The sequence below is a fragment of the Piliocolobus tephrosceles genome, chromosome 9 (assembly GCF_002776525.5).
Source record: "Piliocolobus tephrosceles isolate RC106 chromosome 9, ASM277652v3, whole genome shotgun sequence".
NCBI classification, from domain to species: Eukaryota; Metazoa; Chordata; class Mammalia; order Primates; family Cercopithecidae; genus Piliocolobus; species Piliocolobus tephrosceles.
In genome coordinates this window covers 10,693,875-10,838,053 of record NC_045442.1, presented here as the reverse complement: position 1 = coordinate 10,838,053, position 144,179 = coordinate 10,693,875, and the positions used below count along the sequence as shown (strand labels likewise).

Sequence of the window (144,179 nt, the reverse complement as noted above, 5' to 3'; positions counted from 1 at the left end):
GCGAACGTTGAAGTGAGACGAGATCGCACCACTGCACTCCAGCCTGGGTGACTTCTCAGAAAAAGAAAAAAAAAGAAATACTTTCAGGGATATTTTGTCTCTGACTTTTAACATAAACACTAAGCTAATTCAAATAACAGTTCCTCTATGTTATGCTGGCATTGTTCCAAATAACAAATGCATAAGAGTATGTAGAGAAATCACAAATTTATCAAATTTCAAATTGCCAAATATTACTCTTTAAAATTATTGTTATCTTGCTTCCCAATTACTTCATCATCAAATGCATGCAGAAGAAATTCAGAATTGGCCTTTCAACTGTCTGCCTCTAACTTCATTCATCATCCTTGCTTGGAATACAGTAATTGCTACTACATCATAGTGAGGCACTTGGTGAATCAATGAACAGACTGCAACTACCACAGGATGCAGGACTATCAACTAACAGATTCAAACTTGAGACAGACTTCTCAATGAGAATGGAGATACTATCTTATATATGTTATGAACATCCCATAAATAACGGCCCTTCAAGGACTAGCAAAAGGGATATGCAAATCCTGACATTACTATGGTCACAGTTTGTTCCATATACCGTATCACCTTTATAGTATGATAAAAATGAACAAACAGCATATAAATTAGCCCTCCTTTTGTTACCAACAAAGCTGGTCCTCCAGAAGATGGGGTCTTTCCCTGTTGGGTGTCACAAAGCCGATACATGAAACCAAAAAAGAGTGACAAACAGTGCAGGTTTTATTCAATTGCCACAGAATTGAGAAGCAGGAGCATGGTTCACAAATCAACTTTTCAACTAATGAGGAGTGAGGGGGTTAAAATATAATTTCTCTAATAAAGGTGTTTCACATTAAAGCTAAGGGAGGAATATTTATGGATTTTTCAGAAATGGGCAGTGAACTTCCTAAAACTAGAGTGCTGCCTTCCTTTTTGTCCTTTCATGGCTTCTTCTGGTCATTGTCATGGCGATTGTCAACCGTCATGGCGCTGGTGGGAGTGTCATTTAGCACAGAAATAAGATTATAAAAAGGCTGAGGTCTTTTAAAAGTCATTTGGTCAGCTATCGCGGTTGCAACCAGTCTCCTCTGGTCTGGTTACAAAGGGAACTTTTCAACACAGGCACCCTGTTTCTTAAAGATAAGCAGAGTTATTAGGGCAGGGTAAAAATTCAGTTATGTCACGCAGGAATTACATCAGGTAACACTTTTAAAGAAGAAATTTGCCAAAACATTAAATGAGTATGAGATGCCCATTTTCTAAAAAATAAGACATTCAAAGTAAAGATTAGTTGAGAATAAAACAGTTCTACTAACTAAAGACAAGTAGTTCCCAGAGCAGGTGCATTTATTTTTATATGCAAATATATCACACTTCAATGCATATACAATAGTTATAAGATCTGAAACCTAAGCCTATCAGAGAGAATTGCAATCCCTTGACTCATATGTGTTCATCCTTAAATGGAGAGCCTCAGTATTTCATACAATAAACATGCCAGAAAAGGATTCTGGGGAGAAAACCCGTATCAGCTCAAAAGGAGAGGTTTTCTTATACTGTCTGGAATTACTGAGGTCAAACAAGATGACTACATCTGTTTTACAGGAAACATCAAATCCAAAGTACTAATCATAACAAGGACTAGGCTGGTTCTGATATTTACTTTCCTACCTACAGCTACTCTGTAATGAAACAAATAATATTAACAGCCCCAGAGTGAACTAATTTTACACATGCCAAATATCACATCTTATTCATTATCTCAGATAAGCAATACAAAACATAAACTGGTAATCTGAATTAAAGGCTCCAAGTCTTAAGTATCCAATTTTCCAAGACAAACAGAAAAAGAAAAAATTCAAATACTCTAAGCATTATTTTTCATACTTCTAAGACTGTAAAATAATTGTATAAATAAAAATTATACTTAAACACATATACAGTACAAACTAATGAACTGTATTAGAAATCCTCAAGCATTTTGAACTCTCAACACAAGTACACATACATTCCTGTAAGACTGAAAAATATCGTGAGCAAAAATAATTTGACTGTATCATATTAACTCGATGTACAGTACTGGATTTAAAATAACAAGTGTAGTAAAAATGAAAACTGAGGTCACTTTGTGTAAGACAATGATCCCTCAAAGGACATTAAATACTTGCTTTTTATAAATATTTTTGGGTTTTGGCTTTGTAATAAATATGTAATAAATATCTGCAGTACACTGTTTACGTTGAGAGCTTATCTTTCTCCATTTGAAAGTCTTTCTCCAGAGTCATAATGTCTCAGAGGTAGCCCAGTGGGCGGGGAGTTGGGATTTTGCAGCAAATCCATTAACAAAGCAATCTTATCATCAATGTGCTCCTGGAGTTTATATATTCGCTGGTCAATGTAATCCATAAGTTTCTTTTCCATCAGTTCCATATTTTTAGAAAGAATCTTTTCCAAGTAGGAGCAAACAGGTTGCTCTTCCATTCTAAAAATACATTTTAAAAAATACGTAAATTTTCCCTAATATTACAACAAAAACAACCAAGCTTATAAAACGAGCAGCCAACATAAATTGCTGAGAATTGTCTCCACAGCTGTGCTCTGTCTTCTTACAATGCATTTCTAGGTTCTAATATACATCCACAATAGGCAACCACAGCCCTAAATGCCCAACACATTATTAATTATTTTTTAGTATACAACTGAACAGAAATATAAAAGTGAAAAGGAACTCCCAAAGAGCAAGTCTTTAGAAAGGGTCTTTTTGATTTTGAGCTCCAATCAAAACTGATCTTGCCCAATTTTCTTCTAAAGTTAACACGTGTATTTTCTAATACTTCCCCAAGCAACTCTATAAAGTTTTTCTTCCTTCATACAAACGACCTTACTAAACTACTGGAAGGTTATTTTTTAACCTGATACAAAAACACTTGAGAATTTAACTAGAATGGGCAAACTAACAAAATAAATAAAAAGAACATCAATTTCTAACGTTCACCATGAACATTAGAACAGTAAGTTTCAGGGCAGGCACGGTGGCTCACGCCTGTAATCCCAGCACTTTGGGAGGCCGAAGTGAGTGGATCACTTGAGGTCAGGAGTTCGAGACCAGCCTGGCCAACATGGTGAAACTCTGTCCCTTACTAAAACTACAAAAATTAGCTGGGTATGGTGGTGGGCGCCTGTAGTCCCAGCTACCTGGGAGGATCGCTTGAACCCAGGAGACAGAGGCTACAGTGAGCCGAGATTGCGGCATTGCACTCCAGCCTGGGTGATAAAACAAGACTCCATCTCAAAACAAGAACAGGAACTCTCAGAATGTGGTCCACAGAACCCTGGGGTCTCCATGATTCTTTTAGGAATTCACTGAGGTCACAAGTAGGTTTATACTAAGATATTATTTGACTTTTTCATCCTCATACTCATGAAAGAGGCTACAAAATCTATGTTATTGCTCTGATGACTAACAAAATCTGTAGTTGTGTATTCTTCTCTTTTCTAAAATTTCACAAAGTAGTAGAGATTTAGTGTATAAATATATGCTATAATGATATAATGAAACAAATAATATTAACAGCCCCAGAGTGAACTAATTTTACACATGCCAAATATCACATCTTATTCATTATCTCAGATAAGCAATACAAAACATAAACTGGTAATCTGAATTAAAGGCTCCAAGTCTTAAGTATCCAATTTTGGGATTTAGGCAGTGAACTTCCTAAAACCAGAGTGCTGCCTTCCTTTTTGTCCTTTCATGGCTTCTTCTGGTCATTGTCATGGCGACTTTCAACCGTCATGGCGCTGGTGAGAGTGTCATTTAGCACAGAAGATTTTACAGATTTTCAGAGATTAATACACTCTGTTCTCAGTATTCCTACTGTGCTCTTACTAGTTATATCTGACTATACATGTATAATTCAATAAATATAAGGCAGCCAAAAGCTATTACGTATAGATTCACGTACATTTAAAATAACACTATTCTCAATAAAATTTTAAAATCTGGCTTTTTTTCCCATAAAGACTGTTATTTATGTTAATACACAGTGGGTTTATTGTTATTTTTAAACAAATATTTTTATGTAGCCTACATAAGTTTATTGGAGTCCTCAATTATTTTTAAGAGTGTAAAGAACAACAGTCTGAGAACTACTACTCTAGAATACACCAAAGAGAGTTTTTAGGAAACTCTTTTATTTTGAAATAATTATGGATTCACAGGAAGTTGCAAAGATATTAGTTTCTCAATGCCCTTTATCCAATCCTCCCAATGGTTACATCTTATCTACCTATAATCCAATATCAAAACCAGGTAATTGACATTAGTATGTGTGTGTAGTGTTCTATGCCATTTTATCACATGTACACGTTTATTTAACCACCACCATAATCAAAAAGCAGAACCATTCTTTAACTACAATGATCTCCTTCCTGCTACCCCTCTTTTGTCATATCTACTTCCCTAAAGTCTTCTTTCCCTAATACCTACCTGGTAACCATCAACATGTTGTTCATCACCACAATTTTATTATTTTGAAAATGCTATATAAGTGAGATCATACAGTATGTGACCTTTGGTGATTCTCTTGTCACTCAGCAAAATGCCTTTGAGAGATGTCCAAGTTGTTTTTTACCGCTCATCAGCATTGCATGATATGGATGTACCACAGTTTAACCATTCACCTATTGCTAAGACATTTTAGTTGGGACTTTTGGGATATTACAAAGAAAGCGTCTACTAACAACTGTGTACAAGTTTCTGCGTAGACCTGAGCTTTCATTTCTCTGGGATGTCCAGGAGTATAACTGCTGGGTTGTATGGTAACTGTATGTTTAGTTTTTAAGATACTGCCAAAATAATTTTTAGAGTGACTGTACCATTTTATATTCCTACCAACAATGTATGAGAGATCCAGTTCCCACACATCTTTGTCAGCATTTGGCATTGTTACCATTTTTAAAATTTAGTCATCCAAATATGTAGTGATACCTTGTGGTTTTAATACGCATTTCCCTAATAGTCATGAAATCAGTGTCGATCAACTTTCCATGTGCTTATTTGCTACTTGTATATCCTGTCTGTTGAAATGACTATTACTTTGCCCATGGTTGAATTGGATTATTAGGTTTTATTTTTATTTATTTTCTTTTAACATACAGTTTTGAGAGTTCTTTATGTACTTCAGATACAGGTCATTTGCTGGATGTGTACTTTGCAAAGAATTTCTCACAGTTTGTATTTCAATTTCCTTAACAGGGTCTTTCACAGACAAAAGTTTTACATTTTGATGGGGCTCAATGTATCAGTTTTTTATTTTATGGATCATGCTTTTGATGTCATATTTGATAACTCATTTACTAGTCCTAGGTCCCTAGAGTTTCTCCCATAGAAAAGCTTTATAGTTTTATATTTTACATTTTAGTCTATAAGTAATTTTGTGTTAATTTTTGCATAAAGTATAAGGTTTAAGCCACAATTCATTTTTTGCCTGTGGATATCCAACTGCTCCAGCACATGTTAAAAAGACAATTCTACCTCTATTGAATTATTTTTGCATTGTCAAACATCAGTTGGTGTACTTGTGTAGAGTTATTTCTGTGCTATCCATCTATAAGTGTATCCCTCTGACAATAACAGTCTTGAATACTGTGGCTATATGTCTTGAAATCAAGTAGTGATTTCTCTTATACTTTTTCAAAAATTTTTACAGTTCCTTTATTTTTCCATTTAAAAAAATTTCCCATTTCTAAATTTTAGAATCATCTCATTCATAAAAAATCATGCTCAATTTTTCATAGGAATTGCACTAAATTTATATATCAACTAGGAGAGAATTGACGTTTTTACTATGTTGTATCTTCAAATCCATGAATATGGTATGTCTCTCCAGTTTTTAGGGCTTTTCTTTCCTTCGTCAGTATTTTATACTTTTCAGTTCACATATCCTGTATACATTTTGTTAGGTTTATAAATTATTTCATATACTGTATAAGTACTTTTTATAGATTTACATATTTACATATATTTACACGTATTTTTGTGTATTTTAATTTTGGGGGGCATTCTAGTTTGGTGTCAGGCTAATATTGACTTCACAGAATGAGCTGGAACGTCTTCCCTCCTCTTCTAGTTTTTGAAAGCATGCAAAATTGATGTTCTTTAAATGTTCAGTGGAAACTTCCAGTATAGCCATCTGGGCCTGGATATTTCTTTTTCATGAGCTTTCCAATCATTAATTAAATATTTTTAGTGGTTATAGGACTATTCTATTACTTATTTCATGTTGGCTGAGTTTGGTTGGTAGTTTGTAGTTTTGGGGAAATTAATCCATTTCTCCTAAGTTGTCAAATTTATGAGCATAAATTTGTTTGTAATATTCCCTTCCTTGTTATCTTTTAATGGCCTTAGGATCTGTAGTGACATCTCATTACATTCTGGATACTGATGATTGCATCTTCTCTCTTTTTATCTGTTGATAGTCTTGTTAGAAGTTTATCAATTTTACTGAAATTTTCAAAGAACTGGCTTCTGGCTTCACTGACTTTGTTTGCTTGTTTTCAGTTACATTGATTTCTGTTCTTTATTATTTCCTTCTTTCTGCTTGCTTTTAGTTCAGTTTGCTTGGCTTTAAAATTGTAAATTCAATTTAATGGTCATCGGACTATTCAGATTATTTTATTTTGGTTGAATTGTAGTTTTATGCTACTGATTTGAGAACAATCCTCTTTTCTAAGGTAATCATTTAGTGCTATAAATGTCCTTATCAACACTTCTTTAACTGCATCCCACAAATTTTGATGTGTTGTATTTTCATTCATTTCTGTGTAATACGTTTAATTTCTGTCAAAACTTTTTCTTGAACCATAAATTTAAAAATACCGTGTAATTCCCCAAAATCTGGAAATTTTGTTGTCTTTTATTTATTTCTAGTAAGATTCATTTATGGTCAGAAAGCATACATTGTTTTATTTCAATCCTCTTGAATTTGGTCACATTTGCTTTGTGACTCAAGATATAATCTATCTTTGCAAATCTTCCATAGATGCTTGAAAAAAGTGTATATTCTCCTATTGTTCGTAGAGTTCTCTATAAATATCAACTCAATCCTGCTGGTTGTTGGTGGTGTTTAGTTACAAAATAATCCAACTGCCTCATTTTCAAATAAAATCTTTTATGCTAAAGAATACTAAACAGTGTGGCAACATGTTTAAGCCAAAACCACATCTAGAGTCCTGAATTCTAGTCTAGAACATCATTTTGACACACTATATATTAAGCAATTAGGAACACACTAAATACTTAGCTACCTCTTAATCAAATATATACTGCCAAAATAAGGGATTAAGAGACTGGGGATAATAGCCTGTAAACTACAAATTATTATTATCCTAATATAGTTTTTTAATAATTCAGGTATTTGCCTAGACCAAACATAATCTTCAAGGAAAATGTCACAATGACATGCTTAACATACCCAGGCACAAAATAGTACAAATATATAAAAACAACATAAAGATTATGATTCCCACAGCTCCTTTGCATTCATGCAAATCACTTTTCTATTCCAACTGTGAACTAATAATACTTGTGACCCTTCCACAAAATGCCTGAGAAGTGTGCAAAACCTCCAGTTATAGGGACTTCTTTCAAAGTAATCCATTAGTTATCCCCTTTAAGTGTATTAATGGTAAAATGTAAAACTTGCTAAAATTTTCTCTGGAAACGCATTTTAGGAGTACTCATTGAGACAAATCTGTTTCCTTTTATCTGATTTTTCCACCTACCAAATCAAAACTTCATGTCTTAAAATAATACTTACCCAACACCAAGAATGCGTTCGCCATGCTTGGTGTTTTCCTGACACTCGGTCTTATTTCCCACACGGAGATGATTAACTTGACTACATAAATTCTGGAGAAAAGGCAGCAACTCAGAGTTAGGTATATTTGAGTTGTCACTTGCTTTCTTTGGTAAGAAAGAGGACGTTGCATTTTTAAGATCATTTTCAAGAAGGGAACGGTTTTGAGGCACAATTTTACACTCATCAAGCTTGGTAGAATTCTCTCCACCAGGTAGTTGTGTACTTTTATCAATGTAAGTTTGTAAGTTTTCAGTCACATTCCCAGATGTCAATCCAGTTCTAAAAGGAAAAGGTGTGGAGGATGACTTGTCTAAGGCTCCTAAGGTAGATGAGGATTGTAGTCCAATCATATGCTTGTATCCAGAATTGCTCAACACCAACTGAAGCTGCTCTCCAATGGGAATACAATTCTAAACAAAGTAAACAAGTAAATGTTAATATTAATAATACTGACAGCTAACTTTTGGAGTAATTACTATGAGTTGGGCACTGTGTATTGTTTCATTTGATCCTCAAAACATCCTTATAAAGTAGGCCACTACTAGTATCCCAATATTAAGCTGAGGAGACCAAGGCTAAAGGTACGTAGCCAAGGTAATCAGCCAGTAAGTGGCAGAATTGGGACATGAATGCAGGCCACTTGACTCCACAGTCATGACTTTCAATTACTTCATTGTAGTTTTTCCCAAAATAAAATATTAAATAAATACTAGCATGAATAGTCAAACTGCACTGACACTAATGTTTCCACTACAAATGTCTCTTTATGATAATAAAATGTACTACTCTCAACTGAGTCACAAGAACTGATAAGTTTCTTAAAATTCAATTATATCATTCCCAACTGTCAAAATATGGTAAGTCACTCACTTTTATCCAGTAGAATCTTTTTTTTTTTTTTTTTTTTTTTGAGACGGAGTCTCACTCTGTCGCCCAGGCTGGAGTGCAGTGGCCTGATCTCAGCTCACTGCAAGCTCTGCCTCCCGGGTTCACGCCATTCTCCTGCCTCAGCCTCCTGAGTAGCTGGGACTACAGGCGCCCGCCAACACGCCCGGCTAATTTTTTGTATTTTAGTAGAGACAGGGTTTCACCGTGTTAGCCAGGATGGTCTCGATCTCCTGACCTCGTGATCCGCCCGTCTCGGCCTCCCAAAGTGCTGGGATTACAGGCTTGAGCCACCGCGCCTGGCCCCAGTAGAATCTTTTGTAATGAATTTTTCCTGGAAACTACACAGAGAGTTACACTATTTAAAGTTAGATGCTCTATGGGTACATTTGTGACATTTTCAATGACTGAAATTAGCTACTTCTGGCTGGGTTTGCTTTAAGAATTCCCAGGATAATGAGAGTTGTTTTGCAGCCTCAATTCAACTGCTTATGTAGTATTATTTCCTGAGAAGATTCTGGCTTACCTTGAAGGGATGATTACAGTATCTCCCTTTTATGCTCTTTAATTTTTCCATTAGATAAAAGAAAATACCTCTAGCCTAAGTGTTAAGGCATATGGCTCTACTCTAAATTCAAAACATAAAAGTCTACTATAGATTCTTATCAGAGGATATCATCCCACACTTATTGCTCTTCAACAGCTGTAAGTGGAACAGACTGAAAAAGCAATATGTAAATTAGCTGAAGAAACTCAGTTCATATACTTACAGATATTCTAAAAAGTTATTACTAAACTAAGCCAGAACAACATTCATTTATTCAACAGATATTTACCAGGAATCTACTCTGTGCTAGGTGTTGTTTCAAGCACTGGAAATAAAGCAGTGAACAAAATAAATTAAAATTCCTGACCTCACAGAGCCTGTATGACAGGGGAGCAAGGAGACACAAACTACAAAAGAAAAGAAGGAAAAGGGGGAAATAAAAGAAAGAGAGAAAGTAAGAGAAAGAGAAAAGAAGTGAAGAAGGAAGAAAGAAGATAAAAAAAGAAAAGAAAGAAAAAATGTATCATGAAATGGAGATGGTGATAAATACTTTAGGGAAAAATAAAGCGGAAAGGAGAATAATAAGGGCCAGGGAAGCCGGGGGTAGATTTGTAATGTCATGTCCCCATCTAACTTTTTACCAAACTGCACTTTGGAAAAGTGCTCTTTATAGAGAAATGTTAACCTATTGTAAGTTTATCTTGTTTTATAAAATGCAAGTTTTGAATAAACCTGAATATTTAAATATTCCTGGAATAAGATGAATTATGTAAAATTATAAAATATTAACATGGACAACTCCCCATCAGCTCAAAGGAAGTTATTCAGTTATAACAGGAAAGTCCATTTCTTTCTTTATGACATTTCAAAACAAAATGTACAGTGGAAAACTACATTAAAAGTAATAATATTTACACTACAGTCAATATCAAAATTACTGGTGAACATTAAGGAGGCAGAACATTTAAACAGAAAAATCTACATGTAAAGGTATTTGTTATGTAAATTTTTCCTTTCTGACATATAATATTCTGTTTATAAAAATTTACTGATTATGAAAATTAGTCATTGGTTAAGAATGTAAAATAGTATAGCAGTGATGAAAAACAGTATGGAGGCTCCTCAAGAAAACTAAAAATAGAACTACCATATGATCTAACAATCCCACTTCTGGGTGTATACCCAAAAGAACTGAAACTGGGATCTCAAAAAGATTATCTGCACTCCCATGTTCACTGCAGCAGTACTCACAACCGCCAAGATACAGAAACAACCTAAATGTTCATTGACTGACGTATTGATAAAGAAAATGAAATATCATTGAATGAATATCATACAATGAAATACCATTCAGCCTTTGAGAAGGATATTTTGTCATGTGACAGTATGATCAATCTGGAAGACATGCTAAGTGAAATAAGCCAGGCACAGAATAAATAATGGAAGATTCCACTAACATGACGTATCTAAAATAATTAAATTCAGAAACAGAGAGTAGAATGGTGGTTGCTAGGAGATGGGGGGAAGGAGAAACGAGGAATTGCTATTCAATGAGTATGAAGTTACAGCTTTACAAGATGAATCTGTTTTACAGACCTTCTGTACAACAGGGTCTATAGTTACCACCACCATATTGTACATTTAAAAATTTGTTAAGAGGGTAGATCTCACATTAAGTATTCTTACCACAATTTAAAAAAGGTCATATTTTCTGAGATGAGAGCTCTTTAGATGATCTTTTCTCTTTGGATTAAATATCAAGAAATTCAGGTATGTCTACATGCCACCATAGGAAATGAAGAATTCTCAGGTGGCCATGTTGGTTAAAATTCATGGTGAAGAAAAATTACTTATAAATAAAACTATAAAAATTTAAAGACATGGCCAAAATAAAAATATATCTAGTTTCATTTTTTCCTAAAGTCGAGAATTTAAAATAGAGAAATCAGACAGTAAAATAATATTCTCTAATTGTTTCCAAAATTTGTTCACCAACAATTGCTTCCTTTTTAAAATCTTCCATTAAAAGAGTTATTATCAAACTACAATGCACATAAAACTCACTTAGACATGACTGTTTAAAACACTGATTCCTGGACCCCACCCTCTGGGAATGAGTAGATAGTGAGGGCCAGGAATCTGCATTTTGAAGACCTTCCAAAGGATTCTGACAAAGGTGTTCAATGATGGACTGTACTTGAAAAAATACACTGCCCTAAATAAATTCTTAATAAAGCTCAAATCTCACAAGCTTGTCATAGTTTTTATCTTCAATAATCCTTTACACAAGTAACTTCTAATTTCCTCTTTATCTCTAAACTTGAAAAAAAAACCTGTGTGCACTTAGTAACTCCACATCCCAAATACCCAGTTACTACCTAAATACCCAGTTACTACCTAATCCCTCACAACTTGGTTTATGTCTCGTCACTATTCAAACTTACTCCCTGAGGATCTCCAAGAAACAGCTGATCAATTCAATAGGTGTGTGTGCATATACACATATACATACATGTATATATACACGTATATACACACATATACACACACACACACATATATATATATGCATGTGTCACATTACAAAGTTTTGGTCAACAATGGACCCACATATGACAGTGGTCCCATAAGATTATAATGGAGCTAAAAAATTCCAATTGCCAAGTGGCATCACAGTAACACATTACTCACATGTTTGTGGCAATGTTGGTGTAAATCAACCTATTGCACTGCCAGTCACATAAAAGCATAGCATGCTTTGGGAGGCCGAGACAGGCGGATCACGAGGTCAGGAGATCAAGACCATCTTGGCTAACATGGTGAAACCCCGTCTCTACTAAAAAAAAAAAAAAAAACAAAAAAACTAGCTGGGCGAGGTGGCGGGTGCCTGTAGTTTCAGCTACTCGGGAGGCTCAGGCAGGAGAATGGCGTAAACCCGGGAGGCAGAACTTACAGTGAGCCGAGATTGTGCCACTGCACTCCAGCCTGGGTGACAGAGCGAGACTCCATCTCAAAAAAAAAAAAAAAAAAAAAAGCATAAAGCATAGCATGTACAATTATGTACACCACATACTACACAGTACTAATAATAATAACCAATGACTATGTGGCTGGTTTATGTATTTACTATACCATATTTTTAGTCTTAAAGTATATTCCTTCTGCTTATACATTTTAAAAGTTAACTGTAAAACTACCTCAGGCAGGTCCTTCGGGAGGTCTTCCAGAAAACATTGTTATTATACAATATGACAGTTCCATGGGTATTACTGTCCCTGAAGATCTTCCAGTGGGGCAAGATATGGAGGTGAAAGACAGTGATACTTATGATTCTGACCCTCTGTAGGCCTAGGCTAATGTGTATGTTTCTGTCTTTGTTTTCAGCAAAAAAGTTTAAAACTTAAAAAAAAATTAAATACAAAAAAAGCATAATAGAAAAAGGATATAAAGAAACCAAATATATTTTTACAGCTATATAACGAGTTTGCGTTTTAAGTTGTGTTACTACAAAAGAGTCAAAAAGTTTTTTAAAATTTAAGTGTACAAAGTTAAAAAGTTACAATAGGCTGGGCATGGTGGCTCACGCCTGTAATCCCACTCAGCACTTTGGGAGGCTGAGGCGGATGGATCACCTGAGAACCTGGAGTTCAAGACCAGCCTGGCCAACATGGCAAAACACCATCTCTACTAAAAATAAAAAATTAGCCTGGTGTGGCGGCATGTGCCTGCAATCCAGCTACTAGGGAGGCTGAGGGAGGAGAATCGCTTGAACCCAGGAGGCAGAGGTTGCTGTGAGCCAAGATCATGCCACTGCATTCTAGCCTGGGCGACAGAAGAAGACTCTGTCTCAAAAAAAAAAAAAAAAAAAAAAAAAAAAAAAAAAAAAAAAAAAAAAAATTACAATAAGCTAAGGTTAATTTATTATTGAAAAATAAAAAATGCTTTAAAAAATTTAGCATAGCCTAAATGTACAGTGTTTATAAAGTCTATAGCAGTGTATAGTAATGTTCTAGGCTTTCATATTCAGTCACTGACTTACCTAGAGTAACTTGTAGTCCTACAAGATTAGTTCATGGTAAGTGCCCTACACAGGCGTGCCATGTTTCCATCTTGTATACTATATTTTTACTGTACCTTTTCTATGTTTAGATACACAAATCCTTACCATTATAACTGCCTAGAGTATTCTGTAAAGTAACATGCTATACAGGTTTGTAACCTAGGTAGATAGTAGGCTATATGATCTAGGATTCTGCAAGTACACAATGGTTTCACAACCGTGAAATCCCCTAATCACCTATGTTCTCAGAACATATCCCCACTGTGAAGTGACCCATGACTGTGTATATATACTTGGAGCCATAAACAAGACAGATAAGTCTTGTTTGCATGAAGCTTATCTTTTAGGGAGATAAACATGCAACCAATACAAAAACAACAAAGTGCTCAAAAGGGCACTGATGAAACTGATAAGGATTTGGAGGTACATGCTACTTTACACTGGTTGGCTAAGAAAGTTGTCATTAAAGATGTAACATTAAAATGAGATCTCAATAAGAAAAATGCAGATACAGAAGTATCACAGAGAGGGGTTCTGGCCACAGAGAACAGTTATGAGTGCAAAGGTCTGGAGGTGGGAACATATGTAGATATTTATGGAATACAAACATCAGAATGTCTGGAACAAGCTGCCCAAGGAAACATGGCAGGAGATGAGGTTGAGAAGGCGAGCAGGGCCTACATTTTAGAGATCAAGGTAAGGAATCAGGATTAATTCTAAGTACAAAGGGAGGCAAGCAGTCAGGGGGCTTTGCACAGGAGAAGGATGAGATCCAATTACCCTTTGAGGTCATTCTCGGTACACTGTGGAGAATGGATTGTAGCAGGGCAGGAGGGCCAGTTAGGATTCTCCTGAGGTATCCAGGTGAGAACATGGTGTGGGAGGAAGAAAAGTACACATTTCCATCTCTTTTGAAATTCTTCTTTCTGTGGTTTCCATCATCTTCAGCTCCCCTGGTTCTCTTAACTCAGCCCATATTATAATACTGGGACTACATTAATACTTGTGAACCACACAAAATCTACAAGGAGTTCTTGCATTATTTAAAATTTTCACATCAATTCTGTGATCCTTACAGTGTTACCATTTAGATTTTGTATATGAGGAATTCATATTGAAAAAAATATGAATCAACTTGCCATAGGATGCAGAACTAAGAAGAGGCAGGACAAGAGCTTGAAGTCACTTTCCCTAACATCAAATCCTTTCTCTTGCTACTCTATCACACTGCTGCCTTCTACGTTTCTGGTTACCTTTCTCCTCTCCCTGTATCTTTACAAATGCAGCTACTCTCCAATGGTCTTTCTTCCTTGCTTTAGTCCCTCCCTTCACCACAGTACCTGTTAGCTACTGTGGGAACACCCCTAAACTTCCCTTCCAGTCACTGAAGGTTCATTCCATTTCTCCTAATCCTCTGTTTCCAGATGTGTGCAACATACTTTCAGGGAATGTCTTATTCACAGCTAAAACTCAATGTTCCCAAAATTAAATTCCTTTTTCCGCCAAGCATCCTCCTCCTTTGGGCTGCATTTATATTGTTAGCATCACCATCTTCAGAGCCTCGATTTCATGTTTAACTTGTTTTTTCTATCATAATACCAATATTAAGTTAGCTGTCAAGTCCCAATGGCTCCATCATTTTAGCATCTCACAGTCCAGCATTATGTTACTATGTTCAATCTTAGACCTCATTCACTCTTATCTGGACGAGGGGAATAATATGCAGCTCGTCTTCTCCTTGCAGTCTCACTTTCTTCAGATTCACCTTACACAGGACAGTGGCTTAACATTTCTTGAAACATAAGTCAAAAACATCTACAAATTTAAAGTAGGATCCAAAGCTCTTTATGATGTAGCTGAAATCTACTTTAATTATTACTGTTTTGCTTCAGAGAAATGAACTACTATTCATTTCTCAGCTATATCAATTTCTTCTAGCATTGAAGATTGCATTCACCTTATTTTTTGTCTGAAATGGCCTTCTTCCTAATTTACTTGCTTAATCCCATCCTTCATTTTAAAGGGCTAGATAAAATACCACTTCCTTTAGTGAGCCTTTCCTTAGTGTTTTCATCATTCCCCACTTACATGCTCCAGAATGTAAAAATTCTTAAAGACTACAGACTAACTGATCATCTTTGCACACTCAAAATTGCTCAAACCAGGGCCTTGTTCACTGCAAGAAAAAAAATTTGATGAATGAATGAATTCATAAAAAGTATGAAAATGTGTAGTCAAAACACTTTGTAGAAGGGTATATCTATAAAAATGTTAACTTCTATAAAACTAAAAGATAACAGTTAAATCAGCATAAAAGAAAAATTTTAAGTCACTACATTTCTTTACTAAAAGCAATCGTTTTGAAATTGTTAATGGTATCTGGAAAGAAATCCATTTCTACTTACCCGCTGCTGAAATCTAACCATATCCATCAACTGCTGAGCTCCAGGAGATAACTTTGACCCCATGGATTCCATTATGGTTTGGACCTTGTCAAGGTCTATCCTTGATCCTAGAGCAGGAAAGCTTGTTGAAGAATTTGCCAAAACTGATCTCATGTGTACCACAACTTTACTGATGAACACACACTGCCTTTCGCCAAAGGAGAGCAACTATTATAAAACAAAAGTTCCAGAAAATAATAATATTAAAAACAATCATCATTTAAGGTCACTTCTTGGTATCACCTGAACAAGAGTGAAGCATTCAAGAATCTAAAAACTAACTTCAAGTATATTTTAAACTTTTCTCTAGAACAGCAATAGTCAGAAAAAATTCCAATTTATCATGAGGCTCAGATGAACTATTTAAATAAAAGAGTCCTTTCAAAAATTAAGACTTCATGTACAATACAAATGAGGTCGTTAAATAAATGTTTATTTAAAGAACTAAAAATAAACTACAATAGTCCCTCTTTATCTGTGGAGAATGTGTTCTAAGACATCCAGTGGCTCCCTGAAACTGCATATAGTACCAACCTCTATATTTTTTTCTATACATACATATCTATGATAAAGTTTAATTTATAAATTAGGTATAGTAAGTGTTTAATAATAAAATAGAATAATTTTGACAATATAATAAAAGTTATGTATATGTTACCGCCCATTAGCCACTTATAGCCAAATGTATCATCAGAAGGTCAATAGTAGCCTAGTGCTATATTACAATGCCTATGTCATTCACCTCACTTCATCTCATTACCCTTCCTGTAATGATGTGACATGATAAAATGCCTATGTAATGAGATGAAGTGAGGTGAATGACGTAGGCATTGTAATACAGGACTAGGCTACTACTGACCTTCTGATGATACATTTGGCTGTAAGTGGCTAATGGGCAGTAACATATACAGTAGGGATACACTAGACAAAAGGATGATTCAATGTTCCAGACAGGACTGAGCAGGATGGCAGGAGATTCCATCATACTACTCTGAATGAAGCACAATTTAAAACTTATGAATTGTTTATTTCTGAAATTTTCCATTTAGTATGTTTGGACCTCGGCTGACTGTGGGTAATGGAAACCGGGGAAAGTAAAACGGCAGATAAAGGGGAACTACTATATACCTACCAATCTGAGACCTTAACATACCACAACTTGCTGCTTAACAAAAACTAAGGCTGGCCAGATGCCCATGCAAAATGTTTACTGAAATAATAAGTAAAATTCAATCCTTTCAAATTCAGAACTATAAGAGAATATCAGAACGATGTAACATAGCTTGCTGGATTACACATAGACATGACGACTTCAAGGGTGATTTTCTAACTTGTTAAAGGACACTCAATTAGTAAAGGACCAGCCTGAAACCTAGCTCTTCTGGCTTCTATCCCTGTAGTTTATCCAACATTTTATTCTGTCCATATTTCTGAAACAAGAGACATTTCATGTGTGGTACAGACAACAGAGTAGCAAAATTGAAAGGGAACGGGCTTTAGAATCAGACAAACCTGAGTTTAAATTATGACTCTGGTACTTACAACCTGTGTGACCCTGGGCAAATGCTAAATCTGAGTCAGGATTAAAATGAGAGAAGACAGTAGCAATGATTTCATATAGTTGTTGTGAGGATTATATGTTAAAATTTCCAGTAGCGACCACTAAGTGCTCAAAAACTTGTAAGTGCTCAAAAACCTTGCGTCCGAACAAGCTTTCCTATCAATCCTAGAGTTTCCCTGAAATAACCCTTTGCATTCCCATGTACTTTCATAGAAGAGTTAAAAAAAAAAAAAACATTCACCTTCAGAGACACACACAGGTTCATATATCAAACAAGGACATAGGTGAATACAGACTCATGATCCAAGAACTCTTGAGTGTTGAACCAAAGACGTGACCGTCTTCAACATTTTAAGGAAACACCCTATTAACCTCCTACCTCTCAACCTCTCTATAATTCCCCTTTCTCTTCTTAACCCCATAGCCTTTTTCAGCATTAAATAAAATACTTATTTTACTCATTGAGTCTCCTTATTGTCTGTCTTGCCCACTAGAACACAAGCAACATAAGGGCAGACATTTCAGTTTATTTACTGATTGCTAATTCCTAAATGACTGGTATAGTACCTGACATTAAGAGGCACTCAAATCTTTGTTGAATGAATACATCACTTTGTATCTGCCTGTGAAAATCAATTATTTTTTCTTATTGTAAAAATAAGTTTCAATCTTCTGTAAGTAATGATAGTAAGTACAGAATTTTAGAGATAAAAAAAATCCAAGAATTTTCTTCAGCTAATTTTACCCCTGAGATAGGTCCACAATTTGCCCAAGACTAATTCACTAGTCAGCGACAGAACTGAATTAACACTCAGGGCTGAGGACTTCCAACTCATTACCTTATCCCTAGACTCTGAAGACACAACTAACAGTTACCTTAACAATATTTTCATGCTGAAGACAACAGTCCAATCCTTTTAACTTATTGGTTCTCTTGCTTGAAACTTCTCTAATTTCGTTCTTTTATAAATGGGGCCAAAACTGCTTACGGGTTTTTGCCGCCAGAGTTTATACAGAGTTTTTAAAAATGTTTTTTGCTCAATTTCCCAACACTTCAAAATACACAGCACTACTATATTAACAATACGTTATCCAAAGTTAATAAATGGCCAAATTCTATTTTTATTATTTTTTTAGTGAGATGGGGTTTCAATCTGTTGCCCAGGTTGGTCTTGAACTCCTGGGCTTGAGCAATCCTCCCACCTCAGCCTCCTGAGTAACTGGGATTATAAAAATGCACCACTGCACGTGGCTCACAGTTAAATTTTAAGAGAAAAAGTCTACTCCCTGGTCACCAGGTGAAAAATTAAAAAAAAAAAAATTTTGTAATACAATGTTAAAAAGGGCTGACAATTTTTTAGAAAAGTAATTTCTTTTTACATGTTTACTAAGTATTTCTGAGCCTCATCTCTACTAAAAATTAAAAAACACCAGGCATCGTGGTGCATGCCTGTAGTCCCAGCTACTCAGGAGGCTGAGGCGGGAAGTTAGCTTGAGCCGGGAGATGAGGTTGCAGTGAGCGATGATTGTCCCCCTGCACTCCAGCCTGGGCAACAGAGCAAGATACTGTCTTGAAAAGAAAAAATAAAAACAAGCAAGCAAGTTGGACTAATTGTATTACTAATCCAAAAGAAAACAAGCATACACAGAGTACAAAAACAACTTAGTTGTCAAATTAGTTAACAACTGACAACTTACCTTTATTTTACAAGCATGTGTGGAGGACTCCAATTTTAGATATTTTTTGTACAAAATAACCTTTTCATGTTCACTAAAAATATAAAAAGAATTAATTTTTTTTACTTACATATGCTGTCACTTTTAATATTTACACTTACAAATAAATGTTTCCAGAACAATATTTAAATCCTAAGATTCAGTTTTCCCAGTGAGGCATGAAGAGTTGGGATCCATTACTGAAGCACACTGCCTATGACTACATCTACCACTTAACTAGGCTCAATGAGAAAATTACATTGTATAACACAGGTACAACCACGTAGCCAGACCGTATTTTAAAGCTCAATGAACACAGCAATTGTTTCCAACATGCAGGATACAAAACAGTCATATTTTGGGTTAAAGACAGATTGGGGAAAAATCTTCATAAGAAATCACAAGTTGCGTTACAGGTTAATAAATAGGTTTATGTAGCACAGTCTTAGATCCTTCCACCATTTCTAATGGGCTTCCAAGAAGAAAATGTGTTCAAAGTTCCAGACTACCAAGTTAACTTTTGGAAGACAGACTGCTTTGAGTTTAAGGAAAGAGACACACCTCTCAAAATTTCATTCTAATAAAACTCTTCCACTAACTAGCTATGACCTCCTACCAATTCACCTCCACTGTTAGTTCTAAACTTCAACATTTAAAAAATAACCAGGCTGATCTACACTGTCTTTAAGATCTCTAAAGTTCTAAACTCCTATGCCTACTGGCACATTTTTATCTTCTCTCCCATAACATATGGCATCAATGTCAGAGAATCAATAATTATCGCAAAAAGTGAGAGAAATCAAAACACTAATTCAGAAGAACACTTTCCCGTGTACAAGCCACACACCTGTCATCCAGGACAGTACAAACATTCTTGCCCCTACTGGTTCCACAGTACTCCTCTCCTAAGTACACTTCCATATTTCTTGCTGAACTTAAAATGCCAATAGAAGCGATTTCTTCACCTCCATCGGGGCCACACCCCAGGTAAAGGAAGCAGGGGTTTTCATCTTGGTTGCTCAGGTTTCTCTTCAAAATCACCAGATCCTGGCTGAGAGGAAAATTGGTGAAAACATCACACAGTATAGTTCTCTCAACATGATTCATAACCCACTTGTTAGGTCATGAGGTTGCTTTCTTCTTCCTTTTTTTTTTTTGAGATGGAGTCTCTCTCTGTCGCCCAGGCTGGAGTGCAGTGGCGTGATCTCTGCTCCCTGCAAGCTCCGCCTCCCGGGTTCACGCCATTCTCCTGCCTCAGCCTCCCAAGTAGCTGGGGCTGCAGGCGCCCACCACCACGCCCGGCTAATTTTTTGTATTTTTAGTAGAGACGGAGTTTCACCGTGTTAGCCAAGATGGTCTCGATCTCCTGATCTCGTGATCCGCCCGCCTCGGCCTCCCAAAGTGCTGGGATTACAGGCGTGAGCCACCGCGCCGGGCGGGGGCTTCTTTCTTCTAACTCACTTCCACTTGCCCTTGAGGTCCAAGCACCTTCCCAAGCATCCAACAAGCGCTCAACACAGAATTCATACGGAAATGGAGGTGTCACACATCAGGGCTTTCCCTCTCATTTTTCCTTAATCGTCAACATTGTACTCAATCCCCTGCAACTGACTCTCTGATAATTACATAAATAACTGGACACCTACTGTGTACACAGGAGTAGGAGCAGGGCACAATAAAAGACAAAACTGTATCTTTTTCGAAATTAAGTCGACGACGGTCGTCTACAGCTAGACTTTTTACACAGCTTGTTTTGGCGGAGAGGAGGTGGCTTGTTTGAGGGTAGGTGGGTGGACTGACTTTGACAGCAGCCCTGAGGAGCTGTCACGCCTGTCCGGGACGTTTATGAAATTCCGAGTCCGGGTCACCTTCCCCCGAACACGCCCAGGAGCCTCGGCCCCTTCCCGGCCGGACCCACCCCGGACCACCTCGCAGCTCCCCTCCCCCACTAGAGACCCGGCACCAACTGCTCTCCCGGATCCCCGGCTCAGACCCTCTCGCCTCCCCTCACTGCTCCCAGAGGAGCGCGGCAGTTGCCGAGCGTAGCGACCCCGTCCCCGTCGGCTCTGCGCACCCTGGAGCAGGCGGCGCCAGCAGCTCCTCCCAGTCGAAGTCACCGGGGCCGAGACTGGCCCGGGTGAGAAGGAGGTTGTGGGTCAGGGCCCCGCCTGCAACATCCCAAGAAGAGGCCAGCGTGGGGCGGCGGGTGAGGGCCCGGTCCTCGGTCCGCGTCTCCATTCTGCCGCCTTCAGTCAGGCCAGCCCAGCCCCGGAACCTCTCTTCCAGTGCTTGAATTTCCGCCGGTACAACGTGAAAGTGGGCGGCAAAGCGACTTCCGGCTCACCCCGCTTCAAGTACCGGCCACTTCTGGCTTTGGTGGGGTGAGCAGGTACCAGAGCCACGCATGCGCATGTTCCTGGTGGACTCAGGCGCGGCGTTCAAAATGTGCGCAGAAGCGGTCGAGAGCGGAGCCTGTTCACTGGCAGACCCTCTCTCTCTCTCTCTCTCTCTCTCTCGCTGGAGACTATGCGCAGGCGCGGTGCACTGCGCGCCGGCACTAGGGTGTTTTTGACGTTGGCTGTAGAGAAACAGCAGGCGGCGTGGACTGCCGTTGCTGAGCTGGTGTGGAATGTCTGTGGTCAGGTAGGTGTGGTCTTGTCGCTCTATGCGGCGTGTAAGACTGACTTCTGACCTCGTTCTTTCCCTAGGGGACGCCAGGGCCTTTTCTGCCTCCACTCCGTCGGGTCTGCAGCGTTTGTGGCAGCGAGCGCGGTGGACGCGCTGCCAATTCGGGTTATTTTTACTCCGAACTCTCCTAGCCTCTCTCACACATATTCTCGCGTTAGAGTGGGGGTTGAAGCGGATGATGGGGTTTTGGGGTTGAAGGGCGTCTGTGACGGGTATTGAGCCACGCTGGCCTTCGCCGGGTGCCCATCTCAGCTGACGCCCCCTGACCCCATGTGTGACCTGCCCCTCGGGCCGCAGGAACCCGGGCAGCCAGGACTGGACGCTCTAGGTGACAGAAATCTGAAATGCAAGAAAGACCCAGGGACCGAAGGCAGGGACTGCACCATGAGATCACTACTCATGGCACTGGAAACAGCGAGAGGAAAGGGGGTCTCAGGACTCTGTTGAAGTAGAATGTGAACTCAGTCTTGAAGGAGCTTAAGGCTATGGATACAGAATAGTGGGAGCAGATGGAACTTTCTAGATACCCCACAGGATGGGACTGTATATAGTGTGCCCCCTCATCCTCTTCCTGTAGAGGCTTGTGCAGATTATTTTTCTGTCTTTTGAGAAAAGGAAACTCTGAAATTCCACTCGTCTATAATCTAGAGTTCCAGAGTTGTGTTTAAGGTGGTATCCTCTCTAGGAAATCACGTTTTTGCTCACCCATAATCTAATTTTGTTTCAGAGCTGTCTATTCTGGGTTCATGACTCAGTGCACATTACTTTAATCTTTTTGCTTATGTTTTCATTTGAGTTTATGTACTAGGTTGTGTGCCCTCTAGCTAAAAATGAGAATAAACTTTGCATTCTGTTTCCCTGTGTCAAAGCAAGAAAAATGATGACCAACTGTATTTTTCTAGAAGTAATCACCAGAACGTATGTATGGTAGGTGAATTCACCAAGATTGAAAGAGAGAAATGTCACCAAAGGTCTATCATAGCAGAATTGCAAAGTCCTCTTTTGCAAAGGTTTTTTAATATTTGAGACTCATTCTAAGTTGTCTTTGTCATTATTTTTGTCCTGTACGTCCTGCTTCTTGTGGTCATAAGTTAACGATGATCCTAAAAATGTGAACAGTCCGAAGGAAAATAGGCTCTTCAGAAACTAATCTGCAATTTCATGAGCAATATCAATATTGTAAACTGGATTTTGACTTCCTTAAATAAAGCTGAATGGCCAGGAATCAGAAAACGAAAGATTCCTATGGTCTATCCTTTCCTTTATTTCCATAGAGCCAATAAACCACCAGTCTTCATTTTCTTAAAGAAAGATTTTCCTATCTCGCTTTTTCTGTTGGGCACTAGCTTCATCTGAACAATTCCAGGAGTTTCTGTCAGTAGCTTTCATTTTCATTCCTTCCATTTCATTCTTTGCACTGCCCTTTTCTCCTTCTGGTGATTGATGTTCCTAACTGAATCAACACCTTCACTCCTTAGCATAGCAGGCAGAGTCCTTTGTACTACCCTGCCTACCTTCCAGTTTCCTCTACCTAGAATGCCGTTTTTTTCAATAGTAGGAAAAATCCTATTTATCATGCGAAACCAAGCTTACTTCATCCTGCTATAGAATTAAACAAATTCCTCTGTGCTGCACTTACCACTTTTTTAGGCAGTATAATTCTCCTTTGGTGTCAGACTTTGCCAGTTTATGTATCTGTGTTCCCTACTATCTGCATGCTTGCTGAGATTAGGCATTATGTTGAGTACAGGTTTGTTGTATGGAATTGATAGGTTGGTGACAGCTTTTATCACATAAACTAAGAGCAGCAGAAAAAGGAAAATTAGTACATTCAATCTTTTTTTTTTTTGAGATGGAGTCTCGCTCTGTCACCCAGGCTGGAGTGCTGTGGCTGGATCTCAGCTCACTGCAAGCTCTGCCTCCCGGGTTTATGCCATTCTCCTGCCTCAGCCTCCTGAGTAGCTGAGACTACAGGCGCCCGCCACCTCGCCCGGCTAGTTTTTTGTATTTTTTAGTAGAGACGGGGTTTCACCATGTTAGCCAGGATGGTCTCGATCTCCTGATCTCGTGATCCGCCCGTCTCGGCCTCCCAAAGTGCTGGGATTACAGGCTTGAGCCACCGCGCCCGGCCAACTTAAGCTTTTTTTCCAAAGCCAGGGTGGTTATGGTTCAAAGCTAACTTCAATCTTAATATGATCCTTAATTCTTGTCATGAATTACAAATGAGTTTTTTGCTTTACTTTTCCCTTTGAAATAAATCATAAAATATAGTTGGTGATATGGTTGGCTGTGTCCCCACCCAAATGTCATCTTGAATTGTAGCTCCCATAATTCCCACTTCTTTTGCGAGGGACCACATGGGAGATAACTGAATGGTGGGGGCAGTTTCCCTCATACTGTTCTCGTGGGAGTGAATAAGTCTTGGGAGATCTGATGGTTTTATAAGGGGAAGCTCCTTTCACTTCACTCTTGTTCTCTCTTTCCTCTCCCTTGCTCTTCTGCCATGAATGCGAGGCCTCCCCAGCCACATGGAACTGTGAGTCCTTTATACCTCTTTTTCTTTGTAAATTACCCGGTATCAGGTGTGTCTTTATCAGCAGCAGGAAGATGGACTAATGCAGTTGGAAACTTCCCACCAGTAATGATATGCAAGAACTCAATATTTAGGAGCATATTTCAAATCTGTTTTCAGAATATGAGCCAACACACATTTGAAAGGTACATTTTAGAAAAAAGTAACTTAGAGTACTAATTTTCTTGTGCACATTCATTTAGTAATGCCACAGTTTAGGTGTTTTGACTATCTTAAGTAGAGTGAGTTCTTACTGTATATGCCCTGCCTTTTACACAAGAGTATACTTCCCAGCAAGGTGGTTATAGGAACTTAACTTACTTCTCAGGACCACTTGAGTTGTACCTTCTCTCCTCCTTTCCCTCTCTTCTGGTCCTTGCAGGTCCCACAGTTGCCAGGAATTTCTTCTCACCCTGCTTCAATACAGGGCCTGCAATTAAGGGAGGAGTGGAAAAGAACAACCTCCCTATCTTTTTCTCCCACCTTCGTTTATAGCTGCTTTCTATCTCATTTTAACTGGAACCTCTGTTCTAGTTAGAATCATTGTTAGACTGTATATCGTTTTCAATACAACCTTTCTGAGGAAATATAGAAATGCTGCAGAGATTCTTGAACTAGAGCTGAATCTGTGCCCACGTCCATGGTTATCACCTGTATGACACCTTCTTATCCTAAAACTCTTACGCAGCAGTCTATGGCCATACCACCCTGAACACGCCCAATCTTGTCTAAAACTGTTATGCAATAAAGGGTTAACTCAGGAAGTCTGGGAGGTTCAAACCTTGTACCAGCTCTGGGAAGATGACCGCTAACCTATTGGAATGCCCTGCCTGATAAGAGTGTCTTTGTATACCTAGCTAGCTTATATCAACTGTGTGATTTATATAGTAAGGCCATGCTTGAGCCACACTCTATCAGTTTGATCTCTGGAGGTCAATTTTAAATAATTATTTAAAATTAATTAAATAATAATTACTTTATACCTATCTAGATACAAAGAAAGGTTTTTGGGGGTGAGGTAGGTGGGAATCACATAACCGTAGTTTGCTGCCAACTGTGGGCTCTATAACAGAGTTCCTTAACACTTCGGTTCCAGAGCCCTTTTACACCTTTACATCTGCCTAATTAAAAAATCAGCAACATTGTTCTTGAGTCTATAGTAATGTACACTAATGGGAATGAGTATTTAAAGAGTGGATTGAAAAGATAACCACTAGGTCCCTCCCACAACAAGTGGGAATTATGGGAGCTACAATTCAAGATGACATTTGGGTGGGACACAGCCAAACCATATCACCCAACTATATTTTATGATTCATTTAAAAGGAAAAAAGGAAAAATCCACTTCAGGTTCAGGACACCTGGCTTAAAATGAACTTTCTTAATGAACCCATTTCGTAAAATGGTTTTATCCTGTTTTCTTGGGAACTTGGCAATAACTTAGAGGGTTTTAGAGTCTTAAAGGAAGGTCTGGGTGAACATACTCTTTTTTTATGTTAATGAAGGAAAGTAGCATCCAAGCTAAATCAGCTGTAGGATTTGTTATGTTTCGTTATGCATTCATGGCACTTGCACCTTCAGAAGACATAACTCATCAAAAATTCTACATAATATACTGTCAACTCATTTGTAATATTGCACGTTTCCTACAGAAATAACCCATCTTTATGCAGAATGATAGAATTTTGAGGTAAGTTTATTAACGTCCCTTCGGGAATATGTTGTACTGTTGGGTTGCAGGTTAAGGGGGAAGCCATAGAGTCCTTTTTACCAGTTTTACTTTTGATAGCCGTGCTTTTATATACAGCATACTATGATGTAGTATAAATATACCTGACAGCAATAACTTAAGCATACACTTACAATGACCCTGCATGGCAGATGTACCTGAATGTGTGTTCTGAGCTAGGGACTCCAGGGCGTGGCCAATCTGGAGATTCGTTTATTATTTATGATAAACATCTGATGCCCCAGGCTTTCCCATGGAACTTGGGCAGCACAGGGGATTGAGGCCCTGAGTTTTGAGTTAGATGAAGGTTGCCAGGTAGAGGTCATTATGGGAAGATTGTTAAGTGAAAATGCTGTATGAACTGCATGTCTTTGCAGGCAGTTGTAGTTTTCATGCCCAGCCCCTGCCACTGGGCTGTGCAATTACATTGTCTAGTCTACCGCCACTGGCCTCTCCCCTGTATGTAAGCCCCTGATAAAACCCATGTCTCATTTGCTGGCTCTGGGTTTCTTCTTTAGCTTCTTGAACCTGATGCCTTCTCTAGTGAGGTTAATGGGGCTTCTGCACAACATATGAACAGCCAAAGGTAAGTTTTATTAATTTTTAGTTATATTTTTCTTTACTTATTGTGGACATTTTACTTTTCTCACTTTCTCTCTTCAAATCAAGTGTGAGCTTTTTAAATAGCAGCAGCTGTCTTTAGTTACATGTGAATCCCCAGCATTTAATGCATTGTCTGGTACACAAATATAAAGTGAATATTGAATGAGTAACAGCCTTAAAATACAAGGCCCTCTTACTAAACTGTTAAATTGTTTATACTTACTTTATAAATTATAATAATTTGTAATTATAAATTTATCTTTACAATTACTTTAAACATATAACAGTGGTAGGAAGTAAGAACACAGTGAGAAAACAGTGGAAATCTGTGGGAACTGCTTTTTTCCAAAGTTGTGTTGAAAGCTTCAGAAACCACGGAATTAAAACCTATTACATCATTGTTTCTAAATAGCAGAGGTGGATAATACGCAGATCCTTCATTAGCAGAGATGGATCTTGTAGCTTTGTTCTTTCCTCAGACATTTTGGTGGTTCTTAGGGTTACTGAGGTTGATGATTCTTCTAGGTCTACCCGCTTTCAGCAGATTTGGTAATTGCTTTGAACCTCACAATACCAGGAACAGAGTAATCTTGGGGAAATAAACACTAGATATTGTCAGGTTAGTTCAAGATACAGTAGTGTTTGACTATCTGGCTCACATTTTAGGATACCTTTATTATGTTTTTATAGAAATTCAATAGGAAGATAAGACTGATGACTTGAAAATGATTCACCTGCAAATGACATTGATGTTGAGTTTTTAAAAAGGGAGCCAATTGGCTTATAAATTTTATATGGACCTATATTTTGTAGGAGGAGTTGTTGAAATGGGTGTGAGCGATACCTCATTAGAGAGTAAAATAGGAAGTTCGTTTTCACAGGCCCATGAATTTTTGGTGGGCAAGGGACAAACATTTATTAAATGTCTACTAAACTATAAATAACATGTTTTAGACCATCTCAGCAACTAGAAGTGAGATTTTTGCAGAGGTTATGAATAAGTCATGCTGGCAAAGCAAAGGTGAAACAGGTTGAGGCAATTTTTTTTTTTTTTTTTTAACAGAGTCTTGCTCTGTTGCCCAGGCTGGAGTGCAGTGACGTGATCTTGGCTCACTGCAACCTCTGCCTGCTGGGTTCCAGCGATTTTCGTGCCTCAGCCTCCCAAGTAGCTGGGGCTGCAGGCATGCACTACCATTCCTGGCTAATTTTTGTATGTTTAGTAGAGATGGGGTTTCACCATGTTGCCCAGGCTGGTCTCAAACTCCTGGCCTCAAGCGATCCACCCACCTGGGCCTTCCACAGTGCCTGGATTACAGGCATGAGCCACTGTGCCTGGCCATCCAAGGTATTTTTAAAGGTGAAATTATTTTTGTAACTAGAGTTTCAGAAAGCTTAGCTATATGAATTGGTAAGGAAGGGAAAAGATGGGCAAAAGTAGTTGGGGGTGGAGTTTTACTTGCCATTGCTGTGATTAAGAAAAGCTGGGCTTCGGCAGCTAGACTGTTAGCAATTTCTGTTACCAATTACAGAACCCTATTGCTAAGTTGGTAGGATACTGTGAAGGAAAATAGAGGAGAAAGCCTTCTTCTAAAGATACTGGGGATGGCAGAGGTGGAATCTCAGATTTTCTAAGATGTCTGAGTGTCCTTTTGAGGATGTCATTCATTTTAGATATCAGGGTATTTAGACTCAGAGTTGTCACCTTGCTCTTTCTGCTCACTTATTCCCGGATGAATACAATTCCCCTTAAGGACAATTAACATGTTTGGAACAAGAATCTGTATCAAAGTGAATGGAAAGCTCTCTTAGGAACAGCATGGGAAAATCTAGCTGAGGCTGAAATTGGAAGTAGGTGCTGGGTACTTCCTGCAGCCTATATGGTAGTCAGGAGACCTAAGAGGTAAGGCAAGAACCTCATGCAATGCCCAGGGCCCTAAGTGGCAGCACTGAAAGAACAGCCAGTAAGGTGAGGTGGGTCAAGTAGCCTTACCCTGAATTCAAAGCAGAATGACTATTCCAGCATGAAGCATTACTACCAATGTCATTGCTTCTCTGAGGATCAGAAGGGATGGAATGATGACAACTGAAGCTGAACTTATTCAGTAACACTGCCTATGTGACTTAACCAGTCTAATATAATTGTGATTTAAATCAACTTTAACAACAAATCTTTAATAGTGACCCATGCCCCTTCAGGTTATATGTTTGTATGTGAGGAAAGTTGGCCTCATCTCCACTGGGGATGAAGATTGCTTTTTGGCTCATTTATTGCCCCCTATAATTAATGGCAATGACACCAAAGACCAGGTTAGTCCAAACATGAGTACTTGTATCCAACAGAGCAATAAAAGTTTGAATCCCTTTCCTCTGCAAAATTCCTCAGCATACTCAATTTTTTCCTTAAAGCAGCTAAGGTTTAGGTAAAGGGAGAGGAAAAGGTGACACAAAGGGGCAGAGTCACTGAGTGCCAGGAAGCAAGATTTACTTTAAGATTCAGGCTGGGCATGGTGGCTCATACCTGTAGTTCCAGCACTTTGGGAGGCTGAGCCGGGCAGATTGCTTAAAACCAGGAGTTGGAGACCAGCCTGTGCAACATGGTGAAACCTCATCTCTACAAACAATACTAAAATGAGCCAGCATGGTGGTGTGTGCCTGTGGTCCCAGCTAGGAGGATCTCTTAAGCCCGGAAGGTGGAGGTTGCTGTGAGCCAAGATCGTTCCACAGCACTTCAGCCTGAGTGACACAGCGAAATCATGTCTGAAAAAAAATAGAAGCAAGCAACTGCCTGCTCAGGCACACAAAATGAACTGCTTTACCTCTGCCCAAGCTGTATATCTTCATTGATAACACCACTTCTTTGAGCTTTGGGCACTTGGTGACACAGTAGCCACAACCACATTGCCTATCAGCTGGGGGTAAGTAGGGATTGCTGTCCCTTTGTCCTGATAACATTCCTTCCTCTTCCCACTCAAAGAAGCAGCAACCAAGTTGCCATTTAGGCAGCTTGTTTCAATCCTGCCTCTTACCACTCAGACAATAAAAATTTAACAAGTAGGATGCTGGTGGACTTTTACCCTTCACCTATCTACAACTTGGACAAAAGCATTTGCTTCTAGGTCTTGGGTAGTTTTGAATATCCTATCTCGGCCCACAAGGACCTTTTGTTCTTTCTTTTCTAGAAAGCAACTGCATTCTATCTTCATCATCATCATTACCAAAACTATCATGAACTATATAAGGTCTGAGATTTTACCCTGTATACTTAGCTTACTCACAAGCTAATCAGTTAGAAGCTGTTACTCTTTCATGATTAGTGGCAGAAGATGTAAGACTCCTGGATCAGAGACTAAGGACTTTATTACTCACAGCAAAGCAATAATCACAGCTTCATGTTGGCTTTTTCTATTTCCCATTCCTTTACTCCCACAGTGATGACACAGGGGGCCCACGATTGGTGCCTGTACACTCAGGGAGTTGCACTGCAAAACAGGAACACTGTTTTTTTGCAAGATCCACTGTGTTTGTAGCAAACGGAAGCAAGCTTACTTTCTGTCTGGAGGAAGACATGATTTCATTTCTGAAAATTGCTCGCTGCACTTCATCTTTCAAGACTGCTGATTGAAACATCATCCTAAGAAGTAACTTACGTAAAGAGCAGTCAGGGTTTTATTATTGCCATACTAAGGGCAAAGGGATACTAAGGGCACATGGAAAATTGCTTCTCTCAGCAAGTATAATCTTTAATGAAGGGGAATTTGGCAATATCTAACAAAACTGCATATGCATTGGCCTTTTGACTCTGCTCCTGTTTCTAAGATTTTTAACCTGAAGATATGTGTTAAGTAATATAGAAATATAAACGCTCAATATTTTTTATTTCAGAATCATTTAAAAATGTTGGAAACTTAAATGTCCAGACATAGGAGAGTGGTTGAATTAAATATTGTATATCCACACAATAGAGTACTATGCTGCCACAAAAAGGAATGAAGATTTCTATGAAGTGATACAGAGTGATTTTCAGGATATACTTTATGTAGGGGGAAAAAAGTAAAGTGAAAAAAATTTATATAATGCTACCTTTGTATAAGAAGGAAGGGGAAGTTTAAATACACATGCCTATTTTCTTTTGTTTTTGAAATAGGATCTCGCCCTGTTGCCAAGGCTGGAGTGCAGTGGCACAATCACAGCTCATTGCAGCCTTGACTTTCAGGCTCAATGATCATCCCACTTTAGCCTCCCAAGTATATGGGACTACAGGGATATACCACCGTGCCTACCTATTTAAAAAAAAAAATTCTAGAGACAGAGGTTTTGCTGTGATTTCAGAGTTGGTCTCAAACTCTTAGGCTCAAGCAGTCCTCCTGCTTTGACCTCCCAAAGTGCTGTGATTACAGGTGTGAGTCACCAAACCTGGCCTCCCAGGCCTATCTTTGCAAAGAAATACAGGAAAGAAATAAAAATAAAATGTGATTGGTTACCTGCAAGAATTGGATAGGAGTGGCGTAGAGAAGATGGAAAGTAACCATGTTAATGTTTTGTGTACTTAAATGTAATAAAAGTCAACAAAAATAAGGGAAAAAAATAGCCCAGGGAACTTCTGAATGCACTATTTTGAGCACCAACCCATGCATGCGCAGGGGGAGACATTTCAGCTAAAATAACTTAATTGAAATTTGAACAACTTTTCATTGCAGGTAAGACAGAGTGAGTTTTTAGTTTTATTTCTGCCAAGTTAACTGTTTTCTTTAAAAAAAAAAAAAAACAATTTAAAAAATCCAGAATCTCTACAGTGTATCATGCACAATGTTGAGAACATAATCCAAAATTACTTGATAGACAAAATGCAAGAAAGTGTGGCCCATTCTTAAGAAAAAAGACAGTCAATGGAGAAAAGTGAGAAGTCAAGGGCTGTGGTTTGAATGTGTTCCCCAAAAGTTCATGTGTTGAAAACATGATCCCCAATGTGACACTATTAAGTGATGGGGTGTTTAAGACATGATTCATGAGGCAGATCCCTCATAAATGGATTCATGCTATTATTGCAAGAGTGAGCTATCACAGGAATGGGCTCCTACTGAAAGGATGTTTGACCTACTATTCTCTGTCTCACATGTTTCCTTCCTCCTTCTGCCATAGGATTACCCTCTCCAGATGCTGGTGCCTGGCTCTTGGACTTCCCAGCCTCCTAGAACTGTGAAAAAAAAAATTAAATTAACAGGAGGTGGCCAAGATGGTCAACTAGAAGCAGCTAGTGTTTGTGGCTCTCACAGAAACGAATGGAAGGAGAAAGTAAATACAGCACCTTCAACTGAAACATGCAGGTACTTGCTTTGAGAATAATCAAGGAAACAACTCAACCCACAGAGAACAGAGAAAATCAAGTCAGGAAAATGGCCCATCTGGGAGCAACACAGAGCCAAGGGAACCTCCCCTGCCCAGGGAAGTGGTGAATGAGTGTGTCATCCCAGGAATCCACACTTGTCTCATGGATCTTTGCAACCCTTGGGTTGGGAGATGCTGTCGTGAACCCATTTCACCAGGGCCTTTAGTCTGACTGACAGAACTACAGGGAGTCTCAGCAGAGCCCCCTCAAGGGGATACATGGAGACTTGGGAGCCTTAGATATTAGATGGCTTTCTGGGCATCCCAGCAAAAGCAGATGCAACTCCAGCAAACTGGGAGGTGAGACACCTCAACCCATATATACCCCTAGGAAAGAGGCTGAATCCAGGGGGCTGAGCAGCAACAGTCTACAGATCCCACTTCCAAGGCACCTCACGGGACAAGACCCGCTGGCTTAGAATTCCAGCCAGCCACTGGTAGCCAAATTGGAGCTCCCGGGGGAGGGGAAGGGCACCATCTTTGCTGTTTGGGCCACTTAACCATAGCAGCCTTTGGGCTTTGGAAAGTCCAAGCCAACCAGGGGTGGAAGGGATTCCCCAGCATAGCACGGCTGCTCTACAAAAACATGGGCAGACTTCTTTTTAAAGTGAGTCCCCGATCCTGTTTCTCCTTTCTGGGTGAGGCCTCCCAGCTGGGATCTCCAGCCACCCCTGCCAGTGTTCTTCGGCCAACAGAGTTTTGAAACCTCCCTGGGACTAAGCTTCCAGAAGGAAGGGCGAGCTGCCATCTTTGCTGTTTGGGTGACTTAGCCATTCCAGCCTTCATGCCAACCAGAGGGTAGAAGCAGTACCTAAGCGCAGCACAGCTGCTCTATGAAAATGTGGCTAGACGGCTTCTTTAAGTAGGTCTCTGATTCTTTTCTTCCTCATTGGGCAGGACCACCCAACTGGGGCCTCCAGCCACCCCTGCTGGCATTATCTGGCCTTGAACACCTGCAGGGAGACAGGAACCCACATATCCACCAGCACTCTGCTGCAGCTGCCACACCACAGCACTCCCCAGCACAGTGGACCCTAAATCATGAGGAGCCACAGGACAATGGCAGGGCTTGATGCAAGTCCCCCAGAGTTAGAGAACACAGTCCAGGAGTTGGAATCTGAGCTTTGGCCCCCTAAAATCTCTCAAAAAATAAAAACAGTTGACAGAATTCATCTTATACCACAATCAAACCCTCAAGGTCATCAAATAGGATAAAACAAACAAACAAAAAACCCAAAGGTCAGCAGCCTCAAAAATTGAAGGTAGAAGCCCACAAAGATGAGAAAGAATCAGCGCAAGAATGACAAAAACTCAAAAAGCCAGAGTGCCTTCTTTCCTCCAAAGGACTGCATCATCTCCAGCAAAGGTTCAGAACTGGACTGAGGCTGAGATGGCTGAAATGACAGAAGTAGAATTCAGAGTATGGATAGGTACAAAGTTCATTGAACTACAGGTATATGTTGTAACCCAATACAAGGAAGCTAAAAATCATAAAACATGGCAGGAACTGACAGACAGAATAGCCAATATAGACAAGAACATGACTTAGCTGATAAAGCTGAAAAATACATTACAAGAATTTCATAATGCAGTCACAAATATTAATAGTAGAATAGACCAAGCAGAGGAAAGAATCTCAGAGCTTGTAGACTAGCTTTCTGAAATAAGACAGACAAGAATAGAGAAAAAAAGAATAAAAAGGAACTGAAAAAACCTTCAAAAAATATGGGATTATGGAAAGAGACCAAATCCATAACTGATTGGTGCACCTAAAAGAGATGAGAATAAAACCAACTTGGAAAACATATTTCAGGGTGGCATTCATGAGGACTTCCTTAACCTAGCTAGAGAGGCCAACATTCAAATTCAGGAAATGCAGAGAACCCCCAGTAAGATACTTCACAAGATCATCCCCAGGACACATAATCCTCAGATTCTCCAAGGTCAAGATGAAAGAAAAAATGTTAAAAGCAGAGAGAAAGGCAAGGTCACATACAAAGGGAAGCCCATCTTACTAATGCTGGACTTCTCAGCTGAAACCCTACAACCCAGAAGAGATTGGGGGCCAATATTCAAAATTCTTAAATGCCAACCCAGAATTTCATATCTGGCCGAACTAAGTTTCATAAGTGAAGGAGAAATAAGATCCTTTTCAGACAAGTAAATGCTGAGGGAATTTGTTACCACTAGACCTGCCTTACAAGAGCTCCTAAAGGAAGCACTAAATATTGAAAGGAAAGACCATTTACCAGCCACTACAAAAACACACTGAAGTACACAGACCAGTGACACTATAAAGGAACCACATGTAAAAAGTCTGCAAAATAACCAGCTAACATCATGAGGACAAGATGAAATCCACACATATCAACACTAACCTTAAATGTAGATTGACTAAGTGCCCCCAATTAAAGGACACAGAGTGGCAAGCTGGATAAAGAACCAAGACCCATTGGTATGCTGACTTCAAGATACCCATCTCACATGCGGTGACACACACAGGCTCAAAATAAAGGGATGAAGAAAAATCTACCAGGTAAATGCAAAACAGAAAAAGGCAGGGGTTTCAATCCTAGTTTCTGACAAAACAGACTTTAAACCAACAAAGATAAAAAAAGACAAGGGCATTACATAATGTTAAAGGGTTCAGTACAACAAGCTCTAACTGTCCGAAATACATATGCACCCAACACAGAAGCACCCAGTTTCATAAACCAAGTTCTTGGAGACAAAGAGACTTAGACCCCACACAGTAATAGTGGGAGACTTTAACACCTCACTGACAATATTAAATCATCGAGACAGAAAGTTAACAAAGATATTCAGGACCTGAACTCAGCACTAGATCAAGTGCACCTGATGGATATCTACAGCACTCTCCATACCAAAACAATAGAATATGCATTCTTCTCATTGCTGCATGGCACATACTCTAAAATTGATCACATAAACATTAGCAAAGCACTCCTCAGCAAATGCAAAGAATTGAAATCATAACAGTCTCTTGGACCACAGTGCAGTCAAATGAGAAATCAGGACTAGGAAATTCACTCAAAACCATACAATTATGTGGAAATTGAATAACCCGCACTTGAATGACCTTTGGGTGAATAATGAAATTTTATTGGAATTCCTGGCCAGGGCAGTCAGGTAAAAGAAAGAAAAGGCAGGAAGAGAGGAAGTCAAATTATCCCTGTTTGCAGACAACTTGGTCCTGTATCTAGAAAACCCCATAGTCTCAGCCCAAAAGCTTCTTAGGCTGATAAATAACTCAAGCTCAGTCTCAGGATACAAAATTGATGTGCAAAAATAACTAGCATTTCTATACACCAACAACAGTCAAGCTGAGAGCCAAATCAGAAATGAACTCCCATTCACAACTGCCATGAAAAGAACAAAATACATAGGAATACAACCAACTAGGGAGGTAAAAGAGCTCTACAAGAACTGCGAACTGCTGCTCAAAGAAATCAGAGATGACACAAGCAAATGAAAAAACATTCCATGTTTATGTATACAAAGAATCAGTGTCATGAAAATGGCCATACTGCCCAAAGCAATTTACACATTCAATGCTATTCCTATTAAATTACCATTGAGATTCTTCACAGAACTAGACAGACACTATTTTAAAATTCATATGGAACCAAAAAGCTCCAATAGTCAATGCAATTCTAAGCAAAAAAGAACAAAACTGGAGGCATCACGCTACCTTACTTTAACCTATACTACAGGGCTACAGTAACCAAAACAGAATGGTTCTGGTACAAAAACAGACACGCAGACCAATGGAACAGAATAGAGATCCCAGCAATAAGACTGCACACCTACAACTATCTGATCCTCAACAAACCTGACAAAAACAAGCAATGGGAAAAGAATCCCCTATTCAATAAACGGTGCTGGGATAACTGGCTGGCCATATGCAGAAGATCAATACTGGACCCCTTTCTTATACCATATACAAAAGTTAATGTGGAGTAAAGATTTAATTGTAAAACCCAAAGCTATAAAGATTCTGGAAGGCAACCTAGGCAATACCATTCAGGACATAGGCACAACAAAGACTCCAGAGGCAATTGCAACAAAGGCAAAAATTGACAAATGGGATCTAATTAAACGAAAAGAGCTTCTTCACAGCAAAAGAAACTATCAACGGAGTAAACAGACAACCTACAGAATGGGAGAAAAGGGAAGTGCTACACACTTTTAAACCAGATCTCGTGAGAAGTCACTGGCATGAGTACAGCAAGGGGAAAGTCCACCTCCATGATCCAGTCACCTGTCATGAGGCCCCTCCTCCAACATTGAGGATTACAACTGGACATGAGATTTGGGTTGGGACACAGAGCCAAACCATATCAGACATGAACACTTTTCAAAAAAAGATATACATGCAGCCAACAGTCACATGAAAACAAGGTCAACCACTGATCATTAGAGAAATGCAAATCAAAACCATAGTGAAATACCATCTCACACCAGTCAGAGTGGGTACTATTAAAAAATAACATGCTTCTGAGGCTGCAGAGAGAAAGGAACGTTTATACACTGTTAATGGGAGTGTAATTAGTTCAACCATTGTGGAAGACAGTGTGACAATTCCTCAAAGACCTAAAGACAGAAATACCATTTGACCCAGCAATCTCATTACTGGGTACATAGCCAAAGGAATAGAAATTGTTCTACTGTAGAGAAACATGCGTGCATATATTTGTTGCAGCACTACTCACAATAGCAAACACATGGAATCAACTTAAAGGCCCTTTAATTATAGATTGAATAAAGAAAATGTACATATACACCATGGAATACTATGCAGCCATAAAAAAGAACAAGATCATTCTTTTTCTTGCAGGACATGGATGGAGCTGGAAGCCATTATCCTTAACAAACTAATGCATGAATAGAAAACCAAATACTACTTGTTCTCACTTGTAAGTGGGAGCTAAGTGAGAACACGTGGACACATAGAGAAGAACAACACACACTGGGGCCTATCAGAAGGTAGAAGGTGGGAGGAAGAAGAGGATCAGGAAAAATAACTACTGGATAGTAGACTTAATACCTAGCTGATGAAATAATCTGTACAACAAACCTCCATGACACAAATTTACCTGTGTACAAACCTGCACACACACCTTTGAACTTAAAAGGTTTTTTAAAAATATAAAAGGGCTGGGTGCAAGTGGCTCATGCCTGTAATCCCAGCACTTTGGGAGTCTGAGGCAGGTGGATCACAAGGTCAGGAGTTCAAGACCAGCCTGGCCAATATGGGGCCAGTGAAACCTCATCTCTACTAAAAATACAAAAAAAAAAAAAAAAATTAGCCGGGTGTGGTGGCAGGCGCCTGTAGTCCCAGCTACTTGGGAGGCTGAGGCAGGAGAATCACTTGAACCCAGGGGGCGGAGGTTGCAGTGAGCAGAGATTGCGCCACTGCCCTCCTGTCTGGGCAACAGAGTGAAACTCCTCCTCAAAAAAATAAAAAATAAAGTAAAAAGTTACCGAGTCAGTGGTTTTCTGTTATAGCAGCAGGAAATAAACTAAGACAGAAAATTGACATGAAGAACTGGGCACCATTGGTCAAGCCTATAGTCCCAGCTACTTGGGAGGCTCAGTTGGCTTGAGGCCCTGGAGTTCAAGGCTCTAGTGTGTCATCATCTTGCCTGTGAAAAACCACTGTACTTCAGCTTGGGCAATGTAGCAAGACCTCATCTCCATTTAAATAAATAATTTTTTGTGAAAAAAAAAAAATGTAGTACCTAGAAATGGGGCTCTTGCCGTAACAAATACCTGAATATGTGGAAGTGGCTTTGAAACTGAGTAATAGGCAGAGGCTGGAAGAGTTTGGAAGAGCAGGCTAGAAAAATGACTGTATTGCCATGAGTGGAACATTAGGGGCAGTTGTAATGATTGTTTAAAAGAGGCAAGCTATAGGGGAAGTCTGAATCTTCTTTTAGATTACTTACATGATTGTGACTGGAATGTTGGTAGAAATGCGGACCGTAAAGACCATTCTGATGAGGTCTCAAACAGAAATGAGGAATAAGGTATTGAAAACTGGAGTAAAGGCCATCCTGTTACAAAGTTGTAAAGACCTTGACTAGGTTATGTCCGTGCCTTAGGGCTTTATGAAATGGAGACTTTAAAAGCTATAAACTAGGATATCTGGTAGAAGAAATATCTAAACAGCAAAGCACTCAGGCTGCTGTGTGGCTACTTTTAACTGCATTCAATGAGATGTGAGAGCAAAGCAATGATTAAAGACAGAATTTATAATTGAAAGTAAAGCAGAAAGATTTGGAAAATTCAAGAGTCAAGCTATTATAGAGTGAACTTTACAGAGTGAAAAACTGTTTGGGAGAGATTGCTATGCATTTGAGCCAAGTGCTGTTTGCTAAACAGTTTACTGCTATAAGGGAGCCAGATATTATTCATCAAGATAATGGGGGAAAAGACTCAAAGGTATTTCAAAGATCTTTGAGGGTTCCCCTTCTGCCACGGGCCCAGAGCTCTAGGAGGGAAGGATGTTTCTGGGGGCAGACCTGGGACATTTTCCACAGGCTCACTCTTCAGAGCTGCCTAGGGCCCCGCTCCCCACATTTCACTGCAGTACCTCTTGGCCACCCCAGCTGTGGCTCAAGCAGGCCCAGGTGTGGCTCACCATACAATTCTGGAGGTTACAAACTGTAAACTTTGGTGGCATCTACATGGTACTAATTCTGCAGGTACACAGAATGCAAGAACTGTGGAGACATGTCTTCCTTCACCAAGACCTCGAAGTCATGGACAGCCTGGGTGCCCAGGCAGAGATGTATCACCAGGGTGGAGCCACTCAGACTCACCAGGGCAGTGCCTAGTGGAGCTGGGGAAGTGGGGCCACCCCCAAGATCCCAGAACTTCAGGGACACCAGTCTGCAACTCCAGCCCGAGAGAACTGAAGCATGGACTGAGCCCTGCAAAGCCATAGGAGCAGACCTGCCCAAGGTTTGGGGAGCCCAACCCCTCGCCCCCAACAAGTTATAAGCTGTGTCTAGCATACAGGACATGGAGTCAAAGGAGATTACTCTGGTTTTAAGATTTAATGCTGTTTTTACTGTTGGGTTTCGAACTTAGGACCAGTTACCCTTTTCTTTTTGCTTATATCTCTATTTTGGAATGGGGATGTCTATCCAGTGTCTGTCCCACTGTTGTGTTTTGGAAGTAGATAACTTGTTTTGATTTCACAAACTTAGAGCTGGAGGGAGTTTGCCCAGGTGAATCAGGCCTTGAGTCTCATGCATATCTGATTTAGATGAGACTTTAGACTTGAGTTGATGCTGGAACAGGTTAAGACTCTGGGGCTATTGGGCTGTAATCACTATATTTTGCATTGTGAAGACAAATTTTGGGGGCTGGGGCAAAATGCTGTGGTTTGTATGTATACCCCAGAAGTTCATATGTTGAAAAATTAATCTTCGATGTAACAGTATTAGGAATGATAAATGCCTTTATCATGGAAGTGAGTTAGTTACAGTGGGAGTGTGCAAAATACATTGAAATACATCAGGCGTTTCACAGGAGAGTAAATATACACAGCCAAAAAACTGAAGGAACAAGTGAAGAGGTGTTCAATGTTGTTAGTGATTAGGGAAATGCAAATCAAGACCACAATGATATTTTATGTCCATTAGATTGGTAAAAGTAAAAATCAAATGTTGAAGAAGATGTAGGTCTACTGGGTTTTTAAAATAAAATATTAACAGGAATGTAGATTGATGGAATCATTTTGAAAAATAGTTTGGCATTATCTCCAAAACTTCAAGTGTAGCAGTTTTACACCTAACCATGTACACAATAGTAATTGTTGCATACATACAACTGGGGACATATACAAGAATGTTTATTGTAGCACCATTCACAATAGCAAAATCTTGAAACCATAATGCCCACCAACAAAATGAATAAATTATGATATAGTTACATAATGAAATACTCAGTCAAAATTAATGAACTACATCAATATACAGTACTATGGATGGATGACTCCCAGTATTAAAAGTGAAAAAGTTACATCGTAAAAGATTACAAATAGCATACCATTTTTGTAATTTTTTTAAACATAAAAGTTTTTTAGGACTATAAGTACAAGAAGAGGATGAACATGGGATTTCAAATGATGGTTATTTGGGGTGGATGAAAATGCGCAAATTTCATTGCAGTAATATTAATGCATTTGATTATTAATATATGTATTAATGTATTTGAATATGTATTAGACACCCACTGAGCATGTAATGTATTATACGTATTGCCTACCAAACTCCAAAATATTACTAATTTCAAAGTACATCTGGATACAGTGGTTTCAGTTAAGAGCTTGTGAATCTGTAGAGGCCTGGAATGAAAGGCAGCAATGGAGATATATTTTGAAGATAAAATGGAGGAGACTTGCAGATAAACTTGATTTGGGGGTGAAGAAGAGGGAAGAATCGAGGATGACTACTAGGTTAGCAGGGCTAAAGGTAGTGTCCTTTCCTGAAATGGGGAATGGGAATGTGGACTACATAGATTTGGAAGGGTAATCACATTGATCTGGTATTAATAAATGCTTAAATCTGTAACAGCTGCTGTTGGACTGACCTTGATGTAATTTTCAAATACTATTTCCCTGTACATTCCTTCTCGGCTGCCCTGACTCTAGGAGATGGCTATCAATCTCTGGTCCATTTTCCCTCTGTGGATAAATAGAGTTTCTAATTCCTGGTTCAGTTGATTCTTCTGTTCCATGCAGGCTCTCTCAGTAGGGAGTAGGCTGTCACTAGCCTCTTCCACAGTCACTCAGTTTGTGTTTTTTCCACTTAATTTGCCGCCCAGGTTTCTTCTGACATGAAGGTGTTTTGTAAGTGTCAGTATACCAAACATATACTGAGCTCAGAACAGTGGGAGCTGTGACAGTTGCTGGCCTGCGAAAAAGACCTCTGTTAACAAGGGGTGATGGAGATGTCTTGACCCATTTAATGTTGCTATAGAAAATACCTGAGGCTGCTTAGTTTACAAAGAGACTTATTTGGCTCATGATTCTGTGGATTGTGCAAGAAGCATGGAGCCAGCATTTGCTTCTGTTGATGGCCTCAGGCTGCTTCTGTTTATCATGGAAAGTGAAGAGCCTGCATGTGCAGAGATCATATGGTGAGAGAGGAAGCAAGAGGGGAGATGCCAGGCCGTTTTAACAACCAGCTCTCAGGAACTAACAGAGCAAGAACTCACTTCTCCCTCCCCAGGGAGGGAATTACTCTATTCCTAAAGGATCTATCCTTGATGTAGTTTGAATATATGTCCCCACTAAGTCTCATGTTGAATTGTAATCCTCAGTGTTGGATGTGGGGCCTGGTGGGGGGTGTTTGGGTCATGGGTGCAGATCACTCATGGCTTGGTGCTGTCCTCATGATAATGAGTTCTCACAAGATCTAGTTGTGTAAGTATGTTTCACTTCCCTCTCAACTCTCTTACTCCTGCTTTCACCATATGACATGCTTGCTCCTGCTTGGCTGTCTGCCATAAGTAAAAGCTCCCAGAAACTGAACAGACGCCATTGCCATGCTTCCTGTACAGCCTGCAGAACTGTGAGCCAATTAAACCTCTTTTCTTTGTAAATTACCCATTCTCTGGTATTTCTTTGTAGCAATGAAAGAGTGGCCTCACACAATGCCCATGACTCAAATACCTCCCACTAGGCCACATCTCCAACACTGGGTATCAAATTTCAACATGAGATTTGGAAAGAACAAATATCCAAACTATAATGGGGATGACCATTTTTACATGATACAGAATAATTTTTCCCACATAACTATTTTCTCATACGAAACTACGCAGAACCCCACTGCGTGCAGGGACAAGGGAGTAGACTACAGAAGGCAGCCACACTGAATATGCATTGCAGAAGAATGATTTCTGGGGCATCCCAAGCTAGAGTGAGAGGAGCTTGAAATGCAGCCAAGAGTAGCGCCCCTTCCAGTAGGGTGAAGTGGGCAACCCTGGGGCTAAGAGAAGGAGGGAGTATGCAAAATGGGACCTAAGTTCACATTCCCAGTTGCTCTGGGCCCTATTGTTGGTCCCACATCCACCCACCTAGACCCTGTATCAATCTCCAGTAGTAATGTGATGATGTCATGTTGCTAATTATTTTTGTAGAGGTGGGGGTCTTGCTTTGTTGCCCAAGCTGCTCTGGAGCTCCTGGCCTCAAGTGATCCTCACCCCTCCGCCTCTCAAAGTACTGGGATTACAGACATGAGCCACCATGCCTGGCTACACCCTGCTAATTTAAGAGAACCATATATCCAGTAAATATGTAATCACACTATTGTCCTTTTCTGAGCCTCAGGTGAGATTGAGGTCTGTAAGGAAAGCTTTACAAATTTAAGAGCAAACTATAATTAAGGCTATATGTCACTGTCACATGCTTATATTTGAACCTATTCTTGGGAAGCATGTCTTTTTAGATAGTAAACACCTAACTTTGAAGTTACAATAGTTCCTTTTGGAATTCTGAAATACAAAGCATTATGTTTTTACAAAAAACTTTAAAAATGGTCTTTCCAAAATAGGTTATTGAAAAGAAAATTGAGGTCAGATTGATTACCTGGCAAATTCTACAAAACATTTGAGGAAATTATACCCATTCTCTACAATCTCTTCCAGATAGTAGAAGCAAAAGGAATACTTTCTAACTTGTTTTATGAGGCCAGCATTACCCAGATGTCAAAAACAAAGACATTACAAGAAAAGAACACTATAGACCAATACTTATCTTGGACCTATACCTATCCCTTTTGTATCTATATAGATGTCAAAATCCTTAACAAAATATTAGCAAATTGAATTGTAAAATATATAAAAATTGTACACAACAACCAAGTGGGTTTTACTCCAAGCATGCAAAGCTGGTTCAATATTTGAAAACCAGTTAATCCATCATATCAAGAGATTAAATAATTAAATCACATAATCATATCAATTGATACAAAAAAAGCATTTGACAAAATACCACAGACATTCATGATAAAAACCCTCAGCAAACTAGGAATAGAGGAGTGCTTCCTCAACCTGATAACTATCTACAAAACGACTATAGCTTACATTATACTTAATGATGACCAACTAGAGACTTTTCCATTAAGATCAGTAACAAGGCAAGAATGTCCTCTGTCACCACTTTTTCCACATTATACTGGAAGTCCTAGCTAATAAGACAAAATAAAAGGTTTACATGTTGGGAAGGAAGAAATAAAACTTTGTAGATGACATGATTGTCTATGTAGAAATCCAAAAGAATCCATAACAAAAAATCTGGAACTAATACGTGATTATTGCAAAGTTGCAGAATACAAGGTCAAGACGTAAAAACAACCACTTTCTTAATTCCAGCAATGAATAAGTGAAATTTGAAATTAAAAACACAATACCATTACGTGAACACCCCCCAAAATGAAATACTTAAATTTAAAACTTATTAGTTATAAAATTTTTAAAATATACATGAAATCTATATGACGAAAACTACAAAACTCTGTTGAAAGAAATAAACTAAAAGATATTTCATGTTAATGAATAGAAATAATACTGTCACGATGTCATTCCTTCCCAACTTGATCTATAGATCCAACACAGTCTCAACCCCAGCAAGCTGTTTTGTGGATATCAACAAAGTGATTCTAAAGTTTATGTGGCAAGGCAAAAGATCTAGGCTAGCCAACACAATATTAAAGGAGAAGGAGCAAAACTAGAAGACTGATAGTAGCCGACTGCAAGACTTACTATAAAATTATAATAATAAAGATAGTGTCATATTGCAAAATAATAGACAAATAGATCAATGAACAGAATAGAAAGCCCACATAAATACAGTCAACTGATCTTTGACAAAGGAGCAAAGGCAATGCAATGGACAAAAAAATAGTCTTTTCAACAACTGGTGCTGAAACTAGATATCCACATTAAAAAAAAAAAAAATCTACACACAGACTTTACCTCCTTCACAAGAATTAACTCAAAATGGATCATAGAACAAAATGTACACACCAAAACTATAAGACTAGAAGATAACAGAGAATCTAGAAGACTGGGCTTGGTGGTGATATTTTTGATAAAACACCAAAGGTATGATGCATGAAAGAAGTAATTGGTAAACTGGGCTTCATTAAAATTAAAAACTTCTCTCCAAAAGACACTGTGACAAGAATGAAAAGATAAACCACAGACTGGGAGAAAATGTTTGCCAGAGGGACTTTGTAAAGGACTGTTATCCAGAATATACAAAGTATGCTTAAAACTGAACAAGAAAACAACCCAATTTAAATATGGGCAAAAAGATGCTAGGCATAATGGTGCATGCCTGTAACCCCAGTTACTCAGGTGGGGGATTGCTCAAGCCCAGAAGTTTGAGACCAGCATGGGCAACAGAGTGAGACCCCATCTCAAAAATGGTAAATAAAATAGGCAAAGAGATCTGAACAGGCACCTCACCAAAGAAGATGTACAGATGGCAAATAAGCATATGAAAAGATGTTCTGCTGTGCATGGTGGCTCATGCCTGCAATCCTAGCACTTTGGAAGGCCAAGGCATGAGGTTGGTTTGAGCCCAAGAGTTTGAGACCAGCCTGGGCAACATAGGGAGACCTCATCTCTACAAAAATAAAAATTAGCCAGGCATGGTGGTGCAGAGGTTTGTTTGAGCCCAGGAGTTCGAGACCAGCCTGGGCAACATGGGGCGACCTCATCTCTACAAAAATAAAAATAAAAATTAGCCAGACATGGTGGTCATGCCTGTAGTCCCAGCTGCTCAGGGGGCTGAAGAAGGAGGATTGCTTGAGCCTGGGAGGTTGAGGCTGCAGTGAACCATGATCTGCCTCCAGCCTGGGTGACAGAGCAAGATCTGTCTCATAAAAAAAAAAAGAAAGAAAAAAAGAAAAAAGATGTTTAACATCATATGTCAGTAAGGAAATGCAAACTAAAAGAACAATGAGATACCACTACGCACTTACTAGAATGACGAAAATCCAAAACACTGACAACACCAAATACGAGGGAGGATGTGGAGCAGTAAGAAGTCTCATTCATTGCGGATTGGAATGCAAAATGGTACAGCCTTTGGAAGACAGTTTGGCAGTTTCTTAGAAAACTAAACACTCCTACTGTATGATATAGCAATCACACTCCATGGTATGATATTTGCCCAAATGAGTTGAAAACTTACGTCCACACAAAAACCTGCACATGAATGTTTATAGCAGCTTTATTCATAATTGCCAAATCTTGGAAGCAACCAAGATTTCCTTCAGTAGGCGAGTGGAAAACTAAACTCTGGTACCTCCAGACGCTGGAATACTATTTATGGCTAAAAAGAAATGCACTGTCAAGCCATAAAAAGAGGAGCCTTAAATGCATATTACTAAGTGAAAGAAGCAAATTAAAAAGACTGTGTGATTACAATTATATAATTGTATATTATTCCAGACAAGGCCAAACTACAGAGACACACCCAAAAAATCAATGGTGTCAGGTTAGAGGAGAGGGAGAACGAACAGGCGGAGCACAGAGGATGTTTAGGGCTGTGAAACTATTCCGTAATGATGGATACGTGTCATTATACATAGTCAAAACCTACAGAATGTACACCAAGAGTAAACCCCAATACCAATAGTAAACTATTGTATACCAATAGTAAACTATGGCCTTTAGGTGATAATGATGTGTCAATGTAGGTGCATTGATTATTGATTGTGACAAATGTATCACTCTGGTGAAGGATGTTGATAGTGGGGGAGGTTATGAATGAGGAGGGGAAGGAGTATATGAGAACTATACTTTCTGCTCAGTTTCGCTGTGAACCTAAAACTGCTCTAAAAAATTAAGCCTATTTAAAAAAAAATACATAACCAAAACAAAAATAACTATGATAAAAAGAAAAAACAAAAAAACACAGTTGCCTGCAGGGGTTAAATGGGTGTGGATGTGGAGGATGGGAGATAAAAGACAGTGGAGCCAGGCTCAGTGGCACATGCCTATAGTCCCAGCTACTCAGGAGGCTGAGGTAGGAGGATTGCTTGAGCCTAGAAATTCGAGGTTACAGTGAGCTATGGTTCCAGTGCAGCTTGGGTGACAAAGCAAAACCTTGTCTCTTAAAAAAGTAGGGGAGGGGCAAATTAAGGAGAGGGACCTTATACTGGACCAATAATGATAAAATGCCATGAAATGAAGAGTTTAACTCATTGCTCTTTCAATCCAAAAGGAAAATGAGATTATTTGTATGTGCTTTATAATCACAAATTATATCAGCTTTAGCAGGTTACTGGTCATATTTTGACCCAGTATACACTGATTCTGTCCTCACATCTTCATATTTTGAACATACCCTTTACAGATAAGAAGGAATTATCCCCTAAAATATAAGGTTAAAACTAGAATCTGGGCCGGGCGCGGTGGCTCACACCTGTAATACCAGAACTTTGGGAAGCCGAGGCGGGTGGATCATTTGAGGTCAGGAGTTCGAGGCCAGCCTGGCAAACATGATGAAACCCTGTTCTTACTGAAAATATAAAAATTAGTTGGGCTGTAGTGGCGTGCGCCTGTAATCCCAGCTACTCGGGAGGCTGAGGCAGGAGAATCCCTCCAGCCTAAGAGGCGGAGGTTGCCGTGAGCTGAGATGGGGCCACTGCACTCCAGTCTGGGCGAGAGTGAGACCCTGTCTCAAAAAACAAAAAACTATTATCTGAATTCAATTTTTCTACAACACACCCCCAAACAAAAAAACTTGTTTTATACTTCTCCATAGCTTAGTATTACTTTTTAACACCAACACCTATTGTTCTCTGCCTGCATGCACTGGAATTGAGGTCTATGGATGCCTTTCCTGACCATATTTCTTCACGCTTGCTGCCCGCTAGTGGCGTGAGCGCACAATAGCGAATGTTTACTTTGCCCTTGCACTGTTCACATCTGGGAACCGCAAAGGAGTGCGGTGGTCGGACTGTCAGCCTCACCTCCAATTGTTTGATTTCCAGCAACTTATTTTCTAAAGATTGCTGGAGGGAAAGGCTCAACGTCTCTTTTGGGATTTTCCTGAGCAGAAAGACCTCATCCTAATAAAACTGAGGCGCCAATCCTGCTGGCTGGCAACTTTCGACAGGGAGGGTGATTCTATCTGAAGATTAATCCTAACTCTGGGACCCCTTGGGAATGTCCAGGAGCTAGGAACGCAGTGCCTCGGTCCCTCCAGCCTCTGGTCCTCCGGAGCAGCAGGGCGCCAGTGGAGCAGGTGCCTCTGGGGCCCCACGGAAACCCAGCCACGCCAGTTCCTCCACTGCGCCGGCAGGCGGCGGAGACGCTGCGCGTGCGCGCTGGGCAGACGGTGGCCCGGAGACAACTCTCCCAGCCTCCTCCGGTCTCCCTGGGCAGCATGAAGACCGCCGAGAACACCAGAGGAACCGGCAGCGACGGGCCGCGGAAACGAGTCCTCTGCGTCCTCTGCGGCCTCCCCGCGGCAGGAAAATCGACTTTCGCGCGCGCCCTCGCCCACCGGCTGCGGCAGGAGCAGGGTTGGGCCGTTGGTGTCGTCGCGTATGATGATGTCATGCCCGACGCGTTTCTGGCCGGGGCAAGAGCGCGACCGGCGGTCAGCACGGAGGGGCGGGGCCTGGGCCGCGGGGCGGGGCGGGGCGGGGCGGGGCCGGGCCACCCGAGTCCACTCGGTGCTGGGTGATTTGCCATGAGCGCCAACTGCACGCTAGACCGTGCTTGGTGTGGGAGGTGAAGTTCGAGAAAAGTGGAGCTGGGTTAACATAGTTACTGCAGAGGGTGAATGAGTTGGCTGTAGAAATGTGTCATAAAGTAGTTACAAAGCCAACGGTTAGAGCGATGCATTTTAGAGGCTTATCTGTATATTTGATGCATGTATATATTGTATATTCTATACAGTTGAGTCTTAAGACAGGGTCAGGTTCTCAAGTCAGCGTGCAAGGTGGACAGCCCCTGTAGTCAAATGCACTCTTGAAAATCCCTTAGGAAGTTTCTCCTTAGGAGAGGGAAAGAAGCTCTAAACGTCTAGCTACGAGTGGGCTCAGGTTTTGTAATTTGAGGAATCCTCTTTAAGAAAAAGAATACAAATTATAAGTAACAATTGCTAGGTTCCCTCAGAACGATAGAAAGAGGCTGTACAAATGCATTGTCAGACCTATGAAGCTTAATCTTTGTTCATCTCAAAGTCAATCTGCCTCTGCCAGCTTTGGGAAAGATGGCTGTTTCTTAGTTGACCACCAGAGGAAGTAATGGGTTTGTATTTACGGAACAAGTTGTATGTTCCAAGTACATCTCTTTAAGCCCTTCTCGTCTCACAGCACGGTGAGATACATCCTCTTGGAGAAGCATGTGGAAACTGAGACCAGTGGGGGAAGAGTAGATTACATTCGTTTCTCTCATCTCATGCTCACTCTAAATACTCTTTGAAATATTCTGAAATTTTAACATTATTATTTTGTTGTTTAGTCCCTAATGTAGGTGAATTTATAGAAATCAAATGCAAATGTTATGTGACTGCACTCTATAAGTATATATAAATACAGTACATTTGGTGCATGGGCTCTCCAGCAAAGTGTATCTACTTTCTCATTCTTGGTTAATTGCGAAGTAAGTACAGTGTCGGGATAGCACAGGATTGACTTGGATGATAGTATTTTCACCACTTGGGAGACAGCTGAAAGTTGTCGATAGGGATTGTTGTATTTGCTGGCTTTCCCTTCACTTGTGTTATGTTGTTTTTTCCACGCTTTTCCTATGGACAAAAACTGTGGGACTCATCTGCTCACCTCTTAGGAAGTGGTATGTGTTTCCAATTTAGTGGGTTTAGCTGATGTGTTTGTTGTATGTAGTGTAATCTCAGTGGTGGTAAGGCATGGGCAGGCAAGTGAGAGTTCTCACTCTCCTGTCCTCCCGTTTTCCCTCCAGCTTAGATTTTTTAACTATGTCAGGATTCTCCACAGCCCTTGACCAGCACAAGATTACTTGTATTCTCAAGCTGTTTATTCCCCTCAGTCTGTTTCCTCCATCTTTCCCCATCCCATATCAACTTGTTAGCCTGAAGTCTTTTCTTCTTGACCCAAGGACTTTTCACCTGATCTTTTTGCTGTCTACTACCTTTCTCATTTCAAGGGAAAACCTGCATTATTATATCTGAGCCAGACTATTTTGGTAGGATGCCGATTTTGACTCCACCTTTCTCTTGGATGATAAGTAAATTATTTATTCACTCATTCAGTCAGTCATCCATTTAATATACATTTCTGGAGCACCTATTAGGTGCCAGACCCTCTGCTGGAGGCTGAGTATACAATGGACAGTGATCTGGCAGAGAGAGAAGCATAAACAAATGCTTAAACTGTGTAAGCACTGCTAGAGTGGAGATATATGTATAGAATGGGGAGTCATGATGGGCAAGGGAGAGGCTGAGCTGCCTTCTGCATGGTTGAGTCTGAGAAAACTTTACACAGCACTAGTATCATTAGTTTTCCAGGCAGTAGGAATGGTCATGAGAAAGTCATGAGAAACCAGGCGTGTTAGAGAAAGACAGATGGTTCCATATGGTGAGGTTAAATTTTCATATGGGGCAGGGTGGCAGTGAGGCCAGATGACCAACCACCCTAGTGGCCTAATATGAATTGCAATTCTTTGGTCTCTTGTAGCCATCCCAATGGAAATTGCTTCGACAGGAACTGTTGAAGTACCTGGAATACTTCTTGATGGCTGTCATTAAGGGGTGTCAGATGTCTGTCCCACCCAGCAGGACTGAAGCCATGTGGGAAGATTTTATAACCTGCCTAAAGGATCAAGATCTGATATTTTCTGCAGCATATGAGGCCCAGTCTTGCTACCTCTTAACAAAAACTGCTGTTTCTAGACCTTTGTTTTTGGTTTTGGATGACAATTTTTATTATCAGAGTATGAGATATGAAGTCTACCAGCTGGCTCGGAAATGTAATTAAAACTTTTTTTCTTACACATGGAGATTCTTATTGACATATTAGGAACACTATTGTCTTCAATGAGAATTTAACTTAGGAGGTTATGTAGATTGACTTAATTTTAAAAGCTAGATGTTCAGTATTGCAAATGGAGTTTTTCCTACTATAATTGTCGTAATTTGTCTAATATATGTTTATTTCATATTGTGGAAAAGTCGTATACCAGTAATTCTGTCATTTTAAACTGTTTTCAGATTCACTGGGCTTTTGCCAGCTGTTTTTAGATTGTCCTCTTGAGACCTGTTTACAGAGGAATGGCCAGAGGCCACGGGCACTGCCTCCTGAGACCATCCACCTGATGGGAAGAAAGCTGGAAAAGCCCAACCCTGAGAAAAACGCTTGGGAACACAACAGCCTCACAATTCCGAGTCCAGCATGTGCTTCGGAGGCCAGGTATTCCACTCAAAGTCATCCCTCCCTGGATGCTCCCCTGTGCCAGGTTCATGGTCAGGCTTAGTTAGTCCTCACACAGGCATTGGAGAGACATTATTTCCCCCTTTGTGTGGAAGCCAAAAGTGTAATGGGAAAATTTAGTTTGTCCAGAATTACTGAGCTTGTAAATGACAGCTGAGATTTGAACCCAAGTTTATTTGCAAATGTCTGCTCATAACTGTTAGGATTATACTGTCTTTCAGTAGTTGGAGCAGGGAATTCAGAGAACACATCTGATTCTCTTGCTAAAATACATAATCTAAATAGGTCGCCTGGTAGTTTTCTTATAGAAAGAAATCTGTGAAAGAGTGCAGCTGTTATTGGGTCCTGTTTGCCTTAGAGCTCGCCATTGTTACATTGCTTTTGTACGTGAGGCTTACAGGCTGTGCTGTCTAATGCATTTCATTCATTACGTATGTCGTGAGAGTTCTTGAGCAGCATATTTCTAGCAGAAACTTTGCTGGCGATGGAAATGTTCTATATTTGCACTAATATGGTAGCTGCTAGCCACATGTGACTGTTGAGCCCTTAGAAGTAGCTAGTGTAACTGATGACCTGAATTTTGTGTTTAACTTATTAATTTAAACTTAAATAGCCTTATGTGGCCAATGGCTATTGTATGGACTGTGCAGTTCTAGAGGTATATTGCCCACATTCCCTTAGTTCCTGCATATTGTCCACGAGGGATTGGTATCAGCTCACTGCAGCCTTGACCTCCTGGGCTCAAGCAGTTCTCCTGTCTCAGTCTCTTAAGTAACTGGAACTACAGGCCCACACTGCCAAGCCCAGCTAATTTTTTAATTTATTGTAGTAACGGGGTCTCACTATGTTGCCCAGGCTGGTCTGAAACTCGTGGCCTCAAGCAGTTCTTCCGACTTGGCCTCCCAAATTGCTGGGATTACAAACATGAGCTACCACCCCCGGCTAATATTTTCTTAAATTTTGGGTTATATTGGGAACAGTGTCTATAATTCCTTTTGCAATTCTTTTTAGGAATCTTCTCTTAAGGTTATAGTTCCCTTAAAAATATATTTGCTATGCTTTACCTCTTTTAAGACTATAAACAAGTGGCTCACACCTGTGATCCCAGCACTTGGGAGGCCAAGAAGGGAGGATCACTTGAACCAAAGAGTTTGAGGTTGCAGTGAGCTGTGGTAACACCACTGCATTCCAGCCTGGGTGACAGTGAAACCCTGTCTCTAAACAAACAGACTAAATAGAACAAAAGGGCATGGATATGAAAATTAGCTAGTGATCACTGGCTAAATAGACACTAAAACTCAAATTATATATATGATCTCATTCAGTCCTCACAACCAGCTGTTTTTAGATTGTCCTCTTGAGACCTGTTTACAGAGGAATGGCTAGAGGCCACAGGCACTGCCTCCTGAGACCATCCACCTGATGGGAAGAAAGGGTAGTTTTCTACCCTTTAAGGGTAGAAACTATCATCCCCATTTTATAGATGGGATAACTGGGGCCCAGGTAAGTAAAGTAATATACCCAGCTAGGAAGTGGCAGAGCCAAGATTTGGACCCAGTGGGATCTCACTCACTCCAGCACCTGGATTCTTTTCAGTGTGAGGAAGATCATCTTGAGGCTGAGCTTTAACTTGATGAGCTCACTCGCTTAAAACTTTTTAGTGCCACTCCCATAATCTGAGTAAAATTTAAACTCCTTACCCTAACTTATATGTTCTAACCCAGATGAATTCTCCAACTTCATATTCTGCCACTCTCCCTCCTTGCTTCTTTTCAGCCTTTCTCTACTGCATGAACACAAGGAGCTGGTTCTTGCCCTTGGGCCCTTGTATTTGCTGCCCCCCCTGCCCTTCCCACATATTGGTACTTGGCTGCCTTCACTGACCATCCTAACTAAAGCAAAGAACATTAGTTGGGCTCCCCTGTCACTCTTATCATTGTCACTTTGTTCATTGTCTTTGCTCACTTATCTACTTACCACCATCTGAAATTATTTTTTGCTTTATATAACTGTTTATCTGTCTCTATTACATTATCAGCCTTGGCAAAGGCAAGGATCTTGCTACGCCCCCAGCTCAGCACGTGGTTGTACAGTATTTTCATATAAGACGTTCAATAAATATTTGTTAAATCAGTGAATGAATTCTACCTGAAACCTTCATGGACCTTGCTCAGTGAGAAACTTTGTTCATCCATATCCAGTAAATAAGCGGGAGCCAGAAAGTAAAGACCAAGCATCTTTCCGTAGAGAATAAAATTGAGCTCTTGTGACCCCCAGTTCAGCCTTAAGAGGGGAAGGGAGAATGACTTTTCAAAGCTTATTGACATGAGTCTTAGGAAATTGGTATTTTTTAATGAGGGGTCCTTAGCTTATCATTTGTTTTGAGCTACTGCATTTGGATTTTCTACATGGAAGCTAGCTTCTAAATCATTTAGTTTTTTTCCTTTTGTTAAGGATCTTGGGTTATAGCAGTTTCATTCCTCTAGAATTCAGTTTAATATTCATAAATACAAGTTCTTTGAAAGTCAGATGTTGGATATACGGATCTATTGTATTTTATCCCATTTTCTCTGTAGCCTGGAGGTGACTGATTTATTGCTCACTGCTTTGGAAAATCCAGTAAAATATGCTGAGGACGATATGGAACAAAAGGTAAACTTCCAGTGTAGATTTAATGTAAATGAGAAGGAACAACTTTTTGTAGGAAGATCCTTTGAGCTGAATATAAAATGTGAGCGAAATGAGATGCGTTGTCACTGGCTTGGCCTCTCACCAGCACTCACTGTTGGCAGCTCATGCCGGCTGGCCAAAGCCGATTGAAAACTTTCAAAAATGTTGGAGCCTGTTGATGATGTTTTGTTGGTAGGAATGTTTACACCACAGAAATTGGCAAATACTACAGATAGGTCTGGGGTTTTTTTCTGGGAGAGTCAGTTATTAGACATTCACCAGCATATCACTGCCCTAGCTGGAACCCAGTTTACCACTGGATCTGATTTGGTTGGACTCTTATAGGGAAGAATAACAGGAAAGCCAGTTAAACTTTTCTTTCAGTCCCTTCAAATACATGTGACCTATGCTTTAGCCATTTATTTTATAAAACTATGTGACTTCTAATAACAATGTCTGTATTACATAGGAGACAGACAGAATTATTTGTTCAACTAACGTTCTTCATAAAGCTGATCAGACACTCCGAAGGATTGTATCTCAGACAATGAAGGGAGCAAAAGGTATGATGTGTCAGTTGTGTGTTGAGTTGGTATGATTGTGACTTTCTACTGCTACTTGTATTCCTGACACTCAGTTTATTAGATTTCAGTCATAAAAATTCACATCATGTTTTCAATTTAATTATGCAATTTGACTAAATATAACTAAAAATTCTGACTCTGGAACTGAGTGTTCATCCATTCAACAAATTTTTACTGAGTCACCTTACTGTCCTAGACCTTACTGTAGATGCTGGGCAATCGGCAGGGAGCAGAACATTCTAATGAGGAGACAGACAAAACATAATTACATGAGTGTACACCCATGCTCTGAAGAAAATGTAGGGTAAGGCAGTGTAGTGATGGGAGGATTTATTTTTAAAAGGGTAATCAGGAAGGCTTCTCAGAGATGACATTTAAGCAAAGATGGGAAAGAGCGAACCATGCAGGTATCTGGAGGATCATTCTAGGCAATGAACACATCAAGTGCAGAAGCCCAGAGGCTGGTTGGAGTGTTGTGGAATGGAGAAGAGGCCATTGAGCATGGGGTGAGGTAAGAAAGTGGGAGAGGTAGTCAGAGGCCGGGTGTAAGATCAGCATGGAATTTGAATAAAGTCAATGTATTATAAACCAGAATTTATATAACAGATGAAATATGTGGTAACTAGAGTTTTACACAATTCCATTAGGTCTTGAATACTGTATGGCTGTATCTAAAATTGTACCTTTAAAACCAGCAACGAACATTTTTTGAGCACCTTACTGTATGTTAGTGCTTTACAAATACTGTTTCTAATCTTCACAGTCGTATAAGGTAGGTATAATTTTACAAATGGGGAAATGGAGGTTCATAGAGGAACAAGTAACTTGTCCAGGGCTGAACAGCTACTAAATATTTGGGTAACCTGGAGTCCAGAATTACATCCAGTTCCAGTCTGTGCTTCCCATTCTGCTCCCCTACATCACCATCATTTATTACCTTTACAAAAGCTTAGAACATTGGAAAAGGAAACAATATACCAGCCATACTGTTTTCGAACTTGTATAAAACTATGGTCTATAAGCTGATTTTATATTGTAACCCAGGGTATAACCCAGTACACGAACCTCATGTGTGGAAACAAGTTTCACAAAACACATTCACGTGTTTAATGAACTCTGTGTTCTACTTGATTTCATTTTAGAAAAACACCGATTGCCACTTACTAATGGGTTACAATGCAAAGTTTGAGAAACAGAGGACCAGAACAGAAATGGCATCATAATTAAAACAAACAAAATTCCACTCAACCATTTGCTTTTCTTCTTTTCTGTCTATAAAATGAAGCAAGGTCCTGGGGGGTTGTGGGAGGTACGGTTATGCCCAAATCACTCTTACATCACACCCATTTAAAAACGTACAGATATGTAGTCCCAGCTCCTTGGGAGGCTGGGGCAGGAGAATGGCGGGAACCCGGGAGGCGGAGCTCGCAGTGAGCTGAGATCCGGCCACTGCACTCCAGCCTGGGCGACAGAGCGAGACTCCGTCTCAAAAAAAATAAAAAAATAAAAAAATAAAAACGTACAGATATACGGCCGTGTGTGTGTGTGTGTGTGTGTGTGTGTGTGTGTGTACATATATATATATATATATTTTTTTTTTTTTTTTTGGTGAGGGAAGGTAGTAGTTTTTAATCTGTGCTTAGTTAAAAATTCAGTTCCTCTACCATCAGGAAAGTGAAAAGACAAGCCATAGATGGGAAAAAGTATTTGCAGATAATATTATCTCATAAGGGATTTGTATCCAAAATATATAAAGAACTCTTACCACTCAATGATAAACACAACCCAATTTTTAAAAGGGCAAAGGATCTGAGTCGACATTTTTCCAAGGAAGATATACAAATGGCCAATAACCACAGGAAAACATGCTCAACATGATGAGTCATTAGGGAAATACAAATCAAAACCATAAGATAGCACTTCACACTCACTAGGAGGTCTAGAATTAAAACACCCAAGTGTTGTTGAGAATGTGTAGAAATATGTTAGGAACGTCAGATGGTACAGCCGCTCTGGAAAACAGCTAGCAGTCCCTCAAACATTCCGTTAGCACGCAAGCCAGCAATTCCATTCTCAGGTGTATACCCAAGAGAAATGAAAACATGTTCACATAAAAACTTGTACACATATGTTTATGGCAACATTATTCATAATAGCCAAAATATGAAAATAACCCACGTGTCTGTCAGCTGACAAACAGAATTTGGTATATCCATACCAAAATATTATTCAGCCATAAAAAGGAATGAAGTGCTAATATATGCTATACAATGTGGAATAACCTTGAAAACATGATGCAAAGTGCAAGCAGTCAGTCCCAAAGACCAAGTATATGTATATTTCCAGTCATATGAAATGTCCTGAACAGGGAAATCTTGAGATAGACAGTGGTTGTATGGCTGCTTAGAGATTGGGGGGGGTGGGCAGAAGAGAAGGTAGTAAGGAGTATGATAGCTAAAGGATATGGGGTTTTGTTTTGCTTTGTTTTTGAGATGGAGTCTTGCTCTGTTGTACAATGGCATGATCTCGGCTCACTGCAACCTCCACCTCCTGGGTTCAAGTAGTCTCCTGCCTCAGCCTCCCGAGTAGCTGGGATTACAGGCATGTGCCACCATGCCCCGCTAATTTTTGTATTTTTAATAGAGGAGGGGTTTTGCCATGTTGGCCAGTCTGGTCTCGAATGCCTGACCTCAGGTGATCTGCCTGCCTTGGCCTCCCACAGTGCTGGGATTACAGGCTTGAGCCACCAGGATATGGGTGTTTGAGATGATGAAAATGTTCTCAAGTTAACTGGTGATGGTTGCACATATCTGCAAATATACAAAAAAACCACCATATTATACAGATTAAATGGGTAAACTGTATGTGAATTATGTCCTAATAAAGCTAACAAAAAAATAAAGTTCAGCTTCTCAGTAACACTACCCACGTGTGGCTAGTGGCTGCTGTATTGAATAAAGCAGATATAGAACAGATCCATCATTGCAGAAAGTTCTATTGGACAACTACTGTTCTAAATATTATTTATCAGGTTCAAAACTAAATTGTCATCTATTTGTGCTTTTTTGCCTTTCTGCTTAATTTAGTAAGGTAGTAAGTCAGCTGTCTTGATTTTTCTTGGCAACAACATCAAAAAGTCCCTTTCAAGTTAGTCTTTTCTGCTCACGTTTCCTAACAAGTTATTTAAATTCTCTGACTTGTTTCAGATGATTTTTGAATATCACATTGTGACCTTTTTTCTATATTACACCAACTCAATTGCAATTATTTGTAGAATCTAACTGGTTTGTTTAAAGTAATCAAATTAATTTCCTAATGTCATTAGACACCCGGATTACTTTAATTTACAAGTAATTTGAGAATATCTTTTTATTTTAGATGAACAAGTCCTTCCTCACAACTTGAAGCTTCTAGCAGAAGAACTTAACAAGCTCAAAGCAGAGTTTTTGGAAGACCTAAAACAAGGCAACAAAAAATACCTGTGCTTTCAGCAAACCACTGACATATCAGATGTCATTTCTTTTTTTCATTATGAGAAAGATAATATTGTACAGAAGTATTTTTCAAAGCAGCATTAAAATTTCTGAATTGCCAATCAGACGTCTCATTTTGGTAAGCTTTTGCAAATTTGTTGAAACAACAGTGTTGTATTACGATGTTTTCTAGTCTAGTAATGCCAAAGTGAGTCAGTCCCTTGTCAAACATGATGTGGATAATTAAGCACAGAGGCAGCCTTCCTCATGTGCCAGAACACTTAGGGTAGGGCTAGGGGGGCAGGAGTCAAGTTAAATGGATCTTACATAAAGAGAAGAAACTACGAGGGGGACAAGTTGCAGGTATATGGAGCTGTTTTGGTTTTTAGCTCGTGATGAATCTTCTCAGGTAAGGTATTTTAGAAATTCAAAGCAGTGTAGCCATAAAATCTATTTCTTTCATTAACTTAACGTTTTACTAGCAGAAAATTACTAAAACACTAATTTGATCTTATTTTCTGAAAAAGAAAAATCAAGGTCATTAGAAAGTCTTATTTTTTATTTATTACAAAAGCAAAGCTTCATTCACAATATGAACTGCATACTAGATATAGTTATTTCCACATTAAACTGCTTTCCAGAATCCCTAAACAATATAGTGTATTTTACAACCGTAATGCAAGTTATGTTTTGCATACAAAATATGTTCTTTACATCAAAGCACATGTTAACAAAAACAAGTTCTAGAAAGCATGTATCCTCTAAGACTAATGAAAACGTTTTTAGCAGGGAATTTTAACAAAAATTAACATTCATTTGATAAATATTTTGTAGAACTTGAAATGAGGATTTTATCTCTGAGTTATTTTTTGTAGTATTCCCCTTGTTCAGTTTTTGCAGAAGAATGGCAAACACTTATTTCTAAAATGAAATAGCCCTGGAAACACCCAGTGGAATTTTTTCAAAGTAAAAGTCTAGCCTTAACTTGAATTTCAAGAAGTTGTAGCTACACACTACACTAGTAAAATCTGAAATAAAATTATTCCCAGTTAATCTCTTCACAGTTTCTTAAAAAAATATTAGTGGAGATAAATTATCTACCAACTTTAAAAATCTAAACATATGTTCACTGAACAAAAATAAATTTAGCTTCAGAACATTGCCTCTTAACGGCAAAGTACTATAAATAGTGCATGTTAAACTCTTCCCAGCAACTCATTTCTATAAAATATTTGATTAAAAATAAAATGAGAGAAACATTCAATACAGAAGGGAAGACATGAACATCTTTCCAAATACAGAATTTACCTCACAGGAAATTTAAATAAAATCTAAATATTTTAAAAAATACAATACCAAAAAAGCCTCTAAGGTAGATCTGCCTCAAAAATTTTAGTGCATTTAGAATAACTGTAGCTTCTAAGCATTAACACCTTTGGGATATCAACTGTGCTCTTTAAGTCATAGCAAAATTATAATTTTACATTCTAGTATGTAATTATGAAAAAATCTTTTCCATATTTAAATTAAAATGCACCTTCACAACATCCATGTTCAGTTGTTAGAAAAAAATGCATTTGACTGAGAATATAGAGTTAACAAGCTGGTTTTAACAAGGGAGTTATTTCTCTTTGTTTCATGAAAATTTTCACTTTCTATTTTGGGGTACTGCTTTTATCTGAGGAATAAAATGGGAAGAAAATCACCACAAAAGCTTCCAAATGACAACCTGTTTCTTTCTGGCAACTGATAAATAAATACTAAAGCCAAGTTATACACTTGGAAACTACCGCAGTAAAAAGGGATCTGAGCAGGCAGTGATTTAAGCAACAATGTAACAGAATTGTAGAATTTTAAAGTACAAGAGTTGACAAAGATTCCAGTTTGGAGAAACTGTCCTTGATGCTGCTCTTTAAACAATGCAGTAGCTTATTAGATCGGATGCTAAACTGCAAGAACTCATTACAGTGGCTTTTTAGCATCTGAAAGGGAAGGCAGAGGATCCATTAACTTGGCACCTGGGGTTTTTGTGGGTACATACCACCAATATTTCCCTTTCATTTACTATTAGAGGTCTTTTTTGGTTAATAGATGCTTAATATTCTCTTTTAAGATGCCAATTAGAAGCACATTCAACATATGAACAAAATTAAAAATAGAATTTTTGCAAAGTACACAGAAAAGAAACCAAGTTAGTAACAATATATTTTATTGTTTGACCAAGCTCTCTTCAGAGTATGTGAGTTATTACACAATATAAAAAACAATAGCCTCCTATTCAAAATGAATTACTCTATATTTATTAAGTCTTATTTTTATAAACAAATGTCATATTTATATGCATTTTATAGTTATTTCCACACCTTTTTATCCTTTCTCACTAAAGCAATGATTTAGTTTCTACATGGTTTCATCACTCTACATGAAGTCTGGTAAAACTGTAAATAAGAATTACAATTTGAATTCACAGAAAATATTTTAAACGGCTAATTCTGAAGAGGAGACAAGAATCCATTTTGGACATGTTCTCATTTTTGTAAATATGACTTCACTATCACATTTTCTCATGTGTTTCTATACCCACCTTTTCTTGGAAATTATGGGCAATAAATGGATAGAAGGAAGGAAAAGGAATCTTGAGAATTTGTTTGGAGGCTGCATTTTAATGTTAAGGAGGACTTCACTTTACCTCTTTGGTCATCAACGGAATAGGAAGAATAAGAGATTCTCATTATAGTTATCCACCTCACCTAACAGTAATGATATCAGAATGAAGGATTTAAATGAAAGTCAAACTGAGAGGGGAAAAAGGCATCTAGCACTCTAGTATATTTACCTGTGAAAATAAAAATCCAGTGGAAAACTGACGTGTTTAGACATTGAATAAACAAGTCATTTTAAATATTAAAAGAGTTTTCAATTTCAAGTCTTAACTGTTTTACATTTCCCCTTGTGGAAAAAAGAAAAATTTGCTAAACTGAAATAGCTTTACTATTATCAGTTGAAATGAAACTACCGATTCAACTTAAGAAATGTAAACTAAATGGTATTTCAATAAATAGCAATTTTTAAGGCAATTTCTGTACTAAACACTGAAATGAGTAGTAATAAATTCCGTTAAATTCTACTATTTTGAAATATGGCAGAAATAACATCCAGTTCAATGTATATTGAAACATCAAAAGTATGGATAAGCCTTTTGAAGTTTTTAAGGACCACAAATGTGAGAAATTCAAATGAACATCTTGTAAGATTATGACTGCACTCCAATTATCCAATGTCGAAAGGAAAAGAAAAGAGACACCAATGTGTCTAACTGTTCTAATATATAAATGACCCTGACCAGATTTTTATGAAAAAAAGGGAAAATTTTATTCCATTGTCAAATTTATATTCTATAAATATAATGTATAAGCCTTGAATTAGCAGACACTTTATTAGGGATGACCAAAACAAAGAACAAAACAAACCAAACCACAAAACAGCAAAACTAAGTAAAATATGACTATTTTCAATCAATGTTGGTTATGTTGCCCTCTTGCAAAATGACAGGCAAAATCATACTTGTTTTTACATTTGCATCCACATATATTACACTGAAAAGGATTTTCATACCCATGACATCCCATATGAATAGTGTAAAGGATGTTGTCTGCAAAGTACATATCACAGTGCTGGCAGTGGTGCAGAAGCTGAGGGTCCTGGACCGGCAGGGCTGGGGCTGGGGTGCTTGGCTGGCTGTTTCCTATGCTGGGAGTGCTCGTGTGGGCACTTGGCTCACTGCTTGGACCTGCCACTGGACTATAGTTCCTTTGACTATGGGATGGCCGAGGTTCTGGGCTTGTGGGAGAGGAGCTCTGAGGAATACTTGCTGATACAGCAGAAACTACTGCTTGGGTGGAGGGCTGCTGAATCATGAAAGGCTTTTCATCAGGGCAGGGAACTACATCAGGGGATGCAGGGTTTTGGTTTTCAGGTGGCAAACTGGACAACTGCCCTGCTAGAGTAGAGAGCTGATTCAAAGGGTTATCAACCATGAGTTCCTGGGGGTCCCTTGGAAGGCCACCAGTTGGTGTGGTTTTTGCCATACTTTCATAGGAGTCAGTCTGGATATTTGGGATTTCGTGGGTAAAATCGTTAAGGTAGTCTGGTTTCTGAACCACCATGGAAGGTGGACTTAAGTTGATTAGTGCTCTTCTGCTATAGCCTAGATTGCTTGTTTTCTTCTGTAAAACCCCCCACATTTTCTTGCTGCTTAAGGAAGACCTAGTACCTTTAATTGGTACCATCTTATGCTTGCGCCTTCGATGATGGGACAAGTTACTTCGATCACTGCAGCGGAAGGAACATAATTCGCATTTGTATGGTTTTTCTCCAGTATGAGAACGCATATGGGCTTCCAGATGACGCTCATAAGCAGATGCAAATGGACAAAGATGACATCGATGAGGTTTTTCACCTGTTTCAAAAGAAAAATGATGGAGAAACTACAAGAGTAGTTCATTTACGGAAAGTTTGCTTGTCCATTCATTGGACAACTGGAAATTGATCAAAAAGAAAAATGCTTTCAGAAAGTCATATTTGCATAGCATATGAGATTGTTAAAATTTGTAAATAAACCCACAAACTGAAATAAAACTTAAGAACTCATCAGCAACAACTTGAGATATGCATTGATGTTATATTAGTCAATACAGTATAAAAACTTATGGCTTCAAATGCATTTAGAGAGAAGAAACAGCACAACTGAAATATTTCTAGTAATAGTCTTACATAATAATGAGTTTATCAAAAGTATGTCTGAGTTATATGTTCATGTATACATTTATATACAAACACAGTCACACACATACACACATATGCATACCCTTTCCTCACAGAAAAAAAAAAATACAAAAAAAGCTTTTTTAAAAGTCCTTATATGAAATAGAAAGCTCAGAATTGAAATGGGCTTGCTAGTCTGAGTTATGCAAAGCATCCCTTCAAAATTGCTAGTGCTTCTCCTCCATCTTCCTACTCTTCAGCTGCCAGAAGGAATAATTATAGTTAATATTGTTAACTGAAGACTGCCCAATTATGTGAAATAAACATTTGGAATATGAGATGTAGAGTCATTCATCTAATAAGTATGTGTCACATGCCCTCCTAGGCTCTGGTGGTACAAAGATGGTCTTGTCACAATCCCTGTCCTCAAGAGGCTCTCAGGCCACGATGATGTGATGAATGAGCACAGGATGCATGAAGCACACAGGAAGGACGTCTGACCTGGTCTTGGGCAGGGGCAGATGTAGTTGGGAAAGTTTCTCAGAAGGGACAGCTAAAGTGAGATCTGGGATTAGCAGTACCATCTGCAACTGTATACTTTCTGAAACTTTTCCCCCTTTCGACAACTGGGCAACTGAAATGTAATAGGATAAAGATTAAAACATTTTATCACATCGCAGTGCTTTAGCATTATTCCTTCCCAATCTGAGAGGCAGACAGATGTTGAGAGATTATTTGTATCAAGAGGGAAACATGGCTAAGGAAGGAGAGGATCTACAAAGGGCTTCACTTCTGACCTGTTTGTACGTTGTTATGTTGTTGCTTTGTAAAAATGGAGTAACTTTCCCATTTATTCGAACTTTACATAAACCTTCATTTTTGAATATTAAAACTATTTCTATGACAAACCAACCTGCCCCCCTTGGCCCTTCTCCTACCCTCACAGAAATGCTTTTTCCAGCTGTCTTTCCATTACCTGTGTGGATTCTGATGTGTTCAATAAGCCGGGCTGTTCCTTTGCTGGCATAGTTGCAGTACCGACACTTGAGCTTCCCATCAAAGGTCCTTTCAAACCCGTCTACTAACATTCCTGAGTTTTCATCCAGGGAAACTTCAACAGATGGGTGATCAAGTCCATTTTGATCACCATCTGTTCCAGCTATAAACAAAGTACAGCAAAAGAAATTATGCATCTCAGAATCAACTCAATTTAGGATTTCAGTTTTAAGTGGTTGAAAATCTTATAAATTGACAGTTCACTTCCCACAAAAGTTAAATCCATTTTATAACAGACTTTCTGAACTGAGGCTAATTTTATACAAAAACAGTAATACATTCTGTTATTATATTCTGAGAACCTTTGGGGGATCTCAAATTATTTACACAAGGCCAGTGTGGTGGCTCATACCTATAATCCCAGAACTTTGGGAGGCAGAGGTGTGGGGATAGCTTGAGGCCAGGAGTTACAGACCAGCCTAGCCAACATGGCAAAACCCTGTCTCTACTTAAAAGAGAAAAACAAAAAAAGTTAGCTGGGCATGGCGGTTTAGATGAATTTATTAGATGAATGACTCTACATCTCATATTCCAAATGTTTATTTCACATAATTGGGCAGTCTTCAGTTAACAATATTAACTATAATTATTCCTTCTGGCAGCTGAAGAGTAGGAATATGGAGGAGAAGCACTAGCAATTTTGAAGGGACCTGCAGTCCCAGCTACTCAGGAGGCTGAGACACGAGAATCGCTGGAATCCAGGAGGCAGAGGTTGCAGTGAACCAAGACTGCGCCACTGTACTCCAGCCTGGGCGACAGAGCAAGACTCTGTCTCAAAAAAAAGAAAACAAAATTATTTACACACACATTGTATTTGTCCTTAACATGTTTTTGAAGAAGAGAACAGGTGAGGAGGAAGGGGAATAAAGAGATTCCCTGGAGAGTGATGGCACAGTTACACAGGTGTTTAGCACCCTGGCTATTTCTACAACTGTAAGTGGCAAAGAATCTCCAAAACCCTAACTCTATTTTAGTCTGAAGCAGTGAATGAGTTTACCACATCCCACTGTTTATACAAGCGTTCTAGATCTCCGTTCCATTCACGATCTTAAAATTCTAATTAAGCACATAAAGGAAACTATTGTCCCTGATACCTCTGAAGGTTAGGGTTTTAAGAATCTCAGAGAGAAAAGATGTTTGGCTGTTTGCTTTTAAGATAATCTGACTACTTTTTTGTAGAAAGAAACTGAAGAGACCTGGTGCTCACAATCAAGAAAATCAGCAAATGGCTGGGACTACAACCCTGGTCTCTTGAATCCTGTCTGGAAATCTGCGTGTTAGAAAGAAATTTCCATTCCTACAGCTTCAAAGGAAAAGGTCTACTCCATCTCAGGAGGTAACAGTGCTGGCAGGCACAATTCAAGCCCCCTGCTTCACTGGTTCCTCACTCCTCACTAGGAGAAGTGATTCTGCTGGTTGAGACGAGACCAATATACAAGAGGGCAACACTGCGTTAGAGGGACAAGGCTCAGTGTCTTCCTCTCTCCCACTGCTTTCCCAAGCCAGTCACTATCACATTTTAATGTGTATATGAATTACTTGGGGGATCTTATGAAAACACAGATTATAATTCAGTAGATCTGGGGTGGTGTCTGGTGTTTTGTATTTCTAACAAGCTCCCAGGTGATGCCTGGTCCCTGCTGCCAGTCCCTGGATTATAAGGCCCTACCCAGACTATCTAGGTCAGGGGGTCAGCAAACTTTTTCTATAGGCATGAGATAGTAAATGTTTCAGGCTTTGTGGGCCATATGGTCTCTAACACAACTACTCAACTCTGCTGTTTCAGCACAACAAACAAAAAAAGCTATAGAAAATATGTAAACAAATGAGCATATCTGTGTTCCAATTAAATTTTATGTGTACTCAAGTTTGAAATTCACAGAATTTTAATATATCATTACATTATTCTTCTTTTGACACTTTTAAAACCACCTTTAAATGTAAAAACCATTCTCAGCTTGCAGGCCTTACAAAAACAGCAGTCCAGATGGGGGCCCACAGGCTATAGTTTGCTGATCTCCGAGCTAGGTTAGGAATAAATTCCAGTTTTTTGTGGCAAGCAAATTAGACAAAATTTACCTCTAGCAAGCTCAAGGAGGTTACCACTTTCTCTATTTTCGTTTCTCTTCTTGGATAGGTAAATATGGTCAGCTCTTTCTTCATTTTAAGAGAGAAGAAACTGAAACCCCTATTTTGGTCTCAGGTCGAATCCAGATTTCCTGATGGCCTAATCGTTTGTATGGTGAAGCTGATGTTCCAGTCCCCTTTGGGTTCCTTGTGTCTAATGCTAGCTCATAAAAACTGGAGGACAGGAAGGGTATTTGGAGCCCCTAACCTTCCAACAAGGCCATAATGCATCTCCAGACCATGTTAAGCACTCTCCAGCAGAAGTCTGATATGTTTTAAAAAGGGGGAAAAATGCCCTGTATCTTTCTAGAAAAAAACAGAATGATTCACATTAATGCGCAGTGGCCTTCACAGTAACAGCTACACACAATCATAGTAGTGTATAAAAAGTGAATTATTCAGTAGTATTAAAATGAGTCTACCTCCCTGAAGAGCCTCTGCTTCTTTGTCTCCACTAACTGATCCAGAAATCATGTTCACATGATGGGTCTGCTGAGTCAGGTATTCCTGAAAATCTTTCACGAAGTCCAAAGGCTCTGGTTTTTTTTCACCCATCTTTGCTTTTTTAACGTTTACAGTCTGTTATACCTAGAAAACAAAACTGAAATAATTTTACACTATTTAGGGAGATCTAGTACATAGTAAACAAATGACAAAGACTATTTTGTGCAAGACACTATACAAAGCAAGAGAAAACACAGTGCCTGCCTTTCAGTATCTTATAATCTTCCTGGTGAACTAAAGAAGACATATACAAAATGGCAAAAAATCAATATATTTAATAATTAAATATAAATAGGGATTCAAACTTAGTCATAGAGGATGGGAAGAAATTTCAAAGGCAGAAAAAAACAGAAAACAAGTTCAGATTAAAGAAATAAGAACACAAGCAGAAATCATCGATGAAGAAGACAATAAAGAAACCAAGCAGGCCGGAGACCAACAAAGGGAGAACTTGTCCCTACAAAAAAAAAAATGTTTTTAATTAGCTGGGTGTGGTGGCACATGCCGATGATTCCAGCTTCAAAGGAAAAGTCTACTCCATCTCAGGAGGTAACAGTGCTGGCATGCACAATTCAAGCCCCCTGCTTCACTGGTTCCTCACTCCTCACTAGAAGTAAGGAGGCTGAGGTAGGAGAATTGCTTGGGTCTGAGTGGTCGAGGCTGCAGTGAGCCGTGATCGCACCACTGGACTCCATCCTGGTGGACAGAATGAGACCATTTTCTGGATGATGGACATGTTGCTTATCTGTGCTATTCTTATGCAGTTGCTACTAGCCACATATACCTACTGAGGCACTTGAAATTTGGCTAATACAAATGACCTGAGTTTTTAATTTTATTAATTTAAATAGAAATAGCTGCATGTTGCTAGTGACTACCAGCAAAGGCTCTTAGACACAGTGTTCACATGAATGAGTAGTCTGCAAATAAGTGGTCTAGAACTAGGGGTTGCAGAGTTTTTATGAAGGGCCAGATAGTAAATATTTTAGGCTTTGCAAGCCATGCTCATCTTTGCTGCAATTACTCAACTGTCACTGTAAGCAGCCATGGACAACAGACAGCCATAGACAATATGTACACAAATGGGTGGGGCTGTGTTCCAATTAGGCTTTATAAAAACAGGCATTGAGCCAGATTTGGCCTACAGGCCTTAGCTTCCCAACCCCCGCTCTAGAAATATCCAAATCACCACTTCTACTACCTATTATCCTATCCACTCCAAGACTAGGAAAAAAAAGAAAAAAGAAAATCCCTGACACTAGTGTAGAAAACCTCTTGTGGGTTCTGCAATCACAAGCTGGTCTTCACCAGGTTTATGGCCCAAATTCACCAATAAAATAGCCAAAACGTTTTCTAGTAAGAGTAAGATGAGGAAGTCTAGCACCTGGGAGACAAAAAGTCTTTTCTTCCAGTAAAAACAATTTTTATGCAAATAAGTACAATTCTCTGGTAAATATACCTTATGATAAAATATTCTTTTACTAAACTCAAACTATTTAACGAATAATTTTCCATCTAAAAAAGCTTCCATCTTTAGTAGCCAGTGGTAGGCATCAAAAAATTACTCACTTTCAACACATATGCTTAACTTTTTCTTGAAGTCTCATACATACACAGAAAAGCACATAAATTATAAGAGCAGAGCTCAATGAATTGTCACAAAATGAACACATTCATAAAATCAGCAACACAATCAAGAAACAGAAGGCTGCCGGCATCCCAGAAGCCCCCCTGGTGTACCCTTCCAAAGCTAGGACCCTCTGCCCTGACAAGGGTTACAGCCATCCTGACTTCCGACTCTGTAGATTAGTTTTGTCTGTTCTTCAACTTGATGTAAACGGAATCACACACTATGAACCTCTGTCTGATTTCTGTCACTCAACATTATAATTGTAAGAGTCATCCATATTGCTGCATGCAACTGAAGTTTGCTCAGATTGACTGCTGGAGTCTGTTGTGTGACCGTGCCACAACTAATCTCTTATACTGTTTTTAGATCATCTGGGTAATTTCCAGTAATTGGCTGCTGTGAATAAAGTTTCCAGGAACATATTACTACATGTTTTTTGATTACATACATATTTCTGTTCGTTGTATAGGAGTGAAACTGCTGGATCAAAGGCATGCATATATTCGGTTTTAGATAATGCCAAATAGGTTTTCAAAGTGATTATAGCAATTTACACTCCCACTAGCAGTAAACAAGAGTTCTGCTCCCCATCCTTGACAATACTTGGGCATTTTTTGCCTTTTTCGTTTTAGCTGTTCTGGTGGGTGTCTGGTGGTATCACATTAGTTTTAATTTAGATTCCTTGATGGCTAATGAAGATGTAAACTTTTTAATATATGCTAATTAACCACTTAGATACCCTCTGTTGTGTAATGTCTGCTCATACCTTTTGCTTATTTTTCTATTGTGTTGTCTTTTCCTAATATGGAAGAATGCTTTATGAGTCCTTTATTAGGATATGTGCATCTTAAGTGTCTTCTCCCACTGTGGTTGCCTTTTCATTTTCTTTTCTTTTCTTTTTTTTTTTTGAGATGGAGTCTGGCTCTGTTGCCCAGGTTGGAGTGCAGTGGCGCGATCTCTGCTCACTGCAAGCTCCGCCTCCCAGGTTCACGCCATTCTCCTGCCTCACCCTCCCAAGTAGCTGGGACTACAGGCGCCCACCACCATGCCAGGCTGATTTTTTTTGCATTTTTAGTAGAGATGGGGTTTCAGCATGTTAGCCAGGAGGGTGTTGATCTCCTGACCTCGTGATCCGCCCGCCTCAGCCTCCTGAAGTGCTGGGATTACAGACATGAGCCACCGCACCCAGCCTTCACTTTCTTAATGGTAATTTTTGATGAACAAAAGCTCTTAATATAGTACAATTTACCCATTTTTATCCTTTACATTTAGAGTTGTTTGTGTCCTAAATCCTTGCCTACATCTTACTGGAAGATGTTCTCCTATACTTCCTTCTAAATGCTTTTTATCTTACCTTTCATATTTTTATCTGGACTTGAGTTTTGTGTATGGTGGGAGGTAAAAGTCAAAGCATACTTTTTTCCAAAAAGATATCCAACTGTCCCAGCATGTGTACCTACCAGATCGGCCTTTCTCTACTAAGCTCCAATGTCTCCTTTTTAAATCAAATGGTTATATGTATGTGGTTCTGCTTCTGGATTCTCTATTCTGTTCCACTAGCCTATCTGTCCTTGCAGCCATACCAGATAGTCTTAATAATAAGTCTTGCTATCACAGTAATTTAAGTCCCCCAGCTTTGTTTTTCTTCTTCAAGAATAGACTGTTACTGGTCCTTTTCAGCCTGTTTTTAAACCGTAGAACTGTAGGGTTGAGGAATGAGGGGTTCCACAAAAGCAGATTTTCCAATTTACAAAAATATGACCAACTTTTTAAGAATCAAAACTACTTTGACTTAACTAGAAATCTACTGGAAATAGACCAAGATTTGATATACCACTAATATGAATTATTGTACTTTACAACCACTCAGTAACACAGGGCTGTTTTTGTTTTCCCTGTTTTCTGGCTTCAGACTGATAAATCTTATCTTCATACCTCGTCGTCTTCTCTCTTCACATCTAGTCTGTTCTTTATTCCAAACAAATTTAGCCAAATAAGGACTTACAGGTAACTGAATTCTCACTTTTCTTAATTCAATACTTGTGAATCGTTCCTTTCCTCCCTTTTTAGAAGCTATGGTAGCTCCAGGAGCTTTTAAAAATTATCAGTGGCCGGGCATGGTGGCTCACGCCTGTAATCCCAGCACTTTGGGAGGCCGAGGCGGGTGGATCACAAGGTCAAGAGATCAAGACCATCCTGGCCAACATGGTGAAACCCCATCTATACTAAAAATACCAAAATAATTAGCCGGGCATAGTGGCGGGCGCCTGTAATCCCTGCTTCTCAGGAGGCTGAGGTAGGAGAATCGCTTGAACCCGGGAAGCAGAGGTTGCAGTAAGCTGAGATTGCACCACTGCACCCCAGCCTGGCGACAGAACAAGACTCTGTCAAAAAAAAAAAAAAAAAAAAAAAAAAAAAATTATTACTGCCAGGCACGGTGGCTCATGCCTATAATCCCAGCATAATCCCAGCACTTTGGGAAGCTGAGGTGGGCAGATCAGAAGGTCAAGAGTTCGAGACCAGCCTGGCCAGCATGGTGAAACCCCGTCTCTACTAAAAATACAAAAAAATTAGCCAGACATAGTGGCAGGCACCTGAAATCCCAGCTACTTGGGAGGCTGAGGCAGGAGAACTCAGCCTGTTTGAACCCAGGAGGCAGAGGCTGCAGTGAGCTGAGATTGTGCCACTGCACTCCAGCCTGGGAGACAGAGCGCGACTCCGTCTCAAAAAAAAAAAAAAAATTACTACCCCTTTTCAGGTAGAAAAGCCTATTTTTTAGAAAACTGTCTAGAAAGTTGAGGCTACCGAAAGTTTATCCTCTGGACAAATAGAATATAGACAACTCTCTATATCCAAAGGTTCTGTTATCTGTTGATTCAACCAATTGCAAAACAAAATTATTTGGAAAAACTGGATGGTTGCATCTATATTGAACATGTACAGACTTTTTTTTTCTTTTTTTTTGAGATGGAGTTTCGTTCTTATTGCCCAGGCTGTAGTGCAATGGCGCAATCTCCGCTCACCGCAACCTCTGCCTCCCAGGTTCAAGCAATTCTCCTGCCTCAGCCTCCAGAGTAGCTGGGATTACAGGTGCCCTCTACCACACATGGCTGATTTTTTGTATTTTTAGTAGGGACGGGGTTTCACCAGACTTTTGGGGGGGGTCATAATTCCCTAAACAATACAGTATAACTATTTACATAACATTTACACTGTATTAGGTATTATAAATAATCTAGAGCTTAAAGTATACAAAAGGATGAGACTGTGAGTTATATGCAAATACTAAGCCATTTTATATAAAGAACTGGAGCACCCATAAATTTGGTATCTACAGGGGTCCTGGAACTAGTACCTACTGGATACGGAGGTAGAACCATATTTTGGTATTAAGTCAAACTCGCTAGCTTTAAGACTGAATAGGGAGGGACCTCTCTCAGCCTTAGTTTCCTAGTTCGTAAAATGGAATCATAATCCAATTTGCAGTACTATCTTAAGTTTTATAGGTAAGTATACATAAAGTATATTGTGACATGTATTGCATATGGTAGGCTATCAGAAAATGGTAGCCATTTTTCTAATAATTATTTTTGTAGCAAAAAAACCAAATGGTTATGACTTGGATTTTAAAATTCTCACCACCCCTGATTCAGTTATTCACCTTTTTCTATCGGTTCATCAATGTGGTTGGGAGAATATACTGAACATCTATTTGTTTCTTAGTTACAATAAAACAAAGATGTTCCACTTTAGTCTCAAGTAATCCCAATTTGCAATTTTTCAAATCACTTTGCAATTTCTCAAACTCATCTCTGCTTATTTTACTTACAGGCCACCTCTTTAAATCACTTGCTTTAGTCTGGCTCAATTTTCTGAATCTTAAGAATTATTGTTGGCTTTTGAACACATTTGTTTCAGTTGTTTTCTTCCCCATCTTATCACCTTTATTTGAACTAGTTCTCAGTTTATTTATCATTGTGTTACTATTTGTTTTGTTGACTGCAGTTGATTGTGCTGATTATCTGTCCTTTAAGTTTGCTCTTGGTGGGAAAATGTAAGCTAGTCAGCTCCAATGAAAAAGACTATCAAGAATAAGATCTAGGAAAACACTTTTTTAATTTGTAAAAGCTGTATAGCCCTATAGATTGTCTGTGTTCTAATTATAAAAGCTATAATGAAGAAAGAAATCCCAGTATTTACATTGTAACTTAGCATCACTTCTTGCCAATCAGTTCACATGAAAACTAATAAATTTCCCCTGGAAAATGTCTGAATGTACTTTCACAGGCTTCTGGAAGCAAGATAATCCTTACCAAATCTTGATTAGAAAGCATAACATTGCTACAGTACAACATGTGACAGTGCAGTAAAAACACACAAGACTGCCAGAAAGCAAGCAGAAGAAAATGATATTTTTATACATGCATCTCAAGTTTAAGAACACAAATGAGCCTAATTACAGAGGACGGCTGGCATATTTTGACAGTCTTGGCTATTATCACATTGTCACATTATAAACTTCACTGTGTTCCCTGCCATAAATTGTGTGCTGCTTTTCAACCATAATGCATGATAAAATTAAAAAAAATAAAAGAATGACTCTGAAATGAGAAGATAACATTGTAACATTGCAAACATGAAGAAAAACTCTTCTTAAAGTAGAATTTGAAATATATTAGTATGCTTTATAAACTTAAACGTCCTGTCATGATTTAAAAATTAAGTGTCATTTCATCCCTAAGCATTTTTGTGCCCACTTGACCCGCATGGCCTCTATCCCATATATCCATATACACAGGGTATGACAGGTGCTCGCAAAGCCTGAGTCTACAGTAGACAATATACACAGGGTATGACGGGTGCTCGCAAAGCCTGAGTCTACAGTAGACAATATACACAGGGTATGACGGGTGCTCGCAAAGCTCCGGTCTATAGTAGACCATATACACAGGGTATGACAGGTGCTCACAAAGCTCCGGTCTACAGTAGACCATATACACAGGGTATGACAGGTGCTCGCAAAGTTCAAGTCTATAGCAGACCATATAGACAGGGTATGACGGGTGCTCGCAAAGCCCGAGTCTATAGCAGAGACACATATGAATGAGAGGTGCCTAAAGTGAAGTACAGTCTCGGGCTCAAAACTCAGCTTTCTACATCTCAAGTCAGTATTTCTAAGCACAATAAATTGAAAAATAGTAATAATTCTGAAACTAGGCTGGACATGGTGGCTCATGCCTATAATCCCAGCACTTTCAGAAGCTAAGGTGGGAGGACTGCCTGAGCTCAGGAGTTCAAGACCAGTCCAGGCAACATAGCGAGACCTCATCTCTACTTTTTAAAAAGAAAAAAAAAATTCTGCAACTACAAAAGACTTCCTCTTATAGAAAGAAAATAAAGGTTTTCTATCCGAGTCATTTTCCTGTCTTTAATGTAATTATCATCAGTCTCAGGTCTCAAAGTTTCATCTAGGAATTCCACAAATTAACTGATGCCCAGAGATGCCTCTAAGGCACTGATAAATTTTAAAACCTTTGCAAACATAATAAAATATACTTTAGAAAATCCACAAACTATAATTTTTTTAGTGGTATCTTTCCCACACTGGACATGAACTCAATACCTTGGAGTTAGCCAAAAGATTACTTACTTTACACAAAATTTCAATATGTGATATGATGTCATCTGAACAAGAAATATACTTAAGTATTCTCCAGTATTATTATAGATGTGGGTGGTGTTATTACAACTCAGATGTACTCTTTCTGCTGGTATTGTCATGGACTGAATGTTTATGTCCCTAAAAGCTGATATGTTGAAATTCTAACCCCTAATTTGATGGTATCTGGAGTGGGGCCTTTGAGAGATAATAGGGTTATAAAGGTGAAGTCCTCTAAATGGGATTAATGCCTTGTGAAGAGATCCCAGAGATCTTGCTTCCTCTCTGCTCTTTGCCATGAGAGGATACAACCAGAAAGCAAGCCCTCCCCAGATACCTGATCTCTTGGCACCTTGATATTAAGATTTCCCAGCCTCCAGAACTGTGAAAAATAAGTGTTTGTTTAAACCACCCAGTCTATGGTAATTCGTTATAGCAACCTGAACTAAGATATCTAATCATATCAACCAAAGAGAACAATATTCCCATACTTTATGATGATTGTTCCTTATGATATAGCAAAATTCCCAAGTCCTTCCTGTGATTATTCTGATTAAAGTTACGTTGAATTTAGTATGACATTCCATGGGGTGTAGGTGGATATCTATATAGAAACTGGCTAGGGTATATCTAAAGTATTATCATGCCAGTAGCATCACCCAAATTATTATTCAAGGCTCAAAATTAATGCTTTTAGAAAACAACCAGAAGCTATGCAAGCCGGTAGGGGAAAAAGAGGTGTATGATAATCAAGCTTTGATATCCCAAAGGACAGGAAAACCTCTACCTCAAGTAGATAATTTAAGCTAATTTCTGATCTTCCTTGGTTTCTGATAAAGGATTTATTTTGTATGAAGTCCTCTGATCTTTCTTCTTCAGTCTCATAAATGTAAAGCAGTAGATCAATGCAAGCATATATACATGCACCCCCCCACCTCTTAACCAGTAGCTAATAATTTAAAACACAGGCACTGAAATGCAAATTAGGAGGCACTCACAACTATGAAACAACCAGAGAAGAGGCTCTCTGACCTATCTTCCTTCTATGTTTTTTATAAACTGTGGGAGAATTTTGAGAACATGATTAGGGAACAGCAGGATACGTTTCCTTCACCTAGCGTTCATGAGAAGTCTTACTTCTCATGGGTAGCCATAAGGAAGAATACAGTATTAGCAACTAACTTACTTACATAATAATTTATGGGTTAGGCAGGCCTATACACATAAAGTGATTTCAGTTCAATAGATGTGTTTACCCTCCATAGCCTAATAATTATGGTCACTGAGATTTACTCTGCTACAGAACACATATAAACAGTCAACGCTGACAAATAAGGATTGGTTTCTATGGAGTAACATGGGCCTTCAAAAATAATTAGAACTTAATTCCTGATTTCAGAACTGTCAAAAACTCTTGAAGGCAAAAAAGGAAATTATGAGGCTCTGAGAAATCAGAAATCAAAATATAAAAATAAAATATAAGTAAAACCATGCTGAAAGAAATCAGAAGAGAAATTATACAATCTAACCTTTTCACCCCAAATCAGTTCCTCCTTTTTCTTGCCACTCCAACATTGATGAAATGTAGAGTAATTGAAATTTACTCTGGAGATACAGCAAGTGACTCCAAAAGGCCATGGAGAGAGAATTTCAACTAAAATTGAAAAGCCATACAGAGGTCTGCACAAAAAACAAACAAAAAGCACACCACAAATCAAAACCTTTAAGATAAGAACGTAATTAGCATCTACAGGTTGAATGAGCTAATAACTTATGCCAATCTTATCATTACATTAGCTGAAAAGAAAACGAACTGACAGATAATCAAAGAACAAAGCAGTAGCTTCACTTCAGCAAAAACTCCATAGGATCACCAAAGAATAACTGGTGTGACTATCGTTTTCTCACTGGTGGATTCGTTTTTGGCAAGATTTTTAATGTCTAAATTTAAGTTAAACTTCAGTTTAACGAAATTAAAATTAACTTCATTTAGTCACAGTACACTTTTTTTTTTTTTTTGAGACGGAGTCTCGCTCTCGCTCTGTCGCCCAGGCTGGAGTGCAGTGGCCGGATCTCAGCTCACTGCAAGCTCCGCCTCCCGGGTTCCCGCCATTCTCCTGCCTCAGCCTCCCAAGTAGCTGGGACTACAGGCGCCCGCCACCTCACCCGGCTAGTTTTTTGTATTTTTTAGTAGAGACGGGGTTTCACCGTATTAGCCAGGATGGTCTCGATCTCCTGACCTCGTGATCCGCCCGTCTCGGCCTCCCAAAGTGCTGGGATTACAGGCTTGAGCCACCGCGCCCGGCCCACAGTACACTTCTAAAACGGTAAGCCTAGGACTGCTGAACAGCTATAGTTGCATAAAAACAATGCATTAGTCCTAAATAGGGAAATGGGAAAGGGCTTTAAAAAAAAAAAAATGTACATCCGATAAGGGCACATCTGAATCCCATCCTTTTTATCCTATCACAACACAAAACAGTTACGGTTTTCTGGGAAACATCCTAGACCGCTAGGGGAAAATAACACCAGACATTTCAATTCACTGTAACGAACTCTCATCAATAATAATAACCTCTAGCTGTTGTGACAACATGACATAAATCAAAATTAAATTGAATTTTTGAAATCGTTAGTTCCGACGTTTAAGTAGTTTTAAATAAGTTCTTTCAAAACTGAATTTCCTCATATCACATAATTTAAGACGCCTTTATTTCTTCTCCCGCTTGTCACACCTCTTTCGGGTTCTGACCAGCACATCAGGGGGACTTTAAGTAGGCCACGTGGTTAGTGTTTGCTAGAACTCGTTTAGCTTCAGATCCAGTAATCGAGCATGCTAGGCTTGGCTACTCGCACTCCACACAGTTTATCCAGAGATCTAAACCCCGAATGAACCCAAATAGTTATTCGCTACAATGTCTTTCTCAAATCTCACATGTTCCTAAAATAAGGGTGCCCATGCAGTAGACACGGATCCGGGCAGGATCATTAGATAAAATACGAAGGCTTTAAACGTCCTTCTCCCAACGAGCAGCCTGGGACCGGCGTTGGGGCGGCAGCCTCACCAGGATTCGGAGCGACATCCTCGCCAGGATTCGAAACACCTAGGAGACCCGCGCCCGCCTGACTCCCTTCGCCCCTGGGACCCCGTGAAGACGCAAACCTCCGGACGCCTCCCGCAGAACCACCTGTCAGAGCCAGGCAGCAGTTCCCGCCTCAGAGCCTCCGAGGTCCTGCCCGACGGCGCCGACAGCAGGAGACCCCGCTCCCTCAGGGTTCTCGTGGCCATAGGCGCCGCACTCCACCGCACTCCGGCTAAGGAGGTCCCTGGCCATCACCTGCCCGCCTACTGACCACGCCCGACCCTCCGCGGAACTGAGTCTCTCGCCGGATCAGCCGGCCCGCGGCGAACCCAGCTCTCGCCTCCGGCTGCTCCTTCTTATCCGCCCTGTCCCGCCGCGTCGCCGCCGTCCGAGCCGGCAGCCTGCTACTTACCTCCTGACAGCTGCATCGAGTAAACCACACCGCCTTGTTCAACGCCGTCGCCGCCGCCGCCGTCTTCGTCACCGTCGCAGTCGCCGCCGCCATCTTTGTTGTGTCTCCGACTCCCTTCCCGCCCCCCGCCTTGCTCAAGTCTCGCGTGAACAGGATGGAGGGCGGAAACGAGGAGGGGCCTGTTTGTCTCTCTCGGGGTTCCGTAGGCAGCAGTGGGCAGGGATTAAGGGGGGGTTGTGTGCGGGGCGGGTACTGAGTGGGCGGGGCCTACCTCTAGTAGCTCCCACGGGCTGACTAGTTACCCAAAGGCGCTGAGCCGAGAGGCCTGCGGCGACGATGGAGAGCCTGGCAGTGCGACTGCTGCGCGGCAGCAGGCTGGTGAGTGCGTTCGAGACTGGCGTCCTGGGGGCCCAGGGCGATCTTGGCCCCTGGCATCACAGCTGGCAGAGCCTTCTAACGGGCCTCGGGGCGCCAGCCTGAGCCCCGCTGCACGTCGTGGGCCCATCTCCCCAGACTCTTTACCCGCGGGCAGCCCACGACCCCGACCCCCTTCAGGCCTCTGGGGGCGGCAGCTGGTGGCAAGGGGGTCGGGGCTGTCTAGAAGCTGCTTTGGCGGAGCAAGCGCCTTCAGTGGAGTCGGAGGGTCGCAATCAACAAGATGTCCTTTGCAGGCCGTTGCGTCCTGAGAGCAACCGAGTCTTGAACTCTGGATCTCTGGATACGTTTTGCACAGGTGTTACCTCCCTGATGCCCTAACCCACCTTTCCCCGGTGATTAGATTTCACACCTCTTCCCCCCAAAAAAGATTGTTAAAATATAGGCCCAGTCTCATTCTGAGCAGGGTGTCTCCCTGTTCTTCCATCCGCGGCCCCGCTCAAAGGTAGTAAGGGACTTCGGAGTTGTTCGGGCTTCCCGGCCAGGGACAGAGTTCCCTCTGCCCCTTATCTTATGTCTGGAGCCTGGGTGTCTTCCGTGGATAGACTCACCGCGGCCCAGGGGAGCCTGTGTCGGTCCCTCTTCCATGAACTTAAGCTGAAACCAGCCTTTTGTGCTTAATTCTGATCTCTGCAGCTACACAAACTGTTGGTTCTTTAACAGCTCCTGTGTTAAACATCCTATGTTCTTCACCCCTTGGACCTATTATATAGCATGCTTTCCAGAACATACACATTTGGATACACTTGTGTTTGTCAGTACACTTCACTGGGAATTTTCCCACTGCTTACGTGTGCTTTTCGTGTTTCCTTTGCATTTGCTTTAATGAGTTAGGCTTTCAAACTGCTGCTCCAGTCTTATGCCCAGAGGCAGAACTCTTACCTTTTTACTCATTAGAGATAATTGATGTTATTTGTTTTACAGGCCTGAAATGCAATAAAAAAATAGTAAGTGATTATTGTTTAATACTGTTTATAATTGTTGGTTAATAACTTAGCAAAGAAAATTTCCTTGGTTTTACCATTTGACTCTGTTTTAGAGCCAAAATTTATTGACCACATAATCTGTGGTAGGAACGTTCTCCTTCTACCTGAGTCATTTCAATTCTCACAACCATCTTAACAAGTAGTTTAATCTTGCAGATGCAGCGGTTGATGCTGAAAAAGAATAATAACTTGCCCACAGATAGAAAGTGATAGAGCTGGTATTCGAACTCTGGTCTGATTTTAAACTTAACCTTCATATACTACTGTCTCCCCTTCCTTACAGATATCAAAAGCCTATTTTGTTTGGACTTTTGGTTTATTGTGGCTTATAGTCCTTTATAGTTTTTTAAGCTCTTTTACATGAATTAGCCAAATTTATTGAACGTCGACTGTAGCGTAGTGGTTAAGAACGTGGGTTCTGCACCTAGGCTGCTTGGGTCTGAACCCAGGCCCTCTCACTTCCTAGTGGTATAAGCTTGGACAGGTTATGCTTTGGGTCTTGGTTTTCTGATCTGTAAATGGAGAGAATAATTCTGCCTATTCCAAAACTGGTGTGAAAATTAAATGAGTTCATGTGTTCATGTGAGGCACTTAGAATAGTGCCTGGCATATAGTCAGCTCTCGGTAAATATCAGCTCTTACTGCCACGCATGAAGCATCGTGTGCTACGGCAGATGTAATAATGAGTAAAACACTTTACCTTCAAGAAGTTTATCTTTTAGAGAAGAGGTTAGAACTATATGGAACTAACCTCATATCACATAGGTGTGGAACAAATCCTAAGGGGCTACCATCTGCGTGCAGATTCAGAAGATAGAAATGACTAGGACCATCGGGAAGTGATATGCTCTTTGGAAGCTGGGTTAGAGTTTAGGAGGGGAAAGGAGTGTTCAGAAAACTGCAACAGAAGGGGACTGAGGCCATTTTAGGGAATTGGGGGTTGATCCTTTTGGATTGTGAGGAGCTATTGAAGGTCAAGAGCGTTGGAGTTTCCTAGTGCCACAGGGTAAGTAGATTGCTGTGGACACAATGGCATGGAGTGGGAAGAAATGCAAGGCAGGGCTAATTTTGGTTTCTATCCAGAGGCAAATAGAGAGCATTTACTCACTTATTGTAGACCAGGGACAGCATTTTACACCCACTACCCTATTTACTTTTCCTGTAAACGCCCGAATTAGGTATATTAGTGGCTTCATTTTGCAAATGAACTCGGAGGCAATAACCAGTGTTCCCGAGTCACACAACAATCAGATTGCAACACTGGCTTTCAGCCTACCCCTGCCTTCTCAGAAGGTCTCTCCTAGTCCTGCAGATGGATTAGAACTGCCCTGTCCATTTGGTCTAAGCAACGCAATTAGTGGAGAATTGGACCTTGTAGTTAACATGTGGTTCCAAAGCATTTTAATGTAGCTCGATATCTTTTTTTTTTTTTTTGAAATGGAGTCTCACTCTGTCGCCCAGGTTGGAGTGCAGTGGCGTGATCTCAGCTCACTGCAACCTATGCCACCCGGGTTCGAGTGATTCTCCTGCCTGAGTAGCTGGGATTACAGGTGCCTGCCACCATGCCCGGCTAATTTTTGTAGTTTTAGTACAGATGGGGTTTCACCATCTTGGCCAGGCTGGTCTCGAACTCTTAACCTTGTGATCCACCTGCCATGGCCTCCCAAAGTGCTGGGATTACAGGCATGAGCCACCACACCAGGCCTCTTGATGTCTTTTAAGAGATGATTCTTTTTTTTTTTTTTTTTTTTTTTTTAACAAGGGCTCACTGTGTTGCCCAGGCTGGAGTGCAGTGGCATGATCATAGCTTACCGTAACCTTGAACTCCTGGCTCAGGTGATTCTCTGACTTCAGCTTCCTGGGAGCTGGGACCACAGGCATGTGTCACTACACCTGGCTAAGTTTTAAAGTGTTTTGTAGAGATGAAGTCTCACTGTGTTGGCCAGGCTGGTCTGGAACTCCTGGCCTCAAGCGATCCTCCCACCTCACTCTCCAAAATGCTGGGATTACAGGCATGAGCCACTGCACCCAGCCAAGAAGTGATTCTTGAAAAATATCCTTGAGGTGATTTCTTGTTCAGTTAATTCTCTGAACATCTGCTAGACAGCAGCTGCCAAAATAGATATAATTCTTGTTGTTCAACTTTTTGCTCTTCAACAAAATCAGAAGTATTTTTTCTGGACATGTATTTGGCATCCAGGTAGAGAGAGCACAAATGGTTTGAACGTGTCCCCCAAAATTCATGTGTTGGAAGCTTGACCCCCAGTGTGGAGGTTTTGAGTGGGGGGCCTAATGGGAAGTGTTTGGGTCATAGGGGACCTGGCCTCGTAAATTATTAATGCTGGTTTCGAGAGAGTGAGTTCCTCATAAAAGGACAACTTTGGCCTTCTCTTGCTCTCTCTTTCTCTCCCCTCATTTCTCACTCTCTCTTACCCTCTCTCACCCTCATGCCTTTCTCTATGGAATGACACACCTCTTAGCCTGGGAACTTGGAACAGCTGACTCATAATAAATGTTCTTAAATACTTAGAATAGCTGACTCATAATAAATCCTCAGTAAACATTAGCTATTTTTTTTTTTTTTTTTTTTTTTGAGATGGAGTGTCGCTCTGTCGCCCGGACTGGAGTGCAGTGGCCGGATCTCAGCTCACTGCAAACTCCGCTTCCTGGGTTTACGCCATTCTCCTGCCTCAGCCTCCCGAGTAGCTGGGACTACAGGCGCCAGCCACCTCGCCCAGCTAGTTTTTTGGTATTTTTTAGTAGAGACGGGGTTTCACCGTGTTAGCCAGGATGGTCTCGAACTCCTGACCTCGTGATCTGCCCGTCTTGGCCTCCCAAAGTGCTGGGATTACAGGCTTGAGCCACCGCGCCCGGCCAACATTAGCTATTTTTAAAATTAATTAAATTAGTTAGTTTTCTAGAGACAGGATCTTGTTCTGTCACCCAGGCTGGAGTGCAGTGATACAGATCATGGCTCACTGCAGCTTCAAACTCCTGGACTCAAGTGATCTTCCTGCCTTGGCCTCCCAAAGTGTTAGGATTGCAGGCATGAGCCGCTGTGCCTGATTCTTAAAAGGGCAAGGCATTGTTAGGAATTCCTAAAGACCAGAATGAAGAATCAGAGACTGGTAGATGGGAAAAGTTGTATTTTTAGCAGTTTTGGAGAATACCTAAAACCGAAGCTATTATTTCTGGAGAAAGCAAGCAGAGGTTGGACAGATTCTGGTGTAGAAGTTTTGGCTTGGGGATATGAAATTGGGATCAACTTAAAATCTAATCCATTGACACACTGCTAATAAAGGCATACTCAAGACTGGGTAATTTATAAAGAAAAAGAGGCTTGATGGATTCACAGTTCCACATGGCTGGCAAGGCCACACAACTGTGGTGAGGAAGGTGAAGGAGGAGCAAAGGCACATCTTACATAGTGGCGAGCAAGAGAGAAGTGCAGAGGAATTGCCCTTTATAAAACGATCAGATCTTGTGAGACTTACTATCATGAGAACAACACGGGAACACCCCGCCCCCATGATTCAGTTACCTCCCCCTGGGTCCCTCTCATGACACATGGGGATTGTGGGAGCTACAATTCAAGATGAGATTTGGGTGGGGACACAGCCAAACCATATCAAGCAGGTATAAACAATTTGGCATAGGAAATCGAAATCGAAACTGAATATAGTGTTAAGTGTTTTTTCATTAAATTCTAATAAATTGTTGACATGATTCTCATAAGCCATATCAATTCCTGTAATTTTAAAGCCCATAAAGTAGTTTAATTTTCTTTTGGGGGTGGTGAGAGAATTTGTTTAAACTTCATTTCAAATAATTGTAGATTCTCATGCAGTCATAAAAAGAAATACGGAGAGATCCTGCATCTTGTTATCTGATTTGCCCCTGTGGTTAATTAACACTTTACCAAACTATAGTACAATATCACAACCAAGAAATTGACATTGATACTGTCAACCTAAATAACAGAAAGAGGCTCTCTGAAAGAAAAGATGCTTATTTGGGAATAGAGCATTGCAATGGAAATACACGTGCCATAAGATTACATAATTGTTTTAAAATAGTTATAGTTGGCCACAAGATCAGTAACAAGGATGATGCAGGTCTGGGGTTGGACAGGCAGTTACTGGGGCAGATAGGTCTTGCAGAAGTATTTTTTCTGTAAGGTTGTGATGGCCTTTGTGCAATATTTTGGTGTTTGCAGTCTTTGGTGATAGTTTTTTATCAGGCTTGCAAATATGAGAACCCTTTTTTCATGGCCTTCCCTCACTCTATTTGTTAAGGTTGTTGTGTCTGTTTGTTTGTTTTACATTAGTGACTCCATTTTGATTCTGACAACTTTTACAATATGACGCACCAAGCTTTTTCAGATATTCCATTTTACAGGTGTATGTGTGTGTAGGACTGTGCAGTTTTATCACATATGTTTGTGTATCCACCGCTACAGTCAAGCTACAGACAGTTCCAACAGCGTAAGGATTGTGTTGTTTGTCCTCTTACAACCACTCGCTACCCCTAACCTCCTGTCCTGGTCTCTAATCCCTGGTAAACACTAATCTCTAGCTTTATAAATTTGTCATTTCAAGAATATTAGATAAATAGAATCATCCAGTCTTTTTTTGTTTTTTTGCTGAATAGAATTTATTGTAGGGGAAGGAAAAAATTTTCATCCACCCTCTTGGGTTCAGTGACTGGGGCTTGGAAATTAAATAACAAAAGACAGATTAACAATAGTAAAAGGTTTATTTCCTATGCATAATGAGCAAGTAGCTGGCTCATTAAATGGTTAAAGGGTTTATATACCTATATTTATACCTATATTTACATGTTTATATATCTATATTTACATCTTTTCATGCAGTTATAAAAAGAAATACAGAGAGATCCTGCATCTTGTTATCTGATTTCCCCCTGTGGTAATACTATCCTAACCTTTATGTACCTAATAATATCCTTAGGTATATAAAGGAAGGGGGAGAAAGGGCCTCTATAGGAAAAACAAATAGGTCCCCTTGGGAAAGACAAACAGATTTTTATGAAAACAAACAAGTGGTAAGAAATTGTGTAATAACATTTGCCTATCCATCTTCAGGGCCAAAAACTCCCCAGTAGGGGGAATTTCTGATAGCCTCATTTCCTGGAGGTCGCTGCTTTTAGTCAGATAAGGGAAGCTCCTAGAACAAGCTTTTCCTCCACTTGTTGAATCTCAGATGTCTTCAGCTTAAAAGAAGCATTATGCCAACTCTGGGATTCCAAATGGGTCCCTGCACCATGATAGGGATGTACCACAGATGTTTAACCATTCACCCACTGAAGGACATCTGGATTATTTCCAGTTTTTTACTATTGTGGCTAAAGCTGCTGTGGACATTTGTGCACAGGTCTTTGAACTTATGTTCTTACTTCTCTTGAATAAATACAAAAGAGTACAACTGCTGAGTCATATGATAATTGCGTAAGAAACAGCTAAACTGTTTTCCAGAGTGACTGTACCATTTTACATTCCCAAAAACAATGTATGAGAGATTCATTTTCTCATCTCCCTTGCCAGTGCAGCAAATCAAAATATTTAACCCCAAAATATACTTCAACATATTTTGGAATGGTTGCCATAGTGCCAGCAGACCAGCCTGATCAACATGGTGAAACCCTATCTCTACTAAAAATACAAAAATTAACTGGGTGTGGTGGCATGTGCCTGTAATCCTAGCTACTTGGGAGGCTGAGGCAGGAGAATCGCTTGAACCCGGGAGGTGGAGGTTGCAGGGAGCCGAGATCGTGCCACTGCACTCCAGCCTGGGTGACAGAGCAAGATTCCATCTCAATAAATAAATAAATAAATAAATAAGAAGACTTAACTTTCCAAACAATCTGTCTCCTGTCTTCTTCTATTCAGTAGTTTATTTGCAAGGCAATAATAGTGTCACAGGTTCAATCCTGGCTTGGATATTTCATTATCCTTTACAATTACATGAAAATTTTGTTCAAGGGAGAGAAAGCCAAATTTCCCCCCTGCATTGGTCCACCGTTAATATCAACCCCAGTATTCTATTTTGAAATGAAACCTTATAGACAAATCCATTCAGTCTTAATCAGAATGACCATAAGATGGGATTCTCATCATCTCTTTATACATTTTTGTTAAAGAGCAGATCAGTGCCTTAAGAAAACCTTGTGCTTTTATTCCAATGCTCAATTTATGGAAAAATAAAATAATACCCTTTTGAATGTAGTCAGTATATTCACACAGAGAATTTCTTTTACAAGATTAATTTTTACAAACCTTCCACAACTTGTTCAAACCTTTAGCTTTATCTTATTTAACTGAAAACAATCCTTTAACCATCTAGGCAAAAATTTACATTCCCATGGCTTCTTATAATCTTTTACCAAAAACATATTTTACTTTCTTTACACACCTTGCATGTCTTTTTTATATAAACATCACACACATAACACATATGTAACTACACAGATAGACAAAAGATGCAGTAGTTTTAAGATTTTTCATCTGTCGATCTACTAATTGGATTACTGGCCTCAGGGTGGAGCTCTTCACGAAACAGGGCCAGGAAAACACACAGTTTCTACGGCTTAATAAGCAGGTATAACTGGAAGACAAGAATAGATTTTGAGAGAGATCTATCATAGCACTTTTAATTCTTGGGGTTCTGAGGAAAACAGGTTTTTTCCCCCAAAATAGGGTCCTTGGTGACTTTTCTGTTTTTCCCAAGGAGTCCCATGCTCTCCGAAGTTACCTTAGGGCCTCTCGTGTGTGCATTCAGAGTGGCAAGACAAAACGGAGAAAAATAGTCAACTGTGAAGAGAATAAACAAAAAAAGAACTTCTTTCCAGCAAAACAAGATCCAAGAAGAGAAAAAAAATACGTAAAGGCCTTTTAAGTATACATATAGCTTGGATATCCACTTTTAATTAGGCTTTTTTTTTTTTTTTTTTTTTTGAGACCAGTCTCGCTCTGTCTTAATTAGGCTTTTAACCATAGTGCTCTATTAAAAAAAAAAAAAAAAATCCTTTTAAATCTCCTATTACCCAATTCTAGCCATGCCAAGTGGCCAGTATTTCTGGCTTTGAACTTTACCAAAGGTAACCTCCCAGGTGCTCAGAGAAAAGAACATTTGAGCCAGTTCATGGAGGGGAAGAGAATCAGCAAATGGTAAATGTCACACAGATATCAAACCAGAAAGGACTCTTTCCCCAAGCCGGGATTGAACCTGTGACACCATTGTAAAATGGTGAAGCCACAGCTACTGAGCCACAGCATTGGACAATCTCTACTGCCCCTCCCAGAAGGAGTCTAGAGTAGTTAATTTTGAGTTTGCAAAGACTTCCAACTACTTAAGATGATTTTACAGCTAACTATGACATGAACGCCAAAATTCCTGGTCTGGATGGTGGAGACTGAGAGAAAGTACTGCACGTGGTTATAAGGGAACCTTTTCAAATCTGTAATTTGAACTAACTTTTAGATAACTTCTGAATTACACAAAATTCTACTTTTTCTCACTAATAACAACCCTTTCTGGCATATTTTGTATTCAGAATTATGTGTTAATTAGAGTTCTTATCCTTAGTAACCCAAGGATAAAAAAAAAACAAGAAATTCTGAAGTATCAGATATGGGCATTTATAGATAAGAACATTTGCACAATTTTAGAAACATATTTCCCCATATCACCACCCTTTCTTAATTGAAAATGACCCAGATAGTAAATGAGCATCAAAATTAAGATTGTAATTTACCCAAAAAAGTTTACCTAAAACATTTATCCCATTTACTGTACTCAATTCCTTCATTTTCAACAGTGTATCTAGATTACTTCTGCAAACTGAGATATTAGACACTATAATTGTTTTAATAGCCAGTGAACATCCATGCTCACCTAAACTTAAGTAAGAGCCTCAAAGTTAAATACACAGATGTTTTTACCGATAACTCAGAAGACTTGGCTAACAACATTAAATTACTCTCATTTGTACAAAAAAAAAAAAAAAAAAAAAAAAAAAGACATGCAAATCAAGATCATTTTGTTTTGGCTGGGTTTATAGTTTTATAACCTTGTATGCCAAACCCTGACACCTCAAAATATCTAGCAGAGACAAATATAAAATCCAGACAAAAATGTATGTTGACAATTCTGAAGGCATTTCTAGTTTTGTTTTATCAATAGTTTTCAAACCAGCTTGTTTATACTTAAGTCATGTGAACTTGAAGTTTTCTTAGACTTGTGTACTTAATTCAGAGCACTCTTATAAGCCAATTTGGTAGACACAACATTTAATAGTAAGTATATATACAAATAAACACATCTAGACAGGTACACACACACACACACACACACACACAGATCCAATAGCTTTTACCTTGGAACTCTAGCCGTGAGATAGCAATACAGGCTCAACAGTTTTACTTTGTGTGCCCCAATAGATAATCCAATGAAGGCTGTGAACCAAAATTGTGGGTAAAGCAGTTTCCATGGCAGTTTGATTTTTAAAGGCCAAACCTCCCCAGGCTCCAAAGAACACTGGGGCCAAACAGCACCAAAGGAGAGCATCACTCATTAACCAGGCCCCCTGCTTAGAGCAGCATCACAAAAGCCTGCCTGGGTACATGCAACTCCATCCCACTTTCCCATTCAGCAGCAAACTCCAGATTCCAAACAATATTGGGACCAAACAGTATTGCAAAATGTCCCATTGTCATCTGTGAGAGAAAATTCTAAGGAGGGCATAGTACTGGACCTCAGAACCTCTGCCTAGGGTGTCCCCTTTGGAGAGGTTGAAGTCTGGAGTTCGATCCCCTGAGGCATCCCCCTTTGGGGTCCACTCTTAGAGTGTCAGACGTCTCTGACCTTAGGTGGGCACCAATCCCACTTTGCATGTTTTCCCTCCAGAGGCAATGGCCTACTATGAGCTTTCCTTTGGTTCCTGGGTGTAATCCCCAACTTTTAGCATCCTCATATTTTGATAAGGCCTTGCTTTCCCATGCTTCCCATTCCACTAAAGTGATAGTCATGAGCTGTAATGATAGGCACTGGAGGCTGAGTGGGTTTCTTTTGTCCTTAGCCAGTCAAATAGGGGAAGGGAAGAATTTAGCATAAGAAGAGAACTCAAATGTGTTCGAATTCACTCCAGATTAGCTGCGCCACATGTAGGGATCAGGGACCACAACCGGAGATGATAGAAAAGAGTCCTTACCTCTTCCAGGGAGGGCAACTATCCTTATTCACTCCTTGGCCTTCAGGCAACACTGGGGAGTGGTCCTGGCCAGAAACCTGCAGTTGCCTCCATGTTTAGATGCTGCCCACCAAGGATCCTGAGTTGGAAAGGAAAAGAGAGAGAGAAGATACCCCTGGATGGTGCAGAAAGGAAAAGGTGAAAAATAAACCCCACACTTTGGGCTTACCACCTGGCTGGCTAACCAAAATATGTTCCCAGTGTAGGGTGTCCAGGTTCTTGGCATTTTGAACAAAGAATTGGACAAAATGCACAAACACAGCAAGCAAAGAATGAAGCAACAAAAGCAGAGATGTATTGAAAATGAAAGCACGCTCCACGGGATGGGGGTGGGCCCAAGTAAGCAGCTCAAGGGCCCAGTTACAGAATTTTCTAGGGTTCAAATATACTCTCAAGGTTTCCCGTTGGTTACTTGGTGTATGATGTTTCCTGCCATAGCTGAAGTAGAGTTACAAAATTATTTACCTGGCTTTAGAAGGTTGGGGGCTTTCCATTTAATTTAGTTCTAGGAAGCCCTTAGGTTCCCTGCCTCCAGACCCTATTTCCTGCCTCAGTCCCAGCTATCTGGGAGGCTGAGGTGGGAGGATCACTTGACCCTGGGAAGTTGAGGTTCCAGTGAGCAGTGGTCGTGCCACTGCCCTCATGTCTGGGTGACAGAGTGGGACTGTCTCGAAAACAAAAACAAAACAAAACAGATGTTAAACCAGATCACCCTGAAGAAAAAGTAATTAATAAAAATAAAAGGCTTTTAGGCCAGGCACGGTCGCTCATGCCTGCAATCACTGCACTTTGCAGGGGCCAAGCCACAAGAATCGCTTGAATCTAGGAGTTTGACATCAGCCTGGGCAACATAGCGAGACCTTGTCTCCGCAACAACAACAAAAAATTAGCTGGGAAAGGTGTGCATCTATAGTCCCAGCTACTTGGAAGGCTGAGGTGGGAGGATCACCTGAGTCCGGGAGGTCAAGACTGCAGTCAGCTGTGATCACATCACTGCACTCCAGCCTGGGTGACAAAGTGAGACCCTGTCACAAAAAATAAATAAATAAATAAAATAATGCATTTGCGTGGCAAAACACCCAAAACTATAAGCGAAGTCAAAAGACAAATCACAACCTGGCTTTTTTAAAAGTTGCAATTCCTGCCACCAAAGAGCCAATTTCCCTAATTTGTATAAAGTTCCTAGAAATCAATGGGAACAGAAAAAGACATTGAATAGAAAAATGGGCAAAGAACGTGAATAAGCTGTATGCAGAAAAAGAAATACAAATAGTTTGTAGACATATGAAAACATGCTCAAACGCATAGGAAGAGAAGCACAAATGTAAGAGTACCTGGCCCAGTGTGGTGGTGGCTCACGCCTATAATCCCAACACTTTGGGAGGCTGAGGCGGGCAGATCACCTGAGGTCAGGAGTTGGAGACCAGCCTGGCCAGCATGGTGAAACCCCGTCTCTACTAAAAATACAAAAATTAGCTGGGCGTGGTGGCATGTACCTGTAGTCCCAGCTACTTGGAGACTGAGGCACAAGAATCACTTAAACCGGGGAGGCAGAGTTTGTAGTGAGCTGAAACCACACCACCGTACTCCAGCCTGGGTGATAAAGCAAGATTCTGTCTCAAAAAAAAAAGGAGAGAGAGAGAAAAAAAAAAAAGAAATAAAACAATGCTAACACAAAACTCACACTTGCACCCTCTCCTCAGATATAACCTCCATCCTGAAGCTCATCTGTATGCTTCCTGTTGGTGTTTTTAAAATTTTGCTATATCTTTATGTCCTCATAAGAATATATACTATCATTTGGTGTTTTAAAGCGTACATAAATGCTGTCATCCTGAACAAATCCTCTCGCTAACTGCATCTTTAACTCTATACTATGTTTTCAAGATTTATGCATGTTGATCCACGTAGCTCCCTAGTTCCCTTTAACTGCTATAAGATATTCTGTTGCATCAATATATGACAATTTATGCATTGCTTTGTTGACAGATAATTGGATTTTTAGTTTTTTGCCTTTACAAAAATCACTGCGTCTTTTTGCACATGTCTACTATGAGCTGAAGTAAAATTACTGGGCCTTAGTGTAAATATGTTGTTTTAGTTCACTTTGTGCTGCTGTAACAGAATACCATAGACTGGGTACTTATAAAGAAAACAAATTTATTTCTCATAGTTCTGGAGGATGGGAATTCCAAGATCCATTCACAGGCAGGTTCGGTTGTCTGAGGAAGGCTTTCTTCCCACATCCTCACTTGGCAGAACGGAAGGGCTGGGCTGATGCTGTGTGAAGCCTCTTCTATAAGGGCCTTAGTCTCATTCCCAAGGAGGAGCTCTCATAACCTAATCACCTCTTAAAGGCCCCCCCTCAATACTATGACATTTAATTTCAATATCTGAATTTTAGAAGGGACACATGCAAACCATGGCATATGTTTTTATCTTTACTGTCACTAAATTGTCCAAAGTGATTGCAACAGTGATTTATATACTCAACCCACAGAGTGTAAGAATTTTTCCTTTCTAGCTGGGCATGGTGGCTCACGCCAGTAATCCCAGCACTTTGGGAGGCCGAGGTGGGCGGATCACTTGAGGCCAGGAGTTCGAGACCAGCCTGGCCAACACAGCGAAACCCCATCTCTACTAAAAATAGAAAAAATTAGCTGGGTGTGGTGGTGCATACCTGTAATCCTAGCTACTCAGGAGGCTAAGGCATGAGAATCACTTGAAGCTGGGAGGCTGAGCTTGCAGTGAGTCGAGATCGTACCATTGCACTCCAGCCTGGGTGACAGAGCGAGACTCTGTCTCAAAAAAAAAAAAAAAAGAAAAAAAAATTTTCTTCTTTCTCCCCACAACCCTTCCTAACCCTTAAGGGTCAGGTAGTTGGGGAGAAGCTTCAGGAGACAACACAACACCTCTGATACATCTTCCTTTGCCTTTCATATATTGTGAAAGCTTCTAGGTTTAAAGCACTTTAAGGATGTTTAGAGCAATACTTCATTATGCTGGAGCATAATGGAGGAAGGGAACTAACTCAATTCTTTTACTAACTGGCAAAAGAGCCTTTACCAGAACATTCCACAGTCAGGAGTTCTTAACCTTCTTTGTGTCTTGAATGAAGAATAAACGACAATGTAGTAAAGTTTATAGACCTTTTCTCAACGATTCAAAGTGCATAAAATATAGAGGGTTACAAGGGAAATCTATTTTTTCCCCCAAAGATGCTGGATATAAAAATACTTTTTAATTGTGGTATAGTAATGTGTGTTGGTTAATTAAATAAGATCTGGCAGTAGTTCTATTGACAGATAACTGCTGTGAATTTGAAATAACGAAGAGCACAAATAATATTTCAAGATATTTGTACCAAATCTATGTGATATAAAAGTATCTGTAATTTCTTTTGATGACAGAGTCACAGATACTGCTAAGACTACTGTAACTTGTTGCTTACATTCATAATAGAAGGAAATGCTGTATTTTAGTTAGAGGTTAGTGAAATAAGGATGTAATTTTACCCCAGTCCAAGTTCATGGACTTTATTGTTCTGTCCACAGAGGCCCAGACTTGATCATCAACACTTCTAGGTGCAACAGAACTCTGGTCAATTGAGTAAGAAACAGATAGACTCAAGCTCTGGAAAGTATTTGGCAAGGCATAAATAACCATTATTCCATTCAAGTAGCAATTGCTGTTCTATACAAAAAAATGTGATGATGTGGTGCAATGGGTTATAACTGTGGAAAATCATTTTGATGGAGTGGACACCAAAGCTGCAAAGGCTGAGGTCAACACTGAAGGCCAGGAGACATTAGAAAATCAACATCAAAACATCAGGCTGTGCAGTCAAAGGCAAGGAAAAGAAAAGTTTCTTTTATTAAAGACTGTCATAGTATTAATAAATGGAAAATTTTAATTCCATTAATAAATGGAAAAACGTTAGGTTATATCTCTCAATGCTTTGCTCAAAAATGGATTCCGTTCACTTAGCATATTGTCACTGTATTTTATGAAGAGTATCTTTAATAATCTTACCCTGTGATCCTATACCATTTCTTACCTTTCAAAGTACAATTGTCTCTGTTATCGTGTCTATGAATCTAAAATCACTGCTGTGTTTTGAGTGGTCCTATACTTTGTCAGTAGCAGTATTGAAACCAAGAGGCTCGCAGTTGTGGGAAAAATAGGTATTAATGTAAGATCCACTGGCTTTTAAGTTTCTCAGTAGTGAGCTTTCTTTTTTTTTTCTTTTTAAGATGGAGTCTCACTTTGTCGCCCAGGCTGGAGTGCGGTGGTGTGATCTCAGCTCACAGCAACCTCTGCCACCGGGTTTCAAGGAATTCTCCTGCCTCAGCCTCCTGAGTAGCTGGGATTACAGGCGCCTGCCACCACACCTGGCTAATTTTTGTAGTTTTTAGCAGAGATGGGGTTTCACCATCTTGGCCAGGCTGGTCTTGAACTCCTGACCTCATGATCTACCTGCCTCGGCCTCCGAAAGTGCTGGGACTACAGGTGTGAGCCACTGCACCCAGCCCCGTGAGCTTTCTTTTAAAGATAAACTTAGGTACAAAGGTGATATATTAACTAACAGACACACAGAATTCTGTCATGGATTTAGTGAAGTAAATAATTTCCCTTAGAAGTAAGAAATGTGGGCAATGTATTACAGTTTTTGAAATGTAGTAGGTAAGTTTCATGAGCCTTTTGTGAAGAAGACTAGTTGATGCATTCTTTCATTCGTTCAAATATATATCAAGAACCCCATTCAAGGCTGCACTACCAGCCAGTGAGCAGACTTGGCCCCCATGCTTACCTCTCTTCCTTCTCCAATTTTTTTTTTTTTTTTTTTTTTTTGACAGAGTTTCGCTGTTGTTGTCCAGGCTGGAGTGCAATGGCACGATCGTGGCTCACCACAACCTCCACCTCCCGGGTTCAAGTGATTATCCTGCCTCTGCCTCCCAAGTAGCTGGGATTACAGGCGTGCACCACCACGCCCGGCTAATTTTGTATTTTTAGTAGAGATGGAATTTCTCCATGTTGGTCAGGCAGGCCTCAAACTCCCGACCTCAGGTGATCCTCCCACCTCGGCCTCCCAAAGTGGTGGGATTACAGGCGTGAGCCACCATGCCTGGCCTCCAATTTCTATTCTTTCCCTCCTTTCTTCTTTCTTCGTGCCAGCTGCCACCGACCATTCTCTCCCGCTGCTGCTAGCGGCATTCTTCCCCTTCTTGAGCCCCTTTGCACCTCGATTCTTACTTCACTTCTCCTTTATCCTTCTTTTTAACTCTTCCTGTCCATCTCATCAAGAAGAAAATACCTTATGTCCCCTTTGTCCTCCTTTCTAGCCCAAAGTTCTCCTGTCCCAACTCTGTCTTTAATGAGAAAAAATGTTCCATGCCACTTTGCCCTAAACCAACTCCTACTTCTGAAAACAAAACAAAACAATTAGCTAGGAAAATGGAGATGCATACCACTTTTCTTCTGACTGGCCAATGTTTCTCGTTCCCAAGTGAATCCAGAGCAGAGTATGTCTGCTCCTAGGCACGTAGTTGCAAAGATTGACCAACGTGCAGCCAAGATTGACAGTGGTTTCAAACGCAGTGACTCCTGCACAGCTTCTTTTTCTTGACTTTTCAGTGTGTAATCAAAGCTACTGAGAAAACATATTTCAGTGTGTTACTACGTTTGTTACAGGATTTGGAACATTGTAGCAGGAAGGCACTCTCATAGCGGTCAGACGGCTCCAGGTTAACTAGATCGTTACTGTTGCTGTTTCTGTGATGACCACCTCCACTTCTGTGTTCTTAGCAGCTGTGGTAGAAATAGTCATTACGGTGTATTGAGCTCTTACTATAGGCTAAGCCCTTTTATGGATGGTCTTACTAATCCTCACAAAACTCCAAGAGGTTGGTATTTGCATTTTACAGGTAAGGAAACTGAGATTCTGAGAGGTTTTAACTGAGAGGTTAAAAATCACTTGCCCGAGATCACATAACTTAAATATCAGAAGCTAGGATTTGAAACTAGTTCTTTCAGACTTCAGAGCTTATTTTCTTAATCTTTATGCTGCCTGTAAGATGCTAGAAAAAAAAATAGCCGCAGAAATTACAAAAGCCCAGCTGCCTGGGCTCATTCAGCACAGGGCAGGTATCTTTATGTCATCACCAGCTCCCTGGGCCCACTCAGAGCAGGGCAGGTAGCTCTGTGCCCTCGCAAGAGAAGGCTCTTGACAATGGTCAGTTTTAGACATCAGTGGTGTTATAGTTCCAGTTTCCCTTTCTAAAAAGTCAGTGAAATGTGAAGTACATTGGAGAATGAAATCTTTTGAGAAAGTTCTGTCTCCTTTATTGGTAAAAGTTAATTATCTAGGAAATTTGTTTATTTAAAATAGCTCATTGCTGGATAAAGAAGGTATCACGTCATGTTAACAAACTACTTTGTGTTATGTTTAAAAGACTGAATTTTAAAATGCACTAGGTTAAGTTTCCTTGTTTTGGTGACATGAAATATAAGAATGGGTTATAAAGTTATTCCCAAAGAAAATGATATTCAAGTACCTTTTTGTGTGTGTGTGTGTATATGTTCCCTATTTAATGGGGGCTGTTCCTACAGCTACGAAGAAATTTCCCAACTTGTTTGTCTTCTTGGAAGATTCCTCCTCATGTCTCAAAATCTTCCCAGTCAGAAGCTCTACTCGATATAACAAATAATGGATTACACTTGGCTCCCCTGCAAACACTTACAGATGAGGAGATGATGATAAAGAGTTCAGGTAAGTAAATTTATGAGTATCACCTTTTTCTCCCCAGACAGGATCTCTGGAGCACAGTGGCACAATCATGGCTCCCTGCAGCCCCACCTCTGGGCTCAAGCTATCCTGCGTCAGTGTCCTGAATAGCTGGACAAATGTCACCTTATTATTCGTCTGGTCATGAATTGGGTCTACAATATGAAGTCACATATGACAGGATTGAAAGATACGTTCATCTAAATTTGTGAATGTAGTTTTTTTGACATAAATTCTTTTTGAAGAAAAGCAATGCATATCCAAGATTAAAATGACGGAATAAAAGGCTATGTAGTTAAAAGTGAAGGCTTTCCCGCCCATGTTCTGTAGTTCCCCAGTTCTTGCCACCTTGTTACCAGTTTCTTATATAGCCTTGCAGAGTTAGAAGTACATTTATATTCCACTTTTCTTTAGATAGTGGGGTTTTTTGTTGTTGTTGTTTGTTTTTTTGAGATGGAGTCTCACTCTGTCACCCAGGCTGGAGTGCAGTGGCACAATCTTGGCTCACAGCAACCTCTGCCTCCTGGGTTCAAGCAATTCTCCTGCCTCAGGCTCCTGAGTAGCTGGGACTACAGGCACGTGCCACCACGCCTGGCTAGCTTTTTGTATTTTTTTTTTTAATAGTAGAGACATGGTTTCACCGTGTTAGCCAGGATGGTCCCGATCTCCTGACCTCGTGATCTGCCCACCTTGGCCTCCCAAAGTGCTGGGATTACAGGCGTGAGCCACCATGCCCAGCCTAGACAGTGGGTTTTCATACTTCATGTGGAATTTAAATTTTACCTTTATCTATGAAACACCTGTGGTTGAAACAGGGTGCCTGAATGAAGCAGAAGTTGTATATCACTAAACCTTAAAGCAGTTTGCATTCATTTATTTATAGGTATAGGTGTAGGTGTAAAATTATGATCTATTTAAAAATCCGTAGCAGAACATCAGAATGTTGTTCTTAGAGAATATGGATGGTAAGTGTATTCGTTTTCTATTGCTGGGTATTGAATCACTCCAAACTTAACAAGTTAAAACAGCGCCCGTATAGTGGCTCACAGTCTGTAGGTCAGAAGTCCAGCTGGAGCAAGTCCAGGTTCAGGGTCTCAGAAGGTCAACATCAGTGTGTCAGTTGGACTGTGTTTTTGTCCGAAGCTCAAGGTCCTTCCAGGCTCCCATGGTTGTATCAGTACACAGTGCTTTGCAGTTGCAGGGCTGAGGTCTTGTTGCCCAGCTGGCTGTTAGTCAGAGGTTGTCCCCAACTCCTGGAGGCCTCCTGTATTCCTTGCCATGTGGTTCCCTCCATCTTCAAAACCAGTAACTCTCCCTCCCAGCATCAAGTCTCTCTCATCCTTAAAACGTGTTTGACCAGAAAGAGCCCCATCTTTCTTCGGGGCTCGCCTGATTAGGTCAGGCCCCCCCAACTGTCATCTCCCTGTTTTAAGGTCAGCTGATTTGGGAGCTTGATTGTACCTGTAAAATCAACTTCACAGCAGCACTTAGATTCATGTCTGAATAACTGAGAGAGGACATGTATACAACAGTGGCCGGGAATCTTGGCACTGTCTTAGAACTCTGTCACAATAAGTAAATTTCTTTTCTTTCTTTATTTTTTGAAATGGAGTTTTGCTCGTTTTGCCCAGGCTGGAATGCAATGGCACTATCTCAACTCACTGCAACCTCTGCCTCCTGGGTTCAAGCGATTCTCCTGTCTCAGCCTCCCAAGTAGCTGGGGTTACAAGTGCGTGCCACCACGCCCGGCTAATTTTGTATTTTTAGTAGAGATGGGGTTTCACCATGTTGGCCAAGCTGGTCTCGAACTCCTGACCTCAGGTGATCCACCAACCTCGGCCTCTCAGAGTGTTGGAATTACAGGCTTGAGCCACTGCGCCCAGCTAGTAAATTTCTTTTCCTTTGCTCCCTCACCTTTTAGATATGGTCTCAGGGAAGTGAATTTGGGATGGCTAAGGAAAAACAGGGTGAGTCGTCAAATAGTTTTACATAAATCAAAGAATTTGCTTAGAGTATCTTGATTCTCTGTCTTCAGTCGTATTTATTTCTTTAGTACCCACCTAGTCTAAGCACAGAAGCAATAAAGATGGGCAAGAAAAAAAATCACTGCTTTTAAGGAACTCAGAGTCTAGTGGCAAAGACAGTCAAATAAAGGAAATAGTTTCCAAATAACATGGTAAATGTCGCGGAGGTATTTGGGGAGCAAAGCAGAGGACACCTAGAATTTGCTAGGTGTGGCAGAAGCGGGCTAAGGAAGCAGTCAGGAAAGGCTTCTCAGAGAGTGTGGAGCTTGAGCTGTACCATGAAGGACAAAGTGCAGTTGGCCAGTTGGACAAGGGAAGGGAAGAGATTCTACATAATGGGAGTCGCCCGTGCAGAAACAAAGGAATACTGAAGCAAGCCACATGCACTAAACTCTGAGTTTAACCCTGTTGCCTTCTCTACTGACTTGGTATTACGTTGGTAGTAACCCTAAGAAGATATTTTCATCAAAATGAATTCTAAATGCATCTAAGTCTTAAAAACATTAAAAAATGAAATAGTGGTTTTCAACCGGGGCAAGTTCGCCCCCAGAGGACATTTACCAATATTTAGAGACATTTTTGATTGCCACAACTTAGAAGTGGGGATGCTCCTGGCAGCTAGTGGGGTAGAGGCCGGAATGCTGCTCAACATCCTGCAATGCACAGAATAGCCTCACAACAAAGACTCACTTGCCCCAAAATGTCCATAGTGCCAAGGTGGAGAAACCCTGTTCTGTATGACCACGCAGCTATGAAAAGGACCAGGTTAGATGGGATATGCTGACATAGAAAGATCATCAAGATATAGTTGAGGGAAGCAAGGCACACACCAATGTGTATCTCCTGATTCCTATGTGTGAACGTGCGTGTGTACAGGTAAGTATAGATGATTTTCAAAGAAAAGTTTTCAGAAAGAATACATAATAAATTTAAAATTAGTCACCTTTGGGTAGAGTGGAGCATGGCCTTCGTGTTTCATTTTGTGCTTGTGTTTTTGCACCATCTACACATTATCATTTATTTTGTGATGTCATCAAGAGTTACAAAGGGATATGGGGAACTACACCTTTCTCTGTTGAAAAGAAAACTTTATAAATTCTATTTTAAAAATATAAGAAGGGTACCTGTGTATATTTTAACTTAGTTAAAATGTAAAATTTTGTCAGCAAAGTATTAATGTGACTGTAACTTTAACATAGACTTATCAGTAATTATTTTTCCTACAGTTAAAAAATTTGCTGAGGAACAAATTGCACCTTTGGTTTCAACCATGGATGAAAATTCGAAAATGGAGAAATCAGTAATACAAGGATTATTTCAACAAGGGGTATATTTTATAATTTTTCCAGTTTCAAGCTTTTATAAAAACATTTTGGTGTTAAAATATAGGCATATTTTTAAATTCAGGAACTGTAATGATAGCACAATGAACCCTTCATTTCCCAGTCAAAATTACCTGTTTTCTTTTTTTGATTGAAATCGTACTTAATATTTATGTACTTAAAAGTTTTTAAAAACGGGATTAACATTTTTAATTGGAAATACTATATATTTTAAAGAAAAGTTTGGAAGTAAGATGGTAATTTATTTGTATCTTTAGACCAGTGGTTCTCAACTGGGGGCAGTTTTGCCCTCCAGGGGACATTGGGCAACGTCTAGAAACATCTTTGGTTGCCACAGCTGAGGTGTGCTACTGGCATCTAGTGGGATAGAGACAAGGCATGCTGCTCAACATCCTGTAGTGCACAGGACAACTGCCACAACAAAGAATTATCCAACCCAGTGCCACCGTGAAGAAACCCTACTTTAGATAGTAACATTTCATAGCATAGTTTATATTCTACCTGAATCTCTATGTAAGTGATAAACTTAGAAGCAGAGGTGATACATGAATTCCACATTAAGCAGGCAACAGATTCCTATCTTTCCAAGTCATATAGCTCTTTAATGGAAATACAACATATGAAATAGATACAAGTAAAACCGCTCTCACTGTGATAGGGGAGAGGCTATTAGCATAGGGGCTTCTAGAAGAACATTTTTTAAATCACCACACTCATCATTTCTCACTTCTCCAGAGGTATAAAATATTTTTTTTTTATTTTTAATACTAAAGATGTCCCAGAACAAGTGGCTGGTATTCAGAGCCATTGGCCTAAATCTTGTCTGCCATCCGGTTTGAAAAATAACCATTGCCACTTAGCTAGATAGTTTTATTTATTTCTGTTTTAAAGCAACCAGCTTTTTTTTATACCGTGCGTAGTAGCGATTCTTCCATCTTTCTTTTAGCAGTCAAACTCTTGGGAAAATGGAATCTTGTGTGGAGCCATAGTGGTCAAACAGGAGGCCGATGTGGAGAAGAGATGGACTCTGTGAGTCCATTCCTCAGCCAGGTTTTATTTCTATTGTTTGCAGACCCTCTCGGCTTCTGGAAGCAGTCTCACGGTTTCACAGCGTGAGATCTTCCCTGTGGTGGTCGTTTCTGCAGCGGGGCCATCTGCAGAGTGATGCATTGCCTGCACCCTGCTACTCATCTCCACAAACCGCTGCTGCGCAGATGCAGCCTCACCTGCCTGGTTACTCCCATTGTCATGGCTTTTTGGCATAATGGCTCGCAAAAACAATATTTCCACTTCGGGAGAGATTAGTGACTTTTTTAGAGAAGCAATGTCTCTGACATCTGTTCAAGACATTGTAATGAGGTAGCCAGAGTGCCCTACTCAGTCCTCAGGCAAACCCAGATCCTTCCGTTCTTCCTCATTTCTGGTTTTATCACCATTCAGTCACTCCCATTTCTGGTTGTTTTCCTGTTGTAGCCCAAAATGTAACAGCCACAGCCCTGACTGCAGCATAGTGTGACTCCAGGAATGTCTAGAGAGAAACTAAGAGAATTATCCTTCTTTTAACAGCGGTGGGCTTTGAATTACACAGGCACACATTCTCTTTGTGAAATTGAGAGTACTATGTGAGCTTCAGTAGTGACGGAACGGGGTTGTTGGAAAGGCTTGGCTGGCACTGGTCATGTTTACAGGCACCTGTTCTTTGGCTAGTGTGACTCTAGCAAACACCACCACCTCTGCTAACCATCCTGAACTTTTGAAGGTGGCATAAAACGAATGGTCATTCAATTATTAACTTGTCGAAAAAGTCAAGGTGAAAGAGCCTGACTGGAAGAAACTTTGCCAAATGAAACCATAGACATTCCCATTGAGGAGTAGGCTATTTTCTTCTGGTTTCCTTATTACATTGAAATCAGCATAAGATGAGTAGGGCATGTTGAAAAACCAAAACCCCACCTACCTTCTTTAAGCAGGCAACAACAGTTCTTAGCAAGAAAGGTCATCTAAGTATATTTATATAAGATATTTTCTCATTCCATTAAGCTATACTTTAAAGCATTTTACCTTTCATTATTTTTTTAATCCCAAAAGGAAGCAAATGATGGAATATAATTTTATCCTTTTCAAATATACGGTTTCTGTTACAGATTTTTTTGTTACCTATGGAAAAATTGCCATACCAAATTAAAATAAAATATACATACAAAATTTTAAAATTAAGAATAAATATGGTGGCCAGGCGCAGTGGCTCACACCTGTAATCCCAGCACTTTGAGGGATTCAGGCAGGTGGATCACCTGAGGTCGGGGGTTCGAGACCAGACTGGCCAACATGGCGAAACCCATCTCTACTACTACTACTACTACTACTACTAATAATAATAATAAAATTAGCTGGGCGTGATGGTAGGCACCTGTAATCCCAGTGACTTGGGAGGCTGAGGCACGAGAATCACTTGAACCCGGGAGGTGGAGATTGCAGTGAGCTGAGATGGCGCCACTGCACTCCAGCCTGGGAGACAGAGCAAGACTCCGTCTCCAAAAAAAAAAAAAAAAAACAAATATGGTTACATTTTATTTTTTAACTTGTTCTTGCAAGAAATTTCCCCATATAAAAATAGCTTTCTTAATCTATGTTGCCTTGTTTTTTCTTTAGTTGATGGGTGTTGCAGTTGACCCAAAATATGGAGGTACAGGAGCTTCATTTTTATCCACTGTGATTGTGATAGAGGAATTAGCCAAAGTTGATGCATCTGTGGCTGTCTTTTGTGAGGTCCAGAACACACTCATTAACACACTGATTGGAAAACATGGAACGGAAGAACAAAAGGCCACCTATTTGCCTCAGCTCACTACAGAAATGGTGAGTTGAGATAAATTGTTGATCTAATGGATCTAATCTTTAGTAAGTTTACAATATTTTCAGGAAAAAAGTAGCTGCAATGTTGACCTTACTATCCAAGACCACAGTCCAGTATCATTAATTCAAGCAATGCTCAATAAATTAATGCTGCTGGAAAAGTACACTCTACCTCTTGTTTGCCACTTGAAAATGTAGAAAATAATCATCAGATAATAAAATTATTTCTTTTTGTCCTAATTATATTTTCTAATACCTTTGTTGATGGTTTCATTTACATTGTGATGTGTTTCTACTGTGATTATTAAAATCAATTTCAATGAGTATGTGTTTGTAAGTCTTTAAATTTGTCTTGGACAAATAGGGTATATTTTTGGAAAATAATACTTTCAGAACACCATTGCTATTTTCATAAATATAGGCTTTTTTAAAAAGCAGCTAAAGATTTGATTTACAAATGTCCATTTTTCCATAAGTATTTGTTATACAGAGTATAAATATAGTTATTAATTTGGACTTTTTTTTATCCCATATGTAGGTAGGAAGTTTCTGCCTCTCAGAGGCTGGAGCAGGTAGTGACTCATTTGCTTTGAAGACCAGAGCTGATAAAGAGGGAGATTATTATATCCTCAATGGATCAAAGATGTGGATCAGCAGTGCTGAGTACGCAGGACTCTTTCTGGTGATGGCGAATGTAGACCCTACCATTGTAAGTTTGAAAACGAAATTTCTTTCTTTTTCCAAACCCCTTCTTTTCTCTTTCTTTATCTTTTCATCCTTCTGTTTCCTTTTTATGACTTCATCTTGAACTCTTTAGTCTTCTCAGTACTGAAAACGTCAGACTTGAGCTGACGTTTTTTTGCTTTATTTATTAATCTCCTAAAGTAAATATTGTTGACAAAATTATTAGTTAGAGTTGGCCCACCATATCCATGGATTCAGCCAACTCCGGATTGAAAATATGTGGTAAAAAAAAATAAAATTCTGCAAAGTTCCAAAAAGTAAAACTTGAATTTGCTTTGTGCCAAGTACCATGTTGAATTCATGTGAATAAAGTGATGTGCATGCATTATATTAGGTATCAAATAATCTAGAGATGATTTAGAGTCTACCGGAGCATGTGCACAGGTTATATGCAAATATTACACCATTTTATGTAAAGTACTTGAGCACTGTCAGATTTTGGTATCCATGGGGGGGGTCCTGGAACCACTCCCCCACAGATATGGAGGGATGACTGTTTGTGGAGGACCAATTGTTACTTATCTCCTAATGTGTTATATAGTAAGCTAATCTTTTTTTCTTTTCCTATTTTTTTTTTTTTTTGATATGGAGTCTCACTATATCCCCCAGGCTGGAGTGCAGTGGTGTGATCTCACCTCACTGCAACCTCCTCCTCCTGAGTTCATGCGATTTTGCTGCCTCAGCCTCCCAAGTATGTGAGACTACAGGTGCGCACCACCATGCACAGCTAATTTTTGCATTTTTTGTAGAGACAGGGTTTCTCCATGTTGGCCAGGCTGGTCTCAAACTCCTGACATTGGGTGATCTGTCTGCCTCGGCCTCCCAAATTGCTGGGATTATAGGCGTGAACCAGTGCACCCGGCCCTAATCTTTAATTTTGTTGAATTTCCAATTTTCTATTTAGTAATGAAGAATTTAAGTACCTATTTAGTACATTTATTTTAAAGAATATTCAGTTGGAAAATAGACATATAGCAAAATGATAAATACATTTTTTCATCGGTAAATACAGTATTTTCACTAATGTAACAATTGAATTAAATTGTTAAAACTTTTTTCTTTTTTTTTTTTTTTTTGAGACGGAATTTCTCTCTGTCGCCCAGGCTGGAGTGCAAGGCCATGATCCCAGCTCACTGCAATCTCTGCCTCCTGGGTTCAAGCCATTCTCCTGCTTCAGCTTCCTGACAGGCACCTGCCACCACGCCCAGCTGATTTTTGTATTTTTAGTAGAGACGTTGTTTCACCATGTTGGCCAGACTGGTCTCAAACCCCTCACCTCAGGTGATCCGCTCAACTCGGCCTCCCAAAGTGCTGGGGTTATAGGCATGAGCCACCATGCCTGGCCTAAAACTTTACATAGTAAAATTAAATTGAGAACATGGCATTCTCATGATTATAATCGTGTAATAATAATTTTAATATTTATAATGGCCTCTGAAAAAGTAAAAGAAATGGTAAGGTTCTTGGATCTCATGTCCTCTAGTTGTCCTCATTTCATAATGCCCATGTTGCAATTCTGAGTCCGTTAGTATTTATTACTAAAGTCTATTTGTAGTTTTCTTTTTACTTAAACTCTTTAGAAACAAGGCGTTTTATAAATCCAAGTGGTAATAGCGTTTTAAATCTTCTTTTTAGGGATATAAGGGAATTACCACCTTCTTAGTAGATCGTGATACTCCGGGCCTTCATATCGGGAAACCTGAAAACAAATTGGGGCTCAGAGCTTCTTCCACCTGCCCAGTAACATTCGAAAATGTCAAGGTGGGTGTCGTAGACTAATCAGTAAAAGACTGATGTGAAATAAGCCTTGCGTGGAGCCACAGGAGGTGTGCAAGACAGGTGTCAAAATATTAAGTGGCTATAAGCACACGCAGGAGAGTATTTTGTAAAACCCTGAACAGTGCTCTTTAGTCATGACCAGACAAATGCACTTTTCACAAAAGTGGAAACCTTTCTGCCCAGAAGCTGTCCTGGGAAGCAAGTGTCAAGAATTCATACCCTTTATGTTTTATAACTTATGTACTTCTGACCGTGTGTACTTTATGAGCTTGAGACTTGTGAACCAAACGGGGCTGCAGAGAAGGAAGTCTGGTGTCAGTGCGCTAAAGGCCACAAGATGGGGGTGTTGCTCAGTGAGAACGGAAACAGCCAGGCTATTAAATGTGAGCAGCAGAAGATCCTGGATGTTAGTGCTGGTGCTGTAGAGCTCTCTGTAGGTGGGTCAGGTGGTGTCGGCTTTTCCACCACTCATCACAGAGCCTAATCTTTTTTTGCATGGCTGTGGGGAGCGAGGGTGAGGATGTCTTTACAGATGTCATTTGGGCTTCACTACTTCACCCCAACTGTTTTCCTCATTCTTACTTTCCCATTTCTTTCTCCATTCTTCCCTGTTCACTCCCCCAACTACCCATGTTGTAAAACTAAGTATAGTTTTTTATTATTCCTAATTCTTTGGTTTTTTTGAACTGTGAATAAGCATTTTCGTCTGTTTCTTCTCTCTTCCTCTTTCTCTTTCTTGTACATACACCTGTGTACACACACGTACACACACATATACCTCACAGTTGATTTTTATGAGGATGAATGGTCTGAACAGCAGAAAGGCTTACTACACTTGTTTTTGCAAGTATTTGCAGATTTTTGTAGTTCCTAATCTGTTATCTTACACTGTAACCTACAGATAAGAATTGGGTGGCAGGGGTGTTAATGTATGTTATTGATGAATTCTATGAGATTCCCTTACTCTAGATTCACTCATCCATTCAATACCTGTGCAAGGCTCTGGAGGATGCAGTCAAGAACAGCATGAACTTGAGTCCTTTTCCTCAGAGAGCTGTGGAAAAACAGTGTAGAGGGAGACAGAGATGCCGGCAAGTTCTGTGAGACGGCTAGCACACGAATTGGGAGTCTATGCCGACTTACAAATACATAATCAAAATGAATCGTGTAAAATGAAACTGAGAAATAAGTGCACATTTGTATTTTCAGGTTCCAGAAGCCAATATCTTGGGACAAGTTGGGCATGGCTATAAGTATGCCATAGGGAGTCTTAATGAAGGTAGAATAGGAATCGCTGCGCAGGTAAGTCCAATGTTAACTCTTCCGTGATGCGAGTCAATTAAAATGTGAAAAGAAAAAAATGCAATGAGACCAGTGAAAATTTGGAAGCTTGTGGACACAAGATGGCATCATTCCCTTACATGAGGGATAGAATGGCTTCTGATTATTTCTTTCAGATTCCCTTTTGGTCAATTATGTCAGTGTCTGTAGAACCAAACAATAGCTTGGTGGTAACAGTGTTTCTGCTTTGAGAACATTAAAGTATTATCTAATACCTGAACCAATAACTTTTAAAATGTATTGTAAATTAAATATAGCACTTAAAAAATATCTACTTTTCAAAGCATGAAATTCATTCTGGAAGGAATTTTTTACATTAAGGATAAATAATATTCATTCCACTGTGTAGTAAAGATCTCTTATCTATAGTTAATAAAAAATTTGTTGCTTACTGTTTTGCATGTGAAAACTGGGCAATTTTTTTGGTGGCACATGAAATAAAATAGCCACAGTTAAGTAGATATATAAAATGAGAACTATTCAAAATTTTTTTTACCAAATTTGGCTTTTATAATGCATATTGTGTTTTTCTATTAAGTGATATTAGTTATTTTCCGGATTAACAAAATTAATAAGGTCTTTGGCTTTACTACAGATTGTGTCATTTTTGTAGAGTGTGTGTATATATATATATATAATTTTTTTTTTTTTTTTTTTGAGACTGAGTCTCGCTCTGTTGCCCAGGCTGGAATGCAGTGGCACGATCTCGGCTCACTGCAAGCTCCGCCTCCCGGGCTCATGCCATTCTCCTGTCTCAGCCTCCAGAGTAGCTGGGACTACAGGTGCCCGCCACCAGGCTCGGTTAATTTTTTGTATTTTTAGTAGAGATGGGGTTTCATCGTGTTAGCCAGGATGGCCTCGATTTCCTGACCTCGTGATCTGCCTGCCTCTGCCTCCCAAAGTTCTGGGATTGCAGGTGTGAGCCACTGCACCCGGCCTTTGTAGAGTATATTTTTAATCAGTGATTATACAAAACTCAAGAACTTAGAGCTTTTCAATTTTGAAGATGTTGCATATATATTAGCTATTGGAATAAATATTAGATTATTACTCTAGATTTTTTTTCTGCTGCTGTTACTTTGCTATTTTTAGACCATAACTTAGTCCAGTTTTCCTACAATGCTAGACAGTGCGTCACTAAAGAATATTGTTTTATCAGTTCTCTTAAAAGTTTTTCTGTGATTCAACTTAGTTAGAGATGACATTAAAAACTACAATACTAGATCTCATTTTTTTCAGACATATAAATAATATAGATGTTCTGGCAATAAAATACACGGCCTGGGCTTCAGTCGAATTACTCCAAGTTATCTAATAACCTAATTAAAAGTTAAGGTCAGGTAGTTACTATGTCAGTGGATGCCTTTGAGAGGAAGAGGCACATGGAGTGTAACAGTGTACTGAAGGCATCTGTCCTCGAAACCTTGCAGGCAAAGAGAATTCAGTTTTTTTCAGTGTTTATAGTAGAAACATTTTACTGAGGTAGAAAAGCCCATTTTGATGGATAACTGATCATTTCAGTCTTCATTTCAATATAGGGTATTATTTATGTACAAATTTTAGCTGTAAGGGTATAGTGGCATCATCTTATCTCACAGCCAAGAGTGCAGTGATTCTGCTGCGTCATTTGAATTTGGGGTTTGTGGTCTTCTTGTGCCTTTAATTTTTAATTTATTATTCTGTTTTCTAGAGAGTTTAAAATAAAAGACTAAAAGAAAATGTGAACGAATACTAATGAAATAAATTGATAAGTTTGCTGGGCATTTCCCCCAAAAGCTTTTGCTATTGATTTTCTAAAACCATAATTTGACATAATTAGATAGTGATTTAATGGCTACCTAATGTTGACATTTAGAAACCATTTCTAAGCTTGCATCATATAATAGATATCAAAGTTGGTTAGCAGTGAGACAGTTCAACTAAAATTGTCACCATGTCCTATGTAAATTAATGTTTTTACTAGATGCTTTCTATGCATTGTTCTCAACCCTAGCTGTGTATTAAGTCACTAAGGAGTTTTATAAAGTTGAGGTTTAGGTCACACTCCTCCACCTACTCTACTCCCAAGATTTGGATTCAGCCATTTGGCCTGAGTGTCAGTATTGTTTTAAATCAGGTTCCCCAAATGATTCTATGGTGCAGCCGGGTTCCAAACCACTGCTCTCTTATGTTCTAATGTCCTTCCCGTCGAAGCTCTCATTAATCCTAATCATATACAACATAGATGGGAAGGTAGAAAGTTAAGAAGTGATCTTCCACATTTCACTTCTAGAAGAACTGGAGGGAGTTCCTCTACAGTCTTCAAGGCTGGTTCTGAGCAAAACTTGTATGGCTTATTTTATACCTGGAGAATCAAAGCTTAAAGAAGATTCCTAAAAAGTAATCTTAACCTAAAAAGGTTGTGTGAACACAACCTTGCTGGGAGATTTGCCTCTGCTAGAATTAAATATGCTCATATTCACATGAAATCACTCAAACTTTTCTCCCAATTATTGGAAGTTCAGTTCTACAAATGCAGTGGGCGAAGATGTGTTATGAACACACACCTCACCACCTCATCATCTCCAGTTCTTCCCCTACCCCAATCATTCCATTTATGTTTAGAAGGAATTCACAACTTGATAATTAAACTTATAACAAAATAAGAAATTCTGATTTCTTTTTTTTTTATCTATTAACAGATGCTGGGACTGGCACAAGGATGTTTTGACTATACAATTCCATATATTAAAGAAAGGATGCAATTTGGCAAACGACTGTTTGATTTTCAGGTGTGTAATTATTAAGGTCTTTCTGCTGCGCTGGACTTCCCAGCTTCCTGTTAATGAAGGGCTGTGTTGAAAGCCATGGAGGGAATCCCCTCAGGGGGATTTTAATGGGAGCTGGGCAGGGGAGGAAGGAATAGGTCTCAGGGAGTGTACTTGTGAATACCTTGATCTTTGCCAAGGGCAGAGGAGTAGTCCTTGAGGCCAGGCTGTGGTGTGATTCAGGATATCTTGGGGAGCACCATGAAGCTGTCTCCTCACTATTTCAGAAGCTCAGGGCAGGGGGTCTGGAGTCAGACTTCCTGGATTCAAATCCCGGTTCTTTTACTTACTAGCTTTAGGCTCATTCGAGTCTTAAACTGCCTCATCTATAAAATAACGATAAAACTACTTACTTACCCAGTTTTAAATGAGGTATGTGTAAAGTGTCTCACACATTGCATGAGTATAACAAGTGCTCAGTAGATGGTAACACTTGTTATGGGCCCCCATTCAGGCCAGAACCATGTGGTAATCCTCAGAGGACTGTACTTTGACACCTATGTCTCATGGAGGACACAGTTTGCTGCATTAAATACAAATGGGGTGCTCTCAGTCAAGCACTTGGGTAATACTGGTTTGGTCCAGTGCTGCGGCTTCTCAGAGTTCCCCAGGCAACCTGGGGATTCCTTGGTGGCAGTGGTATTCTTCCTGCCCTCCTTGAGGTCTTGCCGGCAGGGGCAGCCTAGAGTGGCAACTTACCAAACCTTTTAGGCAACCTGAAGGCATGTCACCTAAAATTCCAGAATAATTACATGGTTGCAAAACCTCCCTTAAGCAGCTCTAGGCTCCAAGTACAATTTCTGATTGCACTGCTAGCTGTCACGTTGCATTGTCTTCAGGTTTATAATAATGACTAGGCCTCCTATGAGCACACTCAGATTGCACATGTGTAGAGATACGAGGCTGTGGACAAGCACAGTCATTTCAAGACCCAGAAGGACTGAGCGTGGCAGGCCCGGCCAGTGCCTACCGCAGCCCATGCTGTCATTCCCATCTTATGCCTAGGAACCTGAAGCACATGGAGGCTGAGTTCCCAAGGTCATAAAGCTAATGTGGTACCAAAAGTAGAGGTATTTTTTTGTCTTGGCCTCTAGTCGAATTTTTATTATACTAGAGTACTTTCTCAGAGCCAGCTACCACAAAGATTGCAGTGAAAAAGACAGAATGTAAAGGTTGTTTTGAAGGGAGGCTTTTGATCTTCTTTATGCACAGGAAACTGTGTTCTTGTGCATATAGATAGATAGATTGATAGATGGAAGGGGTCAGGTATACTAACAGGTGTAATCATAATGACATCTTTAGAGATGCCTAGTAGGGGTAGTTAAAAGAACACTTGATTTTTTAAATTAATTAATTTATTTATTTTATTTTATTTTATTTTTTTGAGACAGAATCTCGCTGTGTCACGCAGGCTGGAGTGCGGTGGCGTGATCTCAGCTCACTGCAAGCTCCGCCTCCCGGGTTCACACCATTCTCCTGCCTTAGCCTCCCGAGTAGCTGGGACTACAGGCACCTGCCACTGTGCCTGGCTAATTTTTTGTATTTTTAGTAGAGATGGGGTTTCACTGTGGTCTCAATCTCCTGACCTTGTGATCTGCCTGCCTCGGCTTCCCAAAGTGCTGGGATTACAGGCATGAGCCACCACGCCCAGCCTAATTTAGTTTTTAAAAATTTTGTGGGTACACAGGTACTCACAAACATTTATGGGGTACATGAGATGTTTTGATAGAGACATGCTATGTGAAATAAGCACATCGAGGAGAAGACATTTTGATCTTAAAAAGCAACATTATTATAGCTGTATAATGCTTTCATTAAAGTTAGTAGAGTTTTTTCTAACACGTTATCTCATGTTTGCTTTGCATGCATTCATTCATATCTTTCTGACCTCGAGACTACATGGTCCTTGAGGGTAGAGACCAGCCTATTCATCTTTATTAATTTCAATTGTTTATTCAGTATAGATTTATATAGCATGTTCTCCATGCCAGGCCTTGTGTTCACAATGTAGTTAGGGAATGAGTATTCAGCAATGGTGAGTTCTTGTAGAGCAGGAGACATGCCTCAGTCACTTTCCTGCCTCTCTCGGTACTTAATGTGGCAAATGGAATAGACAGCATGGATGGTGACTGTAAGTTTAATTGAACTGAATGTATTTTGCAAAAATAATCAGAATCTCTGAGTTCCACATAAAAAGCCAAACTCCTAGAACAGTGATACTTGTATAGAAACAGACAAATTCACTGATGGAACAAAACAGAAAAGCCGGAAATAGACCCATGCATGTATGCAGATTTGATGTATGATAGAGATGGCATTACAAATCACTGAATGGGAATATTCTTTCTGTGTGAGAAAATAATGAAACTGTATTCCTACCTCACACCATACACAGAAAATAGATGTCAGATGTAAAGACATAATGTTAAAAGCAAAACTTTAAAGATTTTAGGAGAAAACAGAGAATATCTTTATAACTTCATAGTAGGAAAGGTTTTTGTAAACGGACACAAAAAGGACTAATCCTAAAGATAAGATGGGTGGTAAGATTGGTAAATTTTTTTCCTGGAAAGATGCTATAAAGTGAAAAGATAAATCACAGGGGAGAAGATATTGACTCTACACATAGGTTTGTGGGTGTTTAATTTACTATTATGCTTCATAGCCTACATATATGGAACATCGTCTTTTTTGTACATATGAAATTATCGTGTGTATCACATATTTCAGGAAGAGAAAGAGAAGAATCTGTAGGGTATTAACGAACAGTGCTGTTTTTCTCCAACTTGTCCCTCCCTTTTGTTTAGGAAAGGCCATTCCTGGCATTTGTGTGTGATTGCCTTAATCAAGGTTCACTGTCTTAATATTCATCACACATTATTATAATTATTTGTCTGTTCTCCCTGCTGGACTATATATTATAAATCATGAGAGCAAGGAACTCTGGCTGTAATGTTCAGTGCACTGCCTCCGTCACGCTCAGGGCGGTGCCTGCCATCCCAGAGGTGCCCAATAACTATCTGGGTGGATGGATAGGTTAGGCATGAGAAACATTTCAGTTTGTAATAAACATCTGTGCCTGTTATTTCCAGGAAATTGTTTACAAATGTTAATGTTTGTATTCTGGCTCACTAAGTTAACCGTTGTTTCTTTTATTGGCAAACATTTAGTGTGGACCTAATCACCCTCTAAAATTTCAGGGCGGTAGTAATTGGTGCTTCATATACTCTTCATTGCTTTGTAGCTAACGTCTTTTAATGCCTGGAAGCCATATGCAAAATCAGAATTTTCTTAACTCAAGCAAATATAGAATATGTTCAGAGTTTTGCTGTGCCAGGATTAATTTAAGCTCAAGTTTGATCAAAAGAGAGTTGAAATAATTATTAAATATAACAGTCAAGTGTTTAAACCTAACTTTATGATACTTTACTATTTAAATCTTCATAATCGTGAAGAATTACATGAACTTTGAAGTTTTTCTAGGAAAAGAGGATTTAACGTTACTTATAATGTCACATTTCATTTTAGATTACAAATTTTAAAGTGTTTAAAAGACGTGACTGTGAATTTCCTTTGGGGTATATTTTGAGTCTGTCAGTGTTGTATATCTAGGCAGGACTTTCAGGTTGAGGTGCTTTTTTGAAATCATAATTCTCTTAACTTGGGCCTGACTGTTACAGGGCCTCCAACACCAAGTGGCTCACGCGGCCACCCAGCTGGAAGCTGCAAGATTACTAACATACAACGCTGCTAGGCTTTTAGAAGCTGGAAAGCCATTCATAAAAGAAGCATCAATGGCCAAATACTATGCATCAGAGGTAAAAAAAAAAAAAAAAAAAAAAGGAAAAGAAAAAGTAATTTAGCCTTCTTTTTTTTTTTTCCAGATATATACTTATTAACATTTTCTCTTGGGATTGTTGATTGTACTTTGGTTGTTTTTCAAGTTAAGATAACATGGACTCTTACTTCTTATAATAGAAAAGGAAAACTGCCATAGGAAAACACTTGAATTCTGTGAGGTCTCAGTGATTCGTTGAGTAGCCCAGCTCAGATAGACCACCCATCTCAAATCCATGGCTGAGCCTCCTCTGAATGAGGGTGTCATGCCTATGGTGTCAAGTTCAGGCAAAGTGAATGCCGTGGAAGACGATGGGTCCATCATATGAGCAAATCAGATTTAAAACACCAAGAAAAATTGTCTAAAACTTTCTACTCATACATTGGCTTTCTATAGCTAACACATTAGACTGTGGCTAGAGAATTTAGCCAAATCATTGGGCAGCTGTTTCGCAGCCTCAGCGGTATCTTACTCATTCCATGGCTTTAAATTCTCATTTAACCTCTCCAGCCCATAAATTTAAATCTCCTGCCTCAACTTCTTTCTGAATTCCAGACTAACATGTCCAACTTCTGCTTCACCATCAGAACCTGAACGTCATCTTGACTCCCTGCTTTCCCTCACCCCATACATTGAGTCCAGCATCACCTCCTGTGAATTCTACCCCACAGATGAATTCTACCCCCAAAAGATTCCTTGAAAGGTGTATTTGTCTCCCTCTCTACTGCCACCTCTGTACTGCAGTCATCTTGCTGCTCTCCTGGTCCCTGGTGCTTCCTCCCATCCAGCCTCTCTCCTTTTTCAAAGTGGCAGCGAGGCCATGTCACCTTCCCGCTTGAAACCCTTCAGTGGCTTCTCACAACAAATGGAACTCTATCCGTTCTAGATTTCAATTGCTGCTATAACAAATTACCAAAAAGTCAGGGACCTAAAACAACGCCATTTCATTTTCTCTCACTTCTAGAGGTCAGAAATCTGAAGTGGGTCTCACTGGAATACAGGGGCTGCCTTTCTGCCGTTCTGGGGGGCAGCTGTTTCCAGCTTCTAGGGGCTGCTCACATTCCTTGACTTGTAACCCCTTCCTCCGTCTTCAAAGCCAACAATGTGGCGTGTTCAGATCTCTCTCTGACTCTGCTTCCTGCCTCCGTGGTCATGTCACCTTCCATGACTAACTCTCCTGCCTCCTCCTTTTCCTTATAAGGACTCCTGTGATTATATTACAGCCACCCAGATAATTCAGGGTAATCTCTCCATCTCATGTCCTTACTCGCATCTGCAGAGTCCCTACTGCCATGGAAGGCAGCATATCCGCAGCTCTGAGGGATAGGATGTGGACGTCCTTGAGGGGCCATTCTGCAGGGTCTCTCGCTCCTCCATTCTCTTTTCACACTTCACCCCAGTCCCAGCCCACTGGCTGGCTCAGGGGCTGGAAATTGAAGAGTTCATTCTCCCCTTGGAGGCTTTCCACATGTTGGTCCTCAGCTTGAAATGTCCCCTAGCTCATCCGTTAGGCCCCCAGTAAACATTTCCCGAATAAATGATATCCCTCAGCAGGCAGATTCACGTGAACAATGCTCTAATTTCTTAAGAAAATGGGGATTTAGTGAATTAATAGTATGTTTTGCAGAAATGGTATGGGGAATGGGACTGAAGAGACAGTGCTAGTTTAGAAGATAACTTCAGTCCTTCCAATGCCACTAACAGTGCATCCATGTTGCTGAAAATGTTATCCAGAAGTGTTTATCATGTAGAAGTTATGTGGTTTCAGTGTGTAATTGCACTTGCTTTTGGTAGATTGCAGGACAAACAACCAGTAAATGTATCGAGTGGATGGGGGGAGTAGGCTACACCAAAGATTACCCTGTGGAGAAATACTTCCGAGATGCAAAGATTGGTAAATAGATATTTATTTTTATTTTTATTTTGTTGTATTTGCCTCTGTAGGTATTTTGGCTGTTTTATTTGTCAATTTTATCCTAGGCAAAGGCAATTTTAATTTCTTCAGTATATGTTTATTGGCTCTCTTTACATGGCTGGATTTTTTTCTTACCTTGTCCTTCAAAAAAAAATTGTTCTGTGCTTTTTTTAAATATCAAATTGCCTTTTTAAATGCCTCAACAAGTTTTTTAGTAAAACTGCCACAAGTAACAGTCTGAACTTATGCATCAATAGTTGAAGAATCAAAATCTTCAACTTTTGATTAAACTTTAGTCAGTTTAATCCTGATCCTGGACATCAAGAAACCAAGTGGAAAATTGTCATCTCTTAGTCAAAATTACTCTGTGAAATAGTACTATATTCAGGGGACATCAAGTGATGTGACTAGTAACTGTTTTATAGCAAGCGCAGAGGTGATGTTTATAGAGCTATTTCTTGTCGTAACTGTGTGCCAACTCCTCATTGTCCCTTCTGCTTCCTTTTGCTTAAGGTACGATATACGAAGGAGCTTCCAACATCCAGTTGAACACCATTGCAAAGCTTATCGATGCAGAATACTGACGTCTGTAGGAGTAGGACCCCTCCCTGGTGTCACTGCTGTGAAATTTCAAACTGTTGTGTCTTGTTGGGAGTAAGTGCCTTGCATGGGAATAAACTTCCACAGCATTCAAATATTTTACTGAAGCCCTTAGTCAGGGTTCTGGGGGTTGGCCTTTTTGGTTTTCTTTTTTCAGGCTGTTTAACTTAGGCACAGGAGATCCACTTTTAAACTTGGGGAATAAGCACCTGTATTTTTTTCCAAAACTGTTTTTAAAGCTCTATACATATATATATTTTTTAATTTGAGACGGGGTCTCACTCTGTCACCCAGGCAAGAGTGCAGTGGCTGATCTCAGTTCACTGCAGCCTCGACCTCCTGGGTTCCAGTGATTCTCATGCCTCATCCTCCCAGGTAGCTGGAACTACAGGTGTGCACCACCATGTCTCACTAATTTTTGTGTTTTTAGTAGAGATGGGGTTTTGCCATATTGCCCAGGCTGGTCTCGGACTCCTAGCTTCAAGGGATTGCCCACTTTGGCCTCCCAAAGTGCTGGGATTACAGGGATAAACCACCGTGCTTGGCCGGATATTTATATTATCATTCTAGTTTCAGAGTATACAGAAGTTTCATCCCATCATTTTGAAAAATAAAGGTATCTGAAGTACAACATTACTTATAGAAATAGTTACTTTATATTCCTACTAAATCTTAATCTTGTGGCATCAGAGGAATATTTGTTATATAGTAGGCAATTTTTATCCAGTACTTTATAGATTCAACTCTAAGTTGCAAGTGAGGTCAAAACTGATGAAAATTTATTTAGAAAAATCTAAAAATTCTGGTTTTAAATATGAGAATCAGTGGAAAATAAGGGTATAATTTTGTAGGTCATATAATGGAAGAAAATATTATTTTAACAATGTAAAGCAATATGATTTGTTACTATAATTGACCTGTATAAAAGATACATTTCATGGTGGTTTCAGTAGGTCATTTTAAAAACCAATGTACATTAATTTTCAAGTATAAGGTTTAAGTAATTTGATTTAATAATCAGAAAATATTCAAAACAGTGTTGGAATATTCTGTCATGCACTATTTTTCTGTTGACAATTTCTGTTAATTGAATACGGTTTCTTCAGTCATGGTTATTGCACTTTATCCTGAATAATAATTCAGAAATTGGGTTTCGGTTCAGTGATTCTCAAGAGAAAGATCTCTTGCCCATTAAGAAGCGTATCAAAATCTCATAAGAAATGAGGGAGGGAAGGGGGCTGTAGAGTTTGAAAAAGTATATTCAATATTAAAATAATTTTATATTTGGGAAAGCAAAAATGAATGTATTGTTTTGCTATACAGGTTATAAACAGGCAAAATCAATAAAATATATACCTGGTTGTACTAGTCTGTTTTCATGCTGCTGATAAAGACATGCCCAAGACCAGGAAGAAACAGAGGTTTAATTGGACTTAGAGTTCCACATGGGTGGGGAGGCCTCAGAATCATGGTGGGAGGCGAAAAGCACTTCTTACACGGCGGCGGCAAGAGAAAATGAGAAAGAAGCAAAAGTGGAAACCCCTAATAAACCCATCAGATCTTGTGCTTATTCACTATCACAAGAATAGCACGGGAAGGACCGGCCCCATGATTCAGTTACCTCCCCCAGGTCCCTCCCACAACACGTGGGAATTCTGAGAGATGCCATTTAAGTTGAGATTTCAGTGGGGACACAGCCAAACCATATCATTCTACCCCTGGCCCCTCCAAATCTCATGTCCTCACATTTCAAAACCAATCATGCCTTCCCAACAGTCCCCCAAAGTCTTAATTCATTTCAGCATTAACCCAAAAGTCCACAGACCAAAGTTGCATCTGAGACAAGGCAAGTCCCTTCCACTTATGAACATGTAAGATCAAAAGTAAACTAGTTACTTCCTAGATACAATGGGGGTACAGGTATTGGGTAAATACAACCATTCCAAGTGGGAGAAATTGGCCGAAACAAAAGGGTAACAGGGCCCATGCAAGTCTGAAGTCCAGCGGGGCAGTCAAATGTTAAAGCTCCAAAATGATCACCTTTGACTCCATGTCTCACACCCAGATTACACTGATGCAAGAGGTAGGTTCCCATGGTCTTGGGCAGCTCCGCCCCTGTAGCTTTGCAGGGTACAGCCTCTCTCCTGGCTGCTTTCATGGGCTGGCATTGAGTGTCTGCGGCTTTTTCAGGCACACAGTGCAAGTCGCCTGTGGATCTACCATCCTGGGGTCTGGAGGACAGTGGCCCTCTTCTCACAGCTCCACTAGGTGGTGCCCCAGTAGGGACTCTGTGTGGGGGCTCCAACCCCATATTTCACTTCCGCACTGCCGTAGAAGAGGTCGTCCACGAGGGAACTGCCCCTGCACCTAACTTCTGCCTGAGCATCCAGGCATTTCCATACATCTTCTGCAATCTAGGCAGAGGTTCCTACACTCCAGTTCTTGCTTTCTGTGCACCCACATGCTCAACACCATGTGGAAGCTGTCAAGACTTGAGGCTTTTGCCCCCTGAAGCCACAGCCCAAGCTGTACATTGGCCCTTTCAGCCACAGCTGGAGCAGCTGGGACACAGGGCACCAAGTCCCTAGGCTGCACACAGCATGGGAACCCTGGGCCCAGCCCTTAAAACCACTTTTTCCTCCTGAGCTCCAGGCCTGTGATGGGAGGGCCTGCCAGGAAGTTCTGTGACATAGCCTGGAGACATTTTCCCCAGGGTCTTGGGAATTAACATTAGGCTCCTTGCTACTTATGCAAATTTCTGCAACCAGCTTGAATTTCTCCCCAGAAAATGGATTTTTCTTTTCTATTGCATAGTCAGGCTGCACATTTTCCAAACTTTTATGCTCTGCTTCCCTTATAAAACTGAATGCCTTTAACAGCACCCAAGTTGTCTCTGGAATGCTTCGCTGCTTCAACATTTCTTCTGCCAGATACCCTAAATCATCTCTCTCAAGTTCGAAGTTACACAAATCTCTAAGGCAGGGGCAAAATGCTGCCAGTCTCTGCTAAAACATAACAAGAGTCACCTTTGCTCCAGTTCCCAACAAGTTTTTCATCTTCATCTGAGACTACCTCGCCTGAATTTTATTGACAATATCGCTATCAGCATTTTGGGCAAAGCCATTCAACAAGTATCTAGGAAGTTCCAAACTTTCCCACATTTTCCTGTCTTCTTCGGAGCCCTTCAAACTGTTCCAACCTCTGCCTGTTACCCAGTTCCAAAGTTGCTTTCATATTTTTGGCTGTCTTTTCAGCGATGCCCCACTCTACTGTTAGCAGTTTACTGTATTAGTCTGTTTTCACACTGCTGATAAAGACATTCCCCAAGATTGGGAAGGAAAAGAGGTTAATTGGACTTACAGTTCCACATTGCTAGGGAGGCCTCAGAATCATGGTGAGAGGTGAAAAGCACTTCTTACATGGTGGTGGCAAGAGAAAATGAAGCAGCAGCAAAAGTGGAAACCCCTGATAAACCCATCAGATATCGTGAGACTTACTATCATGAGAATAGCACAGGAAAGACTGGCCCCCATGATTCAGTTACCTCCCCCTGGGCACCTCCCACAACTTGTGGGAATTCCAGGAGATAAATTCAAGTTGCAATTTCAGTGCGGACACAGCCAAACCATATCACTGGTGATGCCACTCCTTCAGTATTAGGGATTCTCAGTCAGAAGAGACCCCTTCTGTGGTACACTTCCTGAGTCCCCTCAGGAGGGAGGTGGACAACAGAGAAATGAGGGTTTTGATAATTTCTGGAAGAAAAACATGCGTTAGAGAGGAAAAATGTTCCCAGGCTCATGCAGTTGCTTAGAATAATCATTACTGTTAAAGGAGAAACATTTTAGTACTTTAATGAAAGGATAATGTTTATTTAAAAAACCTGACATTTCCAGAGTAATTTTGCTTTGCACATTCATGTTTATTGAAGTGGACTAATTTCTATAATGCAAATCAGAGTTAAATATTAAAAATTGTGTAAATACAATTGACATAGGAATTATATTAAAATATTAGGAAGAAACAAGGACAAATTTAGACCTTGAATCCAAAGAGATAAAGCCTACTTGACTTTCAAATGGAGAGATGATGAAAACCCACTCATTCAGTCTTTCAGAACAAAAAGACCATAATCTGATGAGTAGGAGATGGATGAAATGCCCTACAGAGGCCTTGGACATCTTTAATTTCTGTGATTATGTGAAAGAGGTGGACTTTACAGATAATGGAGCAGAAGCCAACATTAGTAAAAAGAATCCCAACTTCTTCCTGTAGAATTAGAAACATGTGAAAGTACAGTAAACCTCTTGTTCAAATTACCAGCATCAGAGAGCTTCCCATTTGCATCTGGACCTTGAATTTATATTTATTGATCAAGTTCTAATTTGTATGCATATTTTGTGCATATTCACAAATAACAGTTAAAATTAATTATGTATTATAGTTAATATATGCACCTACCTTCTTCTGTTAGTGAATCAGTAAATGGTAAGATGTGTTATTTTATCATTTTTCCAAAGAGAATGGTGCCGGTTTTCCCTGTAGTTCTTGCATTATAGCTTTTCTTCTGATAACCATGACTTCAGGAGCTTTAAAACTATCTATCTTGCATTTGTGTCTGGTGGAGAACTAGCCATTGGCCTTCTGAAGCCTGCCATTGTGGTTAATTTGAGGATTGGGCTGTCTTGGTGCTCAGAAGGTAAAGAACTGTTTGAGCAGATGTGTGTGGGCGGCACTGGATTCCACCCCACTGCCAAGTTAGTATTGTTAGAGATTTCATTTTACAACACAAAAATAAGCCCGTGTCAAAGATTTTTAAATTATGGAAAGTTAAACCTAGAAAGACCTTAGAGAACCAGCCACCCAACTCTCTCATTTTAAAAGTGAAGGATTCATAGCACAGATTACTTGCCTAAGATCATCCAGGAACAAAGACAAGAATCCAAATGTATTTGGGGACAAGAATTAGTCCCCAAATTCAGTGTTCTTCCTAGTATTAAGCATTGCCCCTTTCAACAAATTTTGGATTTCATTCATGTTATATTTCAGTACTCTTGTTGATTTATTTAAGGTTTAACTGATAAAGAATGAACATTTCAGAAGTGTTAGGACTAATCAGTGTCATCACTTACAATATGAATCACTTGCCAAAGACACTGGCATGTAGCAAGCTCTCCTCAGCTGTAACCAGCATGTCAAATGGAGGATCCTTTGGTTTCACTGTTATGATGTATTTTTTCAATGTACTAGTTATATCCTTGTTTATGTATTTTTGCTGATCTTTCATAAAGCAGAAGTTTTGTTTTAATGGTATATATTTGATTATATTCGATGTTACAAAACCAATATTCTATGGAGAATGAAAAAAATAAAGGACTAAATTAACTGGAGATTTTTGGTACTCTTATAAAGCAAAATTGTTTGTTATACATACAGATGAAATAAAATAGTAATCTTTCTGTAAGATAGATACATCTTTGTTTACCAAACCAATAGCTTGCCTCTCATATAAGCCAATTTTGTTTGTTTTCAGAGAAGAGGTCTTATAATGTAGACCAAGTTTAAATTCATGATGCTAAAGAAAATTTTGCCAGAGGACCCCTTTTTTTTAAATGGCAAAATAAGCAGCTCTTCAGTAGAGAGTTTACCTCTTTTGAGCACGCCCTTGCTGTACAGATATTATCTGGCTGATATGTATACCTGTGCTTTATAGTATTACTTTTAGAAAATGTATATTATTGCACTTTTTACTCAGTGGTACACTGTAGCCTAAGGCTATAGGAAATTTCAACTTATTTTCTCCCCATTATTCTCTACATCATTTTAGAAATCTACGTATTAGTCCCCCTCCTTTTTTTTTTTTTTTTGTCATTCAGCAACATGTAGTGAGTGGTCACTATGTCCAAGGTGCTGTGGACTCTGAGCCACCGTGCAAAGATGAATAAGAATAGCTCCTTGTTTAAATGTGTGCCCATTCAGGTGTCTTTTCTGTTCATCACAGAAAGATTGAGTAGAAAGCTACCAAGGTCACCCTTATGCAGAAATATTTCTTTACATCCATTAGAATGATAACAGTAAGTGCTGATACCATGTGCTAGCCATGATTCTAGACTCTTGACACATATTAACTCACAACAGCCCTATGAGGGAGGTGCTCTTGGTTATCTCATTTTATAGGCAAGGAGACTGAGGCATAGAGGGGTTCGATAAGATGCTTATTGGTAGATGGTGGAAATGAAATGCAAACACCAGCAGTCTTGCTGATGAAGGCCCTCCTAGATTTATTCTTTTGCATCTAAGTCTTGTTTATCTTCAGGAGGCTTCCAGTAAAATACTACCAACAACTAGCCCTTTATTCATTAATAATTCTTCATGAATGACTTTCAGATACTTTGAGGCAGAGAAACTAGCTGAGAATGGGGCCTTTGAGACAAACGGGTGTGGTGGAAACGTGTGTTTGGGGAGAAGGCCTGGGAGAGTAGGTAAAGCAAAGGGAAGATGCCATTAGAAGGATGAGAAAAGCACTGAAAAGAAAACTAAGGAAACAGCAAATAATCTCACTCTAGAATTTTGCCTGGGATTTGCTATGTGCCATGTTTGACTCCTGATCTTAAAAAAAAAATAATAATAAGTAATTTACTGAGCCCAGGAGGTTTGAGACCAGCCTGGGCAACATGGCGAGGCCCCTTTTCTACACAAAAACACAAAAATTAGCCAGGCATGGTAGCACATACCTGTAGCCCTAGCTACCAGGAGGCTGAGGTAAGAGGATTGCCTGAGTCTGGGAAGTTGAGGTTACATTTAGCTGTAATTGCACTCCAGCCTCGGGGACAGAGTGAGATCCTGTCTCAAGAAAAAAAGAAAAAGAAAGAAAGAAAAAAGTAAAGACTCAAAGTTACCCTAGAGTGGGGAGAATGACAAAATCCATGATAGAAAAGAAATCTGAGTGGTGGCTACAGTGTCTGACACACAATTATTTGTACAGACAGCTCACAAAATAAGGAAAAAAGCCTTATTTTTTAACATAAATCATGGTAAGTAGAAAACAAGATGGGAAGATAGGCAAACATAGTAGTATTTGTAGCTGCAAATGGGTTAAACTCAGATATTCAGATGGTGCAAACGAAAAATTTAAATCCCAGCTACATAAAGTTAGAAACACCTAAAACAAAACAGCACAGAAAAGTTGAAATAAAGAGATGAAAAAAGACCATACAAATGCTACAAAAAGGAAAGCAGGAATAGCAATGTTGATATCTAACAAAACGGAATTAAAGGCAAAAATAATTTTAAAGGATATCTCATAAAAAGGAAGAGTTCACCAAAAAAGTCCAGTAGTCACAAACTTTATGTCCCTAACAACGTAACTGGGAACTACACAGAGCAAAGCAAATAGAAATAGAATGAAAAAAATTGACAAAGCCATTATCATAGTTGCTGACTTAGAAATCACCAAGTCAAATAGAAGGTAAGAAGAGATGTAGAGGATTTGGGTGGCGTAATTAACAGGTTTGATAGCAGAACTCTTTTGTTTCTTTTCAAATGCAAATGAACGATCATTAGAATTTTGTCTCAAAGCAAATTTCCACAAATTCCAAAAAGATAAATTTTACAGGCAGCACTCGCTATACACAATGATAAGTAAATATATAAACAAAAAAGGTAGGATATAGAAAAGCTAACCATGCCAGGCATGGTGGCTCATGCCTGTAATCCCAGCACTTAGGGAGGCAGAGGCAGACGGATCGCCTGACATCAGGAGTTCGAGACCAGCTTGACCAACATGGTGAAACCCTGTCTCTACTAAAAATACAAAAAGTAGCTGGGCGTGGTGGCACGCCCCTGTAATCCCACCAGCTACTCGGGAAGCTGAGGCAGGAGAACCCGGAGGCAGAGGTTGGAGTGAGCCGAGATCGCGCCACTGCATTTCAGCTTGGGCGACCGAACGAGGGTCCATCTCAAAAACAAGCAAAAAACTAACCCTAGACTTTAAATTACCTGGATTAATTAATAAATAGAAATATAAATTACAAATTGTTGGCCGAGCACTGTGGCTCGCGCCTGTAATCCAAGCACTTTGGGAGGCCAATGCAGGTGGATCATTTGAGGTCATGAGTTTGAGACCAGCCTGGCCAACGTGGCGAAACCCTGCCTCTACTAAAAATACAAAAATTAGCCAGGTGTGGTGGCTCACACCTGTAATCCAAGCTCCTCAGGAGGCTGAGGCAGGAGGACCGCTTGAACCCAGGACGCAACGTTGCAGTTAGTTGAGATTACACCGCTGCACTCCAGCCTGAGTGAAAGAGCAAAAAAAAAAAAAAATGCAAAAAACGGATGTTGACAATGATATGATAAGCCCAGGTCTTGAATCTTCAGAGCTTCAGGGAGGCGGTACAAGAAGGCATGTCAGGGACATCCAAGGCAGCATGGTTTGTAGCAGCAAAAAGTTAGAAATGGCTGAGTAGGAGAATAAATAGGTAAATCATTGAAAATGCGCACAAAAGCCATTTTAAAAAGAAGGAAGATCCACATATGGAGATGAAATCAAGTCATATTGTTTAAGGAGATAGTGAGTCACGTAGTATTTGTGCAGAACAATACGAAGCTACATATATTTCTGTAAATACAAACGTGTATAAATTCTTAGAAAAAAAAAAAAACTGGGAAATTAGCCAGGCACAGTGGTGTACACCTGCAGTCCTAGCTACTCCAGAGGCTAAGGCGGGAGGATCACTTGAGCCAAGGAGTTCAAAGCTACAGTGAGCTATGATCATGACACTACACTCTAGCCTGGGCAACAGAGTGAGACCCCATCTCTTAAAATAATATAATATAAAGAAAAAAGTAGAAAGTATACTGCCACACCAATAACCGCATTTAACTCTGGGGGCCTGTGCTGGCACTGGAGGTCATTAGCATCATCTATACTATTTGAATTTTTATATTGGGACTATATTCTTATATTACTTGTGTAATAGGAAATTAAAACAACCTACCTGGCTACTGACATCTTTTACTTTTGTGCATCATTCTCCCTTTAACCGATTTTTCTGCTTTTCTCAAATAGCCACAGTGAAATAGGCAGCTCTATTTAGCCTCATGGGAGACCAGACTCTGACACAGAGAGCACAGAAAAGAGATCTGAAACCTATGAAGGTTTGACCTCCCTAGGTAAATAGCACTGTTCAGGTTTAAATGCTTATCCTAAGCAAAGGAATGTATGGCTTGCTTTGCCAAGCAGAACTGCACAGAGAAGGCTTTTTGTTCTCAGGTACAAATTGGGCCATTTGTACTGCCTTGGGATTAGGATCTTGTCTTTAGTTGTGATTTGATTTTCTATGATTTGACCCAGGGTATTCAAATGTAATATTTCCTTGAACGTGAAACATTTGTATTAAGGAAAAAGGAAAAATTCAAAACTTCTACTCAAGTCAAAGGGCACAGGTCCTGTGTTTAAATTGGATGGACAAAGTATGGCCCAAGGGCCAAATCCAAGCCACTGCCTGTTTTTGTTATGGCCTACAAGCTAAGAATATGTTTTTATGTTTTAAATGTTATACAGGTATGTACAGTATCCTCAATTTTGCCTCTTGCCTACAAAGCCTAAAATGTGTGCTCTCTAGCACCTTTAGGAAAAAGTTTGCCAACCCCTGATTAAATGATTGCCTCTGAATCAAATTTTGAATGAAAAGGTTGGTCAGTCTGTCTTGATGTCATACCGAAAGAAGAGAAAGAGAGACTTCTCCTCGGAACCTGAGCCATTATTCTCTCTTGATTTCCTTTGTAGACTTTCCAGCCCTATAGGCTCCCTCCTACAACCTACAAACATGATTGTCTTCCCTTACCCACAGTTTCTGTTACCTGCATCAACTGTGATTCAAAAATATTAAACAAAAAACTCCAGAAATAAACAACAGATAAGTTTTAAATTGCACATCATTCTGACTAGCATGATGAAATCTTGCACAATTCTGCTCTGTCCCAACAAGAACATGAATCATCCCTTTGTCCAGTGTATCCACACTGCCTGCCCTACCCGCCTCTTGGTCATCAACATTGTCTGCTCTTGACATCCCGCCATCTTCATTGTCATGCTTGGTGATCTAGGATCGCACAAAGCAGAGGCTCCACCTTCTCAGACGTTGTCAGAAGGTCGATAGTAGCTGAATGCTGCATCACGGTGCCTATGCCATTCACACAACTTCATCCTATCCCACATGCATTTTATCATCTCACACCATCACAAGGAGGGTGAGTACGACAATGAGACAGTGAGAGAGAGACCACATTCATATAACTTTTCTCACAGTGTGTTGTTATGATTGCTCTATTTTATTATTATTGTTAATCTCCTTCTGTGTCTAACTTATAAATTAAACGTTATCATATGTACAGTAAAAAAATACAGTGTGTATAAGGTTCAGCTCTAACTGCAGTGTCAGGTGTACACTGGGGATCTTGGAACATATCACCAATGAATGGATAAAGGGGGGACAACCGTATGTTCATGTCTTCCCACCCTTAAAAAATCAATTTCCTGTGAGCCACTGCTCCACAGTGCTGAAAAGATGGATAGTGGTCACTCTACAGCAGTTCCTCATCCTCATTACTCCTTGATCCCTTTTTACCTGGTATTCGTCAGTGAGTTTAAACAATGTTCTCAAAAGCCATCTTTTTACCTGTAATTGGTGACCTATTATATTTGTCCCAGTTTATATAGTTTCAGACACCCCTCGTCTTCCTAAAGCCTCTTTGCTCCTCTGACAAAGCACCTCCTCTTTTTCACTGACTCTTCCTTGGCTTCTTTGGCCTTACATGGAAATTTTTTTATCAAGATTCTGCTATTGTGCCTCTTCATTCTGTGTACAATTGGTTCTAAACCTCACTGTGCTTTCAGAATAACTCCAAGAGACCTCAAAGTGCAAGCTGTGGAATGCCATTCCCAGAGTGTATCAGTCATTAGATATAGTGTTTATTTTTAGATCTGTCCAGCAGGCTTTGGAAATTTATTTTTATTTTATTTTATTTCATTTATTTATTTTTGAGACGGAGTCTCACTCTGTCACCCAGGCTGGAGTGCAATGACACAATCTCGACTCACTGCAACCTCCACCTCCCAGGTTCAAGCAGTTCTCCTGCCTCAGCTTCCTGAGTCGCTGGGATTGCAGGTGCCTGCCACCACGCCTGGCTAATTTTTGTATTTTTAGGAGAGATGGAGTTTCACCATGTTGGTCAGGCTGGTCTCGAACTCCTGACCTCGTGATCCACCCGCCTCAGCTTCCCAAAGAGCTGAGATTACAGGCGTGAGCCACTGCACCTGGCTGGCTTTGGAAATTTATGTCTAAAATGCAGGTGAAGGATGAGCGTAGGAGACAGAGATCGGGAAGTCTTACATAAGTCTGGTGGTATGAAAGTCAGATGAAATACTCAGGAAGGACTGGCCGTCTCCTGGGCTTTCTGCCCCCAGATCACGTGGGATGTCTGTAAAAAGGCACATTTCCTGACCTATGAGTCTTATCTTTGGGGCTGGGGCCTGGGAATCTGCATATTTAGTAACCTGCCAAGGGATTTTCATCGCACACTAAGACTTGAGTAGTTGCTCAAAATGATTCCATCCCCAAAGTCCGTGCTCCTTTCCAACTTCTCCCCAGCACGCCAGTCCAACAGGACCAACGAGGTAAACCCCAAGCTCCCTAGAGACCCACCTACTTAGCGAAGAAGCAGAAGGGAAGCAGGCGGGCCCCTTCCCTCTGTCCTCCTGAGGTCAGAGGTCCTTGCGGATCCCCATTCACTCTCCCAGTGTGAGGCAGAGAAGCCACGTGCCAACTGTTCTCCGAGTTTGGTGGAACCAAAGGCAATTTAGGGCAATGTGTTCACAATTCTCCACCCCAGAAAAGGAGGCTCTGTGGGGCTTGCTTTAATGAGATTTTACTTTATTAGTTCAAGAGTTAATGAAGAAACTGCTGATAAGATAAATCACCTTAGGTGCGGTGTTTTGAAAATTTCTCTTAGAAATGGATTTTTTTTCCTTTTGAATATGGAAACTAATGATGAAGTCATAGCAGGGGTGTAAGTTTTGGTGCCTTTTTGGAGGGTCAGGAAGTAAGAAGGGCGAGCATCTGACTGAGTGGACAGTTCTTCGAGCCCTACCTTATTTTATATTCTGTCTATAACAGAAACCCATCACTACAAAATGTACATACAGTTCCTTTACGCATTAATAGTCCATCGTACCAACCCTATTGATTTTTCCAAGTAGACAAAGGCTAAGGATATGCTTATTGATTGTTACTCAGTGCATTTTAAGTGTATTTTGTAATAAAGAGCATTTTGAGACTGAAACAAACTTTCACTTAACCAATCGGCTAGTTGAAATTTTAATTAAATGTTATTAAATGTTTTTTGTAAAAAATAAGACTATTCACAATTCTACATTCAATGTCCATCAGCTAATGTAGAGAACTACAATCATATGCCATGCAAGTTACAACTAGACCTATGTAGTTAATATAAGGTAGGAGGAATTGTGAATTACTCATATTGCCAAATGTTGCTCAGGTACCATGTGAAACTGTTAGAAAGACAAGCCAATTCGTGGAACTTCTGGAACTAACCATTGGAACACAAAGAGACAGAAGGCAGGAAGAGAAGCCAAAACCCCGAAGAGCTTTGGTGGAATTACCTAATTTGGGGTAAAATAGAAAGAAACTTCTCTTTCCCCCTGCCCCTTTCTGGAACAGCCTCCAAAAAGGCTGAGTAGAGACTGAGAAAACATATCTGTAAGACGGGTGGCCAGATAGGAAGCATTGTTTGGTTAGTGCTTTTTCTTTAAAGAGTAGCTGCTTAGTAACTATTTCTGTATTCATTTACTCATTGTCTTTATTCGAGTGGGGGCAGCTAAGATTTGCTTGGGGATATTAAAACATCATTTAGAAAATCAACCTTTGGTATTTGCCAGCTCATTTTAGTGGATTTGCAGTTTGATAAACACTTGGATAGAGGAGGTGCCATCCTTGTCTCAGGTACTTCGCGTGGCTTGAAATGGTGTCCACACTGGAAGAAGACATGTCCTCCATCAAGGGCATCCGTGAAGATCAATGAATGGTCCAAAACTATTCATAAGGAGGGTGAATCTGTTTAACTGCAGATATGGTTTCAGAGTGGAGTGTGGCACCTGGGTCCCAGTCACTAGTGGGCCGCCACCACTGGTTCCACCTCCAGAATAATTTTTAAACCTGTCCAGTCTCTCTTCTCCACTAACACCATAGTCTAATCTAAGGTATGATTTCTCACTCGGAACAGCACAGTAAGCCTCTTGACTGGCTTCCAGCTTCCACTATTCCCAGTGTTCGATCCACTTTCTATCTAAAAGCCTGAGACATTCTTTCAAATGTAAGTTGGATTACACTCCTCTTCCATGATTTCTCTAAAAATGTGCTGTTCAATATGATGGCCACTAGCCAGCCATGCGTGTCTAAGTTTTTTTGGTCTTTTGTTATTTTATTTGGAGGATTATTGCATATATATTCATAATGAGAGTCATCTATTCTTCTTTTTGTGCTTTTAATCAGATGTTGGTTTTGTATTGTATTTCATTATAAAATGATTTGAGAAATTATATTTTTATGATTTCAAATACCTATCTAAATTTAAATGAGTTAAAATTTTAAAAAATGAGCAATCATTTCCTTGATTATATTAGCCATGTTTCAAGTGCTCATTAGTCACGTGTGGCCAGTGGCAACCACGTTGGGCAGCACAGACATCTAACACTTTTGTTTTACCTGAAAGTTCTGTCCGTCTGTACTGCTCTTGAAGATGCGGCAGTTTCTCCCTCAAAGTAGCAAGTGGTGCCCAGAGCTCCTGACCAAGCAAGCTGTATGGTTTCTAAGAACTTTGGGCTCTGAAGGAGTATGGCAAGCTTAATTTGGGGAGCTATTACTTTTTTTTCTCTTTTCTCTTCTCCCTATTCAAGCAGGCTCCTACGATTCTTTCCTCCATCGAGGTTGGTGGCAGCATCCCCTGACTTTTGTCTAAAAGTCTAAATCCATAGAGAAGGACAAGGTTTGAAAAGAAAGAGGGAAATTAAGTCCAATGTGAAGGATAAGGCTGGAGGAGAGAAGAATTTTCCCCAAACTAAAGAGAAATTTCCCTAGGTTGGGGGAAGAGAGAGAGATGATCAGGTCCCATAAGTAGCCTAGACTAGCACCCCAAGGAAGTGCGTCAGAGGGCAAGAGGGAATGGCATGGGGGACAGCAGGAAGCTGGGTCCTAGGCAGATCTCTCCAGTCTCGCAAAAGATGCTGGACCTCAGGCACATCCCAAAGAAAGCGGAGAAGCTGGCCTGAAGGAAGCGGAGAAGCTGGCCTTTCACCTCGGCTAGGAGAAGGGACATCTCCCTCAAGGAGGTCAGGAGCACAGGAGGTGATGGAGGCTTAAGAGGCTCCTTTACACCATGGCCCTGGGCAAGACCCCAGAACCCAGATAGAACTGCTGGGGAAAAGAGCCATTACAGAGTTAGATATTCCATGGAATTATTGGGCCGAGGGCTCAGCGTTGGTGCCACACTGATTGAGGGTGTAAAAAGATGTAGGGTGTGATTTTTACTCTTTCACAGAACTAGAGCTAGAGTCCAGAGCTGCTTATGGATCAGATGGCCATAAGTCTTAACATCCCTGGACAGTCCCGGTCTGTTGTCCTTAAGATTTGCTTGCTACTCCCTTATTTTGTGTAGCAGGCGTCTGAGCCCAGAGAGGCAAACGTCCTTTCTCCCAAGTTCCCACAGCAGATGACTAAGATCGTAGGCACTATCATCAGACTGCTGGAGTTTGGCTGCCTGCCCCACCACGTAAGTGTCCAACCTGCAGTGGGTGTCTCATGGCTGCCATGACAAAATACCTCATACTGGGCAACTTACAAGTAACAGAAACGTATTGCTCACAGAGGCTGGGAAGTGCGAGGTGCGGGGAGACAGGAATCTATCTGGTGGGGGCTCACTCCGCTTCCTAGGTGCTACCTTTTCACTGTGTCCTCCCATGGCAAAGGGGCACACAAGCTCCCTCGGGCTTCTTTTCTAAAGATACTAATCACATTGATGAGGGTGGATTCTTCACTGAGGCCTCACCTCTTACTACCACCACATCGGGAATTAGGTTTCAACATATGGATTTGGGAGCGGGGGGACACAAACATTCTGACCAAGGTTGTGGTTACTTGACCTCTCTAAGGTTTTGTTTTCTTAAGGGTGAACAGGGCATGATTACGACACTAATGCCCACTTTGAAAGGCTGCTGTGAGGCATAAGTTACACAGTGTGTATGAGCCTCAGCAGACTACTGAGCCGTTCCATAAATTACCAGCTGGGACCACAGGCTGGCTGTCCTAGCTCCTCATTCGATGTTCCTGTCTCGTAATAAAGTCAAAGCAACTGCTAATGAGCAGATCAGAAAGTAAAGTTGTAAAACTTCTGAAGTCCCACTTTTTCTCAAATTACAGCAACTTCTTTAGCCAAGGGTAAAATACCCTGACCCACTTAGTTAGAGGTTTGCCATCAAGGCCACTGCCCTGTCTAGTTGTACAGCCAGCAGAAAATGCAAACCTGTCCAAGCATTTTGGCTTCCACTCCAAGATGATCTGCATGATATTTGAGTCAATCAATCTAGAGGTAATGATTCCTGCTTCAGAGCTGTGTGTGTCCAATCACAAAAAAAAATAAGGGTTCCCAGCTGATTTTTGTGAACTGGTTTCATTTTCTCAGAAAGCATTTCAGGTCAACGGTGAAGCTAGGGTGCTGAGAGGAGGTGGCGTGTCTCCACCTACTTTTGCCCAGGAATGTCTGGCTCTCATTGTGCTCTGTGGAATAAAACTGGAATCATCAAGCTATTTGAGGAATTACAAGGACATTTTAGAGCAGAACTTTTAATCTGGGGGAATAAGCAGAGAGCATCTGCCTGGAGGAGATACACACACATACACACACACACACACAAACATACACACATACACACACATACAAACACACATACACACACACATGCATACACACACACACATACACACATACACATATACACGCATACATACATATACACACACACACATACACACACGTACACACACACATGTATACACACATACACATACACACATGCATACATATACATACATATTCATATAGATTTGTCTTTCCAGAATAAGTTTCTCACAGCAACAAAGTGAGAGTCAGGAATCTGTGGGTACTCTTTTCCTGGGCTATTTTTCCATCTCAATGTGTGAACTTCATTTATAAAATCCTCAAAATTAAAGCATAAAGAAACCTAAATGAATAGTGAAAGGGATAATTGAAAATAGGCAACTGTCCTTGTTTCTCTCCTAAACTGGTTGATTTATGCCTTGTTGTGGTTTTTTTTTTTTTTCTGAGAACACAAAACTATTAATTTATGTGTGAAAAGAACAGTGAATTAATCCTAAAGAGCCCTGCAGCCTTTAAAGACCTGAATCATATGTTGAGCTCGTTTAAAACTTGCATAGGAAATTAAGGTAGAATAAAGCCCTTTAATTTGAAAAGTGCATCTATAGTTGCCATCCCTAGGATATCTGCAGGGTCATTATTCAGAAAGGTTAAGGAGGACTTTATTTTTTTATATTCACTATGTATTTCCCAGTTACAGCTCACCATGGTGCATTTCAACTTATAAAGAGAAGGAGATAAAAGGGGGGGAGGGGAGCTTTTTATTCACTTTCCACTTAATTTCCTTGCCGCCACGCCAGTCCCAGCTTAATGAATGTAATTGCTACCTTTGATGAAAATACTATTATCAAGATCACACATTACATTGGAAAACAGTTTTTCTTTAAACACAGCTACTGCAGTCTCTAATTATGCATGTAACAAGTGTCTCCCAAACAAAAGAGCATGTTGTCTACAATTGCTAGGAATTGGAGCAAGGCAAATTCGAACAAAGGACAGATTAGATTTGCTCCCCGCTCCACAAAGCCCATCCCTCTGATTAATTTCCTGCAAAAACTAAAACAATTCTCTTAAAAGGCGCTCGCCCCTTCTTCAGAATGATCCATATGCCATTTGGGTCTTTCTATAGGATGATAATGGCCCCTGATTTGAACCCATGTTACAAAATAAGAAAGGGCTTTTATGAACTTCCTCTTTCATATGCAAATAAGCAGCACAAGATCTTGAGGGATAATGAGCCCCCCAAAAAGTGACTTTTTAGTGGCTATAAAAGAGCTCACTGGTAGGGGAAAGTCGGTATTGAGCCTGTTCAACCCAATTATTTTATTAGTTTCAAGAAATGAGGCGTCTCTGAGAAAATACCTCTGTGCCTGTTGAGACAGTGGCAACAGCTTTTCTGGGATGCCCTTTTCTAAAAGACAGTTTCTTGACTTAGGAATAGAATTTTTAAAATAGGTTCATGATTAAACAGCAAGTATGCTTGTTAAAGTTTTAGGAGACCCTGGGTTTTAATTGCGCTTTGCTATTCATTTGGGAGACTGCATTGGGCAAGTTATTAGGCAAGGTGGGCACCATCTCCTGGGGTCTTCATTTCTTTCACTTATCCAGTGTGAGAGGGGAGCGAGATGATCCTGAATGTGCGACTACCACAATGTCTCCATTCTACCCCAGCGTTATTCAAACCCAGAAGGAAAAAGCCAACTTAGTCCCCAATACAGTGTTAGTTACGAGGATGAGGTCTAGAGTCAGACTGCCTGGGTTCCAATCTCAGTTCACAATTTACCTCCTGTGTGACCTGGAAAACGATCATCTTTCTTTGTCTGTATTTCCTCGATTTTATTTATTTATTTATTTTTGGTATTTGCTTTATAGTTTGGATATATCTATATGTATCTCAACTTTTTGTTAGATTCGTGGAGTACATATGCAGGTTTGCTACATGGGTATGTTGTGTGATGCTGAGGTTTGGGGTACAACTGATCCCATTACCCAGGAAGTGAGCAGAGTATCCAAGAGTTAGCTTTTCAGCCCTTGCTCCATTGCCCCCATTCCCCTCTAGTAGTCCTCAGTTTCTATTGTTATCATCTTTTTTTCTTCTTCTTTTTTTGAGATGGTCACTTGCTCTGTCACTCAGGCTGGAGTGTGGTGATACAATCTTGGCTCAGCGCAACCTCCGCCTTCCAGGTTCAAGCAATTCTTCTGCCTCAGCCTCCCGAGTAGCTGGGACTACAAGTGTGAGCCACCACACCTGGCTAATTTTCAGTAGAGATGGGGTTTCACCATATTGGCCAGGCTGGTCTTGAACTCCTGACCTCATGATCCACCCACCTCAGCCTCCCAAAGTGCTGGGATTACAGGCGTGAGCCACTGCACCCGGCCTGTTGTTATCATCTTTACCTCCATGTTTATCCAATATTTAGCTCCCACTTGTAAGTGAAAACATACGGTGTTCGGTTTTCTGTTCCCATGTTAATTTGATTGTATTTCCTCAACTTTAAAATGAAATTAACACCAAAAGGACAGTGAGAAATAAATAAAAGCATACTTGTAAAATGCTTCCAACACTACCCGGTACATAGGAAGTATTCAAGGAAGGAAGTATTCAATCAGTTTTACTTGTTACTCTTATTATTTAAGACCTGGAAGACCACTGGTGCTTGATGAAATGAATTTCCCAAAGGACTGCCCACTGTCTCCTTGAGTCCTGGGGAAATGGCGAGGGAAGTGTCATCTTGGATTGAACCTTATGCCTATCCAGTAATGGGAAGGGTGCCAGAACCCAAATTAAGGAGGTCACAGTTAGGTCTGGAGCTGTTTTGGTAAAGTTCTACTACGTTAGAAGTGACTTGATTCTTTTCAGAGGCTCCTGCCGGATATGGTCCAGAGAGAATCAGCAGAGCAAATGCCAAATGAAGCAGGCTACCTGCACTGCTCTTTCTCATAGGAAGGAGGCTCTGGATACATAAAAAGAGAACCACCACACTCCTGGCTCCTAATTATCTTAGGATTCATTGCCTGCATCCAGATCATTTCCTTAGGGCTGTGAAAGCCATCATAAAGCTATGCTCACTAAAGAACTGAGTACCTATGAAAGTAGCACCCTCTGGAATGTCCCCTCCTGCTGAATTCTGGCTGTCTTTCCTCAACCCTGATCATCTTTACTGTCTGTCTCACTAATCGTCAGATGTTCCAACAATACTTTGCAAAGCCTGTATAGATTGATGGCAAAATGAACCTGCAAATTGTGCCACAGTTGCAGGAGTTCATGGAGTTGTGAAAATGACGCTGGAGAGCCATTAGAATTCTATGAAAAGCCATTGACAAATGAGGATCTGGCCATTCTTGAGTTAAAGAAAAAAATGGGCAAGAGGGATGACACAGTCGACACTCAAAAGAGAATGATTTGAGTGCCGTGGATGAAGATATGCCCTTGTGAAAATGCATGAAGCCTTTGGATAATTTTGCAAAAATGACACTCTAAGACCATGCTGTGAAAATCAACCACAAAGAATGGCCCCCAGAGTGAGCCATCATACAATTTTGTACTGAAAAACGTATACCCCCCCAAAATTAACATTCGATTCATTCTTTGTTCAGTCTAAGATTACAGGTGCAATTATAGCCTCAATCTAAAAATGAGATATATCCATTTTCATAAATTTTAAGGCAAATTATAAGTTTCGAATCAAACTCTACATGAAACCTCTTTTGTTTCCACCATTTATTAGGAGTGGGTCCCTATTTTAAAGAGATTTGTTTAAAGTGGAATTTTTCCTGCACCAATTTGCTAGTTCAGCAAGGACCTCATGTACTGTAGGTGATATCTTGGGAGCCGCGGGAGACAGTGCATACCCTTTTACATTAAGACCTCAATGCTGCAGAGCTCCATCCCTTACATACTTTGGTCAGTGTGAGCAGGACACACACACACACACACACACACACACTCTCTCTCTCTCTCTCTCTTCACCTGCAGATTCCAGGCGAAGTCAGGCTCTCCAGGCCTGTGTTATCATGGTAGGGAGGGCTTTCCCAGTTCAGGTGGCTTTCCCATAGCAAAGGACTCTATGACTGGTGGTCAGAAGGAAAGGGGCCAGGAGCACATCACAGAGTATGAAGACCAAACTCCGCAAATACCACCCTCGCCCACTGCCCCGTGAGTCATAGAGTGATGGGGCTGAGAGTCAGCAGAGAGTCCAGAAATGTTGCTGTTCTCTTCCAGGAGCCTTCTGGCCCTCGAAGCTGTGTACCTGCCACCAGGTCCTGGCCACAACCCTGGAGGAGGCCCTGGAGCACAGCAATCTCGATTTCTCAGAAGCAGAAGTGGAGGTGCTGGGACCAGCCCAAGGGTACCCAGTGCATGCTGAGAACCAGAGCAGCCTTAGCACAGACGGAGGGCTCCTCAAAGCACCCCCTGGAAAGCCCTACACATCCATCACTCGTCCCATTCCTTATGCTGCCTGGAACTTGGGGAATTGGCTGCTGAGATCGCTCTAGGGAGCCTCAATGGGGACACGGCATTACAGACAAGATAGCTTTAAGGCAGCATCTCTGAGTCTCGATGGTCTCACAAATGACCAGCCATTTCCCGGTCCACTGGTCAGGGAATTAGCATACTGTGCATGGGAGCCGCCTCCATCTGTCTTCTGTGCTCCTCATTACCAGCGGCAAGGTGGAATCAGCACCTAACCTTTGAGTCCATGAAGGGTAATGCCCCAGATACTCCTGAGTAGATGCACTCCCCTGTGACGGCCACATCGTGGGACTCTGGAACGTCCTCCACGGGCCCATGCAGGCCACATCTGTGTCTGAGGCCCAGGGAGCAGGTGGACTCCACAAAGAGCAAGGGGTCGAGGAAGGAGCCCTGGCCTCTGCTGGTTCCATGCACTGTTTGTGGGGGACTCGGGCTGGTTGCTTGTCCTCTCTGGCCTCATCAGTAAATCAGGGGGCATCCTGGCAGGTCTGAGAGGTCTTCTGAGCCCTAACTCCAGGGCTGCCTTCCCAAGAAGCCTTTTTTAACCCAGTCCTCAACTTCTCCCAGTCCTGGAAAACCAGCCACGACTCCATCAACTCCCCACTGGCCTCCCACAGGCTCTGACCCAGCTCCCCCTGCCCTTGGCTGCATTCTTTTGTTTAGTTTCAGCAGCTTTCCCCGTTCACTCGGTGGGAGAAAGTGAGGCTGGCTTCTTACCTGTATTTGCTTCTGGCCACAGCAGAGGTCTGAGTTGGAGGACAGAATCTCCAGGGGAAGGAAAGGGAGATAAGGCTGAGAGGAGGCAGGGTCCCTAGGACGTCCCCTGTCTTCCAGAGGGCACCTTCTGACATCTGCTGACTCCTGGAGCCGTGGCCTCTATCCTGCAAGGTGGCTGGTGTTTGTGGACAATGCAAGCTGAGCCACCTGCGGCTCCCATCCTGGACAGGACTGGGGTCTGTGTGAAAGGACATTTGACCATTGCCGGGTGCCCCAAACAATTGGTTGCAAGGTGCTCTTTATAAATCTACTGGGTATAGTTTTTTATTGTAGATTGCACAGAAAGGCCCCATGGTGGGCCAGGAAGATCAGGGCTCAAACAGAGCTGGGCTGGACCATGCTGTGGGATGTGACTTTGGAAAGTTCTTTCTAGAATTTGAAGCTCAGTTTATTCATCAGGTAAATGGGTGGTTGTACCAGATAGTGGCTATGAAACTTCCCAGCCCTGACCTTCTAGAGGACTCCAAAAATGCTGGGAGGGACTGGAGAATGTGCCAACTCAGGGGCTTTCCAGCCTTGTTGTGCAGAGTGGTAAGTTTTGGACCAAAGAAACTGGACCACGTGATTCAAATTCCCAGCAACTCGGGACTGTCACAGTGGGGGCGTGACTGCAGCCTGACCAGAGGCCAGGAAATGCCATCTGGCTCCCAGGCAGCTCTGTCCACCCTGTGGGGACTCTGAAGGCTCCCTACATCTGACCCTCTCCCTGTGGGGAGGAGAAGGGGGACCATGGCTGAGGCAGCCCAAGGAAGGGGCAGTCTCATTGCTTAATTTCTTCTACTTGTCCATCCATCCATGGCTGCATTCACACCTTGAGTGCTCAGGGAGCTCCTGTTTGTGCCTCAAGACTCCACTCTTTTTTCTCTGCTGTCCCCCTGCCCACCCCCAGGAATAATGAAGCCTACCTCTCCCTGCCTGAACCACCATCATCACACAGGCCATTCCTTTACAGTGGCACTTGGAAGGCTTCACGAATGACAATGTGAATGTCCCGGCGGCAGGGCTTTCTGTTCCCCAGCACTTGGCATAGCAGGTGCTTAATCAAGGTTTGCTGAATGAGTTACCGAATGAGAGGAAGAAGTGACACGAGGAGGCATGAGGGATGACACTCCGGGGGGAGGGGCAGTGTAGGCAAAGGCCGGTGGAAGGAAGTAGCCCAGTGTCCAGGGACCTGGGAGTAATCAGCACTGATGAACATGGGGGCACCCTAATGCCCCATTTTGTTCCTCATCTCACAGGTACTTGGGTATTTGCCTTAATATCTGTATTATTCGTTGGACTGTGAGTCCCATAAGCTCACTGACTATTCACAGGACTTTGTGACCTAGCACACAGTAGGCGCTTAATAAGTGATCCTTAAATGGATTAATTGGATAAGGTAGGAGGACAAAAAGGTGGACACTACAGGGCCTGTATGGCAGCTCCACAACCATCACAGACCCCACAGCACGGCAGGTGCTTAAGCAAGGTTTGCTGAATGAATTAATGAATGAGAGGAAGAAGTGAGATAAGTAGATGTGGTGAGCAGGTGTGATGAGCAGATGGGCCTCTTAAAGGGTTGCTATAAGAAAGGCAGGATGCTCAGTTAAACTAGAATTTCAGACAAGTAATAAGTTTTTGTTATTTATTTATTTGAGACAGGGTCTCGCTTTGTCACCCAGGCTGGAGTGCAGTGGTGCAATCTTGGCTCACTGCAGCCTCGACCTCCCAGGTTCAAGCGATCCTCCCACCTCAGTCCCCCAAGTAGCTGGGACTACAGGCACGTGCCACCACTCCAGGCTAATTTTTGTATTTTTTTGTAAAGACAGGGTTTCGCCATGTTGCCCAGACTGGTCTGGAACTCCTGGCTTCAAGTGATCCACCCGCCTCAGCAACCCAAAATGCTAGGATTCAGGCATGAGCCACCGCATCCAACCAACAAGGAATAACTGTGTCCCAAATATTGTACAGGACATATTTATTTGTAAATTATTCATTGTGTTCTAAAACTCAAATTAAACTCATGTTTTTGGTGTTTTTATTTGTTTATTTGCATATTTGTTTTTTGTATCTTATTTTTAAAATTTGTTTCTTTGTTTATTTTTCACTAATCTGGCAACCTGCCATTCCCTCTTTTCACTGGGCCATAATCTTCCCTGGCTTTTGTCATCGGTACGACTGTGACCTCAGAGTCACAGGATGGCTGCTGGAGCGCCAGCCTTCATGCTTGTGATTTAGGAAAGCAGAAGGATAAAAGGAGAAGGGACGAAAGGACACCTCTCTCCCATGTGAGTCAGCTCTCTGTAAGAGATTTCCTCTACTAAATATGGGTTTGCGCTAGAGTTGTTCTTTGATAATAATAAGAAATTATCGTTTATTTTGTTAGATGTAAAATGTATTATGGATATATGAGAAAATGTCCTACCTTTTTGGCGATGCATCCTAAAATATTTAAAGATAAGATATCATGATGTCTGTGAATGTATTTTTAATAATTTTCAGGAAAAAAAGGAGGCAAATATGGCAAAATGTTAACAACTATTAAATCCGGATGAGGGGTACATATGATGCCCAGTACCCTTGTCTCTGGACCTTTCTTTAGGTTCGAAAATTGTCTTTGTGGGTTTTTTGTTTTGTTTTGCTTTGTTTTTTGAGATGTAGTCTCACTCTGTTGTCCAGGCTGGAGTGCACTGGTGCGATCTCGGCTCACTGAAACCTCTGCCGCCTGGTTCAAGTGATCCTCCTTCCTCAGCCTCCAGAGTAGCTGGGATTACAGACGTCCACCACCATGCCTGACTAATTTTTGTATTTTTTTTAAGTAGAGATGGGGTTTCGCCATGTTAGCCAGGCTGGTCTCGAACTCCTGACCTCAGGCAATCCACCCACCTCAGCCTCCCAAACATTCTCTAATAGAAAGTCTTGAGCTGGGCACAGTGGCTCACATCTGTAATCCCTGCACTTTGGGAGGCCAAGGTGGGAGGATCGCTTGAGCCCAGGAGCTTGAAGCTACAGTGAGCTATAATCGCACCACTGCACTCCAGCCTGGGAGACAAAAGAAGACTCCAACTGTTAAAAAAAAAAAAAAAAAAAAAAAAGTTTTCATTTTGTTCTTTTTTTAAATTATTTTATTTATTTTATGTTTTGAGACAGAGTCTTGCTCTGTCGCCCAGGCTGGAGTGCAGTGGTGCAATCTCAGCTCACTGCAACCTCTGCCTCCCGGGTTCAAGCAGTTCTCCCACCTCAGCCTCCCGAGTAGCTGGAATTACAGGCGTATGCCACCACGACCAGCTAATTTTTGTATTTTTAGTAGAGATGGGGTTTCGCCATATTGGTCAGGCTGGTCTTAAACTCCTGTCCTTAGGTGATCTGCCCACCTCAGCCTCCCAAAGTGCTGGGATTACAGGGATGAGCCACCTCGCCCAGTCTGTTCTTGTTTTTTAAAGGACAGATTACCCATAAAATGTCCAACAACATTTACTTTCTTCTCATTCCCTCAAAGAATGGGAGGCTGGGAAGGGAAGTCTTTGAGCTGGGTATACTGGTGCCTGAAACAATCAACATTCAGTCAGTGAGGAAGAAGGGGAGAATGGTTGTCAGGCAGGAGTTCACAGCCTTAGCCCAGGGCTCAATTTCTCAACCCCTCTGCACAGCACACAGAGGAGCAGGGGCCGCGGTGCCTGAAGCGCTGCCTTGCCTTCCTTGTTGGAACCAGTGCCTCCTGGTCTCACCCAAATTCCTAGAGAATTTCTTCCCTTAGTATGGTGACTAAGGCACTACCAACTCCTCACCCTATGGAGAGGAGACCTGTTGAGCCCCTAGTCTGTGCATGGTACAGCTTGTATGATCTCTTGTATGTGTCACACGGGTACCCTGTATGATCTTTGCCAGGGTAATTTAACCTCCTTGGAGCCCTGTGATCACCCTTCTAAAGAATACACAGTCCAGCCCCTTCCTTCCCTCATTAGATGGAGTTGAAGTTCCCAGCTCCCTGTCTGGGGCTACTGTTGGGGAGAAAAATCCTTGAGCAGAGATCCTGAGCTGCTGTGTCATGTGAGGCAGCGTATGCCACTTGCTTTCCCTTCTGCCTTGATGCCCTAGTTGTCACCTACCAGAAACTGATAGTACCTGGCGTAGTGTTCAGCGTATAGAAGAAGACCTTGAAGCCGTGGATAAATACATGGGTTATTGCACTCTGCATATGTGACACGTAGTAGGCCTGCTATGAAGATATGGGGGGAGAGCAGGTCCTCTGGTCTGTCAATGGGACTGATGAATGGATACATAAAATGTGGCACATCCATGCAATGGTATATTGTTTGGCCATAAAGAGGAATAAAGCACTGATTCATGCTACACAAAGATGAACCTTGAAAACAGCACGGTAATGAAAGGAGTCACTCACAAAGGAGCACATATTGTTTGATTCCATTTAGATGAAATGTCCAGAATGGGCAAATCTATAGAGACAGAAAGTCAGAAAGTAGATTAGTGCTTGCTTAGAGTCAGTTGCAGGATGGAGGGGAAATGGAGAGTGATTGCTAATGGGTACAGGGTTTCTTTTTGGAGTGATAAAAATATTCTGAAATTGACTGTGGGGATGATTGCACATATCCGCAAATATATTAAAACCAATTGTACACCTTGCATAGGTGAATTGTATGGCATGGGAATTAGAGCTCAATAAAGCCTTTTTTTTTTTTTTTTTTTTGTGACAGAGTCTTGCTCTGTTGTCCAGGCTGGAGTGCAGTGGTACAATCCTGGCTGACTGCACAGGATCCTGGAGATCACTGTGATCTCCACCTCCTGGGTTCAAGCAATTCTCATGCCTCAGCTTCCTGAGTAACCGGGACTACAGATGCACCCACAACACCGGGCTAATTTTTGTATTTTTAGTAGAGACAGGATTTCGCCATGTTGGCCAGGATGGTCTTGAACTCCTGGCCTCAAGCGATTCACCCTCCTTGGCCTCCCAAAGTGCTGGAATTACAGGTGTGAGCCCGGTCAATAAAGCTGTTTTTTAAAATGAAAAAATCCTGGCATGGTGGCTCACCACTCTAATCCCAACACTTTAGGAGGGCTGAGGTGGACAGACTGCTTGAACCCAGGAGTTCGAGACAGCCTGGGCAACATGGTGAAACCCTGTCTCTATAGAGAATATGAAAATTAGCCTGGTGTGGTGGTGCACACCTGCAGTCTCAGGTACTTGGGAGGCTGAGGTGGGAGGATCACTAGAGCCCAGGAGGCAGAGGCTGCATTGAGCCACGGTTGCACCGCTGCACTCCAGCCTGGACAACAGAGCAAGAGCCTGTCTCAAATAAATAAATAAAATAATAAAAGTTTAAAAATGGGAGATGTTTGTATCCATGGCGACAATATCAACAATATGTCGCCCAGGAGGCCCCTTGGCCGCTAGCAACCTGGAAGATTCCCAGCGTCGGCTGGAATTCCAGAAGCCAAGTCCAGCTAGAACCATGAGGTAGGGAGCTGGGGGAAGAGCCCTGTGTGGGTCCTGCCAGCGGCGAATGACTCGAGCTAATGTGCCTCCACTTACATGTATTGATCGTTTACCTCCCTCTGTTCCCCACGCTAGATCTATGAGCAAGGAGAAAGGAAAAAGGAGTTCAGGTTTAAACTCTTATCATTAAAGTGAGTCTCCTTGTACATTAAAAAACTATCCAGACCCTGTGGCAGGAATGGGCTCTGTTCTTCGGGCATAAATTTGTGTGTGTGGAAAAAAGACTTATTGGTGAATTTAGCAGTATTTTTCGTTGAACTGGCAGTTGCTAACCATTACACCAGTATTTATTTGATTCTTAAAGAGTACAAAACCATGGACCACAAATAAAGAAGATGGAGTAATAGTTTGTGGCTGGGCCACTAGCTTTAAACTTGAAATGAAGTGTCCAGTTTTGAGTTACTGTGTCCAACCACCATTTGTACAGTTTGAAAAGTGGGGGCATTTTTCCAGCCTGTCAGTGTGACTGTAGTTCATTCCCATGAATGATATCGCTGAAGGAGCAGTTGTTCTGCTATGAGCACCTCACTCATGACCAGAATATATTAAATGTATTAATCTGTGCCTCCCGGCGTAATTTAGGAAGGCCCTCTATTTGACACATTCCTGTACATCCTTGTTTTATTGCCTGCTCCCGCAGGTAACAATGTCTCAAAAGTCCTGCTCCTGAATGAAGTTAAAATTACGTGTCACCCAATAGCATATGCAGTTTTGTGGCTTATTTTGCTGTCAAAATTACCACCGTGCAACAACATGAGGCGTTAATGGGGACGTAGCGTGATTTACCTCTCGGGATCTGGGCTCGGTGGTGAGGGAGGACTCCTTCGGCCACGTGGCCACATGCGAAGGGAAGCTCTGGCCACCTCTGCCCTTCCACTCTGCCTTCAGTACCCAAACTGTGTCACTGACCATGGCAGGTCTTTCCAGAGATGAAAATAAGAGGTACTTGAGATTCTCTGCCAAATAATTGCTAAGCTTGTTTTAAGTCACGAAGGGAAAACTGCAAATTTCAAGCAGGTTAGTCTTTCACCAACAAACAGGATTCATAACTTGTTTCCCGGTTAGACTGGTGACTACTGTCTGTTAAGAACGTGCCCAAGACTTAATGCAGAAATGTCTCATTTTAAGGCTAATGGGAACAGCTCTGACTTACAATTTGACACAATGTTTTTCTACCCTGCCAAATCTATGTCTTTGGAATATTTACTATTTTAGGTAACAAGACAGCCACAAAGCCAGGTTGTATCTTGTAGTGAGAGTACGGATTCGCCATCTAGGAAGAATACAGAATGCAGTTTCAGCCAGCCTGGGAGCCTGGACTAGCGGCTGCCCTAGGAGGTTAATGGGTCCTAGGTACTTTTGCTTGTGTGGGCCCCTTGCTCCATAAGAAAAAATATATGTATTTTTACAACTTCTCAGGTATCAAGACAAATATAATCAGCTGGGCATGGTGGCTCATGCATCTAATCCCAGCAATTTGGGAGGTCAAGGCAGGAGGATCACCTGAAGTTGAGAGTTTGAAACCAGTCTGGACAGCATAGCCAGACCATGTCTCTCTAAAAAAATAAAATTACTGCTTAAAAACGAGATACTTTTCCAAGTGGGAGAACAGAAAAAATGAAAAATACAAAAATAAAAATAAAACAAAAAGATAGGTGTAATCTAGGCTGGACTTCTTATTATATAGACATTACTATTCTATTCTATTTATTTTTTCTTTCTGAATTTAAAATAAATGAAAATAAAAACGTTTCTGTGGGCCCTAGGCGCTGTGCCTGTTGTGCCTGATGGCTATGGCCGTCCTGACCTGTGCTGCAGGGTCCAAGTTTCCAATCTTTCCCCGGGAGTTTATTTCAAGGTCGGGACAATCTGGCCGGGGCACCTCATGGAGGGACTCAGTCAAAAGGCATCCCACTTCTCCAACTTGGCACACAGTGTTTGCCAGTTCTCCCCCAGCGGCGACCCCAGGGCCTCTTCCTTCCCTCTCCCGTTGATTTGTCTTTATTTTAAATAAATAGGCCAGGGTCTCTGCTATGGATTTTTCCATGCATTTGAGACCTGGGGACAATTCATGAGTATGAGAGCAGAACACTCCACCTGCGGGTGTGGCTAGCCACGATGATGGGAAGCGCGTTGGTAATGGGCCACTGTGGCTGACCCTCGACCTCATCGACCGCCGCCCCTCTCCCTAGCCAGGTTCTGCTGTCCAGGCAGCTGCAGAGGAGTTTAAAGGGCAGCCATCGTCCCTGGTCAGCCAGCCGGCCATTAATAACGTTTGCATCTGTGACAATGACAAACCTGCAGTACTTGAGGAGAGTTTATTAAGGTCAGTCTATAAATAAGAATTAAAAATTTAAAAAAATCGGTTGACAGAGATGAATAGACAGATGAATAAAGTGATTGGGTGAAACAATAAATATAAAAGTGGACAAGGAGCTCCCAGAGCTGGCCTGGAAATCAGAGCCCAGCCCAGTCTTCCTCCGGCCTCGCCTGAAGTTTAGATTTCATGAAGACACTCAGAACTTGTAGATTTTGTGAATCTAGGCCCTGGCTAATATTTTGTCATTTAATGCCTGTTCTCTCAGCTGATAAAAAGAATTGCAGTCATTTCTCTTTGTCAAACCCATAACTGAGAGCTGGTAAAATTTAAATGTCTCATCTGTCCTCTGGCTTGCATGCAGATGCCCTTCCCCGGGAGCTTGGCTCCAGGCCTGTGGGCAAGTGACAGTCCCCCGGCTTGCCCAGCTGGCTCTTGCTGTCTCGGGATGGACTGCCTAAGCAAACTGGCCAGGGGGATTGGAAGCCAGAAGTGTGTCTTCCTGCAGCTTGGGCCCCTGATTCTCCGCCACAGTCCACAGGCCTTTGGGGTTTTGGTGCAGACCATCCCAGTCCACTTTCTCAGTGAAGTGGCTCCTGCTCTGTAGGCCTTTTCAGTGATTGTGATGATTTTTAATCATATATTTAAGCAACTCTTTTCAAAGTTCTTTTGCATCCGTTAGCTCATTTGGCCCTCACAGGAAGCCCAGGAGAGACTCAGGGCAAATTTGATTATCTCCATTTGGAAGATACATGGGGCACAGAGAGGTCAGGCTAGTCTGAGGTCACTCTGCATGTAGGAGCAGAACCAGGTCACTGTCCACTAAATGTAGGAAGAAGAAAGGGAAAGAAAGCAGTGGGTAGGAAGTCCAAGGGCTGCAAAGAAATGAAATGTAGCCAGCTTTCTACCCACCAGGAATGCGTGTTAGTGTGAAAGTTAACTTGTCCTCACTTCAGTGACAAGCAGGGAGCACTATGGTAGCTCTGCAGGGCTGTCAGGTCAGAAACAACCTTCAGAATCATCACATTATTAGGATGTGGTGCTTTATTCCAAATACAGGAGTAAATTTCACTGTGTCTCATCCTTCAGAAAAGATAATCAGATAGAAACACTCATGGTAACTGATTCTCAGTTAAGCAGAATCCTCAGCAAGCCAGAAAGTCACAATAAGAAAGCAGACAATAGACGGGATAGTAAGTTCTCCTAAATATTCTGCCCTCTGTTAGTCCTTAGATTCTCCATGGCTCAATTAAAGCTTGAGGGTCTTAGGGGTGCAACACAGACTGGGAGCTGTACAGAGTTCAGAACCACAGGCAAGAAAGAAGGAAGATTTCAGAGCCGGAGTGTAAAAGAGAGGATTCTGTCATTCAATTCAGCTTATCAAATGTCTGGTGAGTATGTCCCCCAAGCCAGACCCCGGACCAGGAGCACCAGAGTGGGGACACAGTGAAGTGACCCCAGTCCCTGAACTCCCTCAGGTGGAGGACAGGCAAATATGTGACTAATTGTGAGGTGCACTGTGAGAACTCTGTCAGTAGTGAAGACACCATTCTGCCATGAAGATCTCTACCATAGGACAGGAATTCTAGGAAGGCGACACAGAGGAGGTGTCCCAAAAGAACTAAGCTTGAAAGAAACGTGCGAAAATCCCATATAGGAAAGGAAACAGCATGTCAGGTGCCACGGGCTGTGTCCCCTCAAAATTCATATGTTGAAGCCCTTGCCCCCAGAACCTCAGAATATGACTGTATTGGGAGATATGGTCTTTCAAGAGACAATAAAATTAAAATTAAAATGAGGTTATTAAAATGGGCCCCAAGTCAATTTGACTGATGTCTTTATCAAAACAGGAGATTAAAACACAGATGGGTACATAGGAAAGACCTTGTGAAGACCCAGAGAAGACGGCCACCTACAAGCCAAGGAGGGA

At 40.6% G+C, this 144,179-nt stretch overlaps 4 protein-coding genes across 11 annotated transcripts; 2 read left to right on the top strand and 2 right to left on the bottom strand.

Moving 5' to 3' along the window:
- Positions 1-735: 735 nt before the first annotated feature.
- C9H10orf88 (chromosome 9 C10orf88 homolog) lies at positions 736-21,553 on the bottom strand. Of its 2 annotated transcripts, XM_026456538.2 has the most exons (6): positions 21,165-21,552; positions 19,938-20,141; positions 19,073-19,145; positions 15,775-15,981; positions 7,836-8,287; positions 1,332-2,497 (listed from the first exon to the last, which is right to left on the bottom strand). In XM_026456538.2, the coding sequence occupies exons 1-6, from the start codon at positions 21,326-21,328 to the stop codon at positions 2,263-2,265; spliced, it is 1,335 nt and encodes a 444-aa protein (XP_026312323.1). In that variant the 5' UTR covers positions 21,329-21,552; the 3' UTR covers positions 1,332-2,262. The 2 variants fall into 2 exon arrangements, with proteins under 2 accessions (XP_026312324.1, XP_026312323.1); XM_026456539.2 differs by lacking the exon at positions 19,938-20,141 and having other exon boundaries at positions 736-2,497; positions 21,165-21,553.
- A 25,873-nt stretch (positions 21,554-47,426) lies between these two features.
- Positions 47,427-57,386, top strand: PSTK (phosphoseryl-tRNA kinase). 2 transcript variants are annotated; one of them, XM_026456536.1, is made up of 7 exons: positions 47,427-47,722; positions 48,919-48,924; positions 49,785-50,076; positions 50,318-50,516; positions 53,114-53,189; positions 53,677-53,770; positions 57,170-57,386. In XM_026456536.1, the coding sequence occupies exons 1-7, from the start codon at positions 47,507-47,509 to the stop codon at positions 57,367-57,369; spliced, it is 1,083 nt and encodes a 360-aa protein (XP_026312321.1). In that variant the 5' UTR covers positions 47,427-47,506; the 3' UTR covers positions 57,370-57,386. The 2 variants fall into 2 exon arrangements, with proteins under 2 accessions (XP_026312321.1, XP_026312322.1); XM_026456537.2 differs by lacking the exon at positions 48,919-48,924.
- Positions 57,387-57,802: 416 nt separating this feature from the next.
- IKZF5 (IKAROS family zinc finger 5) lies at positions 57,803-76,655 on the bottom strand. Of its 6 annotated transcripts, none has more exons than XM_023224448.2 (5): positions 76,500-76,655; positions 74,534-74,684; positions 65,634-65,799; positions 63,005-63,187; positions 57,803-61,723 (listed from the first exon to the last, which is right to left on the bottom strand). In XM_023224448.2, exons 3-5 carry the CDS (start codon positions 65,764-65,766, stop codon positions 60,780-60,782), a joined length of 1,260 nt encoding a protein of 419 aa, XP_023080216.1. In that variant the 5' UTR covers positions 65,767-65,799; positions 74,534-74,684; positions 76,500-76,655; the 3' UTR covers positions 57,803-60,779. The 6 variants fall into 6 exon arrangements, with proteins under 6 accessions (XP_023080216.1, XP_023080215.1, XP_023080214.1 ...); XM_023224447.3 differs by having other exon boundaries at positions 65,634-65,812; positions 76,500-76,635; XM_023224446.3 differs by lacking the exon at positions 74,534-74,684 and having other exon boundaries at positions 65,634-65,812; positions 76,500-76,627.
- Positions 76,656-76,717: 62 nt separating this feature from the next.
- ACADSB (acyl-CoA dehydrogenase short/branched chain) lies at positions 76,718-114,583 on the top strand. Its single transcript, XM_023224445.2, has 11 exons — positions 76,718-76,877; positions 93,797-93,956; positions 97,222-97,322; positions 99,991-100,197; positions 100,733-100,903; positions 102,574-102,699; positions 103,927-104,019; positions 106,740-106,829; positions 110,546-110,683; positions 112,498-112,597; positions 113,132-114,583. The coding sequence occupies exons 1-11, from the start codon at positions 76,836-76,838 to the stop codon at positions 113,200-113,202; spliced, it is 1,299 nt and encodes a 432-aa protein (XP_023080213.2). The 5' UTR covers positions 76,718-76,835; the 3' UTR covers positions 113,203-114,583.
- The last annotated feature ends 29,596 nt before the right edge of the window (positions 114,584-144,179 follow it).

Coding starts and splice junctions, on each gene's coding strand:
- C9H10orf88 (XM_026456538.2), bottom strand. CDS start 21,328: ATGGAGACGCGGACCGAGGACCGGGCCCTCACCCGCCGCCCCACGCTG. Junction 20,142..21,164: donor CTGGCGCCGCCTGCTCCAGG/GTGCGCAGAGCC, acceptor TTTTCCTCTCAG/CCAGGATCTGGTGATTTTGA. Junction 15,982..19,072: donor CACATGCTTGTAAAATAAAG/GTAAGTTGTCAG, acceptor GTTTTATAATAG/TTGCTCTCCTTTGGCGAAAG.
- PSTK (XM_026456536.1), top strand. CDS start 47,507: ATGAAGACCGCCGAGAACACCAGAGGAACCGGCAGCGACGGGCCGCGG. Junction 50,077..50,317: donor CTACCAGCTGGCTCGGAAAT/GTAATTAAAACT, acceptor AACTGTTTTCAG/ATTCACTGGGCTTTTGCCAG. Junction 53,771..57,169: donor GACAATGAAGGGAGCAAAAG/GTATGATGTGTC, acceptor TTTTTATTTTAG/ATGAACAAGTCCTTCCTCAC.
- IKZF5 (XM_023224448.2), bottom strand. CDS start 65,766: ATGGGTGAAAAAAAACCAGAGCCTTTGGACTTCGTGAAAGATTTTCAG. Junction 63,188..65,633: donor AGCAGAGGCTCTTCAGGGAG/GTAGACTCATTT, acceptor CTTTGTTTATAG/CTGGAACAGATGGTGATCAA. Junction 61,724..63,004: donor ACACATCAGAATCCACACAG/GTAATGGAAAGA, acceptor CTTTTGAAACAG/GTGAAAAACCTCATCGATGT.
- ACADSB (XM_023224445.2), top strand. CDS start 76,836: ATGGAGAGCCTGGCAGTGCGACTGCTGCGCGGCAGCAGGCTG. Junction 97,323..99,990: donor AAGGATTATTTCAACAAGGG/GTATATTTTATA, acceptor TTTTTTCTTTAG/TTGATGGGTGTTGCAGTTGA. Junction 102,700..103,926: donor TAACATTCGAAAATGTCAAG/GTGGGTGTCGTA, acceptor TTGTATTTTCAG/GTTCCAGAAGCCAATATCTT.